The 123,139-nt window shown below is 33.5% G+C and overlaps 3 protein-coding genes across 6 annotated transcripts in view; all 3 read right to left on the bottom strand.

The window, feature by feature from the left end:
* LOC143256218 (uncharacterized) overlaps nucleotides 1–5,426 on the bottom strand; it is a 7,382-nt gene extending 1,956 nt beyond the window's left edge. The window contains exon 1 of the mRNA XM_076513122.1: nucleotides 2,650–5,426. Within this exon, the coding sequence (XP_076369237.1) occupies nucleotides 3,215–4,318 (1,104 nt within the window). The 5' untranslated portion in view covers nucleotides 4,319–5,426 and the 3' untranslated portion in view covers nucleotides 2,650–3,214. The remainder of the gene's footprint in view (nucleotides 1–2,649) is intronic.
* Nucleotides 5,427–9,200: 3,774 nt separating this feature from the next.
* LOC143256214 (uncharacterized) lies at nucleotides 9,201–14,408 on the bottom strand. Its single transcript, XM_076513109.1, has 2 exons — nucleotides 14,264–14,408; nucleotides 9,201–11,769 (listed from the first exon to the last, which is right to left on the bottom strand). Exons 1-2 carry the CDS (start codon nucleotides 14,342–14,344, stop codon nucleotides 10,885–10,887), a joined length of 966 nt encoding a protein of 321 aa, XP_076369224.1. The 5' UTR covers nucleotides 14,345–14,408; the 3' UTR covers nucleotides 9,201–10,884.
* A 32,948-nt stretch (nucleotides 14,409–47,356) lies between these two features.
* On the bottom strand, nucleotides 47,357–120,031 carry MED17 (mediator complex subunit 17). 4 transcript variants are annotated; one of them, XM_076513075.1, is made up of 14 exons: nucleotides 119,874–120,031; nucleotides 117,217–117,396; nucleotides 111,589–111,724; nucleotides 104,027–104,204; nucleotides 102,920–103,096; nucleotides 102,439–102,566; nucleotides 97,168–97,239; nucleotides 95,454–95,516; nucleotides 83,754–83,971; nucleotides 82,007–82,063; nucleotides 71,080–71,217; nucleotides 67,002–67,116; nucleotides 53,546–53,694; nucleotides 47,357–48,454 (listed from the first exon to the last, which is right to left on the bottom strand). In XM_076513075.1, exons 1-14 carry the CDS (start codon nucleotides 119,960–119,962, stop codon nucleotides 48,241–48,243), a joined length of 1,914 nt encoding a protein of 637 aa, XP_076369190.1. In that variant the 5' UTR covers nucleotides 119,963–120,031; the 3' UTR covers nucleotides 47,357–48,240. The 4 variants fall into 4 exon arrangements, 3 of the variants coding, with proteins under 3 accessions (XP_076369190.1, XP_076369198.1, XP_076369205.1); XM_076513083.1 differs by having other exon boundaries at nucleotides 83,772–83,971; XR_013031213.1 differs by lacking the exon at nucleotides 47,357–48,454 and adding an exon at nucleotides 63,372–63,455 and having other exon boundaries at nucleotides 53,560–53,694.
* Between the last annotated feature and the right edge of the window lie 3,108 nt (nucleotides 120,032–123,139).

Raw genomic sequence — 123,139 nt, 5'->3', positions numbered from 1 at the left:
TTTTTTTTTTTTTTTGGATTGTGGGATCCATAATGAATAAGAAAGATTCTGACCCCACCCACTACAATGCCAAACGGGGACACTGCAGCAGCGCCAGTGTTTCGTAAGTATTACACCCAAACACCGCCATCAAACATTATGTCCATAACAGCTGTTGAGAACGCCCAACACTGGTACTCGCTTGACCACCTGATTGTCCCTTGTGAGCACCCCAAGGACACCCATCTACAGGAAATCAAGGCCAAAGTGGTTTGTTGGAGTTGGACCCCTCAACCACCAGGATTATCTCCTTTACTTCATGGGTCGTCACGCATAGCAAATACATGAGTGGACGTTCAAGTTCCAGAGAGGTAAACTGAAAATACAGAAAATTCTCTGGGAAATCCTCTCACCAGATACAGCCATCCACACTGAGAAAATAAAAAGATTTACTATGTCCTAACCACAATTATGTAGTTTGTTTAATACTTTTAAAGAGATGGTGATGGTTTATGTTTACGGCAACGATTACACGTTTATCTTATCAAAAACAATTCATTCAACACTTAAAATCATTACTTTGCTTCGGAAGAAAATGCCTTATTTCTGTATCTTGCTGATTTTAACATTGTTAATAACTTCTGTATACCTAACATGCACATTTAATTTCTAGGATGGCTAACTCTTGGTCCTTATAGTACTATATTGGATGGCCCAATAAAATTACTTTATATATATATGTAACAAGTTATTTACACATTTCTGCTTTCATAACCTGTAACTTATAAATATTAACAATTGCTTTCACATTGAATCTAAAGATTCAATAAAAGGAAAAAAAAAAGATGTTTAATCATATCGTGTAAGCTTTTTAAACAAGAGCAATTATACATGCAGCTAACAAAAATTCAAAGAACACATTACCACCTAATTTTACACGTTTGTACAGAAACGAAAAAAATGAAATAAATAAAAAATCCTTTCGGGAATATGAGATATATTACTGTTAATGAGCTACCTGTTCTATCACAAAATAGTTAGCTAAACAAGTCTCTAACTCTCCAAAATTGAAAACAAACATCTGTTGTTACTCTACTAGCTCTTACATAAACGTCATGAAAATTGATAATATATATAAACGTGAGAGCTTGTTAAGAGTTTAGTTTTAGTACTAAACAGTTTCACCAATTCCTTAAGTTCTCTGCTTGTCTGAGTTTCTAGTTGCATATTATTAAATAATTAATACTTAATAGTTGGAACGACAAAAATTGCAAATAATTCACGCGTCGAAATATCATCCTATTGAAATCCTAAGCGAAAAACCGCCATTCAAAATACAGGTTACGATATCTTACGTGCATATATACTACTAATACGCTTAAAACGTCACTAACATTTCCGCCACAACAATTTAAAAATTGCTAAAAGAGACTCCTGTGCCTACTACCCACCTAACTAGCTGTGGTCACGTCAGTGGAGCTAGCCCCTAAACCAGTGGTTCTTAACCTTTTTCATCGTCTTACCCCCTGAGACTCTCCAGGGTATAACCGTGACCCCTATAATAATTTTTGTAATGGTCAACTTCGCGTAAAGGTAGAATAAAACAAAACTATATAAAGATCCTAATTTATTGAGAATGTTATAAATAAATGACCTTGAGAAATGCTACAAGTGCTAAACAAATAGAAAACCCATGGAATTACTGAACATCATACAAAACCTACTGATTCACTCAGTGTTAGGGTTGATATATATAATGAGAAAATTTACTAAATACGATGGAAACTTTGATATTTAAATTTTAAGTTCGATGTATTAATATTATATAGTTACAAATTAGGCAATTCAAAACGTTGGTTGTAATATACGAAAAATTTTACTCAAAATTAGACAGGTTGTTGCGCAACAAGTATCTCGACGCGGTTTAACTGCCGCACTTCATCGTGTTTCTCATTGGTGAGCAGTTACAGGCACTTGCCACAAAAAACTACAAACTGCTCCGTGATTTCCCCAATAATTCTCAAACCTTTCGTGACCCTCGATAAACTCCAAAAGATCCCCAGGGGTCATGACCCCCAGGTTAAGAACCACTGCCCTAGACGGTTCAGATTACCACTACAAGATTTCTCTAGCTAAATTAACTTATCTGTGGATATTCGCTTTTAATATTCCAATAAATATATACATATTTTTTTAAGTAAATGGTAAACATATTATATACTTACTTAAGTAATTTTAAACCTAACAGAGCACTACATATCGACGGATAGGCACGGGAGAGTTTCTTAACATAAAATATATTTTATAAAGATATCTCAGAGTTGTAAATATGAGTGCTGAGAGTTGGGATTCTTTCAGAGTAGATGTATGGTATGGCTTGTTAGAGATAAATTCGAACAATAACACTGTGCAACAAATTTCAGGTTAAAAAAAAGTACAAGTTAAGTAAGACTTGTTTCTGGGTCAAAAAATTGTCCTGATTCTGAATCTGACCTTTATTCCTCCAGATTATGCACCGTTTTCCTGTACCATGAACCATATGTTTTATAATATACTGCAAAATATCGCGTATTGAACACAACATTGCAAATACTGAAAGTTACAAAAAACAAAACAAAAATTTAGTTGGTATAACAAAACATTTATTGGTTATGAATTAAAAACACACACCTGTCAGTTTAAACAACTTTTGTTCTTCTAAGCCTCTTGTGTGAAGTGTGATCTTCTTTTTTTATACTCCAGCAGTAGTCTGCCAACATGCCAGGGTTCCATTTTCCTTTAAATCATCGCTCTATCACTGAAATATCCTGATGGAATCTCTCGCCATGTTCATCACTCACATCACCAAGATTTTCCGCAAAAAAATCCAAATGAGAGTGGAGCACATGAACTTTTTAGAGACATGTTACATCCAATATCATGATAATGACTCAGCAGATCATTCACAACTTGCACATAGTCTTCTGAACGATGGTTCCCCAGGAAGTTATCACAAACTTTCTTGAATGACTCAAAGTCAAGCTTCTCTTTTCTCTTGAGATGTGTGATGAAGGTTTCATCAAGTACAATTTTTCGAACTTGGGGACCTATAAAGATACCTTCTTTAATTTTAGCTTGACTCAGGGAAGGAAACTTCTCTGCAAGATATGCAAATGTGGAGGATTCCTTGTCCAAGGCTTTCACAAATTGCTTAAACAAACCAAGTTTAATATGCAAAGGTGGTAAAATAATTGTATCACTTTTCACAAGTGGTTTGTGCATGGTGTTGTGTTTCCTTGCTCAATTTCATCTCGGATAGCCAATCCTTGCGTACATAATGTTCAGTTCTTGCTCTGGAGTTCCATAAGCACAAAAAGCAGCAAAATTTAGTATAGCCAAGCTGAAGGCCAGTAAGCATGGCCACAACCTTGAAATCTGCACAAATATGCCAGTTATGGTCATCATACTGTATGCTTGTTAGAATTGCTTTCAGATTTTCATATGATTCTTTCATGGTTGTGCTATAAGCTATGGGAACAGAAGGCAGAGTGTTACCATTGTGTAGCAGAACAGCTTTGATGCTGTCCTTGAATGCATCTATGCAAAGTCGCCAGTTGGTGTTATCATATGGTATTTCCAGTTGCTCAAAAAGTTCAGTGATGTCATTACAAAAGCATAAGTCATCCTTCATGGTGAATAATGCAAGCAGATCCTCTGTACGTTTCCTGTACAGTGTTATCTTCACTCCTTTCTCAAGAAGATTACGTTCTTGAAGCCTTGATGCCAGAAACTCACTTTTGTCTTTCGTTAAATAGAGATCCCTGCACAAGTCATTTAGAGCCTCTTGAGAAAATGGTATTGGTTTATTCTCGCTTTCTGGATGATTGGGCTCCACATATTCACCACTGGAATGTTCATCTGCACTGCTGGAACTCTGCATTTCTTGATCTGGAGGTTTGGGCACAGGTAAATTTTCTGAGTGCTCTACTGAGCGCATTGCTGATTGCAAATTTGGGTAAACAATGTGTTTCTTTTTCTTTGCTGTAGTACAGCCTGTAAAGTTTTGCTGACAGAAATAGCAATCATTAGAGTAATCTTTCTGCTCACGCCAAATCATTGGCACACCAAACTTCATGTAAACATTATTTCCTGCATACCAGGCACTCAATGTCTTCACACATGTAAGGCAACACACATGAGAAGCCCATGACTTGTCCTGGTCTCCTAAGTCACAAACGAAGTACGCCTTGTACATTTGCTTGATATGGCGTGTAATACTGCGCTTTTCTTTAGCAAAAGTTAATTCCCCACATATGTAATAGAATCTGTTTGGATCATTTTTGCACTGTCTTGCACTCATTGTTGAAAACAAATAAGATCTGAAAGAAAAAAAAATAACATTAAACACAAGCTTTGAAGTATAAAGTATTAAGTGATAAACTCAATTAAATATAAGCACACAATAATAAACCAGAAAATATGATTTTAAACTGTACTGTGCTATTTATCATATCACATTGTAGGTGTTACTAAGATTGGTCTCTAGCCCTGGGTTGAAAACCATTTTACAATGCGGTAGAGAATTTTATTTAATAATAATGACAAAAAGGGTATACAGTGACAATTCTGCAAAAACCATGCCTAATTCAACAAAAAGAAGGCCAGAAATGGATTTCCTATGTCATTTTGCATATAAAAATGGCCACAGATCTCTTGTACTTTTTTGAGTGTTGCACAGTGTAATCAAACAGTCCACAATCTACTTGTTTTAAAATAATATATTCAAAACAAATCAAACTTATGTATAAAAATCAGTTGCACTATAGGATATCACAGTTATATCTAAAACTCAATAATTCTCTTTCTTGTCAAAGTCCAAACAGGTTACTTTAATTACTGTAAAGTCTAAACAACAAAGACGAATTATTTTATCTGCTCTGTTTCTTACTGTACAATCTGCGACAAATTAATTTACGTTACTCCGTAAGTTACCATAGTTGTATCTTGAAATTTAAATAATTGTTTTCTTTTCGCTAAAGTCTACACAAGTGGGTTCAATTATTTCAGAAGACCCTTTCACAAGACAAATTACTTTCCTCAACTCTGTGAAGATTACTTTAAAATGTCGCCCGTTATGGCTAATCACTCACACACCAGCTGACTTCAGGTTTTCTAATTTTTTGACTGAATAAACTTTCACTCCACTGAGGCATCGAATTGTCGAAACCTTAGAGGTGCTGTATTGGAACAGTACTTAGTTAAGGTAACTAGAAGAATACCAAAAATTCGAGTTACGCGACGTTAACAGTATTGGTAAAGCTTAGATAACAGCATAATTCTAAACATAACGTGAGACACAACTCTCTCTCTCACATACATAACACAAGCTATTTTTTATTGAATTTCGTCGTGATTGCATAGCTGGCCACATGGCTTTATACTAATATTTTCAAGGTGTATCTCTGCTATGTATTTGGCAGTTGAGAGTCACGGCGAGTTGCTTTTTTTTTTTTTTTCCTTCCTAGTTCTTGAAGGCTGTTAGGCTTTCATATAACATATCTAAAAATTACACAAACAGTTACATTTGATACGGTTTCAGCAGACTTTCCACGAAAGTAACTATATGCCTGTTTGCGAGTTATCTACATGTACCGAAATATTGATTTGTATTTTTTTTATTTTAAAATTACTTTTAATGGATAATTCATGAAATATTTCGATCAACTTATAGTTGATAATAATCCATAAAAGTTACACTTTACTTTTCTGTTTCCGTGGTACAGAGACTGGCTTAATAGCTAGCGGCCCGGAATGAGAATCCAATGTTTTATGGTATGCGTCCTGTTGACGTAGAAAAATGCGCTCCGCACTTTAAGGCTTCATATGTATCACAAGTTCGATGGTTAAGTCCTACTATTGTATAAAACGAGCAGTCCAACAGTTGGCGGTGGATATAGTTGACTAGCTGCCTTTCCTCTTATCTACCGGAAGCTATGCTACAGCTATGCTGCGTAGTTTTGCGCGAAAATTTTAAAAACTGAACCGTCAAATAAAACACTGAATGTGTCTAATATGTTTTGTGGCATATTTCCATAATAAATAAATGACACTTTTTAAAATACGAATACATATTAAACACTGGAAATAAATACAAAATATCCAAAATAAGGGTATTCTATACTTTTCCTTAAGATATTTTAAAATTCTCTTGTGTTAAAGATATGAAGCTAAAGTTTGCAAATACACAAATGTTTTTAAAAAATGAGTCTGTCCCTTGTCTCAAATACAAAAAGAAGAAATCCTAAATAGCTACGATACTTGAAATTCTTTTAGGCAGGGTTAGAGTAAATTAGCTATAACATCTTCAACGTGGTCAAATACACCAATTGAAAGGGCTTGACAACCCAAGTCCAAAACAGTAATTATACCTTAAACTGGTCAAGAGATGACGTAGCTACGAGCTAACGGCTTGTACTCGAAAAATTCTAGGCCATTCTACGAGCCACTCTACCTATCTAATAATAGATTATAACAGTGTAACATGTAACAAAATAAAATATACTATAGCAGTGCGAGACTGAACAGTTTCATACCCTACGTGTTTCGATGTCTTACTACGTCATTAAAAATATTTTTAAATTATTATTTATTCGAAACAGCTGTGTGAAAACTTACAGAAATGTTGTCGTAATCTTAATTCTCTTATATCATAGTTTTTATTAAGAAATTACAGTGCCTCACATATTTTACATATAACCTATAAAGTTTTGTGTGTGTGTGTGTGTGTGTGCGAGCGAGCGAGCGAGCGCGCGCCAAGAGCAGAGTGCATAATTTATTCTGAAAGTAAAAATATCGATTCAATTTTATTTAAATCGTTTCTGAATTAAGATGTTTTCTGTTATATCATCAATGTATTTATGAAAAAAAAAACACCTCTCTATGAACCTAGACTGTAAGAAATCGTCAATTATTTTTCTAGTTTCATTGTCATATATATCATTTTATACCTTCAGTATACAGACTTAACACCAATATTAAGTAATACAGTTATTGCTATGCAACATGACATATAAGCAGTTATGAAATAATAATCCGTGATGATGAGAAAAGCCACTTGTAGAGAAAAATATGTGAAAACGGCTGGTATGGATAGAGAAAAAAAAAACTATGTGGAGGATCGAACAACGTTTCGACCTTCTTCGGTCATCGTCAGGTTCACAACGAAAGAGGTAACTGACCACATGTTTGAAGGCGGTTGTGTAATTGAGTGTAGGAATGTAGAGGGCATGCTTAGATGTTGGATGTATTTATTAATATAGATATAAAGGTATTCCTTTCTATTGGTTTATTTTGGGCTTGAGTTATTATATAAGTAAGGATTTTTAATTTCGCGTTTGTTTCTTTATTTAGTATTTGGGTGTTTCCTGTGGTTATGCTGTGCTTATTTGATGTGCAGTGTTCAAAAACGTGTGAAGGTGACTTTTTGTGTTCTTTGAATCTGGTTTCTATTTTCCTACTTGTTTCTCCAATATAGAAGTCGTGGCAGTTATCACATTGTATTTTATAAATAATGTTGGTGTTGTGTTTGTCATTGTAGTTTTTACATAGTATAGACCTCAGATTTTGCCTGGTTTTTAAATAAATTTGACATTAACTGGAATGTCATATTTTGTTACTAGTTTTTTAGTTGGTTATTTTGCTGGAATATACATTCCTTGGGACTCAGCACATGAAACAAAATAAAAACTCAACATACTAAGAAACCAAATAAACAGCCATAAAACTATGCTCACCAGATAAAATAAAACAATACTTTATCAACATCACTAAGTTTCCTCCACACACCACAGAAAACATTATATGCACACACCTAGACAAAAACCAAAATCAAATAACAAAAGTAAATATACTCCACGATTTAAAATATCACAAAACCATATAATGCTGAATACCATATATTCCCGACATCAGCAGAAAAATGTAATACCAAATTTATTCAGAAACCAGGCACAAAACTAGGGTCTATACCATGTAAAAACTACAATGAAATTATTTAGAAAATACAATATGATAATTGCCAGGACTTATATATTGGATAAACAAGTAGAAAAATGGAAACCAGATTCAAAGAACATAACAAAATTACCTCACACGTTTTCGAACACTGCAGTCAAATAAATACAACATAACCACAGGAAACACTCAAATACTAAATAAAGAAACAAACACAAAATTAAAGAAGCCTTACTTATACAACAACTGAAACTCCAAATAAACCAATACAAAGAAAAACCTTTATACTTATATTAATAAATATATCAAACATCTTAACGCGCCCTCTACATTCCTAAACTCAATTACACAACCGTAAACATGTGGTCAGCTACCTCTTTCTTTGTGAACCTGACGATGACCGAAGAAGGTCGAAACGTTGTTCGGTCTTCCACATAGAGTTTTTTTCTCTCCTCATACCAGCCATTTTCACATATATTTTTCTCTACAAGTGACTTTTCTCGTCATCACGGATTATTATTTCATAACTGCTTATGTGTCATGTTGCATAGCAATAACTGTATTACTTAATATTGGTGTTAACCCTGTATACTGAAGGTATAAAATGATGGACGATTTCTTACAGTCTCCGTTCATAGAGAGGTTTGTTTTTTTCATAAATACACTGATGATATAACAGAAAACATCTTAATTCAGGAACGATTAAAATAAAATTGAATCGAAATTTTTACTTTCAGAATAAATTATGCACTTGGCTCTCGGCTAGGTAAATATTGTTAAAAACCACATAAGCAAAGAAAATATCAAAATTTAATAATAGGTTGAATAATTATAAAGTTTATTTATCTTTATTTAAAGGATGACGACATTTCGAGCTAGCGCTCTTCTTCAGGACGCAAGTTTACTAGGATAGGTGATTTCGCACTACTGTACGCCTTTACTGTTATTATACCACCACTCACAATATTTAAATCACACATGCCCAAATGTGCAAACAGTAAACGAACTATTTTACCTGAATGTGTACATTTTGGCTATTCAGACTCTTCCTCTTTCAAAAGTAACTGAAGACACACAAGCTTTTATATTGGTTAGATTACCTATTCATCTTACAACAAAAAGAAAAAAAAGAAAATCATTTATGGGTATTATTCCTCAAAATAATAGCTAAATAAAAGATTAATATAGAAATTTAAAAATAGTTATTTAAAACGAAAAGGATAACTAACTCAAGCATAATAAGAAAGTTTATTCAATGATTTTATGGCGCCCAAGGTAACAATTAATAATATGAAATGCATTTGATGTACTACAGAACATGCGACAAAATAAAGCAAATCTGTATACGCGAAAACTCTTTAGAGTCAAAATTCATGTTACATCATATTCACAGTTATATCTTTTTGTCTTGTTATTCTCACATTTCTCCGCCTCAACTTTTATTGCTTGAATATTTTAATGTAATAAAGTACTGTAGGAATGTAGTTTATGTTAAAAACTGGTTCGAAATCTCAAAATTGTGTGTTTAGCATTATGATAAATAATCAACAAATCCCAGTTCCTCCCTTTTTCAGTATTAATGTATTTTGTTTTTCAGAAATAATACTCAAAAAGTAATGTATTCAAGTTGAATTGTGTGTATAATTTCCTTTTAGTTACAGTGATTAAAAATATTAAAAACTTTTTATGATTATATTACACTGCCTTTTTTCTCTTTTTTTTTGAAATAAAACTGCATCCCCCCAAAAAACAAATGCCCGCTATTTCGTTCTATTGACCCAAACTGGTAACCAAATAGTTTTCTTGTATATGCATTTTCACGAGATGCTAATTCCCTACTAAACTCTGATACACACTGGGTTACCTTTAAAACAATTACATAACTTTCTTACAGGTGTAGTTCCGGCTAAAAGAATTTTGTGTATAACAACTTAAAAAAAAATCATTTCGCTATTATCTATTTAGCTACATTTATATTACAGCAGGTTTAAAATATCAAGCTGAATCTTTTTCAACCACAAACAAATTCAAGAATAATGATTAATAATACTGTCAAACTTCAATAATCAGCTAAACAGATCGTGTTTAGTATAAATCACATTTCCAATTATTATAAATAGCCTCCCATTTCATTAAATAACAGGTGTATCATCTAAGATTGCTTGTATAAGCAGCCATTACTGTGCAAAACCATTCCACGTATTTATGAGAAACAAAGATTGTTCGAAAATTCGTTACTGTTTAAACTCGCCCTACAGAATTGTTTGATGCAATATGACACGTTCTTGAAATAATCTAAAATATGCGAATGAAAAAACAAAAGTATATTTCACATACAAACATGCATAATTATGCATGTATATTCAAAACAATATTTTCGTAATTATTTGACAACCTTTCTTACCAGACACTGTAGTTTTATCAAACGTTTTTGATAGATGGAAAAATACTGTGAACGAAATAGCTGTATTTTTTTATAATAATGTACATTCCAATATTATAGTCTGTATTTCTCCAATGTGGCCCATAACATTTAAAAAAAAAAATCAAAATGTCTGCACTTCTATTACCGATAACCCTGTTTTAATACTTAAAAATGTTTAAACAAACTAAATAGTTAATAATTTTATTATGAAAGAACTAATCAGGGTTACCTTATACATGATAATAAATGACTGGCTCTTAAATCAAAATCACTACTATAACAATACAATTATAGCAAGGTTTACCAGTGTATTTTACATAAATATAAATTAAATATAGGGTTACATATATTATAGCAAGTGGGCGATTTTGTTGGCCACCAGTAAGATACCCACTTAAAGCAAAACACATACAAACAGTAAAAACTGTGCGCTTCCCCTAGGTTTGTAAGATGAAAACAGACTAGTACGAATATGGAGAAAGTTATCGTTATTGATGATTGTTGGTCCCTGGTCCATGAAGGCGTGTCACATGCTCCATCTTCTGACCCGGTGAAATGAATCCCCGCCCACAAGAGTCACACTTATGTGGAAATTGCTTGGTATGTTTGTAAATCACGTGCGACTTAAGAGTACTGGCCTGCGTAAACGACTTAAAGCAAAGGGTACAGGTGTACGGTCGCTCCTTCGTATGTACGCGAGTGTGACAGATAAGCGTGTTTCGAAGCGAAAAAGTTTTGCCGCAATCCATACACTGGTAGGGCCGTTGTTTAGTGTGACTCTTTAAATGAGATTCTAGATTTCTCATAGCAACAAATGTTTTACCGCAAACAGGGCACGGCAAGCTTAACCCACCTAAGAGTTTGTGGTTACGATTCGTCTTCCCGCGTTCCAATAGAGGAGCATCCGATTTGTTATTGTCTATGGTCACGTGGAGATTTGAGGCAGCCACTGAAGTTGTGCGTTGCTCATGGGTTCTATCATATATACGACCTAGTGTATCATCAGAAAAAGAATCACTTTCTTTCGATGGTGGACAATCACCAAGTTGTTTGTGTCCAACACTGCAATCCACAGCATTCATATGTTCTATTACATGAACTGAAAGACTTCTCAAAGACACAAAAACCTTTCCACACTGGTTGCAAACTGGACGTTCTCCTGCCCTTTCGTAAGTGATGGAGCCGCGTGCCGCAAAGGTTGCTGGGAGCTTGGACGCCGTCTCGTGCTCATTGACGCCAGTTACATTCGTAATAAACAAATCTCGATTTAAACTATCCGAGTAAAGGTACATATCTCTTTCGTTTTTCTTCCTGAGGTCAAGAGGACCCGACTCTTCTAAACTGTATGAGGTAGCAGTCTTCCAGTTCTTAATCTGGAACCAAAGAATAATGTATAATAAAATATATTATAGGGGAAAAAATGAAATTACATATTCATTTTGTCAAATGCACAAAGCGATTTGAACAATATCTGACATTTTGAAAAAAATCAAGTAAAGCTTTTCGAGTACATAACTTAAAGAAATAAAAAAATGAATTACAACTACTTATGGCTAACTTCTGATTTCTTACTATTTTTCTGTCAATTTAAAAAAAAACTCAGCTTTTCTGAACGAAATTTATTTTTAAGACAAAAAGTTCTACGAGTACAATAGCAGGCACCGTTTCTTATAAAATTCATCCTTTTGCACTGCAATAAAGCAAATCAATGGAACTGCACTCGAAGGTATCGCCATCTACTGACTTTCAGGATAAAGGTTAACGTAGATTGTGAATATCGTTGATAAAAGAACAAAATATATACATTTATTAGGATGTAATATATAGTCAAAACTTCCTTTAGACCGCATACTGACACAAGTACTTTAAACAAACTTGATTTTGAGCTTGTATAATTGCTAATATAATTAAGTTAATACGGTTATATCAATATAGCGTATATTACAGTTAGAAATAAATGTACACTATCCACTAAACATACAACTTTTACTTTGTAGAAAATTTAGGATTACATGAAAAGCTATAGTTTTATATTTCATAACAGAAACTAATATGCAGTATAAAAGCAAATTCAAGGAGTTAAGTTGAAATAAATGGAAAATTTTATTCGTAGAAAACCAACAGGATATTTGGTTTGTTTACATAAAAAAAAGGCTGCTTTATCACTCTCTCCCTCAAAAAATATAAGTAACTGACATCACTAGTTGTATTAGGAAGAGACAAATGTAGTTTAAACTACATAGGCGACAAAATTAAATAACGCGTTGAACATCAAAATTATTGTCAACCTAACATCATATTGATACAAACATATTCTAAACATCATATCACAAAGGAAATACTTTCTTATAATGTACAACACAGTCGAGTGTGATAGCCTTGCCCTAGTGGTTATCAGGCTAATCTGTTCATTCTAAATGAAATAATGATAAGCATACATCTTAATGAAGGGCCTATGATCTCGGTGTTTTAGAACGGGTTGTGAGAAAGACAATTAAAAGTATCCAGATACTGTATACAAGTGTATAGAAAAATATTTTTACGTGCAAAGCTACACAACGGTTACCTACGCTAGTCGTTTCCAATTTTGAACCAACGTAATAAAAGGAAGTCATAGCTAATAACATGTTCCCCACTGCCAGATCTTGGACTACAAGAATCGAAAAGTGGAATATGATCTTTACTCCAAAGTGCGGAGGGCGATTTTATGGCAATTGAATGTGAACAATATACCACCACATTCAATTTCGGCACACCAACCAATTGGCTACGCCCGGCCAGTACAAAAATAATACAAACAAGAAACGAGTTTGTTTACGCTGTAACGCCGCTTTACAAGATTTTCTAGTAAGTAACATTTTAGTATAGTTTTTCGAGGAATAAAGTTTATTGCGTATTTTAATACACCAGTGTTCCGTTTTGTCTTTAACAATGCGTTTATACAACATATTATTTAAACACCATACGTTGTTTGGAATAAGCAATACTGCTGTAAGTAGAGATACTTATTTTTATTCATTAAGCTTTACCATAAAGCAGAGGCGATTTTGATAGTATTAGAGTACATCTTCGAAGAACCATATACTTCTCCTAATTTATATAGTATGAAGTAAAATCCAGTACACGTATAAATTTCACTATCGAAATATGGTCTATAAATATCAAACCTACACTTACGTGTGTGTTTTTCTTATAGCATAGCCACATCCGGCTATCTGCTTAGCCAACCGAAGGGAATCGAACCTCTGATTTGAGCGTTATAAATCCCGAGACATACCGCTGTACTAGCGGGGGCTACACTTACGCACTTAGAAGTCTTAAAATATATCATCATCAATCAAATATTAATAAATGTTACTATTATGAATATTAAACATTTCAAATTTTACGCTATATAAAAACACTATTCTGAAAATGAAGCAACATTAAAACAAACCGAATGCAGTAACAAAACACCTATCTTATAAGTCAATATTATAAATCGGTACAAGTTAAAACGATCATATCGCTACGTTAGACAACATTAATTCGCTCTCAGCCTTTTATAACTAAATGATAAGTTAACCGCATTTCACCTGTAAATGATTTGCATTTAAATTCATCATTTTATGTTAAATTACGGAGTTAATAATTACTTTCTACGAGTTTGAATATAGGCATTACTAACCGAGGGAAAAAGTAAATGCATAAAGTTCCCAAAGTAATGCGTTTGTGCTTATTTGTCTCGTGCGGCCCCTATATGTTCATTAAATAACATGAATACAAGAAAAATGCTTCCTTTACTTAAATTAATATACAAGCTATAAAAACGTTTCTACTGACAGTTGAATAAAATAAGCTTATTAAAATAAATTTGCAAATTCTTACCAAACATCCGTAAGACATCCCCTCTTCAATTACAGGTAACTTCCCAATACGATCCAACAGAAGAAACAGTAACCTGTGCATATATGAGTGTGTATACACTACTAGCAAGTTACAAGTACATATAGATACAATCGTAACGAGTTGTGAATAAGCATATGTAACACGACAGAGGGCGCGCTAATTTACCGAGGCAGGATATTTATGAAATTTTGGTTTTACAGGGGTGGAAAGTGATAACAGTTAAACATAACTTTGTACTGTTTAAATTATTTTAAACAATATATTAAAACCTTTACGATTTCAGGAAGTTAATGCTGTATAATTCAAGTAAAAGTTTCAAAAACAAAATAATAAAAGTTTCAATTGAAGGGAAACCTTGAACCGCAAACTGAAAAATATAAAGGTCTTATCTTACGAAACATGGTGTCGTACGTATGAGAAGATACTCTTTCTTTTTCTTTTTTTTCACACTGCGGTTCAAGCTTCAAAGCTATTTCTTGAGTCCTATTTTCCTTTTCCTAAAAACATATATATATTACGGAAAAAGCATTTAACTAAATGGTAAATACCAGAAAACTAGAAAATATAAAAATAATTATATGTTATAACTTAAGAACGAGACGACATAATTGAGGAATAAGGAGTGAAGACAGGAACGTAAGTACCATACTACACTGAATATAGCAAGGTATATTAGTTATCTTGCTTAATTGATGTGATAAGATCAAATGTAACTTTTTATTCCCCCCCAGTCTGTACGGTTTTGCATAAGTAATACGAACTCAGCGCTAGGACTGCGCCCTCATCCGGCAGCTGCCCCTCTACCATTTTATAATATACAGTAGCAACGTCTCTGAATAAACTAGAAAACTTGTTTATTTATCATTGTTTTAAAATGTTCTGTCTTTGGGTTGATTGCTTTAGATTATTTGACAAAATTTGTACCAAATCCACTTCATATCACGATAATGAGTTATTTCCTTCATTAAATTCCCATTACTTATAGGCCTAATTTCATAAACAAACCTTTTAATATAAACTCCGAAACTAATGCATTCCAAAGTTCTAAAATAATGTTTCAACATAAATTTCGAAACTAACAGTATGTACGCCTAACCTAATTAACTGTGATAGATAAGCAGATAATCACCGAATAACTTGAATATTAGAACAGATTCATAACTCTCACTGTTAACATTGAATAACTTTTCTGGTACAGAACTGAATCATTAAAGAACTACTCGTTGACTTTTCACAATGAATCGCAGAACCACACCACCACTGATTACCCACATGTATACCATATTCTCCTTCTACTCACTAAACGATTCTTTTATTTGTTTTTTTGAAATCATAATATCATACGCCCCTTGTGAGCATCTAAATTAAGACATTGTAAACAAAGCTTACGATATTATTAAGCACAAATATTCATAATGGGTTATCTGTGCAGTGCCCTTCCTAGGTATGAAAGTCAGATTTTTAACAGTAAACGTCCTCATACCCACTGTTTAGCCACGTGAGGACGAAACAAGAAAATAATGGTAAGTTCTGAAATTAATATTTGGACACTTTGGGGTAAGATTAATGTTTGAAAAAATAATCAAATTTAATGTTGAATTTTTTGTTCAATAGACCTTACAATAAATCTATCTTTCATTAGAAATAAAACACGAAAGCTGAAGTTAGGAGTACGTATGTACCACAATTTTAAAATAAACGACACGGCTCTGACTAAACTAAAGGATGACAAGTTTTAGCAAATCTAGACATATCTCGTAGCAGTCTTCAACGAAATATTGGTTGTCTCTAGTTGGCCTCTCATATGTTAATAGGATGCGCATAATGTGTTTAGCGAAAATGTAAACAGAATATCTCTTGGTTGTACTTGCACCTGTATCAAATACATAATAAGTAGTTAACGCTGTGAAATGAAACAAAGTTTAAATATGCTGGTATTATTCTCAGTATAATAATAAATAGCATAAAATTAATTATCTTATACAGTCCCAACTTCCAATGGCTACAGTAACAAATCAGTTGCAGTCACTGGAACAATTTGTTTTTTTTAACTGTATATCGTAGGTTAACTATAAGATCTTGTGTCCTCAAAAAACAAACCCATAAAAAGAATAAATGTTTTCCGACAGTTTTGAGAGAAAGCATGGTTACAAGTTATTTGGTTGTAGTAAAAATATTATTTTGACATCTGATGACGGGCTAACACGTGGTGTTATACCTACATACTATATATTTCTTTCTCCTATAGTATACGTATATATTTTTCAAATGTTCCGTTCGATACAGCTGAGGTGGTGTGCTGATTTAACCCTACATGTTATTTTCTGTAGCTGGATTCAGTCATAAAAGCAATCTAGTGTTTTAAGGGACACTTGTATTGTGCCTAACATTAACTTGTGAATGTGGGACTGCTCAACAATTGTAACAAAAAGAAGAGAGACTTTCTAATACTAGTTATTCAGTTTTGTCACTCATAAAGAGAATGTGGAATGCAGTGTCGTATTTTCCGTGTCACTGCCTTTACAGGCAGCAAACCAGCGTTGAAAATTTTTTTTTTTAAATAGTATTTTAGTCAATGTAAAATATTTGAATCTCATCCAGAACTAATACAAATATATAATTAGTTTAGTGTGTTTTTTTCTTATAGCAAAGCCTCAAAGGGCTATCTGCTCAGCCCACCGAGGGGAATCGAACCCCTGATTTTAGCGTTGTAAATCCGGAGACATACCGCTGTACTAGCGGGGGGCAATTAGTTTAGAAAAAGCAGCGACAAAGATGTTATTTACATCTTTCAACGCAATGGCTGTACGAGTACCTATATTATATCTTTGTTGCCTATGGTTGTGTGCGTCGAAGAATGTCAACCTATCAGCATGCTTTGTTTGTTGTTGTTTTTTTAATTTCGTGCAAAGCTACACGAGGACTATCTGCGTTAGCCGTCCCTAAGTTAACAGTGTAAGACTAGAGGGAAGGGAGCTAGTCATCGCCACCTATCGCCAACTCTTGGGATACTCTTTTATCAACGAATAGTGGAATTGGCCGTACATTATAACGCCCCCACGGCTGGGAGGGCGAGCATGTTTGGCGCGACGGGGATGCGAACCCGCGACCCTCAGATACGAGTCGCACGCCTTAGCCCACCTGGTCATACTGGGCCTATCAGCATGCTTAAACAACTTTAGGGGCATATCGCTCACGATTGCAGTACAAAATAGAATTATAAATGCCTAGCAGCGATAATTCAGTATTATTTATTGTGCTAAATGTCAATTTATATGTAGTTATGCATTTTCCATGATGATATTTTTATTATTATTATTTAAGTGTGTGTGTGTATATATATATATATATATACCAAAGCCTCGGGCCATGATACACTACTGATGGAACAGTTTTGGCTTCTTCAATGAGATTCGATTTTGACTTAAAGGAGTAAAAGACTTTTTGATGAAGTATTGTCTCTGTCTTAATATCTACAATATTTAGTATATTAAACGTGTGCATATATTTTTCTTTTGATGAAGCTACTACTTTGTGTTTATTTTGACCAACTGAAGTTTATTTTACTTTCTTCTATTGAAATATAGTTTGTCTTTTGCCATTTACCTTATTGCAGTTTATTTTACTGTTTAACTCAGCTTTAATCACAACAAAAAATAGTAATTCCAATTTCTACAATCAACCAGTGTTTTATTTGTCTTTTATCTTTGATAAGTAAAATTGTTTGTGTTTATAATTATCATAACATTTAAACTCGATTACCTTTGTTTCCACCTTCAACAAAATACTCTGCTTTCACATGGAGATTCACGAATCTCTTGTTGTTATGAGAACAACGTAACTGTGTACTTGGTTTACCTTTGGAATATCAGAGTGGTGCCATTATGAAAGTTAATATGGTTTACTTCTTATTAAAAGCTTACAACTGTAATACTATCAGCGAGGTTAATCATTTATGTGAAATTGGCATCAAACACTTTTGACCAATGGTGAATTATCCTTAAAGACTCAACACTGTATGGATTATCAAGTCAATTGCAAATTAATGGTACCTCTTTCTGCACTGTTGAAATTGAATTGCCAAGAAAGACGAATAAAAAGTAAATCAGAACTAACTTACAAAAATGAAATAAGTTTGTTTGTTATTAAGTATAAAGCTATACATACGGTTATCTGTGCCCTGCTTACCACAGGTATAAAAACCCGATTTTAGGCATTTAAGCACAAAGCCACTGCTACCGTACTAATGAAAATAAAATTGGCATTAGGTTTATTTCTGGTGAGAAAATCCAAAACAACTCCTATGAAAACAGTGACTTGCACAAGGGGTGGCTGGATATGTTCAAGTTTTTTGCCTTGCTGGCGTCATGGATCAAAATTCCTCTTCTTCCGAGTCATAAAAATGTTCACAATTATTAAAAGATACGCTTGATTCCATACGTTGCTTGCAGCTGAATAGGGATACAAGAGGATTTGTTTGTCTTTTACAAATCTTTACACTACATGTATCAGAGGCAACTCACAATATCCCTGAAAACGCCTTATCTCTCAAACATGGCTTACTTTTTAATGCTTGAAAAGTTCCCCTTTTATTAATAAGATCCTGCTTTTTTAATGTCCTCTGCATATTACTAACGAAAATTGAAGTTATTTTGATATTCCTTTAGAGTATTGAATTTGTACGCCTTTTCTAATTCGTTATCTTGCTTCTGTAACTCTCGTTTAACGTAGTTATATAATTATATGGCGTATGATCCTGCATACTAATGACTTTTTAATTATTGTTTAATATATATGTTACAAGATAAGTAAAACATGAAAGCAAATTAAAATCGAAATATTAACATAGATCATACATGCTGATTTCATAATAATAGTGGCTCAGCGGTATGTCTGTGGCCTTACAACGCTAAAAACCGGATTTCGATACCCGTGGTGGGCAAAGCACAGATAGCCCATTGTGTAGTTTTGTGCTTAATTCAAAACAACAACAATCATAATTTAATTTTCTTTATTTTGGTTTAAACATTTTCATTTTGATAGTATGTTAACTTGAAAAACACACATTTTTATTTTCCTCACTGTTTAATAGTGGCACGCAAGATTAAAAAAACAAGACAGAAAAAATAAACGATATCTATAAAATTTATACGTTTAAAGATGGCAGGTCAAAAAGTTCTGTCGTTTAAGAGAAACGCTGAGCCATCAGTGTTTTGCCCATAACAGATACACTGCTAGATAAAATCTTAAGGCCAATGAACATAAAGAAAAAATATGCATTTTGCGTTGTTAGACTTATCCACTTATTTAAGTAGAGTTTCGAAAGATAAAAATAAGAAAAGTGAAAATAAAAATAAAAACTTTATTAGAATGTAATAGGGAAAATGTGAACATTATGAATTTAGCCTAAATACTAGCTGGTCAAAAGTTTAAGACCATGCCAAAAAGAAGTCCTAAACAGGGTAAGAAATGCCCAACAAGAGGTTTCAGTAGTGAGTTGCACGGCCGTCATTGCGAATAACTGTAAACATTCGCTTTGGCATGATCGATATAAGCGTTTCCAGAAGGCTGGTTTGAATGTTATTCCAAGTGGTTAATATGGCTTCACGAAGATCATGCACTGTTTGGAACTGACCTCCATTTCTATAGACTTTCCTCGCCATCCACCCCCAAACATTTTCAACGGGGTTCAGTTCGGGCGAACACTCTGGATGGTCCAAAAGAATCACGTTACTCGCCATGAAAAAATCCTTTGTCCTACGGGCATTGTGGATTGCAGCGTTGTCCTTCTGAAATATCCAGTCATTTTCACACAAGCGAGGGCCTTATTTAATCAATAAGGATGCTCTCTCCAACATACCAATGTAGCCAGCTACTGTTTGACGCCCCTGTATAACCTGAAGCTCCATTGTTCCATGGAAGGAGAAAGCACCCCAGATCATGATGGAACCTCCTCCACTGTGTCATGTAGAAAATGTCTCCGGTGGAATATCCTTATCGTGCCAATAACGTTAGAAGCCATATAAACCCTCCAGATTAAATGTTTTCTCATCAGAGATCAAAACCTTCTTCCACTTTTCCACTTCCCATGTTTGGTGCTTCTTAGCAAAGATTAACCGAGCTGTTTCGTGGTGTGGAAGGAGGCGTACCTTTTGAAGAGGTTTACAGTTTTGAAAACCTCTCTCTCGTCTTATTGTTCTTGAGCTGCATTCTACGTCCGTAAGGGCCTTAATCTGGTTCGACGATCGGCTGGTGTCTTGCCGGACAACCCGTCGAATCCTCCTGCTCAACGCCAGCGAAATTTTCTTGGGCCGACCACTTGAAATTCTCGTTCCGTATCCCTCAGGGCCTTTTAAGAAATTTGCAACAGCAGTTTTATTACGCCCAATCTCACCAGCGATGGCACGTTGAGAGAGACCTTGCTTTTGCAGCTCGACAATTCTGCCGCGTTCAAACTCTGTCACCTTTCTAGCCTTTGCCATGTTTTTACCCAATGTAACACAGGAGTTGTCAGTGAGAGATGTTGACAATGCTAATGCTTGAACACAAATGATTAAATTTCGTTACGTGTTTACTCATTAATGCTTCGTTTCAGTGTGGTCTTAAACTTTTGACCAGCTAGTATTTAGGCTAATTTCATAGTGTTCACATTTTCCCTTTTAAATGCTGAAGAGTTTTTTATTTTTATTCCCCCTTTTCTTATTGTCATCTTTCGAAGCTCTACTTAAATAAGGGCCGGGCATGGCCAGGTAGGTTAAGGCGTTCGACTCGTAAACTGAGGGTTGCGGGTTAGAATCCCCACCGCACCAAACATGCTCATCCTTTCAGCCGTGGGGGCGTTATAATGTGACGGTCAATCCCACTATTCGTTGATAAAAGAGTAGCCCAAGAGTTGGCAGTAAATGGTGATGACTAGCTTCCTTCCCTCTAGTCTTGCACTGCTAAATTAGAGACGGCTAGGGCAGATAGCCCTCGAGTAGCTTTGCGCGAAATTCAGAAAACAAACAAATACTCAAATAAGTAGCTGACTCTAACAACGCAAAATGCATATTTTTCTTTATGGTCATTGGCCTTAAGATTTTGCCCAGCAGTGTATATAAACCTAATATAATCCTTGAGACTTTTCGCATCGTCACCTGGTTCACATTAAAAGCTGCTTATACAAAATATGCGACAAAAAGATTATTGAAATGGCTTATTACTGGTATTATTATACTATGGTTATAAATTAATATTTGCTAAAAAAAAAACTCTTAGAGAGCAAAACCAAAACCCCCAGCTCATGTAGAATTTCATTTTGCAAAAGAAGAAAACCATGAAAACGCTTAGAAAAATATACTTAAAACGTATTTAAGTACTTTTAATCAATACTTTTACAGAATGTATTTAAAATGTTTCATAACTTCAGTGAAACAGTACTTTATTTTTCCATATTGAAATGTGTCATAAATAAATTATTTTATGACACACTATAATTATTGTTTTAAGTCGTCAAATTTATTAATGATTAACAATGGCCTTCAATGGCACAGTGGCATGCCTGCGGACTTAAACACTAGAAACTGAGTTTCAATACCTCTGGTAGGAAAAACACAGCGAGTCTATTGTGTAACTTTGTGCTTAACTTCAACAAACATGCTCGCCCTTTCAGCCATGGGGGCGTTATAACGTGACGGTCAATCCCACTATTCGTTGGTAAAAGAGTAGCCCAAGAGTAGGCAGTGGGTGGTGATGACTAGCTCCCTTCCCTCAAGTCTTACACTGATAGCCCTTGTTTAGCTTTACACGAAATTCAAAACAAACAAACAAGTTTAACAGTACTGTTTGAGCTTATAGATATCGGACGTGTTTTAATGCATACTTACTACATTAGTCTTGCGAGTAATAATGAGTTATGTAAATATATAATTAAAAATATCCACCAGTAACGTAACACAGTATAATTGTGTGAATACATTTTTCTAAGCTATGAAATTACGACTTAAAATTACAAATTGATTACTGTAATAAAGTTTCGTATAGTTTGATATTGCTTAACAAATTAGAATTATTTAAAATAACATGCTTGTTTATATAAATACTTTTATTTTATTTGCCCCCGCTAGTATAGCGGTACGTCTACGGATTTACAATGCTAAAATCAGGGGTTCGATTCCCCTCGATGGGCTCAGCAGATAGCCTGATATGGCTTTGCTATATGAAAACACTCACACTTTATTTTATTTAAAAGTTTAACGCAAAGACCTGCCATTATTTGTGCTTTGCTGTTTCTAAATTTTGAACTGAAAATAAAGGGAAAGTAACTTGTTTGCTGCATCTACCACTAATTTTTTAGCTCCTTTTTCTAATCAAAACTGGAATTTGACAGTCACTCTTATACAGCACCCATGGTTTCAAAATGAGAACTGCGTTGTTGTTGCAGCAAGTTGTGATCCAGGAATCCTAGAATCCTCTGTCCAATAATCATAACTCCTAGCTCATTCTTGGCCTAATATAAAGTTATTTTCTGATAAAAATTAGCAGAAATCTGTACTCATAAAGGAGATTATTGAATATATTTTAATTTTATTTAGAGGGACAAGTCACATTGGTATTACACTTTAATAACAATATTTTTACCTGTCTGGAAAACCAATAACCATTAGTTGTTTAATAATAAAATGATTGTAATCAGTGCGGCATACACACATATATATTGATTAGAAGAGAGCAGCTCAAAAATTAGTGGTAGACGTAGTGAACTCGCTACAATCCCCGTATTATCAGTTCAAAATTTAGAAACAGCAAAGCACTGTTAACGGCTGTGTCTTAGCGTAAAATTCTGAAATAAAACAATATTATTTATATAATCAGTACAGTGTCTGTATACATCTATACATATACATATCTGACATGGCCAGGTAGTTAGGGGCGCTTTGCTCGCTCTTAATTTTAGAGTCGCGGGTTCGAATTTCCGTCACATAAAATATGTTCGTCCTGTCAGCCGTCAAGGCGTTATAATGTACGATCAGTCACACTATTCGTTGGTAAAAGAGTAGCCTAAGAGTTGGCGGTGGGTGGTGATAACTAGCTGCCTTCCCATTAAGTCTTACACTGCTAAATTAGAGACGGTTAATAAAATACCTCTCGTGTAGCTTTACGCGAAATTCAGAAAGAAACAAGCAAGCATTATTATATAAAAATCACACAACACACTCCATTCTCTAACATATACAAATGTTCAAAATGCGTCTCCTATAATCCCAAACATCGCAAAAATGTAAATAAATTTTAAAAGTTAGCGTTGCAAGGCCTACCGAAAGATGGCTAAAAACAATTCTTGTAGGTTTGTTTCTTTTTTATTACACGCAAAGCTACACTAGGGCTATCTGCGCTAGCCGTCCCTAATTTAGCAATGTAAGACTAGAGGGAAGGTAGCTAGTCATCACTGCCATCTCTTGGGCTATTATTTTACCAACAAATAGTGGGATTGACCGTACATTATAACGCCCCCACGGCTGAAAGGGCGCCCATGTTTGATGTGACGGGGATTCAAACCCGCGACCCTCGGATTACGAGACGAGTGCCTTAACCACCTTGCCATGCCGGGCCAAAATTGTAGGTCTAAAAGCCGTCACGCACCAAAAATTAACTCCCATTTCTAAATATTCTTCATTTATTAATATATTTTAAGTTTTTAATGTAATAAAACAAATACCTAGATTTTACTTCTTTAATATATGTATTTAGAAAACACTATAATGAAATATATATTCAATTAATATAAAAGACTATAAAAACGTTTACTACACAACCATTTGGAAATAAACAAGTCCCACAGTTGATAATTTTGCACCATCTTTTGGCAATTTTTCAAACTTAAAAACAAATGTATGTGCGTAAATGTTTCAGGCCCGGCATGGCCTAGCGCGTAAGGCGTGCGACTCGTAATTCGCGGGTTCGCGCCCGCGTCGCGCTAAACATGCTCGCCCTCCCAGCCGTGGGGGTGTATAATGTGACGGTCAATCCCACTATTCGTTGGTAAAGAGTAGCCCAAGAGTTGGCGGTGGGTGGTGATGACTAGCTGCCTTCCCTCTAGTCTTACACTGCTAAATTAGGGACGGCTAGCACAGATAGCCCTCGAGTAGCTTTGTGCGAAATTTCCAAACAAACAAACAAAAGCGTAAATGTTTACGTATATATTTGCAATGTTTTTTTTTAATTTTTTATTATTGATTTATTCGTGTTTGGGCCACTTTCAGGTGCGGGCCGCAGTGCTACTGCATTGGGTGTATCGGCTTGATTACACCACTGATTATAATAAACATGAATAAATCATGTTTTGTAAAACAAATTTACACAAGTTAACGAAACGACATCAATTCCTTTATTGCGTGAGAAAACTAATTCCTAGATCATAATCGAAAGAGAGGCCAATATAACAATGATTATGCGTTTATATCTATAAAGTTCAAGTCCGTTTGAAACTGAAGCCAAACCCAGACTTACTTTTCTGTTCAAATTTACACCACGCACTTACGAACTGACATGAATTATCATCATTTTCTCATACTAACTTGCTTATATCGAAAAGCACGTTTAAGTGCAAATGTTTAATATTTCACCTCAATCTCCCAAATTCTTCTAATAACCTTATTTTATCATTATTTCTAAAATATGTTCAGTAATGTCAAAACTGGGTGGGATATATGTTGGAGTATAAGTTATAACAAATTTAAAATACTATTTTTAGTTTAAGATTTCTTTCTGTAAAAAGAAAATACAACATTATTTACTGCAGTTTAACACAGATACTCCTAAAAACCTTGAACGTACACCTGTCTCTTATGTTACCAAAAATTGTGTAAGTAATTTAGTCTCTAAAAACTTTAGATTCAGTTCCCAACCATGTACATGCAACACGAGGCGGATATAAAGTGCATAAAGTATAATTTGCTGACCATCTCTACCATGTGGCCTATACATTAATAAGTATGGTTTATAAATTATATGTTTTCTAGCCAATAATGCATTTTAAATTGGTTGAACTCCTTTTTTTGGTGAAAGTAGTGTAGTAACTAATTTCCCTCAAAGTAATCATATAGGTTCTGTGGAATCAGAGGAAATTTGATCAGAAAACGTGTCACGGAGTAAACCCGAATTTTCGACTTCACTTGAGCTATGAAAGAAAGATTGATAACACTGTGTGAAAATGTAATATTATCTTTATTATTATTTATACCAACAAACAAAGTGTGTTTCTGACATAGTTACTGGAAAGCTCTCAGAAATTCTATCTGAAAGTCAGTAAAACTCTATTTCTAATCTGACGAAAGCTAAGAAGACATCACATGAAATAACTGTTTGTTTGTAGTTAAGCACAAAGCTACACCATGCGCTATCTGTGCTAGGGGTATCAAAACCTCGTTTCCAGCACTGTAAGTCCGCAGACATACCGCTGTGCCACTGGGGAACTGAAATAATAGTGTTATTAATCTCAGGATACATCTACTACCCAAATACTTGCTGGTCATTCCTACTGAAAAATAAGAGACATAGTAATCGTAAGATACCACCTGACCTCTTAGAGGAAAATATCACTATCCACTTTTACATAACATGTTCAACCTTGCAAAAAGTATTGCCACGAGAAAGTGCACGTGGTATCCTATATGCGTGAACAATGTTATATTAAATAACGGGAATAAAACCGGTAGTGTGCCTGCATACCCCACTCATAAGAATTTAGTTTCAGTTAATGACTATTGCGATTTATAACTTTGCTTTCTTGTACTGTTTAGTACTATATTGATACATTACCTGTTTTTTGTGTGTTTAGTCATAAAGGTGAATGTTTACTGAAAGCAACTCATAAACTAATATACAAAAGATATTATCACATATTTATAACATATATAACACTTTTTATATAACATCAAAAGATATACTTTTATTAATGCCTGGCATGGCCAAGCGTGTAAGGCGTGCGACTCGTAATCCGCGGGTTCGCGCCCGCGTCGTACCAAACATGCTCGCCCTTTCAGCCGTGGGGGCGTTATAATATGACTATTAATCCCACTATTCGTTGGTAAAAGAGTAGCCCAAGAATTGGCGGTGGGTGGTTATGACTAGCTGCCTTCCCTCTAGTCTTACACTGCTAAATTAGGAACGGCTTGCACAGATAGCCCTCGAGTAGCTTTGTGCGAAATTCCAAAACAAACAAACAAACAAACTTTTATTAATTACAATATCACAAAACAGTTCAAGTTTATGAAAAAAAAGGATTAAATATATTACTATTATTGCAGACTAGACATTTATAACTATGAAGGAGTGAACTACATCACAAAGCTCAGGTTCCAGAAGCTGGCTCGATTTTTATTGTGGATGAAAATGCATTACTAACAAATTCACTGGATATGAAAAGAGTTTACTGCGTTTGTCTCATATTGACACTGTTGGACCAAGCAGTTCCCATTCGTAACACAAAGGCCGGCAAAGGTCAAAATTCCACTAAATATATCAGTTACAGGGAGGAGTATGGTGACTTTCAGTTGCCTGCTAAAGAGAATACAAGCCTACAAGCAACACAGCAACTGACCACATCTCATCTTTTGAAACTCACCAGTGAATAACCAGTATCGGGGAAGAAGAAATTGGGCACATTTGTAAAATTCATTGATGTCACCAGAATGGCTCACACCTTCCATAGGTACACTACATCTCTAAACTAACAGGAATCATTTTAGAGCTTTGATCCTTGCAAGGTTGATTATATTAGTTATAACTAAAGTTCTGAACATTCAGGTGGATGTCACTACAAAGTCACTACAAAGTCACTACGAGTCAAGAGTTCATGAGCCATGTACTCTGTCACTACCACAGCCAATAATCTATACTATTAATTCGGGAATATCGAAGTCAGTGGCAGAATTATCATCCATTCAAACGAGGCAACTACTGAATTGCTACCAGCTACAGACCCAGAGAAATCCAAGGATGGAACGTTTTTAAAAGTAGCATACTTTATTTGATAACTGGCCCAAACTAGAGCAAATTCTCATCTACAAGTGGCACTGTCAATAAATGTCTGGTATGTGGATCAAAGTTTGGGGTCTCTATAGTTGTAAGGAGGATCAGTTTTGATGGAGAATAATGCCTTCATTATACCTCGAGGAAAATGTTTTCCATTTATGAGCGCAGTTGGTGGATTCTAAGAAGGTTCTGGTGAAAGCTTGGGACATGATAGGGAAGACCGCAACAATCACTCATAGGAAAAAATCTGCTCTCGTGGATCGCTAACAAGATTAAAGTGTGGGAGACCAGAGCTACGACCTGACTCTGAGTAAGTTGTATATTCTGCTTAATTTAGTAGTGTATACACACGTGTGTGTGTATATACATATATATACATGAAACTCAATATTTTCTTTCTTCTGAATTATGTTATTTTACGGTTTGGTTCTTTCTTTGTGTAAAATGTGTTTTTCTTAACCTAGCATTTTAATTTTTTTATTCAATGAATTCTTGGATGCATTTTCATTACTTTATCCTCAGTTAATCAAACTTATGTTACACAGTTTGTTTACATTTTGCTTTTGTTTAAATGAAAGGGTGATTTTTATTTCTACGTAACTTTGAATTGTTTATTTTTATCGTAAACTACTTTAGTAAAACTGATTTTTAACAGAATTATTTTGCATTTTATATTAAGTTGAAATGCAATTACAATTATGACTAGTGTTGAAGAGTACGTTCTTTTTATTATTATTTTTTATTAATATATTATACATAATGAAATGTAGAAGGTTTACTTTATTTTCAATTATGCAGATATGATTTTGGAGAATATCCATGGTTTCAATACCAAGGTGTACTCTTTTCTTCTAAAAAGTGTGATTTATTTGCAAAGTCAAAGTTTTGATCCTTATGTAAATGTCTATGAATGTAATCTCTGTGTTTTGTAGTATGAAAATATAATGTGAATTTAAATACTAGGATTTTGTTTGTTTGTTTGTTTAGAATTAAGCACAAAGCTACACAACGGGCTATCTGTGCTTTGCCCACCACGGGTATCGAAACCCAGTTTTTAGTATGTAAGTCCGCAGACATACCACTGTGCCACTGGAGGGCTAAATACTAGGGAATTATTGTTAAGGTTATTTTTAATATGTAATTCTCTGTGTTAAAGAGTATTTCTAATTCAGGTATATGTAGTTGCATCTTTGTTAAAGGTTTTGGTTTGTTTGTACGTATATATTGTTTGATTGTATGGGTATTAACAATTTTACTGATAAGCAGAGAACAACGTTTCGACCTTCCTAAGTGATTTTCAGGTTTTTGTTAACCTGAAAATGACCTAGGAAAGTTGAAACGTTGTTTTCTGCTAATCAATAAGTGTTAATACCTATACAGCCGTTCCGAGATACATCAATGCTTAAAGGTTTTGTCGGCCATGCTGCATGTAATTGTTTAAAAGGATGATAGCAAGTCAATACACTTCTTCAGGATAATCTTGAAACCAGGAGGGGAGTGGAAAGTGTATTATGTAGTAATATGTTTTATATCTTCTTATTTTAGTATAAAGTCTTTCAAAACGATTTGTTTATTCTGAATATAATGTATGTATTTCTGAAAACCATTGAGATAATTTCGAATCTGTATCTCTTTGTTCTGTTGTTATCTAGAAATAACAGCTGTTTCATCATTGTAAAATATTGCTGTAACGCTACATGTTGTGCATAAATAGAGACGACAGCACTGTTCTTCACTGGTAAAACACATGATATCTAGATGTTACGGCTTTTTCTATGTTAAAGGAGATTAACCAGTTATATAAGTAGGGCTAGACTGTGTGTAAATTCAATGTTTCCTTTCAAGTGAGAAATGTTAGATTTAAACACTATTATGCAGGAATTCATGTAAGTTGGATGAGCGGAATACATGAAACATTGAGGGGAAAATATTAGTTGCTCAGTACACGAATCCACTAGAAGGTAAATGTTCGGTATTCAAAAAACAAGCATACAATCAAAAATTTTCATAACTTTAAGAAATAAATCATAATTCACACATTATAACACTACAAAATAACCTTTTAATCCTTTCACTCTGGATAGGTCCAGCGCGCATATCACAACCTTTTAAAGGATTGCATTAAAAATTTGTCCTCCAATGGCACAGCGGAACATTTGCGGACTCACAACGCTAGGAACCGGGTTTTGATACCAGTGGTGGATAGAACACAGATAGCCCATTGTGTAACTTTGTGCTTAATTCCAAACAAACAAAACATTCAAACTTTAATTAAACTACTTTATTACCAATGTATAAGAATGAACTTGGCATAGTTAATATACCAAATTATATTATTATTTAAATTTAAGCTTTAAAAAGAAATGTTGTTGTTGTTGTTTTAAATCTTCAGTCTCATAATAATATAGATATTTCACAAAAGTATAACTTTCATAGCCTTCAACAGCATTTGTTTACTAGAAAGCCAGGCCCACTTGCCGAATCCACCTATCACGATCTCTCTTTCACAAATTGTCAAGAGTTCTCTCTTCCTGATCTTATTAGTTATGGCCAATAACGACGTATTCATCTATCAAATACAGTATTATACTATTTTATTCTCAGTAAAAAGTCTATTTCATCTTCAATTTGAAATTTTCACTCACGGTGCACATATCAAGAATTTGGGAATTATTATAAGAATCTTATGATGTAGTTAGACAGGCAGTAAGATATGGTGTATGTAAGACATCGTTCGCTTTGTATATGTGATTATGTTCTTAGATGTGTTATATGTATAAAAAAGTAGGCATAAATTTCATCCGCAACTGACAATTAAAAACAAGAGGTCAATAGGTAAGTACTGTATTTCTTGTTTTTATGTATACACTTTGATTATTATTGTAAAGAGAACTAGAATGAAAGATTTAGAAAGTTATTAGGTAAAATAATGAAAATTAATAACAATACCACAAAAATTCCCACACGGTATACTCTCGAGCAGTTCGTGCAATACGTCACTCAGTACGGGAAGCTGAGCTACGTGTTCTATGAGTGGCTTTTGAATTGCGTGTGTTTTATTATAACAAAGCGATATCGGTCTTTGTGCTGAATCTACCGAGGGAATCGATCCCTGATTTTAGCGTTGAAAATCCGTAGACTTACCGCCATACCAGTGGTGGACGGCTTCTAACTGGTATGTCGGGATTATTTGCACGCTATAAGAAGGGCAATGAAATGACAAAATAAAGTATAAATAGATATAAAACGTTACCATCTTAAAATATTTAGTATAACAACTGTTTCCTGTTTCAATCTGCAGTTGTTATAGAAAGACAAAATGGGTAGTTTAGATTTATCTGTGTGTTTGTATAGTAATACATAGTCAGTCAAATTGAACAAATACATATAGTGTTAGGGTAGAGAAAATAACAGATACAAAGTTTTACTTTGAAACGTTTGATATTTATCAGGAGGATTCAAAGGGTAAGCAAATGTTATCTAGCGATTTTCGTGGTAAGAAATGTATTTTTAACGTTAATATGAAAATCATTTTGCACTTATAGCATAGAAAACTCTGACTTGATATATTCACGACAAATCTTTATTAAAAATGGTGTAGTGAAACATCTGATTTTTCTAATATTTATGAAATGCTTGCTACATTTCGCTAAGGTAAACAAACATATTTAAAGTTATAATATGGAAACTCTGATGTTTACTTTGTGGTTAGAAAGCTAATCACATCGACTGACCTCATAAGGAAAGAGTTAATAGAAATGCTTTCTGACAATGATAAGGTGTAAGTACACACATATACAAGTAGTAAAACTAAACTGCAGAGAGACACTGTCCACTTTAACAATAGACACACTAGCACTTGTAATCTAATTATTAAACGTTAAGAAAGAAAATCAAAAATCAAACTCTTTATTAAAGAAAACATTTTATACTTCAACTTTAATGAATATATTTCAAATAAATTCTAATTAATATCTTCTACTGTCTCCTATAGATATTAGTCAATGTCTGTGCTTTGACCCATTTCATGATGTAGTTGACACCAATTAATATGTAACAATGACCTTTCAAAGTCTTTTGAAGTGGGCCAGAAACATCAAGGACTATTTTATGCAAAGGAGAACTTTAGTGCAAAGTGTTTATAGTCTTTTATTATGACAATTATTGCCAGCAGCTCTTTCTTCATAGAACAATTCAGAAGCTATGAGTGTGCAACTAGCACATGCAGTAACACATTATTCCTTCCTGCAAGTATTATACTACTGCTCTGATTCTGTTGGTGCTGAATTTCAATGGAAACTCACAATCTTTTGAAGCATCTGTAGCATTTTTAAGCTATTTTTAATGCTTCAAAAATGAGAAACATAATTTCATAAAATTATATGTATAAAGTACATACACGTAATATGAAGAAAAGTTGAACACATCTAAAGAATACATACAAGGATTTATGCAATGATGCCTTATAAAGAAAGGAAATGTATGTATAAATTAAGATGCATTCCAGGCAGTATTGAGAATTGACTGTTTACATTATCTATAAACAGATGCCACAGAAGCAGAAAGCTATGAGAAAATTTATTTTAACTTCATTAAAGACTTGACACAACTTCCATAAAATTAATGAGCAAGGAAATCAGAGACTGTTGTTGTGTTTGAAGAGCAAAAGGAGAAATACATGCAAACAGGGTGCCATTTCACTATTTTCAATCATAACCAATTGTTGAATCAGTTTTGGTTTTAGTTCTGAGAACTAAAATCAGTTAACAAAATTCATCCACTTAAGTAACAGATCTACTTGTGAGTTGGATGTACACACTGTTTGGAGAACTGTAAAAATACCAAATAAATAAGTATAAAAACCCATGTTTGGGGAGCTAAAAGTCAGTCTCCTGGCTTGTATGAAGAAGGCAAATAATATGCTTCTGGTTGAAGTGAAAACTGATGCTCGTGATGACAAGAAACCCACTTGAAGTAAAAGTAACATTGTTCTCTGCTTTATCAGTAAAAGTATTAATACCTATACCAGTTGTCCTAAAAAACTGATGCTGCCTGATCCCACTATGTCTTAACCCATAACAATGTTGAAGATGTTTAACATTTCCCACTCAAGCTACACATAAGTAAATATTCTCTTCTATCTTTTAGAATCGAATAATATAGTTAGAAATTGAATGTTTATTGTTTAATTTTCAATAATTAACAAATGTTATGTCTTAGCAGTTCTCAATCATTGTGGTAGTTGATAATTTACTCATAGTTTTGAGTAATTTAATGAACATTATAGAAAGTTCAATTGAACTACAGTTATCTGCTCAGATTAAATAATTAAATAGTTTTAAGGGAGATTTGTTTCAAAACACCTTTGGTAATTCTGATAGCTGAGTATCTTGATATATTGATTTAAAGTGTAATTGTGTTTTAAATCTCAGTCTCTAAATCAATCCTTTATTACAATTGAAAACGTCATCTAGTTAGTGATTTATGTACTGTACTAACGACTTTAACCTGAATTTTATTTTAAATAAATCTATTGTTAACTGGACTAAATCGAATGCAAAATGACTAGTTTACACAGCAATCCATGATTTTACAACTGGCACAGTCGACAGGATTTTGGAGTAACTAACGACAGGTTGGTTAAAGTAAAGAAAAGAGTTGAAATAAGTAAATCAGTTCAAATACTATAAGTGCAAGTGGAGTTGAGTAATAAATAAGTAAGTAGATATGGCTGCTGCTGGCATAGACACTGATATGAATCAGGGTGCATGAACACAATATGAAAGAAGGGCTGGCACACATTTTAAGGTTGCAGCACATTGATTTCGTACTTAATACCATTGTTCCACAGTAAATTCAACGAATATGTCAAAGTTTTATAGATTCATCAAATGAAAATGCTAGAATTTCGAGGTGGACTAATATTTTGAGATAACAAGAGGAGAACAAAGCATTACATTAGGGCTTACGATAAATTGTGTGATACCAAATATTTCCAGTATTTAGCATTTAAGTTAGTGGAAGAATATTCAAAATGAGAAGTACCAGGCAAGATACTAAGACAGATACACAATTGACTTAGCAAAAAGGAGAGTTAGTCAGAGTTTCTGGACGTAAGTTGCAAACACTATGTAACAAATTACACAAAGCTTACAGACATCCTAATAAGCTGATGATATAAGATAAATTGAAGTCAGATTTTGAGCAAAATATAATCAGTAACATAACCCTCAGAAATGTAAATAAAGAAAGCAAACTTGATGCAGCTTTAGTAAATTTGATTGAAGTGGCTATACATCTATTGTTAACTAGATTAAGTCAAATTTCAAATGATTAGCCAACATGGCAGTCCACGTTCTTACACTTTATGTGGATAGATCAGTACTGGAGCATTCAAAGTAGTCTTTAGGGATGTGAATATTTGATAATATTCCTAGCTACACATAAAGTGTACATCCACTTTTGTGAGAGCATGATAATGGTTCTAATATCATTGAGAAGTTGGCCATAAATCATCAGTAGTATAGCAAAATCCAAAGAAACATGAAACAAGAGTCCTGTTGGTGGTCCTCTTATCACTGCACAACAATTTTTTTGAAAAGTTTTGCTTTCTGAAAAGTTTTTGCTGATTGTGACAGATACCTGGTTGTTATGCACAAATATAGTTTTGACTTTGCTTCATCAGGTAGGAATTCTGAGAAATAGACAGTTAACTGTTTACCAGCAATAACGTATTTAATTGCGTTTATGTTTCTAATACGCTATTAAGTTCAACATAATTAAAAGTGTTTTGCTCCTGATTTTCGTTTGTATTCAATATCCGGTGCATCACATTGCAGTGTCCAACAGTAGTCAGCAAGCACTGACGGATTCCAGTTGCCCTGATATTGTTTTTCCATTGCAGCACTGTGTTCATCACTGACAGCACCAAGATTTGCAGGGAAGAAGTCCAAATGTGAGTGGAGAAAATTAATCTTGAGTGGCATGTTGCACTTCATTGTTTTGTATGTTTTGAGAAGTTTGTCTACCAGCTGAATGTAATGTGGAGCTCTGTAATTGCCAAGAAAATTGTCAACAACGTCTTTGAAAGCTTTCTAGGCAATCTTTTCCGGCCCAACTAACAGATCTTTGAACCGCTTGTCACTCATAACATGTCTGATCTGAGGGCCAACAAAAATGCCCTCTTTGATCTTTGCCTCAGTTATTCTTGGGAACATCTGTATTAAATAACAAAAACCTTTGCCTTCTTTGTTCATTGCTTTCACGAAATTCTTCATAAGTCCCAATTTTATGTAAAGAGGAGGCAAAAAAATCTTTGCTGGGTTGACGAGTGGTTCATGTGCCACATTTTCCTGTCCTAGAACTAACTTTTTACGGAGTGCCAGACTCTGTCGAGAATAATGTGACTCTTTGACACGATTGTCCCATTCACAGATGAAACAACAGTACTTTGTATAGCCGAGCTACAGTCCCAGTAACAGAGCAACGACTTTCACATCTCCACAGATATTCCAGTTGTACTTGCTGTACTGAATGTGCTTCAGCAACATTTCCATGTTCTCGTAGGTTTCTTTCATGTGTGCTGCATAGCCAACAGGTATTGAAGAGTGAACATTGTCATTGTGTAACAAAATAGCTTTGAAGCTTAACATTGATGAATCAACAAAGAGACACCACTCTTGTGGGTTATGGTCACAACCCAAAGCAGAGAACAATCCTTTGATGTCAACACAAAAACAGAAACTGTTGACTTGTGCAAAGAATTTGGTTATATCATTTTGGCGGCTTAGAAAAACAGAAATTTTCGTACCTTGTGACAACAAACATCATTCCTGCAGTTTTGAACCAAGCAATTCAGTGTTTGCTTTTGACAGACCAAAATCTCTGACCAAATAGTTTAATTTTAACTGTGTTATGAGATGTGGATCACCTGAGAAGCACGGTTCAAAATCCAAATCAATGTCACTGCCAGTTCCCTGCATTGCAGTTTCTTCATCTGGTTCATCTAAAGTCCATTCTTCTGATGGTTTCGGAATTGAAAGACTGTTGTCATGTGGCACGGGTCTCATTGCTGAAGGAAGATTATGGTATTCAATTGACCTCTTGTTTTTGGCAGAGAAACCAGACATATTAGTCAAACAGAAGTAACAGTCCATTGCATGGTCTTTCTGTTCTCGCCATATCATTGGGACAGCAAACGGCATTGTCTTTCAAGTGCTTCTGAGCCAAGATCTCAGACAAATAGCACATGTCGCACAACAAATGTGCTTAATCACCAATTTTACAGCCGAAATACAGATGTTATGCTTTCTTCACAAGAGCAGTCATTGAGCATCTCTGATGAACAAGCGTATACTCGCCACAAATATAGCAGAATGTATCGTGGCTGTTATGACATTGACGAAACATACTGACTGACACCAATCGTCCTGTAAAACGTCTATGACATCTAACTTGCTTGTTACAGTGCTACTGAGGCAATGCTATATTCTGAAACAATATGTACACACTATAAGGTCTATATTAATCCAACGAGCAACATCTGTGTATGAAAGCCACTTTTATAGCCTGCTGAGACAGTGTCAAGCTGGCTCCGGCCTGCCCAGGCATGTCTGTACTGCACACTTCTAAAGAACAGCTTCCAACCTGGCCTGATTTCATGCCTGGACATGCCCAGACTGCACAAAACATTGTTCATAGGTCTCTTACAGAAACAAAAATTTTTGGACACAAATATAAGAAACAACATGACAAAACTGAAGATTTTGATAAAACAGTACGTGATGGGCAAATTTGGATGTGATTTTCGTGATCAGCAGCCAAACATCTGTAAGGAACACCCAACAGTGCTCAAGAAGCAAAAACTTTGTTGTGCAGTGTTATGAACCTTGAACTTAGCATGATAAATTGCCTGATTCTCAACTGTATCAAATCAGCAATACAGATAATAGATGATCATATCCTAGTTGTTCTGCTACTCCTCATCCAAATGTTTTACATTGTAAAAAGCTGGACCATCTAAGCTCAGGGCGAAGCATTGAATGGTCTGTTCCTGAGCTCACTTATTTCAGGACATAAACTGCTTTAAATATTTTAAAAACAGGTCGAGATTCTCTCTTGCTATACCCTTGAACAATTGGGACATTATCTGCTTGATTTCATTAAGGGGGATATGTGTGTGCCAGACCAAAGCCTTTCTTTTTCTCTCATAATTCTGACATATTCCAGGAAGATACATTACCAATGTCCTCAGTTGTGGATGGAAGCCATTAACAGGGACTCTGATCTCCAATATGCAGTTGGTTCATGATCCAAAGCTACAGAATGACAAGTTAGTTGAAGTGGTTCATTGTACATTGTTGTTGATGTTCCAGAGAAACTTTTCACCTGAAATGTACTTCATCCCTTGAAGCACAGTGTGGGTACCCATTGTCTCACCTTCCAGAAAGATAATTTTGGCTGGTGGAACTCATCTCCCACTGGCACATCTAATCTTTGCCAACCAGTTGCCGCTAATCTTGACCAAGAGCTTGGAGCTGCTGTGTTCTCATTGGTCACACAGCCTTAGAGTTTGCAACAGGCATCCCTATGTGGTCTTTAATTTGCCAAGTACCATTCTGTTCTGACAAACTTTAATTGCCTGTGCTTCTCTTCCATAATCTTTGCAGCAGGGACAGAAGTCCTATGTCCAAGAGAGAGCTTCTCCTGGACAATACAGCCATTTCATTTCTCTCTGTTAGTATACTCTTCCTCTCGGTCATGAATATTTCTTTCTCCAGAAAATGCAATTCTTTCAAGGTTACACAAAGACTAGTATACATATTATCAATTCAGAAACTCTATAATAAACTTTGATCTCATGAATGATCAATAGATTACTTGTAAGCCATAACATTATTCACACACTTAAGTTGATTTTGGATACTATATAGTGAGTTAAAAGGAACTCAAAAATCCTATAAACATTATATATATATATATTATTATATTTTAGTTACTATGTAGTAACCTATATTGATTTATGTGTGTGAATAATGTTATGGCATTGTAACTAATCTATTATTCACTGTTATATACTGAACCAATTGTTTAATGAACTTATCACATATAATCATTATAATAGGCCTAACTATATTTCTATAGTTTTCTTACCCTATGCTATGCCAGTGAATGCTCTAAAGGTAAATAAAACTTAAGCCAATAGCAGAAGGAGTGGGGAAACCAAATAATTCTTTGTTTTGTTTTGTTACAAATTTTGTGCAAAGTTATTCAAAGGCTGTCTGTGCTAGCTATCCCTATTTAGCAGTGATAGACTAGAGGGAAGGCAGCTACTTAATTTGACTAATTTCCAATGTTTGGGGTTAGCATTTTAACAACAAATATTAGGACTCTGACCCTTTTAAAGGTTCAAAGAGATCCACGCCACTTCTATTTGTGAAGCCCTGGTTATAAGGCTATAATTTAAAAAATAATGTGACCACATGAAAACAAAATAATACAATCATCAGCCCAAAGGAAAAATGAGACATACTTTGAATAAGTAATATATATATATATAATATTGTTTGCAGTTCTAAGCTGAGAGTGTTGGTTTGATTGAGTAGCACATAAAAATAAGTCGCAAAACTTAAAAAATGCAAACAAATAACAAGTCTTTAAGTTTGAGGCCTTGTTTTGAGCTTGAAGCTCAGGCCAAATAGATCTCTTATCCCCGTGTAATTAAACCTAGTAGGAATGTCCACCACATGATGTCCCCACAGCTGAAAGGTGATAAGTATTAGAATCAATGAGCTGCATATTATGAGTGAAATACCCTAAACACTAGATTATGCAAGGCTTATAAAGAATTCATTAGGCTTCCACATCACATATTTTCAATTTTGCCTTCAGTGAAATGAAATCTTTAATATGATCATTAAACAATTAGTCCATTGTAAAATGTTGAATAAGTTAGGCAAAATGACATCACAGTTGTATCCTATACTTCCAATAGTCGTTTGCATTTTTGTGCTTCCAAATAATCACCTGCTTCTCATCAAAGTTCACACAGATAGATTCAGTTAGTTTAAAACACTCTTTGAGAAGACAAATTGTTTTCCTTATCTCTTTTACACTATTAATTGCAGTTAACCCTTTCCCTCCTACATCACTTAACCTTGCATTTTCCAGCTTTTCTCTCACTGAACATCTTTCTCCTATGACTTTACTTTTTACTCCATCTCACTGTTTCTGCTTGTCTTGTTGCAGTTATTTATACGTCTGTCCCTTAGGCCCTCTAGAAATCTTATAACCTTGACATCAGTTGGTTGCTCACAACATTGAATAGCCTCGACATCAAGGAGTTGCAAACAAAAAATAAATTAATCAATAATACTAGTAACCTAAACAGTCTTTTATATTTGATAATAGGCTCCTTATTACGATACATGTTTACATGTTTTCACTTTATTACAACTACTGTCCTTAGTTCATTTACTAAGTCTTTTCATACAGCCTACACAAACATTAACAGTTTGCCTACCTCTTCTAGAATAAGGTCTTCAGTAGGGATTCATTTTGATAGGATTCCTTGTTTTCATCTTGATTTTATGTTGTTTGGGATTTGTATTTCCTAATCCACCTGTATATTAGCACAGTAGAATTTGTTGCTCTTTTTCTTCTTATCAATCAATTCTTCATTTATGCCTATGTTCTTGTATGTCTTATCTCTACCCAGTGGTCTTAGGCTTAGTACATCCTTATCTTGTATAACAAAACCATTATCTTCAGCTTATGCTCCTATGAGAACTACATTTGCCAAGTCCATCTGTACGTAAACAGCTGCACCAATAAGGTCTTCCCTCTCAAAGTACCTCTTCAGCAAATTGGTATGGTAGACCAAAGTTGTTTCATCAACTTTCACTTCATAGTACATTCTCTTGACCACTTTCTGTGCTGTAAAAGGTCATTTCCACTGTCAGGTGAGTTCACTGTTGTCTGTATGTAGCAAAACTAAAATCTGTTCAAACTTGAAATGTTGACCCTGGACCTTCTTCTTATAGAATGTTCTCTGACTGTTTTTTAAATTTGATTTCCTCAGCAAAAATGCTTTGATAGGTCTCGTTCAACACTCCTTTTCAGTCCTCTGTTTTGTGCTTGACATTCTCCATCCTAACATTTCTGCAGAGAAGGATCTTGCTTCTGTATTGCCTTCAAATATTTTACTAAAAGATGTTTCTTTCACCAAATCATATATTGGTGCCTTCATACACATAGCCTCAAGGTCTCCCATAAGATATGGAGTACCCACCCTTATTTTTGCATAGAAAACTTTCTATCTCACCAATTAGCACACATGCACAAGCACACCTTCCTTGTTATCTGATTATCAAATACTACTGTACTACTACACCCAGTATCTGATAGAACCTTCACTTCAATGTCCCCAACATAGCCTAAATTAGCACCTCACAATATCTGTAACATGCTCCAATCACTACTGACGTTGTTGATCCATTTGCTTACTTGAACTGTCCATTAGTTGTGCAATGATCAATCATGTAAATGGCACTTCCTCTTTGTAGTGAATCTGATAAGTTGTCTTCATTCCATTTCCTCTGACAGTAATCACTCTTTGCTTATTTATTTATTTTTACCAACACTTTCTTTTATAAGTAGCTCTATCTGCTTTCTGTTGTTGCTTGCTGGTAATGGACATGCACTTTGCCCCATTTTATAACAAACATAGCATCTTTTCTTCTTTTTGTCTATTAACCTATTGTCACCTTTGGTAGACTCTTACTCCTGGTTAGTCATCACTTGTCTTAAAATTGATTGGGTATTTTTTACCTTGCCAGCTACACTCCCTCCTTGGGCTTCCATGTATTGTTCTGCAAGCTTGATCATCTCCTCCACATATTTTGGTGTTCTCTTCTTTAGGAATACTGACATAACAGTTGGACACATGATCATGAACTCTTCACATACTAATATGTCTGCCAGGTTCTCAAAACTGTTATTACATTTGGCCATGTCAGTCCATCTTATGAAGTATTGCTGTAGATGTACTACATATGAAATACAGTTTCTCCAGTTTAAAGTTTGACTTCTCTGAACTTCTGATAAAAACCTTCTTCAGTAAGTTCATATCATTTATGCAAAGCCACTTTTAATTTGTTATAGTCCACAGCATCTTCTGACGTTGTGCCTGTATATATTTGTAGGCCTTTTCCTGTGAGAAGTGGGCTGAGACAGGCTGTCCAGTCACCTTTGTCCCATTTCTGGGTTGGGCTAAAAATTCTTCTACAGTAGATGTCTATGACTTGTTATCGATAAATTCGACAGTAAACGAACGGTTTTTTAAAATAAAATAAATATTAGAAACAAGTTGAACTTATATACAAAATGTTTTACACTAGAAAGGCCTAGATGTGTCTTAAACACTCTTCTTCTTGTCAGAAGTCCACTTAGGCCAATTCATTTGTTTTAGAATTCAGTTAACAAGCTGAACTATTCTTCTCTATTATTATTGTAATAGTGTCATACCTAATTCATGCTGTCCCATGAGATAGTGTAGTTGTATCATATACCTTCAATAGCATAAGCCTGCAATTGTTTTATTTTGAAACTTTTACATATTCTGCATGTAATTCCTGTATACCTAATCTGAAAATATCTATTTTTCTCCATCACGTACAAATTTTTCACAAAATGTCATATGTACTTTTATATAAGTGAATAACTTTCATTGAAATCAGATCACATTTTTTATGCCTAATATGCTGACAACTACTGATCATAGATTCCCCAGATCAATCGTGACATGAGCATCTTATCAATTATTCTAGAACTAGAACCCCAACATAAACATAATAATAAACAAAATAACTGCTAAATGAAATAAATTGATCTATGTTATAATCTTTTTTTCTTATCAAATTGAAATAATTCTTATACTATAGAAAAAATGAATGTTATTTTCAAAATCTGCATAAACGTTTTATAGAAAATCTATTATTAAAGCCAAAGAAACTTTTATGAGGTTTAAATCCTAAACCTGTGTAACTGTTTGCTTTTTCATGCTACCATTTAATCGTCTGATTTCCATCAAAGTCCACACAGGTGGATTCAGTCACCTAAGAATATCTTTTGACAAGAAAAATTATTCTCCTTATCTCTTTCAAACTATTAAAATCATTTTGACATATCAACCATTAGGCCTTTCACTCCTACAGGAGTTAACTTTACATTTTCTAATTTTTCTGTCATCAAACTTCTGTTTTTCCATGGTTTTATTCTACCCTCTGTCTCTCTCGTCTTATACCAGCAATTTATACCCTATCAGTTAGATCTAGAAATATTGATAGCTTCTACATCTATAAATTACAAACACAAAATAAATAAATTAATACTACTACCTACACTAAACAGTATTTGTTTGTTTTTATATCTGACACAGTTATTTAACGTAGAGCTTTCTTAAAAAAGATTGGGGACATCAATGAAGTATTCGCAACTGATACCATAATTATATATACCAAACTTTCATTAGACCACTACTTTAATACGATGTATGGTTACATATTACATTTCCACTAAGGAAACTCAAAGCTTCCAAATGCCATGTCGTATGATTAGCCCAACACCTCCCCAAATACCCTACTATTTTATCTTAGTAATTCATTAAAGACCCCAGCACCATATTATAATAAATTGAACAAGTATTTAAAACCCAGAAAGTTATTTATTGAGTAACAACATTATATGTTAGGTGTAGAAAAAAAAAAAGCTTTTCTAACCTTTCAAAAAACATTATTTTGATGTTAGTCCTAAACTATACTTCTGATTAGCTATTGACAACTATATAGTGCACATACCTTTAGAAAAATAATATATTGTTGAAACCATTTTTGTTTTAAACTGGTTAAATTTAGGATAGTCCACTTTTAAGTTTTAGATGTTTAAATATATACATATATGGATATATTCAATTTAAACTAATCAAAGGCATATGATATTACGGACATGAAATGGTATCACCAGATTAGCTTGTAATTTAAACTACTCTTGACTGGATAAAAATTAAAAACAATTGTTATATTGTCTTAGTTCCTAAATAAATGAAAAAGGGGTCAACTAGCAAAAAAATAATTCAAATCCTTTCAACCACACTGCTAATCATGACTTGATGGGGTTCTTTTTTGCTAATTTATGAGAGTAGTACAAATTTTGATGGGGATAGAGAACTAAAATAAGTTTCATCAGGCTTATATAGCATTAATTTAGGTGTTATCAATTACATGAAATTCATAATATAACTAAATGTTACACGCTGTATTAGACAAAAAGTATATGGCGAAATTGTTTTAAAAAAACGACGGTCAAAATATTTGAACTGTTGCAATTCCATCCGTTATTTATACCAGTAATCCTAACGATCAATGCACTTCTCATTACTAAATTGACCCTTAGTTTTTAAAATAGTTTAAACGAGTGTACTGTATAAGAAATTAGCAAAATTATGCAAGCAGAATGTGTTGTATTCGCCATCGAAACTCCATACTTCTATGTACTACTATTACTACTAATAGCAGTATAAAGCTGATGATCAGTAGCTGTATTATGTAACAGATTTAATATTATATATTTATTTCAGTTTAGCATACATTTAGAATTCACCTAGGCCTGTTTGTCATTAATGTAAATCAAAATAATAAAAGGTTCTACAAGTGAGCCCAGAGGTACCCCATTTGTGACATCAATTCAGTTTGACTGAAATCCCCTCTACTTTTTTCATCCCATCACTCTTCTATCCAATTTGCTATCATATCCCCCACACCTATAGAGATAATGTTTCACAAGTCTTTCATATGGCACCTTGTCAAATACCTTCTGAAAATCCAGTTACACCAAATCTATGCATTTACTCTCATCTACATAAGCAATTACCTTTCAAAAAAACTCACAAGATTTTCCTGTTATAGAAGCCATATTGAGTATCCAATAAAATTATAAGTTTGTTATATGACTTTACATAACATTTTTTAACAAGCATTCCAAAACCTTCTCCATTACTGACGTGTCTACAATTGCTGGGGCAATTTTTATCACCTCCCTAGAAAAAAAAGTTACATTAGCTAACTTCCAAACCTCTAATATCTGCCCACTATTTAAGAACTGGCAAAAAAATAGTAGGAAGTGGCTCATGTATTCAATCATTAGCCTTCTTGAAAAACCTTGGAGAAATTTTATCTGGCTCAGAAGCTTTATTAATTCTGATTTGGTTAAGAAAAATTTGAGAAGTATAAACCTTAGTTAGGAAAAGCCTAATTTAATAACCCAACCATCTCATAATTATCAAATACATGCCTTCCTTTATCATCCCTCAAGGGCCTTACCTCCCATTCTAACGTTTTGTCTAACCTTAATGTATTTAAAGAAATTCTTACTGTTAAATTTTACATTTTCAGCAAACCCTTTCTCATGCATCCTTTTTCAATGTTTCAATAACTTTCTTGATATTGTACAATCTTCAAAGTTCCCTGTCATACCAGTGAATTTAAATTTCTAAAACTTATGATGCTTTTCTTTAATTTTATCTCTCAAACTCTTTGTGAACCAAACTGTTTTTTTTTTATTTGCAGCTACCCTTTTCTTTCTATAAGGAATGTGTTTACCTTCATTATTTTAAGGTTATGTTTCTACATCTGCCATGTTTCCCCAAATACCTCAGCTGCCCAATTCACAATAGAGAATTCTTGTCACATTGTACAAATTTACTTTTTTGAAATTTGTATCTAAAATATCATTACTCTTTATCTCCATATGAAGCAAAACATTATACATTTTATTTCTTATAACTCTAGCTTTACAACAGAAACAAATAAGCCTATCCTTATAACTACTTCTGTACTCATTTTGAAATTATGCAAAATTTTTCTCTGCCTCTTATTATTTTTGCATTTAGTTTTCCTAGCCCTCACCACAGTATAGTCCCAATTTAAAACTTCCCTTACAGCTGAGTTAATATCCTTAGCAAACAAGCATTTACTGTATTTAAAAGGAAACCATATATTCCAAAAATCTCATTTCTTCCACTGAACTGATCCCACAAGTCCAACCAGCCTATCTGCTCATCTTTACATACTTATGTAAGCCTAGCATTTAGCCCTACTGACCTACTCATAGCTTCATCTCTACAGTTAATTCTAGGCAGTATCCTTGGCAAAATTAAGTTATGGACTTTTTCTTTAAATTCTTTTATCAACCCATTGTACTTATTAACTCCTCTGACCCACTTTCCCCTACATGTTCCACCAAAACTGCATCTCTGCTAGCTCCCCTTTACTATATACCTCCTGCTCTGTAAGTTAAATCCTCTATCTGTTCAAATTTGTTGCTGAATAGAATAGACTCATTATAACTCAATTCACCACATTTTACTCTTAACAGCACTCCTTCTAATTTCATGAATGTCATTCTTAGCTGATGTATCCCTTATATGTAAAAGTTTAAGCTCTTCCTGAAATCTAGCTGCCATTTCCCACAGTCTACATTTCTCTTTATCTCTTACTGTAAAACCTCAGACTTACTGCTCAGCCACTGTGGGCAATCACTATATTTAATTTGGATAGGGTCAGCTCTACCAGAAAGCAATTACCACTCACATCATCTGGTAACTTTTAATAAATGAAAAAGAGAATATAGTATATCCATTTGTGACCTGGGTAATGAAATTTTCAAATTCACCCATTTTCCAGAACATTCCAGGTAGATTCAGTGCTGAGTAGCTGATAGAGAATTTTCTCAAACTTACAAGAATTTTTTAGAATGTTGTAGAACTTGAGAATTTTCTAGAACTTTCTATAGTAATATATATATATATATATATATATACAGGGGCTCACCACTCACCTCTTCAGTTTAGTTCTAGCTGCCTAAATGAACACATAGACCTATCTGATTTTATCAGAGATGGCATCAAGAAGCTGCAAGCATTTTCTAGACACATTCTGCTATGTATGTGGCCAATTTATCAAGAAAAAAGTGAAAAAGTACACTGTGACAGTATCTGCCTTGAAGTATGTCTGGGAGGTTATTGAAGACTTCAAAATGGTGCCATTCCTGATGGGTCTCCAAGGAGGCTTTACCAAGCTTCCCTGTTATCTTTGCCTTTGGGACAGCAGGGACACTGCAGTGCACTACAACAGGAAGCACTGGCCACAACGAACCAAGTTCTCTGTGGGGAGGCACAATGTCAAGTGTGAGTCACTAGTAGACCTCCAGAAGGTGTTGTTCCCACCATTGTACATAAAATTGGGTCTTATGAAACAATTTGTCACAGCTCTTGATAAGGAGTCTGCAGCCTTCAAGTATCTTTGAAACTTCTTTGTTGGACCACAAATAAAGAAGATCCTGAAGTGCACAGAATTCCCCAAGGAGCTCAGTAGGAAAGAAAAAAGCTTGGAGCAACTTTGTTGCAGTGGTTTGGGGCTTCTTGGGCAATCACAATGCCAAAAATTATGTGGAACTGGTTGAGGCTCTGGTAAAGAACTATGGCAAAATGGGCTGCAGGATGTCCCTGAAAGTCCATATTCTTGATGCTCATCTTGGGAGCAAGGCGGGAGCTTCCACCAAGATGGCCATTTTCTGTACTTTTACAACATAATTAATTAAGAAATAACACATATTATCCAGGAACAAAATTTGTGTCACATAGTGTTATACATGATGTGAGCAGAAAAGTATTAAAATACATTTGAAGGAACTCTCCAACAGATAAAGAGTAGGTGCACCATTGTTTGATTCTGGATATTCAAGCAAAGATACCCAAAATATATCTGCAACAGTTGTTCTCAAGTTTGAACTGATAGACTAAAGAGAAGGTAGACAGTCAACACACTCTTGGGCTACATTTTTTTGACCAAAAATAAGACTTGACTCTCACCTTTATACTGTACTCTAAGTGTGGTTCATGATTCATTATAATATTATTTTTTTATGTAATTTAACGTAACAACATATTCATAGGTCCAAATAATGGGCCACACTCAGCCCTGAAATAGTATCATAATGATTTGTAACAACATGCTATTGAGTGGTGTGGGATTAATTGACCAGTAAATAACCATGACAGTACTAAATTAACTTCTCTAATTACACTGTAAGTGACTGTTAGAAATCTATGAAATAATAAGTGAAACAAAAAAACAATTGGAAGATAAGCTTCATAAACTTGTTTGAGCTTTATCATATTTTTTTTAAATTTAAGCAGGGTTGCTTTATCCTGATAGAGTGCTTTAATCAGTGACATAATGACAGATTTATTAACAACAGTAAAATCGGGGTGTACTAAAGCTGGCAAACAGATGAGTTAAGTGTAACACAAGTTTTTTTTTTTTTAAAGTGTGTATAAATGTTGCAAAACAATCAAATTATGTGAATTTAATGCATATGTAACTATTTTTTTCAGAATACCAGATCATGGTACAAAAATGATTAAGTAAATTTCACTCAACATTTAATAAAATGAAAATGTGAAAGCTAACAACTAATGTGCAGGTATTAAAGTGTGAACTTCCATGGCTATTTTCTTAAAGAACATAAAACAGTTTTTCTCTTCATGTGAAACCTATTTTAAATATCTATTATTTCATTGGTTTGAAATGGAACTTTATGGTTGACATGTCAGCAACTAAAAATGTTAAATGAATAGTAAAACAATATGTCTGAAATAGTTTAACAAAATTTCCTTCCCCATTAAATGTTAATGGCAGATCCTGGAGTCCACCATTCTCCCTCTATCCCTTCTGCAGTGATATATAAACACACTGAAAGATATGTGCAGATAAGTGACTTAATAAGACACATCTCTGTGCTCACGTGCTTTAATATGTATCACAGGATCCTATAGCCAGAGGAAGTCAAAATGTAAGGAAATTCTAAATTTCCATCTGTGAAGAAATTAGAAATTCTGTGCAATTTTGTGGAGCATTTTTTTGTGTTAGTACTAGAAGTACACATTATAAAATTGTAAATCTAGTACATGCAACTATACCAAACAATTCATAAGTAAAATATCTTCAATTTCACATATGAAATATCTCTTTAATAAAATTAAAACAAACATACAGAAATGTAATTTATCTATACATTACAAATAACTTTGTACAGTTCTGTAATAAATAAGACATTAATGTCTAATAATGTGACTAAACATTATTAGTCGTATATTTTACTGTATGCCTCTTGTTTACCATTACAAAAATAAACTGCCTATACCACTGAGCTTACATTCTCTCAGCCAATTACAAGCATACCTTTCTTGTCACAAATAACTGTATGTAAATGTTACAACTTTCACAAACCTTCTCAGTTAAAACAATTTTCATTTTCATCTTGCATTTAACTCTTTTATCAGGTTTTTTATTTAAGCTTATCCTCTCTGTTATTTTGGAACAGAGACATTCATAGATGGATGAAATTTCAAACAGAAAAACTGGATCTCTATAATGGTGGACTCAATTGTTTTATCAATGTTTACTGTTAATAAATGAAGAAAAATATATAATGTAGTTGAAATTTTATAATGCTTAGGCTACAGTTACGAACACCATATTTTAAATTTTGTGACATGTTGTAGGGTAAAAATGTATTTTAAAATGGCAGTTTCTTTCATAGGTATCATGTGTACATAATGCATTCTTCTGCTTTTAACAGATGCAACTTGTTAAAAATATATTTTAAAAACTAAGCAAAGCAGTCATATAGTAGTAAAAAAGCTTGCTTAAATTCAGTTCTTAAAAAACATTTTTAATGGCATAATGTAAGCCATAATACAAATTCTTTAATATAACACAATACACTAAGAAACACTGCCTTATGCATTAATATACAATATTTGTACAGAGTGTGCTAAACAGTAAAAGATACTAGCATCTTTTCTCATTCTACTTCCAAAGTTATCAGCACGTAGTTAAGCAAGCCATGAGATTTTCCATTTTATTCAAGAAGTTCTTTCCTTCCATCTTTTCCAGTGCAACTTCTCGAAAACTGCCACTTAGATTTTGCCACTTACGGTCTCTAACTAGGGTACTTGGGTAAAAATCTTGTTCTTGAGGTGATGATGACACACCAACCTGTATGTCAGTTTGCGGCCCACAACGTATAGCAATCACCCTAAATCAATTTGAAATATTTAAAAAACATTATTCATAATCCAATCATACTTATGGATTTTAATAGACTTAAAGATACTAGTGAACCAAAACGTCCTGTCATGTCAAGATCATGCAAGTTAAATTTTTCCTGTTTTTTTTTTTAACAAGTAAATGTTGACAGAATGTGCCATTCAACAATCTTTCAAAATCAAGTATGTGTCTTCCACTTATAAAAGATGAATTACTAACACTTTATAATTCACATGAGCTAATTCTTGTAGTTTCAAAACCAACTATTTCCGAGTCAAAACCACTTTTGGACATACACAGTTTTATGAAGTATTTTAACCTAAACAGCACCATTTTTCTTAAACTACACAACATATGTCAGTTTCATCCATGATGCACAAAATGTCCATAAGTTATTGAACCACTTTTTTGGTTGAATTGAACATGAAACACTGTAAATAGTTGCAGGTTGCAGCATGAGGGAAACCAATGTCTGAAGTTTACTCCAACAAGTTTAGATATTAATTTAGATATGCATTTAGAGTTTTTTCAGACTCAAAATAATGTTTAAAAATATTTTCATATCTTCTAGTTAATTCTTATTTTCAAGAAAACATCAAATGTTAGCAAAATTTACATATTTCAACTGATTTTAACACAAGCCTTTAAACAGAAATTGCAATCTTCATCTACTAATATAAAAAGTGCTTTCTCAACATCATATTTGGAATGTAGTTTAAAAGTACCCTATGTAGGCTTGTTGAAACAAAATTCAGACATATTTCATTCCTTTACAATTAAAAAAAAAAAAAGATTTTTTTTTGCTGATCTTAATGGATAATATACATTAGCTAGCCACTTTATTATAAACTATATCTAATAACAGGTCTGACCATTTCTTTTGCCAAAATAACAACTATGATACAACATGACACAGAATCCATAAAGTGCTGGAAGATTTTATGAAACTCTCCCCTCAAATAATTAATATAGTATGCAATTCATGGAGGAATGCAGGCAGAAAATAATGACATTCAGAACTAGTTTACAAATTAAATGCTCTAATTATAAAAGAAAGAAATTACACTACGCAAGAATAATTCCAGCAATAAAATAACTGCACAAAATGCAAAATAGAATATAAAGTAATGGTGAAAAACTTGCCAAATTAAGATAATTTTATTGATAAAACATAAAAACATTGTTTTGGGCAACAGACATTCGTAAGGTTCCAGTGAGAATGATACTGTTAATACAATGGTTAGGTTGAAGGAATAGGTAACACATAGCTCAAAGAACAGAGAACAAAATCCTAAACTACTTGTTCTTTCAACCTAACCCTTTTATTAACAGTTTTATTATCACTTGAAACGTGATGAAAGGCTGTTGACCAAAATGTTGTTTTCATATTTTAACAAAAACATTAATTTGACAAACGTTTCACCATTATATTATACTAAGCAAAAATAATTCAGCTTTGTGAACACCAGCCATTTCTTACTTGATCATAATAATGTCATTAAGGTCTTGTACATGAAAGCAATACTATTTAAAATATATTACACTGTTCAAAACAAAAAGGGATAATCAAGGTTTTATATATTCCAGCTATGGCAAAGCTTTTAATACATAATGCAAAACAAGTACCAGATGCAAAGTAGTTTTAAGTGCAAATTTTAGTGGTATACAAGAGTGTGGAAACATAGTGTTTTCTCATTTAGCTGCTGCAACAATGGCAGTATTGATATCCAAGCCATGTTATGTACCCGATAATATAAAACTGACCTTTAATCTTTCCTGTATTGGCTGTTTTTTAGTGGACTAGTATTTTGCAATATATAATTACCTTTCAATTATTATACATTATATATATGTATATAGATTATTACTATTTAGAAATAAATTAAGCTTATTTTTCCTTAAAATATAGAAGAGTAAATCAAAAAGTTAAGCTAACAATTATCTCTTCTCTTTACAACCTTTGAACTTGGTTGCTAAGCCTTTTAAAATTTTGCATGTGGAGAATATCAAACAATTTTTTTAGGCTTTATATGTATTTGAATAACCAAAAAATCTTACATAACTACAGTATTCCCTTGCTATTCGCGGGGGTTACGTTCTTAACCCCCCGCGAATATTGGATGCAATTTTAAAACTTCTATGTATGAGATTATATACGGTACTAAATGCTTCCCAGACACTTTCTAAAGACACTCTTACTCATTAATACAGTAATAATGTAGTAAAATTGCATGCAGTCATGTATTTCACTAATGTAGTAATGATAATGTAAACACATTTTAATTTTGTACTGCAACAATATTTTAATCAAAAAGAAACGTAAGTACAGGAGGACAGTAACACCGCATAGTATAGTTACCCATACTGTATTACTGTACCGTAAAGTCATTTTCTATGCGTACAACACATGTATTAGAATTGACAGAAAGTGGAACAAATTCAAAGGCAAACTTAGACAGATAAATACAGTACGCACAGTTCAGGTAATAATAATACAGTACAGTACAATTCAGTAATAATTGTTCGATAAAGACGTCAATTGATAAAACTGCTTGAGAGAGTAAATACAGACATACCCTCGAAAAGCGCTTTTAGTCTCTATGACCTACAAAATCCCGGTTTACCGAGCATTCGTTTTTATGACGTTATGACGCTAGCCCAATATACCGGCATACGATGCGATAGGGTTAAGAGCGAATGGGGAACCGCGAACAGGTGAGGGTATACTGTACACTGATATAGAATTCCACTATAATTTATTAAGCTTAGTAAGTAAGATTTACTAAGGTATAAAAAAATATATAACTTCAAGCAGACTAAAGACGCAACCTACCTTATTGAAACCTTAGTTCAAAAGAAAATGGTAGCCTTTTCACTGGTTAGAATGGCTGAGGACATTCTGAGCTGTCAATTGGTTATTTACATGTCATATATTGAAGTAAGTGTTTATATAAGGGACCATTTTCAAAAATGGAAAGAGGTAAACAGGGCCACTGTGTTTGATTCAGTACATAAGCTGCATCTCAGCAAAATAAAAAGACCCGAGGTTCTTAGTTTATATTCTAGCTTGTTAATATTAGTAATTTGGGTTATTAATTTGTAAGAAACTATAGACTCAGTATTTTGATATTACAAACATCAAATTTGTACTGCATTCAACATACCACATGGTTCACTAAAATCTATATTTAGGTGTCTTTTTGTAATATTTTTATATTAAGAAATTAACTCATACATAATATTAAAGTTTCAATTACAATCTACAATTTTATTCCCAACTTATTAACAATAGTTACAAATTAGTAGTTCAATAAAATTTTAAATGCAAGCCAATAAACACGACATGGACTTTGACCTGTGACCCATCAGGAAAGGGTTAAACAATAGTTTTGCCTCATCATACCTACAATAAAGAAAACTGGTTATCCCTTATTTCCTTAACTACTTTGAGCAGTGTGCTGCACTGATTATCTCAAAAGATAACTTGTTCTGATTTTTACATCACTTAAAATATTTAATAATTCAACTTAGCTGTGTTTGTTTGTGTGAAAATTTTGTCGCCTTTTGAAACAAGATATTAAAGCATCAATTCAGCTGTACCAATTATGAAAACAACTAATACACTAAGTTGTTATTTTCAAGAATGTGCTGTATGTTCTAATCATAATATTTTACGAGGGCTGTTAAAAAAATACGCGGACTGTTTGAATTGCGCGGCTCTAGTTGGTTCCAGGGGAATCCGCTTGGTGTCGCTAGGTTTGCACAGATCATCTGATTACGACGCCATTTCCCGATTGCAGATATCTTCATTTGTGTATTAGCTACACGGTTTTAAGTGAAGTGCGATTTTTTCGTTTGGCGGATTTCAGAATGAATGACCTGAAGGAGCAACGACTCACTGTGAAATTTTGTGTTAAACGTGGAAACTCTGCGACTGAAACTTTTGCTATGCTTAACACGACTTACGGTGATGTTGCTATGAAGCGTACGGCATGTTTCAAGTGGCATGAACGTTTTAAGGATGGTCGACAGTCCATTGAAGATGATGAGCGTCCTGGACGTCCTTCCACGTCAACTGACGACCCACACGTCGACAAAATCAACACCCTGGTGCGGGCAAATCGACGTCTGAATGTCAGGGAGGTTGCTGAAGAGTGTGGGATATCAGTTGGGTCTTGTTATGAGATTTTGACCGAAAAATTGAAGATGCACCGCGTTGCTGCGAAATTCAGCCCTCAAAACTCGTGAGTTTTTGGCCAAACACTCGATCACTGTTCTTCCCCACCCCCCCTACTCACCTGACCTTGCAATTTTTTCTTGTTCCCCAAACTCAAAAGACCCTTGAAAGGAAGAAGATTTGAGACGATTCCCTAGATTAAGGCAAATGCGACGAAGGAGCTGGAGGACATTACAAAAGAAGCGTACCAGGACTGTTTCAACAAGTGGAAACACCGTTGGGATAAGTGTGTGCGTTGGGGAGGAGAGTACTTTGAAGGGGTCCCAGACCTGTAACTTCTAAATACAGTACATTTTGTTTCATGACGTCAGTCCGCGTATTTTTTTAACAGACCTCGTATAGCTATAACTCAAATCACATATTTCATAAAATTAACAAAATGGGGAAGGATTATGTATATCATTTACAACAACAAACATTTAATATCTGTAGTGCAAAATGGTGAACAGAACATTCAATACTAGAAGTAAACAACCTTGCAACAATTATTACTAAAAACACTGTTACACCATAAGAAACACAAACTGAATTGATTCTTCAATACTATTTTTTCATGTCAAACACGAAGTAATTCATAACCTAATACAGCTCATTCACAATCATGTGGACCATTAAAAGTTTTTACTTTACAACTAAGTAAACTAATGGAAGTGAAAAGAAATTTATGTACAAGATTCTTATTGGTAATACATAAAAATGTAATTTTTTTATTATTATTATTTCCTTGGCTCAAATCAGAACCTGAGGTCTGCTTTGCCTGGCAAGTGCTCCACTAACTATGCTAAAGCACTTGCTAGGAAAGCACTTTTTTAACAACTTTTATTAACACAGCAGTAAACCTGCCTATCTCCTGTTGAAGATGCCATTACAACAGAAGAAGCATTTCCAATAGGCTCAACAGGCCCCACTCCTACATGGCTGCTGGATGACAAGACCTTCCATCCCATCACTTTTGCAAGGCACTGAACTGCATTCACTTGATGCTGTGAAACCTGTATAACCATAATCCACATTTTAAGGTTGTTTGAATGAAAAACAAATAATGTATTGCAAAAGCAATGAAAACTATATCATGTTTACAAGCACATATTATCAAAGTATTTCATATGTTCTTTAAGACCCATAGTGCATATATAAATATTACTAAGATAAAAATAACCACACTAATATGTCTAACTTTGTTTATTAAAACATGCTTATAGACTCAGTCTTGAAATGTCATGGTATACACAAGTGTCCTCAGAACATGCTGACAATGATGTAGCAACAGCTGGCAAGGATCACACAGAAAAAAAATAGTAGCAAATGAAATATGTACACACAAATTATATATGACAACACAATCAACAAAGCAAATAACATAATTGCATATATCATGGTTTCTGCATACAGGGCTAATGAAGTGACCATGACTAGCTTGAAGGATGCTAACACATTTAACAACAGTATCAAAAAACTGCTCAAACTCTGTCTTAAATCACCATACTTTTACTGGAATTCTAAGTTTTACACAACAAATTAAGACACACCTATAGGATCCCCCCTTTTACAATTGTGGTCTAACTTTGAACAAGTACTCTGAACATTCAATATATTATTTACAATACTTATCATCACAATACATGATGAATAATTTAAATTTTCAACATCAGCTGAACAACACTAGGCCCACTGTTTAATTCATTAATCAAAAACGAAGGCAACAACAAAATCCTTTTCTAAAGGTAGAGAAGGTACATAATGAAATAGTTATTACAGTACATCGACACATACATGAATTTGCTCACTAGATCATTCTTCATCAACAAATTATGTTTTGATGGAAAATTAAAAAGAATATTTACTCAGCAGTGCCATTTCCCATGGCTGTTATCCACTAGCTTTGATAAATAAGGATACTGACACTAGAATTAACAAAGACAATTTGGGATCAGAAAAAAATACAGCCTATATATGCTGATTGTTAAAGATTAAATTTTGGGTGTGATAAAAAAAGACTAATGAAAAAAATTCCAGAAACAACTTCAAGCACCTAATTTACTGATTTATAACAAATGTCAGCTCCACAAAATTATCATTTTTCTTATTCAACCCTAATACAAATAGCTTAATTTCTTCATGCATCTGCCGATGAGATTTGTATGTCACTAGCCATGACCATCCTTCTACCTAAAACAATGTGTTTAATGTAAACTGTACTAGTGTACAATGTCAACATCATGCAACAACAGCCCTCCATTAATAGGAGGGCAACATAACTTCCTTAAGCAGAAGCTCCTTTTAAGCACATGCACCAAAAGTAAGGAAGATTTGTGGAAATATGTGCAAAGTTATCTACTGAAAATATATTTTCAGGTAAGGGAAATGTTACCTTCCAAAACACCATCTCATCTATGCCCAAAGAGTAGCTAGAATCTCACATTGAAATGGTAGAGAGACCAATGCAAAAATTAAATCTAGATGAGCTACTTTCAGAAAGTACCCAAATGGATAGCTCATGCAGTATGACACCCAAGGGCAGGGAACCCCCTAGGAGACCATATCTTATCTCAATTATAGTATACTCTTCATCTGGTAGGGCAGAAAAGACAAAAAGAGCCCTGCATGTCATAGAGAAAAGCAGAATTTTAGCATGGCCAGCAGTGTAGAATGTTTGGGGCATAATCAGACCACCTGGTTGGAGCATGACCTTGACTTTGCTGGACAAATAAGGATGTGAGGAATAAACCCATCCTTCTGCAGGAGTAGAGCACACTAGCTGTTTGAAGAGTGACCTGCACTGCCCTACTTCCCATCATATTGTGCTGCACATTATTAGTGGCAAACTCTCTAAGGTCCACCACTCCAGCAGTTGGAAATTTGTAAGTAGCAAGAATCCCCCATGCTCCATTTGAAAAAAAGATGGGAGAATTAAATCTGGAATACCTGGAAAAGTATTTGAATATCCAATGGATGCCTACTAGAAAGGTTCCTTACTGGAGATAGTGCACTGGGTGACCAGAGAACTATCTTTAAAAACCAGTGAGTGCAAGTCAAAGAAGTAGGCAATCATCTTCTTGGCCAACTTTTTCCATGATAGTCCCTAGAAAGTTTGGCCTATACCATGCAAAAGAATGATTTCAATACCATGATGATATCTCTAGTGGTCTCGCTGAACATCCTACCTTGACAGTGGACATTGGCAGATCCAAAGAAGATGAGTTAAGCACTTTTTGTTTTCCCTCACCCAAAGCAGATTTTAGAAAATAAATATACCCTGGGAGAAAACACCAGCCACCTGGCATAATTATATATAAAAGGAAAAAAAATGTACTTACCCTTTTTAAAGGCAATGCGAAGATCAAAGAACAGTGACCAGAGCTGAAATCCATTAAGGGACAAAACTGAAACAGTCAGATGAAGAAAATAATAAGAGACAAATATGTAAGGAATAATCCACATCCCCATCTGAAGGATAATGCCCAATGATTTGTGATAGTGAGATGCAAAAGAGACAAGTGACAAAGTTGTTGCAAAAAAATGAGAAAGTGTCTGCAAGCATCAAAATCCAGGAAAGAATATGCCAGCCAGAGGAATTAATGGGCCAACCTTGTAAGGGAATAAGACAAAAGATCCTTGGAGGAAGATGAGTCGCAAGGCACAAACAAAAGTTAGCAGGAAACCCAAAAGGGAGACATGTCAAATAACACCAAATAGATAAAGAAGGCAATCTGAGCCCAAATGAGCATAGAGGTGAGAAATGAAAGGGAATAAAAGACAAGAGAAATAACATTTACATTCTCAAGCAGAGGAAGTCTGAAACGAAAAGTTCAGTTGGAGTAGAGAAATAAGTAGGGAAAAAAAAAAAAGCTCAGGGAGCATCGATGGCATACTAATACATTGAAGTGACAATAACCACAGACAAGAAAAAGGAAATATGTTTTCAGAGAAAGACATTATAAGAAAACTAATGCCAATGGCTTAAACAGATCACATGTAAAGCCACACTGGAGTCTCAGTCAGTCATGGTGGTAGAACAGGGGTGTGCAACAGGCGGCCCGCGGGCCACAACCCGGCCCGCCAAGCCATTTAGTGTGGCCCTAGTTGTTGTTATCTAACCATGTGGCCCGATCTGTAATCCAACGCAAATGGAATATTTTTAAAAGCATCGATCCTACGGGATTCCCAGGCTTCGACTCGACAAACTTCTAAAATTATCTTTGCTAGAGAGGAGCAGGCCGAATTCGATTGGTCGGCCTCCTTAGGGCATGAATAGGTGACGTGCACTAGCACTATTGTCTACGACTCAACGTCATGTCCTGAACCTCGCCTTCGCCCGCTGGCGACAATTTTCCCTAACCTCTGCTGTCCGTCATTCATTATTGGTGAAAATTTTATTACCTTTTACAGTTACTACAAGAGATTGAAGGTAAATTGATTATTATTTAGCATATTGTTGTGACTTTACTGAATTTATTAAAATTTTTGCTTTCAGATGCATCTGATTCTATGTACAGTGTGACCTCGTTATTCGCGGGGTTACGTTCTTTACCCTCCCGCGAATAGCGAAAACCGCGAATATTGGACGCAGTTTTAAAACGTATATGTATGCGATTATATACTATATGAAATGCTTCCCAAACACTAATGATACTTATACTCATTGATGCAGTAATAATGTAGCAATATTGCATACTGTTATGTATTTCACTAAATTGTACCGTGCGTTACCGGGCTGTGCTTTGCCGTTTGCGTTGTTGGGGAAGCTGAGGCAGTCAGCCAATAGCAGTCAATCTTGTTTGGTGAAGACGACGATTGATAAAACGGCTTGATTGAGTAAATACAACAGAAATCTCCTCGAAAAGCCCTTTCAGTCTCTGTGACCTACAAAACGCAGTTCGCGCATAACCCGCGAATATGCGGGGCCGCGAATGGCGAACCGCGAATAGGCGAGGTCACACTGTATTTTGCTATTCTCAATTAATTTAAGTACCGGAAGGCTATGATCGGCATGCCAATTTAGAAACATGTGTTTCTGTCCATAAGAGGTTCCATGTGTAAATAAATTCTATGTTTTTTTCTACTTTGCTATTTTCGTGAGAATAATTTTTGTTTTGATTTCAGGGCTAGTAAAATGTCAGCAGTTAAGAAACGAAAATTGATGATGAGGGAAGGTTGTTCAACAGTGAATGGTGCACAAAATATCTTGTTGTCCCACATAATCAAGGTGTTGTCTGCCTCGTCTGTCAAACTACAATTGCAGTCATGAAAGAGTACAATATTAAGCGACATTACGCAACTAAGCACTCCTCCCAGTTTGATGAAATTGTTGGTCAGGCACGAAAGGACAAAATTGAACATTTAAAACATCCATTGAAAAGCAACAAGGTGTTTTTACCACTTTCAAGAAAAATTCAGAACTGGTGACAAAACTGAGTTTTAAGCTTTGTGAATGTATGGCAGAAAAGGGAAAGCCTTTCAGTGATGGAGAATTTATTAAAATTGTTTAACAATATTCACAGAATATGCATGTCCAGAGAAAAATATTTGGTGGAGCAAACTAGCCTTTCCGCTTTACTGTCTCACGCAGGACAAAAGATCTTTCAGAGGACATCAAAGAAACTTTGAAAGAGAGATTGAATTCGTGTGAAGCTTTCAGTCTGGCTTTGGATGAAAGCACTGATATCAATGACACATCCCAACTTGTCATTTTCATCAGAGCTGTTACTGCAGGCTTTGATGTTTTGAAGAGTTTTAGATATGGCAAGCCTTTCCTCCACAACCACAGGACAGGATATTTGTGAACAAGTGCTTAAGGTTGTAGAAAAGTTTGAACTGAATCCTTATAAATTATGTGGTGTTACAACAGATGGTGCTCCTTCCATGACAGGTAGGACAAATGGATTCACCAAGAAATTTCTAACTGCAATTGGAGCACAAGACGTAGTTGTAAGCCATTGCATTATTCACCAAGAGAGCTTGTGCACCAAAGTTCTGGATTTTGCAGAAGTCATGAAAAATGTCGTCCAATGCGTAAATTATATTCGAACACGAGGATTAAATCATCGACAATTTAAAACTTTTTTAGATGAGCTGGACAGTGAGTATTCAGATGTTTTGTACTTCTCTGCTGTACGTTGGCTTAGTTGAGCTGCTACTTTGAAGATATTCTGGAATCTGCGAGAGGAGATTAAGTTCTTCATGGAGAGCAAACGTCAGAATGTGGACTTCTTGAGCAATGAGAACTGGCTGAATGACTTAGCATTCTTCACAGACACTACACAGCATCTGTCTGATTTAAACTTAAAACTACAAGGGAAAAGTCAACTTGTGAATAAGTTGTTTGAGCATATTTGTGCTTTTGAGAAGAAATTGGAACTTTTCCAGGTTCAGTTGAGAAGAGCCATATTGACCCATTTTACATGTCTTGCAACCAGGAAACTGGAATTTCCTAATCTGGATTGCACCAAATATGGAACCAGTGTACAAAAGCTGCGTGATGAGTTTGCAAACAGATTTCCAGATTTCAGACAAACTGAAATTAGATTGAAATTGTTCGCTCAACCTTTTGATTTGGCAGTGGAAGACAGTCCTGATGATTGCCAAATGGAACTCATTGAACTGCAGGCTGACATGGACACTAAAAGGAAATTCTCTGAAAACAGTTTGCTAGACTTTTACAAACTCTGTGTACGTGAAAAGTTTCCCAATTTGTCCCGTCATGCACAAAGAATTGCCTCCCTTTTTGGTAGCACCTACTGCTGTGAGCAATTTTTCTCCAAAATGAAGCTCATCAAAACCAAATGTAGAAGTCAGCTGACTGATGAACATTTGACCAGTCAGTTAAGAGTGGCAACCACTTCTGTCAAAGCTGATATTGACAAGCTCTGCAAGGACTCTAAATTTCAAGTGTCGCACTAAAATGATCACTCATGCAAAAATATAAAATATTATTGCTTGCATTTTGAGAATTTTTTTTAATTTATTGTGCATGTACACGAATAAGCTTGTTTTTTAAGTGGCCCCGCTTGATTGATGAAGTTGGTTATATGGCCCACCGATGAAAAATGTTGCACACCCCTGTGGTAGAATAAGTGGGTAGGTGAAGAAGGAAGGATCTGAATAAAGTGGAGAGAACAATGGAAGAAAAAATTAGCTGTAACAGGAAAGGCAAAATGTAGTTGATAAAACTGCTCAATAATCAGTAATAGTGGAAACCAACAATTCATGGTCAAACAACCATGTGAAAAAGCTTGACAAGTGGATCACAGTAAGATGGCCTGGAGGAAAGGAGGAATAGATGGACAAACATTCTGTTGATCAGTGGACAGAGCTGAAGGATGACAGGAATGAGATAAAAAAAAGCTATGCAGTTGAAGAGGCTAGCCTTGCAGGCAGTTAACTTGGCAAATCTCACATGAAGATGAATGGGTGATACCTTGGTGAGCAGTGTATGTGACTGGAGTAAGAAACAGTGGAAACAAGGTAGAAAGGGCTGGATACCAAATGACAAAGATGAGGAAACTAGGGTTGTACTGGCCAAAGAGGTGTCACCAATAGGACTTGACAAGGCACTGATGAAAATTGTGCTCAAATGACAGTAAATCCAACAACAACAAAAAATCCAGAGGGTGGGATTACTACTCTATTGATACAATTCAATCTGGCTGAAAGGGGGAATTCATCATCAAGTTCAGAGCCAACAACACATAGCATGCCATAAAAGAAACCCAGAGGGAACAAGCTTAAAACTGCATGTCCAATGAGTGAAAGCAAAGAGTCCCAGAATGGATACTTCACCCAGGCAGTTAATATAACAAACATCCATGGAGTGAATCATGAATAATCAATACTCTAGAAGAGGGAAGAGATGGGACCATGGTTGATGAATAGTAAGAACATTTAGTATGTTGATGTGGAATGAACACTCCTCCAGAGCCCACATGCTTGAAGTTGTGCTATCATTCAGAGACACAACTCAGCCCAACCCAAAAGAAAAACAATGGTGAACAGGAACAGATCCAGATTAGGAAGGAAAGGGGATATCCACTGTGTTATTGGCAGGATCAGTTGTACCAAATATTGCGTAAGTGTGAGAAAAGTGTAGGAAAGTTTGAAAAGTCAACCCAGCTGAACCACCTCCTGTAGAATAAAGTAGGTGTAAAAAAGGAGCACTCCCAAGAAGAGGCAAGCAGAAGCCAATCATCCCTAATAATGGAACCTCAGCTCCAATATGTGAGCATGGCAGGATAATATTTTCATGATTCAGATTTTCAAGGAGCAGATGTAATGTCAAAAGGAAAAGCTCAGAATTGGAAGACTTTATCCTTATGGATGAAACAAAAAAATGTTTGAAATGTGTAAAAATGTAGTTTGAACATCTATCCCAGTTACCTAGAAGAGCCATTACAGAGAAAAAACTCCTTCAAATGAAACTGAGAGATGACAATAAACTAATCAAGAGACTGTAGATCTTCTTGGGAGCTACAAAGAGATAAGATTAATAATCCACAGTAGGAGTAAATAATGTCTTGATGGTGTTCTTGGCCATAGAGATCTAAGATTACATCCTCAAGTTGTTGAAGAATGGCTTAAGTCAGGACAAATAAATCAACTCAGTTAACAGGATCAAGCCTGTTAGTACAGGTGTGCAGTTGTTCAAGACCCTGAGATCAGGCAAAGGATGAAAGACAAAGTAAACTTGAGCATGGATTTCGTCTAGTACATAGGAAGAATCAAAAGACAAAGGAAAAGGAAAAAAGAGTCTAGTTGAAAAATTGTGTCAAGGAAGAAATTAGATAGGTAAGGATTTTCTTCCACAGCTAAAGCAACATTTAAAGCAAAATGTAATGGAGGAAATAACCAGCTAAAATCACAGTCATCCAAGTTATGTTCAAACTGGAGAGAAGAAACACTAGCTGAATGGATGGGAAAAGTAAGACCAGTGTGAATGAAGAAACCCACAACACACTGAATAATGGCTGTCATGTAGTCCACAAACAACAATCCCCAATGTTAGGAACATTGTCATTATCATGAAATGAAGTAAACATTACCATCGCTCAAAAAGTCATACGGCAGGTATTCACAAAATGTTTTTATTTTTGTTTTATAAGTGAAGTGAAAATCCACAGTGGTTGTGTAAAACAAAAGCACTAAATCTGAAGAAAATTAACACAGCCATAAACAACTGCAAACCTCAAGCAACTAATTAACAGTTTTGGAGGGCTATCACTGCATGATGATGATATCATGAACTAGTGCAGTTTATGTTAAGCACATGTATTTTTTGGTTGGAGGTAGCTCCAGAATCAAGCAACTCTGTGTGGATGTGGGGTATTGTTACTGAAATTAAATAACTAATGTTTTATTATATTTTACGAAAAATGCATAAGCTGCTATATAAGACATTCTAACAATAACATGCTACTTAAACTACAAAAAAAAACTTATTCAAGCAAATATAAAAGCAAAAAGCAATAACTGTTCCAAACAGTTTTATTTGTTGTTAAGAGTGCTGTCATTTATAATTATCAGAGGGTATGGTAATTACAAGTAAAACCATGAACCAATCTTTGAAGAATTAAAACAGATGTTAAACACCTACATCACAATACTCTACTTACAATCCTGAATATCTCCAAAGTATTTAGTAATGGGACCCTAAATTTAACTCAAAATATCTTGACCCAGTAACATTGTGAACGTATGACTGGCTGGAGCCATGAACATTGAGGTTGGATGGCTTGACAGCAGCAGTGACTGATGACTGAGCAGAGATATTCAAGCTGCAGTCAACCTTGTAATGTTGTGACAAAGAAAGATTGAAATGAATGAAAAGAGGGGTGAGAGTAACTAGATAGGATGAGAAAATAGGAGAAGGTGAAAGACAGGGTTATAGAGACAGGGGTGATAGGACAATGGACAAGAAAAAAAGGTCCTTTCAGGGCCATGGTGCCAGGGATCTATAAATATAATGGTTAAGAAATTTAGATGTGGAGGAAACTGGAGTGTCCAGAGAAAACCACTTTCACTGGACAGGTGCTGAATATTCTACTTGTCCAGTACCCATGCCTGAAAATTAAAACAATCATTAAAGCATATAATTGGTAGTACTGCTAAATATGACTGTTATTCCAACTGAATGTATTTAGCCCACAATGATGGGGTGTCTGCTATATAGGAAATCTAATGAATTTGTTCCTTTCTGTTCTTAGCTCATTTGTAATACAGGGAGGTGAATTTAATGAAGCGGTCTGTACTGGAGCTCTGGAACTGGACCCAAAAGCCTGTTTTAAATCATACTTGAATGTATAGATATTCCATTTATTGTATGAGTAATTGAAACATATTAAATATATTGCCTTTGCAAGGTATATTTTGTATGTATTGACAAGTGAAATTTAAAATTTGCACAGTGGTTAAATTATTACAACTGACATCAATTTCTCAGATTAATAAATCCTATACATTTGATTAATTTTTATATCATAAAGTTAAAAGCTACTTTACAAACATTTCTTAACTGGTGAGGAAATATATGAATAATTAATAATGACAGTTAACAAAGACATAGAAATATAGAGATTCTGGCATAAAGACCTAATAAAGCTTGTAATGTAGGTTACACACTATTTCTTTCAATACATTCTAATAACTCATAATAAAAGACAACTAAGAAATTATGTACCATTATGGAGAATATTCCAAATACTGTACGCATTTTCATTCCATGTTAACTGGAATGGCATCATGGACTGCACATATTTTCAAACTATATACATAAAATTATTCTTTATAAATTCTTAATATATTTAAGAGATACTGCTCAACTGATAATAAAATAAAATAAAAATAATGACATCTTAAACAAATAGAACAAATAACGTGCAGCTCAAGAGCACAATTTCCCATATTTTTCAGAGTGGTGGACACAGATACTTTACTTCTGTCTGTGCATTCTAAGAAGTACAGAAAGTGAGAAACACAGTGAGCCAAACAAAAACAAATTCTAAAGGTAAAATCATTTCTTAAAATTATTTTTCTAAATTAAACCTAACAAAATGCATTTAAAAGTATTACATATAGTAAGCACATTACTCATCTGTATCTATTAATTACAAAGATATTGCAAGGATTTACACACTCACAGTCTAATAACAAATGGCTGACCTGCAACACCAAATGCTCACTTACCTTTAAATTTGACAGTTTAACAATACAATAAACACAGTAGTTTGTTTTTCATAAATAACAAAAATAAACAAAAAACAATACAATAAAACATTACAGCTTAACCCTTTAAGCAACTGATTTTTTGTTGTTGTTGTTTAAAAACAGACTCCCTAATTTGGTAATATCTATTTCTAAGAGCACAGTGCTCTTCAAGGAATCAAGATACACACTTAGTGTGAAGATAACGTTTGTCAAGGAGAATCCAAAGTTAATCGTGAAAGTATTTTTGTTCATCTTATGGTGGTCACATCGGGTTTGGGGAAAAATTGCTGAATGTCACAATTTGTTCAATAATTCTGAACAAAATTACAACAGAAACATTCGCACTCTCCTTTCCTAAATCTTATGTTTTCTAATCTAAATCGTGCATATTTATCAAATTACAAGAAGATAGAACTCACCCGAGTCATGCCTGTGATCACCCTCTGCTTCCTGATCAATTTTCATCACTACATATTTTGCAGCTTAACCTTGGCTCCAATGGTGGATCTGCCTGCTCTAGTTGGTTGAATGTCATATCCTTCCAATAATGAGATGCACAGTTTCTTTTGTAAAGAATGTGACAATTCACCACTGAGCAAGGTGCTGAGAATTTGGTTTTACCATTTACATGATCTGTGAGGGAACAGATACATTTTCATCCCCTGATAAATTCTATCAATTCCACTCGTGGTTATTGTACCTGTTCACACAAGACAGTGTCACTGTCTTTTGAACGAATATTTTTCAGCACAGTGACTAGAGTAGACTGAGAAAGCATGTGGAGTCTTTTGTTATCGTACCAGGTGTAGGCTAACAATTTCTCTTGCTGCAAAAAAAGAAAGGGGTCCTTTCCTTTCCTAAGGAGTAAATGGGCAGGCTTTAGTCCCACAAGCATTGCTTTTCTGTTCACATTTACAGTGCTGCACATTCTTGAATTTCCAACAGCCTGTTCATTAACAAGAATTGAGCTTGTATAGAAGCTGTCAATTTATAGTTCATGACCCTTTCCCTTGTAATGTTTGATAAAGGTATGCAAAACACATGTAGCACCTACATCAGAATAATCATCACTGTTCTCCTCCTTTCATGCATATAACTTTCATTTCAGGACACATCTTATAGCTGCCTCAACACAAATGCTTTATATCCTATTTGTCTGGTTTTTACAGTTGTACTGCTTCAGGATACTTTTCCCATTGAAAGCAATGGTTTTATTATACAGAGACAACTCTTTTAATGGTTTCTACAGTTGAGAAAATTCCTAAATCAAGGTGTCAATGATTGGTTTAACTTTGAACATCCAGTCATAACCAGGCTCAACCATCAAAACATGATTATCACTGTTTGCAAAATGCAAGAATGACAGAATAATCATGAACCAATTTAAAAGACATAGCTTTTCCAATCTTGGTGTTTCAGATATCCAAAATATGGACCAATAAACCTCTACTTCTAGGTTCTCAGACTGCCTCATCATGAGATAGAGACAAATGAATGCCTTCATTTCTGTCCTTGTGACTGGCTGCCACCACTTGAATCTAGAATGAGGACCACGCTCATGACCCTCTGAAAACTATACCTATTAGTTTATGCTGTCAAAGGGTTCAAAATATTTTCATCTCAAAATAATTCCATGAAGTCAGCAGGAGCCACTTAATTCATATTTCCCTCACCAGTTTAACCAATTTCCTGATTGAAATTAGTAATCCATTTCACATACTTTTCAAGGTCATGAAGTAGTAACCATTATCAACCACTGCATCATTATTACTGTCACTGCTATGTCTACAGCTAAATCTTGGATTTTGTTGTGGCTTGTCTTCGCCACAGCCTCTTTTACTAGATTTCCCATGCCCACAGCCACCAGCTGTAGTACCACATCCCCTTTTATGGAGGTGTATCCCTGTCACTATCATGAATGTCACTGGCACTGGATTCTGATGGTCAGTCGTCATCAGACACTTCCAATTCACGACCTGAATTTTCATCTGCCACGAGCTGCCCGAGAGCTTCTTCAATAGTGAAGTTTCTATTGCACATTCCGTCTTCAAGTCCACTTTTTCAATGAATTCTCACACTTCAATTGCTCTAACATGTTGAATAAAACTATACCATGAAATGACCACATATGTGATCTACTCATACCTCATCTAATAATGATCAAACATTTAAGTTAGCTATGGACTCTCTGTTGAACACTGTGGCACTTGATTTGAACATTTGTTTCACCTTACTGTACGTCAAGCTTGACGTTGAAATGGTTTACACAATATTTTTCTTAGTCTATATTACATATTTTCAATTATGCTATAAATAGTTTCTTAAACTAGTTGAAACATTTGACATTATGCTTTGATAAATTAAAATTGAAACTATTTTGAGATTAATTGCTTGTTAACAATTTGCATACTTTCACTTAAATTTTCTATGACTAGGTATGTATGTTTAAGGTTAAGTTAGTTCTGAAGAAAGACTATAATAAAATTTATTGTAGTCCACCACTGTTTTCATCAACATTATCAAAATATTTAAGCTTTTACTAAATAATACGTATTAGCAACACAACTTGCATTATATCTTAAAAATAGTTTATTTTTTTAATGACTAACAAAAGAAACCACACACACGTTTGACATAACAGTCATTATCTCATCTCTGGAAGATAATAATAACAAAAACAGAGTTCAATTTTATTATTGCACTGACATATATTTGTCTAAATTTATGATTATAAGATATTCTCTTACAAATGTGTAAGGTTTGTTTTTTTTTCAAAAGTATAGCCTATTCTGCAAAATTAATGAAACAGAAACCCTATAACCTAAGTGCTTTCAAAAAGTGGACCTTGTTTCTTCAGGAGCCAATTGGAAATTTGCCCCTGAAAAAGAAAGGTGCACTTTTCAAAAACACTTGGGTTACAGAGTTTCTATTTCATTTCTATCAACACTGCAACATTAATGGGTACTTTAGCTACAAACCATGCATAATCAATGAAAATATTCCAACAAATATAAATAACAGCAAGTGTGTGTTTTGCTTAGTGTTTGCTTGTGTCATACAGTTCTTCAGATTCATCAATACAAATCACTTTTAAAAATTATACCTGAGACATTAAAAGATATGTAAGCTCCTGAGGTTCATAAGAAAGGTTCATGACTCTTCCATCTCGACAAACTGCTTTCAGTGTCTTCCTTTCAACATGTATCACGAGAGGTGTTCTGCGAAAAATCATACTAGGAAAAATCAGCTCAAAATAAGAAGTAGAAACAATCATATTTCAATTAATGGATATCTACTGCCCATAAACTCTCTCAATATGAGCTTTGCCCTAGGGATTGTCCTTCTAGTCACAACTTTTAATATAATGTATATTTTCACAAAATTTTGCAAACTTTTAGTAAACATTACAAGCCTTTCGTATACATAAAATCAGATTTTTTTAATAAGTACTTTTAGTAAAAATGTGTCTGTGAATATATATATATAGTTTGTCTATACACCAATTTGAGTGCTAAGTGATTTTCATGTTATGATTAAAAATACTTTTCTTTGTCTCAAAACCTCCTATATAAATCTCAGATGTTTTCTTCAGTAAAACTTTATCTATTATGTTTTCTATCTTAACTTTATACAAGGTTGGACAATTTGACTGATTTCATAGCCAAAAAACACTAAACTCCAATTATTGTTTTTTTCTTTCTAGAATGACTTAAAATTATGAAATAAAACTACATTTGCTTTTCCTAAATAATTTTAAACTCATAACAGTAAACATCTATTTACATTTAAATTTTACTATTTTATTGCCCATTGAACCTTGTCTAATTACAACTGATACCATTACAAGTTGTAAATCACTCAGAGAATGTGCAGCTCATGTTACACTGTTGAATTATGTTATGCACAAGCTACTGATGAGCACATCTTGTGAAAAATTTTATTATTATTATTTATTTCCCTTAACCTAGCCTTAACTAACAAAGTTTCCTATTATTACTTTTCAATTAATTATATGATAATAAATACAGAATACAATGTATTCTCAAGATAGCTGGTATGGGTATCAAAGCTTTAACTAAAGTACAGAACAATGTTTCGATCTTCTTTTGTCATCGTCAAGTTAACCTAAAGAGGACCTAAGAAGGTTGAGACATTTTTCAGTATCTTATTTTAATTAAAGTTTTAATACCCATACCAGCCATTTTGAGAATATACTTTTACTTCAAGTGGGTTTCTCATCATCAAAAAATACCAATGCACTAAATAATTATTTATTTAATAAATGATGCACGAAAAACACAGAACAATAACATGCAAAAAGTAAACAATGTTCCATAACTATCACAATTTTTCATGCTTTCTAACTGTAAGACATAAGCTGTTCATCTAAGTTCATAAATGTGCTCCCATGGGAATAAAGTTTGAATTGGAAATCAAATAAATTAATCTCTGTGCAGAAAATAACATAAGACATCATTTGATAGATGAAAGTAGGAATTTTACTGATTATAAATAACACAGTATTAAATATGAGAAAGAACTACTGGCAATTTCTTAAAAAGAGGTTATAACACATGAGCATGGTAAGAGGGGTTTCTTTTCTAGTTTATACCTCTATAATTAAATAAGATTGAAGACTATAAAAATTATGCATTGCCTGAATAATGATGATACTATAATAAGTAATTTCATACTTCTTGGAGGGGTGGGTAAATAAGTTAGAGAAGAGAGGATGCCTAGAGAAAAAATGTCACAATTCTTACACTAGAGGAAGTTCTAGAATTTTTCTTTTAAATATCAACTTATGATGAATAAGAACTTAAAACATGTTTAGTATTAAAATATGGATTAGTGGCTATGCTTTATGCTAAATTTATTACACCATGAAACAAAATAGCTTAATTAAATTTTTAATGTGACTCACTAAAACCTTGTGATGTGTGCAGAAACAGATGCCCATGGAGAGTGTTAACACTCTTTCCATGGGTAGGTTAATGTGCACATTTTAACTTTTTTAAAATTATATTTCAAAATGTTATTAAATTACTCTTATCATTGCATATGAATATACTTCGTATTAAAGCATGGTTTATAAATCAAATTTTAATATTATACCAATTTTAAGTTCTTAATTTATAAGGAAATATTATAAAAATTCTCAATCTATCCTAGTATGAGAATTATGAAGTTTGTTCTCTAAGTCTTCTCTCTTTTCTATTTGATTTACAGTCCTTCCAAGAAGTAGGGAATTTAATGTATATTGCTCAATATAATATAGATATTACTCTGACAAAGCATAACTTTCAAAACCCACATCCACAGTGCCATTAACTAGGAAATCAGACCACTTTGTCAGGCCTACCTGTCACAAACTGTCAACAGCTCTCTCTGATGTTTTACATTATTTATAGCCGATAGAAAGCAAAAAATTTTAATCTAGCAAATGGTATATTACATTGTTTTCCACACAGAGTATTGTCTATTTCACCCCAAGTTTGAAACTTTATTCTCAAGCTTAGCTGAATTTTTAAAGGCTTTTATTGCATAGTTAGAAAATTAGAAACATTAGGATGGTTACAAGACATTGTTTTGTACATGTTATTATTCTGTGCTGTTAGTTGCATTATTTAATTCAGTACATTATTTAGTGTTGTAGTACCATTAGAGAAAAAAGGTAGAAATAAGTTTCCTTGACAATCAAAAGGAAAAAAAAACAAGACTCAAATAAGTAAGATATTTCTTGGTTTTTGTACATATTATTTTCTGATTATTATACAAAGTGACTAAAATTTAAAATTTATTGAGTTTGCTAAGGTTAAATTATGGAAGATAATGAAAAACTATAATAAAAATTCTTCATGAAGTATGCCCATAAGGAGCAGCTCATGTTGCATAATTCAATATGGTAATATGAGCCACATACTTGCTGAGTGATCTACAACTTGTGTGGTGGGATTATTAGTTAAATTGGTTTAAACAGTCATAAAAAAATATATTTTCAGTAGAAACAAATGTATGCTATTACAAGCCTTAAGATATTTAGGATAAACAACTGTAGTTTCTCATTTCAGGTGGCAGGATATTTTAGTATCCTGTTTAGTATTTAGTATCAATTTTATATGTTTTATGGTGGTTGTGAAGTTAGTCCAATTGATCAAAAGCATATAGTATTAATACAGTTTTACTAAAAAAAAAAGTTTGATATTTGTTAGGAGGTTTTAAAGATTAAGCAAATGAAATATGATAATTTTCTGATAAAGAAAAGTATTTTTAATCTTGATATGAAACTCATTTTGCACTTGGAACAGTTAAAACTACGACTTCATACATTTACCAAGAATTTTTGTAAAAATACTTAAAAAACTGATTCATTGTATATAAAAGACTTGTAATATTTAGTGAAAGCTTGAAAAATTTCTTGGAGATATAAAATATTAAAAGTAATAGTATGGAAACTATGACAACCACTTGGAGCAGCTAAAACTTTGACTTCATACATTTACCAAGAATTTTTTTTGTAAAAATACTTAAAAACCTGATTCATTGCATTTAAAAGACTTGTAATGTTAAGTGAAAGTTTGAAAACATTTCTTGGAAATATAAAATATTAAAAGTTATGGTATGGAAACTATGACAACCACTGTGGGGTTATGAACTAAGACCACAGAGAGAGTTAATATACAAACAAGATTAAACAAATAGTAAGATTGAGCCCAGTCTATATTTTCATTGTAATTTAAAACTCTTTACTAAGTCAAAATTTTAGTTCTACAAAGATCTTTTCTAAAATATCTAAGAGTATGACTTCTATCTACAGTTTTGTTAAGAAGTTGTAGTTTACGAAATTAACAAAAATTTTACAAATACTTTTATTTTCCCTCTGGTGATGTTATTTGGAAAGAAATGGAGAATTAAATGTTTCTAACACATTTTCTTTACTATGTACAATGACAACAAAGGATCTCCAAGTTAATACTTAAATGTTAAGTTACATATCCAGCAAATATAAACTGATATCTTCATATAATTACAATAACATGCTCAAATAAGAAGATAAATTCAAAAATAAATATGATTTCAGCATTATTGTGAGGTATTGAAGGCAACCTGTACTATTTACTGCAACTCTAACTACCACAAAATAGTTTTATATTTTTAGTAATAGACAAAATGTCACTAACCTATATATAGTTTCATACCCATGGGTCATGATATTAATTTTCACTGAACTGCAGGTTGGACTTGTGAGCGAAGCCCAATGTGCAACAATCAGGGGATCTTTGTTTTCACTGGCATATGTATCAATGATGTACATAGTTCTAATATTTGGAAAATTACAGGCCATTCAAGGTTATTTTGAATACCCATAAAAACCTAATTTTCTTATCTTCTGTAACAATTTTTTAAGAAGAAATATAAATCTATAGAACAGCACAGTTAACAACTTTCAATCAGAGGTTAATACAAAAATTAGCTTTATATCTAAAATGTTTAAACTTTTAAGCAAATGATGTGAAATTCTGTTTACAGTATATGCAATAAATACAGATAAAATGGAATGTTAAAACATTTCAAGCTACATCAATAAAATATTAATTGAGTTTCTAGTTTGTGAATGCTAACAGTTAGGACTGTCAGATATTATGAAAATCAAACCCAATTATCATTTCTTACAAACAGAAAAAAATGCTTTCAAAAATTTTCCTTCAAAAAAAGTATTAACAACTTTTCATATTTGCATCTGCCAAAAAGTTTTTTTTTTAATAATCAAAAAAGCATTTGAAGAGAAGACTTAAGAAAAATTTATATCACAAGCTGGTTTGAAAAGGAAATCAAATCATTTTGTTTCTTAGGCAGTATAAATGAATATCCATGTCTATGGGCAAATCTAGTTTAATACTATAGTTACATATATTTTAGTTTTAATGATGTGTGTCCAAAATGTATTTTAAAAAAAGTATTTAAAACTCAGAAAGGATTATCTTTATTTACTGTTTATATTTTTAAGCTAAACAAAAATACAATGCAAAAGTAGCAACAGATACCAAAAGTTATTTTCCTGCACTGAAAATATCACAGCATTACATCCACCACTATACTGGTACAGAAATGTAGATGACACAGCTGCGGGATTCACATCTGCAGAACACACACTTAAATTTTTTCAATCACATTAACGCTACACATCCAACATCAACTTCACATGTGAACAAGAAGAAAGCAATCAAATATCGTTTCTTAACCTCAAAATTACAAGAACCGATACACAACTTAAAACGGAAATCCACCAAAAAATCACCCATATTGGACTATACATTCCTTGGGACTCAGGACATAAAACAAAACAAAACCTCAACATACTAAGAAACCAAATAAACACAGCCATAAAATTATGCTCACCAGATAAAATTAATGATGAATTAGACAAAATAAAACAATACTTCATCAACATCAATAAGTTTCCTCCATAAACCGTAGAACACATTATACGCACACACCTAGACAGAAAGCAAAATCAACCAATAAAAGTAAATATATCTCACAAATCAAAAAACCTCAAAACCATATACTGCTGCATACCATATATTCCCGACATCAACAAAAAAATAACCAACATTTGGCAAAAACTAGTAACAAAATACAACATTCCAGTTAATAACAAATTTATTCAAAAACCAGGCACAAAACTGAGGTCTATACTATGTAAAAACTACACTGACAAACACCACACCAACATTATTTATAAAATACAATGTGATAACTGCCACGACTTCCATATTGGAGAATCAAGTTGAAAAATGGAAACCAGATTCAGAGAACATAAAGTCACCTTCACATGTTTTCGAACACTGCAAGTCAATTAAACACAACATAACCATAGAAAACACTCAAATACTAAATAAAGAAACAAACATAAACAAATGCAAAATTAAAGAAGCCTTACTTATACAACAACTTAAGCCCATAATAAACCAATACAAAGGAGCACCTTTATACCTATATTTAAATATATATATATATATAAAATAAGTAATATAAAATTATATATTCAAACAACTAAGCCTGCCCTTTACATTCCAAAACTCAGTTACACAACCCCTTTCAAACATGTGGTCAGCTTCCCCTCAGTTACCTCTTTCTTTCTTTGTGAACCTGACGATGACCAAAGAGGGTCGAAACGTTGTTCGCTCCTCTACGTAAAAATTTTCTCAACCCAAACGAGCTGTTTTAACATAAATATTTTTCTCTACAAGTAGGTTTTCTCGACATCACAACCTATCACTTTATAATTAAATACATTTTCAGGACAGAAAAACAGTATCTTCCAATATGGGAGATTACCTCTTCTTATATGTACAGCTCAAATTCTACTTTGAATAGGTGGAGGAACCAATGTGAAGGATGGAAACAAGTGTTCAAAAACCCACATGAAATGCATTCCCAACCAGGAAAGACACACATATGGGAGACTGCATCATTTCTATGTTCAAGGTATATTCTACATCCAATGTGGAAATAGGTATCCTGTACATAAATGGAAAGAGGGAGAAGCTCAACCAAATGGGAAAGAGAAAATGGGTGGATTCAAATCTAAATTACAATGTATATTGACATCTAGATAGGAATGTAGGGAAAGTTAAAATGGATGTGCTTCAAAGTGTATAATGGCTAGGATGCAATGGACTGCAAGTTGATGGTCAACTCTAGTGCAAACTGAACTACACCAGGATTACAACTTTTAATTCATTGGTAGGTGAAGAATCCACACCATCTTCACTTCAAGTTAAGTATTTACATCCATGTGAAACTTATCTACCAAATGGGGCATACATGTGCAAATCCACAACCATGCATACATCTGGGAACCTAAAATCCAAATGAAAGTATGAAGAGATGTGCCAATATGGAGGTTTGTACCAAACCAAATCCAACCTGACTGGAAACTCTCAGTATAACAGTAGCCTCAGGTGCTAAGGCAGTGTTAGAAAAAGAACTTTTGCCCCAAACAACAGCATCCTCCACACAGAACTAAACAAACATTGGATTGTAGGTGTGCACAACATCAACCTCCAGGATCCACTTCTTAGAAGTAAAGAATATGACAAAAAAATGACAAAACTGGAGTTAGGAGGAAGAATCACAACCAATACACTGTGTGATGATTTATGTTGATTGGTCAAGGTCTAATTTAAAACCACTCATTGGGAACCAACATCCAGGTCATGGTAGAATAAGTTCTCAGTTGAAGGGATGAACTCCAATGTGACAGATCTATTCTAAAGCAACATCATCCTCTAGATAAGGCTGCACAAAAGATGGAGCACATCATCAACCTCCAGGTCCCACTGCACAGAAGTAGATCACTTCTGTAAAATATATGCAACCTCACCTTCCAGATAGAACTGCATAGAAATTTGGCCTAACATCAATCTCCAAAACTCACAGCAAGGAGGTTCAGCACATGATTGGTGGGTTGCAAAACACTACTGCCCTGCTCTTTACTGATGGAAGTAATCACATTCAGGTGGATACTTCCATGATCCACCACTACAGAAGCTTGGAACTGGAAAGTTTCAAGGACTCCCACACACCACTAGGAGCAAAAGGTGGGATAAAATGCAGTGGAAAGTCCTGAAGAACACCAGTGGAGAAAGTGCAATGAATGACCACAAAAAATTCTGAAGAAAATCAGACCACTTCCAATTTATCAAAACAAAGAGACAGCAGGAAGTGGTAGCTATCCCCATTTGCTTAACATGCAATTCTAAGAGTTAATGTGGTCCAGAATAAGCATATAAATGAAGCAAACATATGACTAGGAAAAACCTACCAGCAATCTTGTGGAACATTCCACCTCAACAGTGTGTGTTATTGGCCATAGGTGTATATCTTGGCTATATGGTGTGGATTCGAGAAACAGGAAGCATACCTGGACAGACAATGCTTGCAACTGGGAAGAATCTCAATCCTAAATGTTACAATCCTATGAAGGGAAAAAATATACATGAAAAAAAGATAACGTACTCAGTCCCAGCCATATTAAAGTTCAAAGGATGGCAAAAGGCAGTGTCCTCATACAGAAGAAATGACTATCCAATAAAGGTAGTAAGAAATAAGTATGGGGTCTAGGGTACATGCTTGACTAAAGAGTTCCTCCAGTAAACAATGGAGGTGAGATTCCAGTAAAAAAGGGAATGTATACATGATCTTATGTGAAGAGACCTGAAAAAGAATTTTGGAAAAAAGAGACAGAGAAGAATAAATCAATCAAAGCTATCAATGATTCCAAATCATAAGAGTAAATTAGAAAATTCACTTACAAATGAAAGATGCCAGGAAATTGTAAGGAGGAAACAGGAACCACTAAAGGAGACAACAGAGCAATGAAGAGAAAAGCTGATTTGAAGCAGACCAGGAATAAAGGTGGGAAGTGGATGGAAGAGAAAATGGCAAGAAGGAAGAATGATTATCCCATGCCATCAAAAGTTTGGTGTAGAAAGATCAATCCAAAAGAACAACATGATGAAGAGATCAAATGGCTGGTCCAGTTTTCACTAAAAATCCACTAAAAAGGCTTGAGGATGAGGATTGATTGGTTGATTTAGTGTTTTATGGCACAAAAAAAGCTAAGTTATCTGTGCCAAACATCCAGTAAAAAGGTAAAAATCAATTAAATGTAGTAAAATACATAAAAGGAAAGAAGGTAAAACAAATCAGCATTGAAAAACAGAAAAAGCATAAAACCAATGTTGACACCTAGTCTACAATGTCAAGAGAGAAAGCAGAGTAAGAGAAGTTGTAAAGGACTTTCTCTAGCATAATGGTAATGATCATAACCTGCCAGGAGGACTAACAGGTAAGTACAAGAACCACCATCAGTCATCTGAAGTTGGCCTTTCCAGTCCTGGTTCCAAATTATGTGTCATAACAGCCATTATCAAAAGGTAAAGTAAATGTTGTAAAATTTGTAAAAGGAAATGAAGATAAAAACAAAACAGCAATTAAAAACATAAAATGGCATAAAACCAATGTTGACATCCAGTCTACAAAGTTGTAAAGGACTTTCTGTAGCATAATGGTAATGATCATAACCCATCAGGAAGACTAACAGGTAAGTACAAGAACCACCGTCAGTCACCTGAAGTTGGCCTATCCAGTCCTGGTTCTGGGTTATGTGTCATTATAGCCAGTACCAAAAGATAAAGTCATAAAAGTGTTAAAAGACATGCAGCAAAATTGTAATAACAACTCGCCAGGATGACTAACGGGTAGTTCAAACAACAGCGTTAGTCACCTTAAGTTGGCCTCTCCAGTGCTGGTGTCGAGTTATTTAATGTTCTGGCCATTTTCGAATTTCAAATTGAACTAGAGAGATTGAAACTCTTAAAAGAGAACCACAATTAAAAAGGTGTAATGAATAAATATCACACACTTAAATGACATTAAAAAGATTAATGGCCATTAAAAAACTAGAAACTTTATCAAGGTGGACAGTGTCACTGTCACCAATAACACTGTCCAATATTACGGACAAACCATGGGACAGAACATGTTTAAAATAGTGCCATTGTTCAGAGTCGTAACGATGGCAAGAAAGTAAAATGTGGCTTACAGTGATTTGAGTGTTACACAAACTACACATTGGTGCAACAGTTCCAGATAAAAGAAAACGATGAGTTAATAAACTGTGACCAATGCGTAGTCTAGTTAGAACAACTTCCTCCTTCCGAACCTTACGGAAGCTAGATGGCCAAAGCACAAGAAAGGGTTTTATTTGGAAAAGCCTGTTTTCGCGTTGCTCACTCCAAGTGGACTGCTAGCTGGCATGGAGCCAAGCCTTGAATACAGGACCATAGTCCATGTATGGAATAGGCATAGTGGTGATAGTGCTAGATCAGATAGATTTGGTTGTCGTGTCTGCAAGCTCATTCCCAAGAATACCAACGTGGCCTGGTATTCAGAAAAACTGGATAGAAGTAGATGTTAATGAGAAATGGGCCAGTCGGTTTTGAATATCAGCAAGAACAGGGTGTGAGCCAACGTGAAGCAATTCCAGGGCCAGTAGAGAACTAAACGAGTCAGTATAAATAGTGCAGTTGGAGTACCTCTTAGTTTCAATATGATCCAGGACAAGAGATATGGTGTACAGTTCAGCAGTGAATACAGAAGCTATAGAGGGGATTCTGCACACAACCACCGAACTGCAACAAACCATGGCAGAGCCACAGAGTTACCTGATTTGGAACTATTCGTATAAATTGGAATGGAAAGATTGTTCGAAAGGTGTTCAGTAAATAAAACGCAGTACTTCCAATCAGGAGTATCTGCCTTTCTCAGAAGACTTAAAGAAAGGTTACATTTGGGGACTGTAATGAACCATGGTGGAATGGGCTGACCAGTGTATTCTGCAATGTTATCCAAGGACAGACCCAATTCATCCAATTGTGCCTGGATGCAAAGGTCAAAAGGATCAATGGCAGATCGTCTGTTCTGAAAAAGTATAGCCCAATGAGGAAGGAAAACACATCCCCAAGTGGGATGCTTTAGTAAGGAATGAAGTTTTGACAGTTGCAAATGGCAAAGGTGCAGAGAAGGTTCATGAGATTCTATCTATACGTTTTGAACTGGAGAGGGGCAGAAAGCCCCAGTGCAGAGTCGAAGTCCTTGATGATGAATGGGGTCCAGCATCTTTAAGGCCGAGGGTCTGGCAGAGTCATAGACCATTGATCCATAGTCGAGTTTCGATCAAATAAGAGCACGATATATCTTTAACATAGAACATCGATCCTCTCCCCAACTGGTAATAGAGAGGACATGGAGGATGTTCAGTGCTCTTGTGCATTTGACCTGTAGCTGCTTTAAGTGTGGTATAAAGGTCAGCTTACAATCAAAGATAAGCCCCAAGAACTTGGTCTCAGGGACCACAGGCAGCAAAACTTCACCAATACGGAGTTCATGATCAGGGTAAATACCCCCATTGGCAGCAAAAGTGCATGCAAATGATTTTAGAGAGAGAGAAATTAAAACAATTCACCGTGGTCCACTTCAGTACACGATTGAGAGCAGTTTGCAGTTGCCGCTCAATATATCTCATGTTCGATGACTGACACAAGATGTGAAAGTCGTCGACATAGAGCCTGTTTGCAACAGTGAGAGGGAGTTGGCATTTATCTGTAATGGCATTTATCTTTATACTGAAAACTATGACACTCAAAACACAGTCCTGAGGGACCCCAATTTCCTGCAGAAAAGAACAGGAAAGTGTCAAACCCACACAAACTAGGAATCTCCCATCCATTAAATTTTTTTTTTTAATAAACATGGGTAAATGGCCATGTAACCAATATATATGGAGGTCTCGCAAAATGCCATACCTCCATGTGTTATAAGCCTTCTCAATGTCAAAAAATATTGATATAAGATATTGTCGTTTGAGAAAGGCTTCTCTAATCGATGTTTCAAGTCGAATTAGGTGGTCCGTGGAGGAATGCTGTCATCGGAACCCACACTGGGTGGGCAAACCCTTCTGTTTACGACCACGTCTTTTTTCCTTACTGTCCTTATTCAGAGGAGGTCTATCAACCTCCATGGATCCTGCTCTGGGTCGATTGGGCAGGTCTTTGTTGTTGGAAGGGAATTCCAGTGACTTAGGATGGGAACAAATGATTGTTTTGCAACTTAGGGTGAGAGAAAAAGATATATCTGAAGAAATGCCTATATTTGATACCAAAGGATGTGGATCTTGGGGTTTGTTGGAATGTATGGAAGGAACAGAGATGGGTGTAGAAGTCAATTCATCAACCTTTTTAACCACGGAGGTCAAAAGGCTTTTCATTTGTTTTGAAAATGATTCTTTTGGAGGCACAGAGAGATCTGTCTGCACTCCCACTGTAGTTGCAGGATGAAGTGCAGCGACATACGTCCGAGATGGAGTGGCAGACAACAATTTCCGAGCCTCAGGATAACTAATGTTATGAGTCGTTTTCAAATGCTGCACCTCTTTTTCCTCCAGCCATTTAGGGTAAGAATGAAAGTAGGACAGATGAGAACCATTGCAGTTGACACAATGTGGGTCTGTGTCACACTCATAGGCGTTGTGGTCCTTGCTCCCACAACGAGCACGTCTTTGAGTGGCTGAACCTCTGGCATTGGAAACACTGGAGAGGGTTTGGAATGTATGGCCATACCCTGCAATTTAGATAACCTGCCCTGATGGTGGCAGGTGCACGTGGTGATGTAAATGTCAAAATGAGGATATTTGTCGGCAGTGTAACTCCATCTTTGTGAGTGGAGATGTGCCTCACTGCAGAAACTACTTGAGTGGAGAAACCGTCGAGAATCTCTGACTCAGGGACGTTCTTCAAATTCTCTCAACAATAACTCCTCGTGATGAATTCAAGGTAGCATGAGGGGTAACCTCAATAGGTACATCCCCAATTGCCCTTGAATTCAAGAGGACTTCACTGTGTTGGGATGTGGATGTTTCAACCAATATGTCTCCAGATCGAAGCTTTTTTTAGTGACTTTGGAGAGCCAGCAAGTCCCTCTAGTCCCTTCTGAATAAAAAAGGGGGACATGTGCCATAAAGGTTTTTCTAAAAGAGAATGTAATATAAGAAAATGAGGTACGTGTGTTACAGATGTTGAAGATTGCTGCTCAGAGTATTCAAGACGTGGACGTTTACCTACTGAATGTTTTTTCACTATTTTATTTAAATTTTTCTTAGGAGGATCCATAGGAAAAAAGGAAAATTTTGATACCCACTGACCCCACCCACTAAGATGGGATGCATTACAATGTCATGCAAGGACATTGCACCAACGCCAGGGTTTCAGGAGCACTATACCCAAACACCAGCATCAGATACAATGCCCACAACACCTGATGAGAACTTCCAACACTGGTACTTGGTTGACTCTACCCCAAGTGGACCAGCCGATTGAGCCAAGGGGGACCAATCAAAGGCCGCCCGTCTACCGGAATTCAAGACCAAAGTGGTGTATTAGGGTTGACCACTCAACCACCAGGATCCTCTTCTCCCCTTCACGGGTCGCCACGCACGGCAAACACATGGGTGGATGTTTAGATCCCAGAGGAAGTAACCAGAAAGAACAGAACCTTCCCTGGGAAGTCCCCCTCACCACGTACAGGAATCCACCCCAAGGGGAGAGGATGAGGAACCAGAGACTAAAACAAAGAGGTAACTTGGTGTTGCAGTAAAGTGGCAAAAGAAATAAAATGAGAAGTACCCCACTTTTTCCATAGCTATCTGAAAACCTGAGAGTTAAGAAACTACTCTGTAGGTTAAACCTGGTCAGATCTTGAAAAACAATCATCCACAAGGTAAAGAGTTCCTAGACCATGACTTCCAAGGAGATTTATACACAACACTTGGGCTCAGTAAAAGTGGTCTAGTGTTTAACCACAAAGGGAATTGGAATGGGTGCTCCCACAGTGACTGAAAAAAGCAACAATAGTGGAATTGTCAGAACAGAGTATGACATGTTGATACTGTACCAGTGGATGAAAAGTAACAAGAGCATGTGGCACTGGCATAACTCCAGTATGTTGAAATGGTAAGGCATTATGATTTAAGACCATTGCATAGAAGCATGTTGCTGATAGACCCACATTCCCCAACCTTGAAGAGAAGCTAGTTTGGAAAAGGTGGAGGAAGCTGAATTACTACATTGTGCCATCCTTGTTCAACCACCAATGCAATTAGTCTGTAAGTGAAGAATGAAAGGTAACCAAAGAGTCCAAGGGATCCCGAGCAAGATTCCACTGTCTGCTGAAGAGAACACAAATGTGCCTGACCCAAAGAAATAAGGGTTTCCAGATACACTAAACTCCTCAAAAGTGACAGAATCTCTAGTGCAGCAACTGAGAAAGCAGCAAATGTATGGAGAACTAAAAGCACTATCAAATGGAAAAGAAGTGGAGAAAATTGAGCATGAATGAGGTGGGTGCTGAAAAATACACCCAAATGGATACAACTGTGTGAAGGCAACTAAAGTCTTCATGAACAATAGAATCCAACATGAGCTGCTACTGTCAGCAGCAGATGTGTGAGTGCATCGAGAAGATTTCAGTTTAAAATGAGCTAACAGTCATCCATGCAGTGGTGTAAGTTCAACCTTTAAAGCATGCAGAAGTTGGGTAAAAGTCATAACTACCCAATAAAATACATATAGTGCTGTAGTAAGACCAAAAGATGAAGCACAAAATTGATACTGTTTGTAGTGGACAAACCAAAGATAGCCTCTAGACTTATGATTGTGGGGCATGCAAGTCCAAGGCTTGTGACGTGCAAAACAAAAAAAATTGCATAAAGAGTGCAGCACTGAACAAGAATGTATGGTATCAGAGAATATCAAAAGACTCTAATGTACATTAATTTTAAATGGTTACTTTTTGGTTACTTTTAACTTTTACCTTATGACCATATAATCAATTCTTTCCATCATTAGACTGCTGCCATTTTGATGAGAATTGTTTGCAGTGTTTCTGACTGTTTGATGTTCTTGTTCACAATAAAATACATTGGCCATTCAACTGTAACCTTGAGTCATTGTGACAAAAACTAGCAACCATAAAGAAATCGTTTCAAATACATTATGCAACAGATTAATTTTTAGGTAATCTATCTATCTGTTTTATTCTACACTTTCTGGTTACATAATAATTTGTATATTTATCTTTTTAATAGATGGTAGGCTATATTATACATTGAAAATATACATATACAAAAAAAATTGTATTGAAAGTCTACAATTAAAAAAATGTAAATATTTCTTACAAATTATTTTATAATTTCAGTTTACCTTAATCAAATACATAATGGTCTCCCCTGTGATACTAGCTTTATTACTATTATCAATTTTATTATTGTTTATGTGGTTATTTATTTTACAGCACAAAGCTGCATTGGGCTATTTGTTTTATTTGGAGAATCAAACCCCACATTTTAGTACTGAAAGTCTGTATGAAATATTGCTGGTCCACTAAGGGACAACAGTTATTTAACAATTAAAACACAAAATTAAATAGAAAAGCATCACCAATTTAAAAAAAAATTCATTAAAATGTAAAAATATTACAACATACCTTAATCTCAAGATTGTGTGTTGTGTTTGCTCGATAATTTGCTCTAACCAGGTATTGCTATTTAAAAAAAAAGGAATTACAAAAATTAAAACAAAAACATAAAAACTAAACTATGAAAACAAGCTAAAGTTCTAAGAAGGTGGTTTGAAAACTTATGGTTAAATGGTACAGAAAAATATGTTACAAGTGGACATCCAAGTAGACATGTAGGTTCACATCAGTTTCAGAATCAGTCAATTAACAAATTTAAGTGCTAACTTACAGTGCATCTTTTCAAATCACAGCGTGTATAAAAATGTTCTGCATAATTGTAGACTTCTTCATGCTTTCTATACACCATAAGATAATGAAACAGCTTTCCTGCACTTTAGTTTTAGCCTGTGTGTGGAATATATTTCTTTGATACATAAACTTTCACTTATGAAACTGCCACCAAATTATTCTGGTACTTCACAATAAAACAACCAGTTATCTTGCATAACTTGGATATCTATACAGATGAATCTCCTGTGCTTGTTCACTTATTTGCAGCAGCCTGCAGGAGTGCAAACGTTTTTAATTCCTGATGAACCAGCTCTATGTTAATATGCATGAAAAAGCATTTACTCAAACTGAAATTTTACTAGTCTATCTTTTTTACTATAATAACTAAATTATTATAAATTGCAAATATGTAGATTGAAATGACTTCTTCCAGAATATTATAAAACTAAAATGATTTAGTAGAGTGTATTTGATATATACATATGGACAAGATAACCACTCTACGTGTGATACGACTGGCATCCCTCATCGAATGAAAATATTATTATTTAATTCAAAATGTATGAAAACTTCCAACCTCTGAACAGGTTATCCAGCATATCTATACAATGAAATCAAAACAACCAAAAGGCAGTTTGACATTTTGAACATCTCCCCCATTTCCTTGAACTTACAAAAAAGGCCACAGAGTTCCAAGTGGATGTTTTAAGTCATTTCCCTTAAACACAACAGTTTCATCAGAAAAAATAATCTTGTATTACAAATTATTATAAATAAAAACTATTAGATTAGACATTAAGTTACAAGTCAACAAGTGAGTCACATATTTCTATGTCAGAATTATGACGGACTAACCTACTGTTGATGTAGAGGCAACTGATTATACAAAAGTCTCAGCAATAATAACAATCTAAAAAAAAAAATATGACAATGGGTATAATTTTTGTATTATAATAATTAAATATTTGGTTGGATTTTTACATGCATGCATGCACTTAATACACTCAGAACTACAACAGCACCAGATAATGTATATGGACTTCACAGTTACCCAAGTTCAAAATTTGTTTGTCCCAGGTATCTGGGATAGTGAATTTTTATGCCCCTATAACATACATTTCAAGGGATTGTGATAAACAGAGCTGATAAACAACAAGTGTAAAATGATCATAAGAAATATCATTGAAAACTGAAGCTTCACAGAACCACATTACCAGCATACAATTCATAAACTTGTAAAAATGTATAACCCCAATTTTTTTTTTAACTTTTGGTATGCAAATAACATTTTTTTTAAATTTCATTGTGCTTAGCAATACAAAGTATATTTTATTACCAATACTAAGAAAAAAAGATACAACAACAAAAAAAGAATTCCATGTAACACAATCATAAATTAATTTAAAATATGATAGTTATGACTGAGGCTAATCACTGTTGAGAAATTATCAGGAATGTATGTGATTGTAAATAATCCACTAACACAGCATATAAAGCATACGTTTTACAACTTTCCATCAGTGTGGTTCGATCAAGAGCTTCAGGCCCAGCAATTTGGCGTCGCTTACTGACCCCAAGGGTTCCTGTCACTGGGTGAGGTGTCGGAAAATGAATATTTTGATGATGATATTCTCTCAACAACTGATACAAGGAATGTTCCAAAACTGCTTTGTTTTCAAGAGGAGCAGGTACTGCTGTGGCCTATTATGCAAACACAATGATTCAATAAAAAATAAAAGAAAACAAAGTTAAAGGATCAAACTAGGGCTTCTGTCTCAATGAAGCCATTTTACCACCTCAGCATAAAAACACTTGACATTTTTTTCTTTCTTTTCGATAACAACTAGAAATGTTAACTGAAGAGATAAGAAAATTAGTAACAAAAACTAATAAACATCACCAAATGAAATGAATATTAATCCTGAGGATTTAGGCAGGTCAAAGAGTATATATGATGATTTTTAAGAGTTATATTCAAAAGTGGATCAAACTACTTTATTATATGTTAATCATCTTAGTTATTATTTGTTTTTGAATTTCACACAAAGCTACACAAGGGCTATCTGCACTAGCCTTCCCTAATTTTGCAGTGTTAGACTAGTGGGAAGGCAGCTAGTCGTCACCACCCGCTGCCAACTCTTGGGCTACTCTTTTACCAACGAATAGTGGAATTGACAGTCACATTATAACAACCCCATGGCTGAAAGGACGAGCATGTTTGGTGAGACAGGAATTTGAGCCTACGACCCTTGGATTACGAGTAAAGCGCCTTAACCACCTGGCCATGCCAAGCCTATCTTAGTTACTATCTATTATCTATGATCGATAGAAAGCCAAGGCTTTTCCTCTATCAAATGACTCATTATATAACATTATTTTCTGAACAGAGTTTTCAGTTCCAATGTTAGTAAAAGCTTTATTATCATAGGAAAGATAACGACTAAATTGGGTTAATCAGCTTTTGTATCTTAGAATGGCTGGTATGGGTATTAACACTTACTTATAATGCAGAGAACAAAGTATCGACCTTCTTAGGTCATCTTTCAGTTAATTTAGAAAGCCTGGAAAATTATAGTAGTTCCAGAAAATTGTCTGTTTTTTGCAAGTTATTACACTATGTAACACAAATTTTGTTCCTGGATAGTACGTGTTATTTCTTAATTGCTTATGCTGTAAAGGTACAGAAAATGGCCACTATTCCCTTCAAAATTTCCTTTTGTGACCTGGATAACAAAATTTAGAAATTAACCTATTTTCAGTGTAAAAATTGACCAATTTGCACATTTACATAAGGTCTGAATAAAACAACATATGAATCAAGATTTACATGTATTTATACTAAAGTTATACAAAAATGTTAAAGACACCAGCTTTGAACTTTGCCTCAGACAGCTTAGGGAAGGTACTTGAAAGCTGCAGACTCCTTATCAAGAGCTGTGATAAATTGTTTCATAAGACCCAATTTTATGTGTAATGGTGGGAACAACACCTTCTGGAGGTCCACTAGTGACTCACACTTGACATTGTGCCTTCCCACAGCAAACTCGGTGTATTGTGGCCAGTGCTTCCTGTTGTAGTGTGCTGCAGTGTCCCTGCTGTCTCAAAAGCAAAAATAACAGGGAAACTTGGTAAAGCATCCTTTGGAGACCCATCAGGAATGCCACCATTTTGAAGTGTCTGATAACTTCCCAGCCACACTCATCTTACTTCAAGGCTTCTAGCATGGTCTTGACACTGTTGTATTCCTTTTTGAGGTGCACCGAATGAGCCAGGGAAAGAGAAAGACACTTATTCCCGTTATGGAGCAGTACAGCTTTGAGGCTTCTGGATGAGTTATCAATGAAGAGGTGCCACTCAGTCGGGTTTCAGGCATTTCCAATTGCCTCGCACAGACCGGATACATTGTGGCAGAAGCAGAGCCCATCTTGACGAGTGAAGTTCTACAACATTCTAGAAAATTCTACAACATTTTAGAAAGTTCTTGAAAATTCTAGTAAGTTTGAGAAAATTCTTTATCAGCAACTCAGCACTGATTTTCCTGAAATGTTCTGGAAAAATGAGTCAATTTGAAAATTTCATTACCCAGGTCACAAAAGCAAAGTTTGAAGAGAAAAATAGGTCTTTTCCATTTGCTTTAGGCATAAGCAATTGGGAAATAACACTAACTACCCAGGAACAAGAAAAAGTAAAAATTTTGTTACGTAGTGTTACAATATATTCTTTGGTGCATTATTTAATTGAATAAAAATTATTTAATGCAGTACTACCATTAGTATAAAAAAAGGTAGGGTTAAGTGTCATCAACATTCAACACCAAGAAAAAAGAAGGTCAAGATAAATACCTCATTTCATGTTTTTCATATTCTTTTTTTATTTATTATTATAACAGAAACAAAAATATAAAAATTAAGAGCTTTTTAAGTTAGCTGAAATTATATTAGGTAAAATAAATAATAATATAATAATAATGTTTCACGGAGCACACATGAAAGAAGCTCATGGGTAACGTAATTCAATACTATAATGTGAGCCGAATGTTCCCCAAGTGATCAACAACTTGTAATGGCATGAATATTAGTTTCACATGGTTCAAAGGGCAGTAATATAATAAAATTTGATTATAAACAGTTGTATACTCTTATGGGTTTAAAGCTGTGGTTGAAAAAATTTAAGTGTGTGTTCAGTAGATGTGAATCCCTCAACTGTGTCATCTACATTTCTGCACCAGTATAGTGGTGGATGTAATGCTGTGTTAATTGCTTGTGTTTAGAAGATCTAGCCAGGAGACTTGTGATACTTTCCACAGAAAACATGAACAAGAAAACAACCGAAAACAACCAACAGAAAAAAGACAACTTAAACAATTTTATTGACATCCAACAGCCAAACTTCCCAGGAAAAATTAAAAATTTATATTTTCCAGAAACACCTAAAAACAACATATTAAATGATTTTTTTCAAAGAATTTTCTCACAAAACCATCAACATAATTTCATAAAACAGAAAACTAAAAAACAATCTTACAAAAAGAGACATTAATTCCATTAAAAACCTAAAAGGCAAAAACATAACAATTCTGAAACCAGATAATGGAAACACTATAGTCATAATAAACATGAATGAATACACCCAAAAATAAAGAACATCCTATCAGACACTAACAAATTCAATCTAATACACACAAATCTAACAAAGACACATGAAATGCAACTAAACAAAATACTACTAATAATGAAAAAAGCCAACAGAATTTCAAAAACACTTTATTCCTACCTACGCAAAACTAACTCATGCACACCACAAATATATGGCATTCCCAAACCTCATAAACCAGATTGTCCATTATGACCGATAATGTCCACATATAAATCGTTTAATTACAATCTTGGTAAATACATAGCATGGGCATTCTCCAAATATATAACATAAGCCAGTCATTCATCAGACTCTTTTAATTTCAAGTCTAATCTTAATCAACTTAATCATAAAGCCTTAGTGGCCAGTTTCAGTGTTATATTCCTCTTTACAGAAGTTCCAACTGCTGAAGCCTGCAAGATAGCCTTAGAAATCTATATCCGAGACACTAACCCATCTATAGACATTCCCAGCAACCAATTAGCAACCCTCATAGAATTCACCATGATGAAGACAAACTTCATGTTCAACAACCACAACTATATACAAAGAAATGGCCTAGGCGTGGGTAACCCAGTATCACGAATTCTAGCCAATATTTTTATGACACAAGTTGAAACACAAGCAATTAACACAGCATTACATCTACCACTATACTGGTACAGATATGTAGACGACACGGTTGCAGGATTCACATCTACAGAACACACATTTAAATTTTTTCAATCACATTAACGCTATACATCCCAACATCAACTTCACATGTGAACAAGAAGAAAGCAATCAAATATTGTTTCTTAACCTCAAAATTACAAGAACCGATATACAATTTAAAACAGAAATCCACCAAAAAAATCACCCACATTGGACTATACATTCCTTGGGACTCAGGACATAAAACAAAACAAAAACTCAACATACTAAGAAACCAAACAAACATAGCCATAAACTATGCTCATCAGATAAAATAAAAGATGAATTAGACAAAATAAAAACAATAGTTCATCAACATCAATAAGTTTCCTCCACAAACCATAGAAAACATTATATGCACACACCTAGACAAAAGCAAAATCAACCAACAAAAGTAAATATATCTCACGAATAAAAAAATCACGAAACCATATACTGCTGCATACCATATATTCCTGACATCAACAGAAAAATAGCCAACATTTGGCAAAAACTAGTAACAAAATACAACATTCCAGTTAATACCAAATTTATTCATAAACCAGGCACAAAACTGAGGTCTATACTATGTAAAAACTACACTGACAAACACCACACCAACATTTATTTATAAAATACAAAGTGATAACTGCCACAACTTCTATATTGGAGAAACAAGTAGAAAAATGGAAACCAGATTCAGAGAACATAAAAAGTCACCTTCACACGTTTTCAAACACTGTAAGTCAAATAAACACAACATAACCATAGAAAACACTCAAATACTAAATAAAGAAACAAACACAAAATTAAAGAGGCCTTACTTATACAACAACTCAAGCCCAAAATAAACCAATACAAAGGAACACCTTTATACCTACACTAAAAATAATAAAATAAATAATATAAAATTATATATTCAAACATCTAAGCACACCCTCTACATTCTGACACTCAGTTACACAACCCCTTTCAAACACGTGGTCAGCTTCCGATCAGTTACCTCTTTCTTTCTTTGTGAACCTGACGATGACTGAAGAAGCTTGAAATGTTGTTCGCTCCTCTAGGTAAAATATTTTCACAACCCAAATGAGCTGTTTTTACATATATATTTTTAATCAATGCATAAATTTAAATTTCTTGTGCATAATAATTATAAAGTCTACAATTTTACATGAAATATTGACTGTATAATTTTAATATTTTTGCAACATAAATATCATGGCCCTGTTTATTTAAACATTTCTCAGTTCCTTATATCCTGATGCTAAGAAAATTATTAAATTATTTCTTGATCTATATATATTTTAATGACATAGAGGAACAACCACAGGAAACAGTCCAGGAATAAAAGAGTAACAGTACATGTGAACTACAAAGTGCAAAGTCATGCTTTAGGAAAAATCAGAGTAGACAAAAAGCCTAATAATTCTATTATAGACATACATATTTATGCTAACACATTGATTCAAGTTAATATTTTAATTTCCATTTTCTCTACAATATCACTGACTGTAAATACTATCATCAACATACAATGCAATGAAAGTTTTTAAAACTGAGAAACAGAACTATGTTCATACTTTTCAATTTTTCATAGAACATTTTAAAATAACTTCTTTTAGCAATATTTGTAATTTCAAGTCTCTTTCCTTTCACATACATATTATTTTTGTTTTGTTTCCCTTTGTCATCGTTTACCATGTATTATTACTCTTGACACAAGTTAATAACACACTCAGGCTGTATTACAATATTTATAGGAGCATTGTACATGCCTTTGGCAAAATTATCTTACACTCGCATGAGATCATAAGCCTTAAGAACTGGGGCAATCTTTTGAATGAATGTAAAAAATGTTTAAAACTTTCAATTATGCAGTTAAAAATATAAATAATACATAATTAACTAAGATATAAAAGTGAAACCTAAATGTAATTTAACTGTCTCTAACTATTACATTTCAGTAAGACAAACTGTAAGTGCTTTCATAAAGAGTTACAACTACCTGATGATAACTAAATGTTAATTGCAAAATAAGTATTATTGGATTATAGTGTAAAATGAGCTCTTTCTAATGAATATGTTCATGTGTGTCAAATAAACATATGTTGTAAAACTCAAGAAATTTTTAGAAGGCTGGAGTGGCACTTTAAGGAATTGAAAATGTACCTCTACAGTTTTAACAGAATTTGGCCAAAGAACTTTGAAACGTACACGTCAATAGGGCATGTAAATGAAACTGTTTTCTACACATACACTTACAGAATGGCATTATATGAGTCAAGACTGAAAAAGTAAAACTTAATTTTTTTTATAATTTGTGGGTCACGTAACAAAACGTTTTAAAGGTTTCTTTTTAAAGATAAAATTGAACTTAAATAATTTAAAACTTAGAATTACAACACAATGTTAATTTCATTGATATACATTGGTAGTACAGTTGTTTAGTTGAATTCTGAGTGTAACATAATGGCTTGCACAGAAAGGTCTTTAAAGATGTATCCGTGTTTAATGGTACAATGGGAAAAAGTTTATAACAAGCCTGCAAATACCTCAGACATCCACTGTGTACCCACACACAACTTATAAATACATAAAATACAGATATTTTTTGTGGTATTCATAAACCTTAAAATGGACCTTAAACAACTGAAGTTATTGTTATAACAACATGCATTATAAGTACATGTTTTACACAAACTATCTGTAATAAAAATTTCAATCAGAAATATACTAGATATACTAACCTTTACACAAGAAGATATTAACATTTGTAACCCTGAATACTGAATGTGAAATACTGGAATTCACCTGAATCATGTAGACATTAATCTCGTAAGAGATTATAGAGATTAGAAACAGATAAAGCATCAGTAAAGGTATTCTCCAGGGTTTTAAAAGAGGTCAAAGATCAGATATGCAAATCCCTCTTTCATTTCTGATAAGTTAATCCTTTCAGCACGTGCCAATACATTTTATATCACTTTAACTGGTGAAGGAGTATCTATATACAAAAAACATACTGTAATTCTGAGCATTCTTCACAAAATCTTGTATGATTTTTGTTCAAGTTTATAAGTATTTTGCACAAAAAAGAATGACATTATTTCAATTATATTTTCTAATAAAAATGCTATTTATCTAAAGCAATTATTTGTTCAAATTATTAAGACAGTTCAAGTGAGAGTGATTTTCATTTTAAGTATAAAACTATTTCTCTTCCCCTTATAGTTTCATATTTCATTTACATAATCTCTAGAACATCCTAAAACGTTTTCTTTTATTTCCCTTACCATATCATTAACTCTAGCTAATTATCATTAATGTACAATGTATTGAAATAATTAAAATTAATTTTTTGTAAAGTATCTTTAAATATTTTATTTTTGTTATATTCGTAATTTCAGGCCATTTCCTTTTCACACATAGTTAATTATTGATTAATTTTCCTTTCTTTCATTTCATGCACAGTTTTCCAAGTTAATTATCTCAGTACACACTTGGTTGATTTGATCAACCATGACTTATTTGTACTCATTTGAAATCTTTATAGGTTTAATACTTCAACTTTCATTATAGTGTGTATATCTTCACAAAATGTGGTAGCCTTTCAATAAACATTACAAATCTTTCACAAACAAAAAATTATATTTTTAGTGAAGTATTTTTAATAAACTAAAATAATGATTTGTCCATGAACATGTAGAGTATTTGTTTTGAATAGTCAGCATGTAAAATAATTTTCACAGCAAGATTAAAAACACTTTTCCACATCTTATATATCTCAAATTTCCTTTGTTTGATCTCCAAAACCTCTTAAATACATTTCAAATATTTGTTTACAGTAAAAAATTAATATCCTGTTCTTTTCTCTACCTTAACTTTTTACAAAGTTTGTCAATCTGTAACCACCAAAAAAAAAATAAACAAATCTAAATTACCTTCTCTCTTTCTAAAATGATTTCAAATTGTCACATGAAATTACATTTGTTAATCCTAAGCAGCTTTAAAGTGTTAACAGTATACATCTATTTATAATTAAATTTTACTTATAATTACCTTTGAACTGTGTCTGACTACTATTTGCACCATTATAAATTGTAAAACATTTGGAATATTCAGTACATGTTACATTATTAAATTATGTTGCCCATGAGCTGCTTGCATGCATAACTTGTAAAGCATATTTATTGTATTATTATTAATATTTATTTTACCTAAAATAATCTTAACTAACTTAAAGAGATCCATACTTTTAATTTTAGTTACTTTTACAATAAAAAAAATAAACATGAAATAAAGTATTTAACATTTCGTTTTCTTGCTGTTGACTGTTAATGACCCTACGTTTTATACTAACAGTAGTAATGCACTAAATAATACACCAAAAGACATAGAATAATAATAATAATGCACAAAAACAGACAATTTTCTAAAACTATCACAATTGTTCTGGCTTTTTAACTATGTGACAAGCACCATTACATATTCATCCAAACTATTTATCTTTCCTGTGGGAAAAAAGTTTGTACCAAAAAGAAATTGACAATTCTCTGTTCAGAACATAATATAATACTTCATTTGATAGATTAAAACCTTGGCTTTCTATTAGTTATAAATAATATAGAATTAAATGTAATAGAGAACTATTTAACAAATCCTGATAGAGAGGATGTTACAAGTAGGTGTGGCAAGAGGGGTCTGATTTTCTATTTGATATAATTTTTGTATTTCAATATTTAAATACATGGTTGGATTTTTACACACACATGCATGCATTTAATACAAGCAGAGCTACAATGATAAAACTTTTTAAATCTTATACATTTAAGAACTTGAAACATATAATAATAAGGTATGGATTAATAGCAACAATTTTATGCAATACTAATTGTCATAACATAAACACAATATAGTTTAATAAATTTTGAATGCAAGCCAATAACTCATCATGATCTGCATAGTAAATGATGTCTGGGCAGAGATGGTTAATATTCATCTTGACACATCAAGAGTGCTTTTGAGGCATACATTTTCATTGGAAGAAATGTGCAACCCTTTAGGCAAACTTTTTTCAGAGTAATATTGTAAGCCTTGAGAATTAAGGCAAAGTATAATGTATACCTAAGAAATGTTTAAACCTTAATTATTATGCATTTTAAAATAGATAACCCATTGTGTTTGTGCTTAACTTCAAAACAAACAAACAAAAAATTAAAAAGGTGTTACATTTTGAGCAGGTAATTTTTTCATGTTACGCCCTCTCAAGATTTGAAAATCCTGACTTTCAATGCACAATTAATTAAAATATAATAATGAAACCTAAATACAATTTAAACTATCTTCAACTATAACATATTTAGGTGAGAAACAACCATATTTGATTAAGAAGCAAACAATGCTACAGTCACTTACATATTCTCTGTGATGTCAACTTAAATCAATTTCTAAATAATCATTGTTATATTATAATGTAAAATGACCTCTTTCTAATGACTATGCACATGTGTATGTAACACCTACATATAGGTTCTAAAGCTCAAACAAATTCGTTGAAAGTGGGCATTGTACCTGTCAGGATTTGGGAAAATTTATTACACTGTATTTATTCAGAGAACTTTGAAATGCATGAGTCAAAAGGTTATGTATGCAATTGATATCTCTACTCAACTAGCACTGTACTACTGAAGATACAGAGAGTCAAAGCAGACACTTTTCATAGCTTGTTGGCCACATGAAAATTCACCTGAAGTTTTAAGTAGTTTTTAAAAGTTTATTTTGAAATAAATGATATTCAAAATTTAATTAAACATCTTTACTAGTAGAATATGTGAACAAAAATGAATGTCATAATGCAAGTTATCATTCAAAGTCTTTTAAGAGATTCTAAATTGTTAAAAAGTTAAAAATATAGGCCAGTTAGTCTTAATTCTGTTGCTCTCTCATAACAGTAGCTTTACAAAATCATTAAACAAAATTTGGTATCATGAATGAAAACTACCATGGATCTACCTATGAGAAATCTTCCATTACTAATCTGTAATCTTTTTTCAAGGATATTATATGCTAGTTGGAGGATGAAATATTCATGAGCTTAGTGTACTTAGGTTTTCAAAAAGTGTTTTTAAATGTGCAACACAAAATATTAACTTAGAAAGTCACACGATTAGGATTGGTGAAAGGCTAGTTAATTAAAATGTAGGAGTATTATTTGATAGAAGAGGTACTTATCAATGTAGTCAAGTCAATCTGAACCTTTATTACCAGCTGACTCACAAGTAAGTGCTTAAATTTTGGCTTATTATTATTTATAATAAAATAATATTGATAGTGGCATAGTTAGTCAATCAGTAAAGAAAGCAAAGTTGTTGATGACATTACATTCTGATATTTCTAGCTTTACTGAGGTAAAACACAATAACATGGAGGAATTAGTAGATAATAAAATATTTGGCAAATATTGATTAAGTGTACAATATGTAATTTGGAATACACATTTAATACAGATGGGAAGCCACTTCAAAATGTAAATAAAGAAGAGGATCTTTGCATAGCGGTAGATAAGTCACTCAAGCCATCAGAGCATGCTTTGTTGGTTGCAGTTGCTCCTAGAATTTTAGGGTATATTTACAAATATGCTGATTGATTATGAGTCAAAAAAGTTTATTACTTTTCTATAGAAATCACTTTTTAGATCTCACTTTGAAGACTATGCAATATTTTATTCTCCTTATCATAGAAATGATATTGTCCTACTAGAAAAGGTTTAGAAGAAAAGAAAGGTAAGAGACAATCTTATTGAAAGTTACAAGATTATCTCAAAGATCAACAGGACATATTATTCCAGTTTCTCTGTGGTATATTCTGAAAATAATAAGCAGAAAAAATATTTTAAAGAAAGTCTATATGCCAGTTAAAGAGTTATTTTTCTAACAGTGTGATTGACTTATGGAATAAATTCCATCAGCAGTACAGTATACAGAGGTCTTCAGATTTTTCAATTAATAAAGTATGTTTCAAGTTCACCACAAATTTGTTGTTACAGTCTAAACACAATAAATCACTGGTTAAAGAGTGTTGCTAAGTTCCCTTTCTTCAAGAATCCATCGTTCTAGTTCATTCCTCACATTGTCAGGTGAGCTTTCTTATGTGAAAGATTATTTTGAACTAGAATATAATGTAAAGACAGGCAGTAATCTTTTTTCACTGGTGGTTCAGGTAATACCTTAAGAATGTAAGCTCTCTTGTGTTTCTATTGATCATGGGTGACCAGGGTAGAATTCTGTAAGTTGGTTTTCTCTCCTATCTTATGGTCAGTCAGGTGAGTAATGACAAGACCAACATAGGTTAGCCAGAACTGTGAATAAATAAGTCATTCAAACTGAAGTGAGTGGGCACTGACTGTGCAGTAGTAATTGGAAGACACACATAGCATTTTTGATTACATACATATAGAAAATATGCATTTTGTGTAGTGATAATTATTTTAGGAAAAATCATGTGAGTTGAGTGTTGTCTGTGTAATACTTTGTAAATAAAAAAGAAAAACAAACTAAAGTTGAAACTGAAACCAGTCACCACATGATGATAATAATGTCCCATCACGTAAAATGCTCGTAGAATTGAGAAGTTTGAATGGAAACATTAATTTGCAATTCAGATACCTCAGACAAAGGTCTTTCTAACAATATGAGATTACTAACACTTAAGTGAGAAAGTTTCGAGAAAAGTTCTGGACATAAAAACACAAGCATATTGTTTATATAAATACATCATAGTGGATGAATTATACTACTTTAACACAATTCAGTTAGATAATGATAAAAATTTAAACTTTTATATATTTTTAGGACACTTAGGTAAAATCTCTTACCTTATTCTTATCTTGTGCTGTCAAGTGACAAAGTGAAAAACATAACTGCACCCCTGGGAAAAGCTGTGAACAGAACAATAAAATTAAGAATTCTTTCCAATTAAAATATTTTTATATTTCTCAAGCATAGAAAGACATGTTGTTTCAAGTAAACATGTTTGTTATTCAAAACTTCCATAGTAAGATCTTGCACACAAGTAATGAAATTTATGTAACAATATTTTTACACTTGTCCATTTCACTACAGAGACTTAACAAATTTGGTGTGCTCTTAAACCTATGACAATGACAAATGGAAGTACGTTATATAACTTTTGTTGAATTTTGTTCCAGTAATAAATCAACAGAGATAATTATTTAAAACTTGACAAGAACCTTTCAGAAAAGCATGTAGTTTGAGAAAAATACCACTATTTTCTGCTATTTCTAATAGAAATAATTATTTAATTTAGTAAGTTGCACTCGGATCCTGAATCTTTTACCTGCAAGGTTATTTTCAGTTTAAGTATACAACTACTATTTATTATCTTACAATTTGCACATTTTACTCACACAATCTCTAGAACCTCCTAAATGAATATCAAAGGTTTTTTAAGGTAAATGTTTATATTTTATTTTCCTTTTTCTTTACCATATCACTAACTACATCTATTATCATAAATTTACAGTGCAATGAAAAGCTTAAAATTAAAAAACAGAAATACCTATGTACCTTTTACCTCTTCAATGAATAATCTTAAAATATCTTGTTTGTATTATATGTATAATTTCACATATTTACTTTTCACTTAGTTTATTTTTGATGTTTTATTTTTTCTTTCTTATTCTCTACCATTGATTTTTATGTTGACCTGCATCAATAGGTACCTGTGGTCAATAGAATGGTATTAATGTCAGAGATACCTTAGCCTCTAGAAATATTTTATATAAACTTGGTAATGTAAGCCTTGAAAAACAAGGGGAAGCTCTGGTTATTTTATAAAGAATGTTAAACCTTTCAAATATGAATTTTAAAACACAAATAATGCATAATTAACTAAAATATACAAGTAAAACCTAAAAACAATTTAACTGTCTCTCTAACTATAACATATTTATATAAGAAACAACTGAGTGTGCTACCATAAACAAAGCACAAGCAGTTACACCTACCCAAGGATGACAAATTGATGTCAATCTCAAGTAACCATTGTTGGATTAGGGTGTAAAATGAACTTTTTCAAATGACTATAAACATGCTGAAAGTACACAACTCCTAAAACTTAATGTTAACTACAGAAGATGGGCGTGATACTTGTCATGGTTTGACAAAGTTTAATTCTGCTTTCAACTGCATTCAGTGAAAGTATTTTGAAACATACACATCAACAGAACAATCAAGCTATATTATTGTCTAGATTTACATATACATGACTACCTCCTAAGAAATTTCCTTATTGTTTCAAAGTTTTTTGAGAAAAAGGAATACAAATAAGATAATATAACACTTCTAACTATTACGTACTTGATAATAATAATTTCGTTAAAATACATTGGTAGCAAAGTCATTTTATTAAATTTTTGAAAGGTGTTTAAAACGCTTGCTGTTGTTCAAGAGTTAAGTAACATCTTACCTTTAGCTGACATGAGATATAAACTATAAAGCACAAACTTCTCCAGTATTTCATTGATTTAAGATTAAGATTAACAATTCTCTTCCAGATCATATACTTACTGATACTGTGATCTGATTTCCTACTACAAGGTTAGGTATTGAAGGTTGAAGCTGCACTGCCTCTCTGGCTAGCTACAAAAAGTGAAGAAAAATGGATAATTAAAGTACAAATAAATAAACTTTTTTTTTTACAGGAAAGTCAAATATGTTATGTACATACATTGGCAAACCTAAAATACACCAAAGAATGCACACTATACATACAAACACATTATCTATTATTTGCATTTCTAGATATAAACTAAAATTCTACTTAAGTTTAAAAATTTAAATAAAATATTTTGATCAAAATAATTCAGGATTACTAATTTCCCAAATAGAGCTAAGCAAAAATTACTTAATAAAGTTGGAAAGACGAAACATTAGAGAATTCAAAACATAACAAATAATATTGTTAATATTATACAAATTAGTCACAGCATTTAAAGAAAGTTTGCATTGAATCATCCTGCAGATAGTTTTATGACATTTTCAACTATAATCCAATCAATAGTTCCAAAGCAAAAAAAATTAGTGTTTTCAAATTAAGAAGAATTTATGAAAAAAATTACTTTCATACATCACATAAATCTAGAGAATAATTTTTTAATTAAAAAATTCAATTTTTCAGCAACACACAAACATTTGTAACAGTATCATAAAACTTATAACAGCAGTGAATTCATTCAAATAAAAAAAGTTTCTGAGACAAAGGCTGAAATCAAAGTTATTAAATTTTTAATATTTACTATCTAACAAAAGTATTAAACAAATTGCAATACTGATAAACTTTGAAACTGATAACAGTGACAGATCATGTATCAGAAAGCTGTCACTTAACAACTGTACAAAAACATACTGAATTTAGGTCCACAGTGTCCAACACAGTCACACAACTCACATATGGTAAAATGGCTATTGACCTGTGTTGAATAGAGCTTCATTTTACCACTTGTTTCTTTAAATATAATTAATTCTATCAATGAGTAACTGAAAATATTATTGTGTAATTTTCTACCCTTCTATGTTTTTAAAAATAGTCAATTTTTTGTGATGTGACAAAAATGTTAACAAATTTTTCATAATTTGGCAATTATGAAAAAAAACTGTTGGACCCCATTGATCTAGGTGATGACAACTGCTATCAGTAATCACATTTCACATTCAGCAGGTAAAAATATGTATATTTGCTAACAAATATTTACATATGTTGAATAGGACAACTGGCACCATATAGTTACATGATTTCAATAGGGTTTTTACAAGTCATTATTTACATTACCAGAAAAAAGACAAAGAGGATCATTAAGATGGAAATTTGATTGGCATGTTAAACTTCTGTTATTAAATTAATGTATGCCAATACAGCCTAAAATTCAGACCTATGATTATATTATTTATTAAAAACCTCCTTTCTTCTTGCATTACAGATGCACAGTTTCTTTAAATACCAGTTTGAACAAAGTCAGATGGTTAGGGTGCTCAACTTATGGGTTCAAATCCCTGCTTCATCAAACATATTTGTTCTTTCAGCTGTGAGAGCATTATAATATGATGATCATACTACAATATTTGGTAAAAGAGTAGTCTGAGTTGGCAGTACATGGTGGTGACTAGCTACCTTCCCTCTAGTATTTCACTACTAAATTAGGGATGATTAGTGCAGATAGCCATCATGCAGCATTGCACAAAATTTAAAAGAAACCCAAACAAACATAAACCCTTATGTGACCCTACAAAATTTTATTATAAAAAGTCAGTTCATGCATAGTTTTCCAAGTTAACTCTCTTAACATGAGCCTGGTTAATTTGAATGATTACTTTGTACTTGTTTAAATTATGTGTAAATTTAATAATTCTAACTTTCAATATAATGTGTATATCTCAACAACATTTGGCAGTCTTTCAGTTAACATTATAAGCCTTTCACATACAAAACAATCATATTTTTAGAGAAGTATTTTTAATAAAATAAAATAAAATAAAGGTTTATTCATGAATATATGGAGTATTTGTTTTGAATATTGGTCCATTTGCCTGACCTCATAATCACCAAAAACACATTTAAAATAAATCTAAAATACCTTTTCTTTCTAGAATGACTCCAAATCATAACATAAAGCCACATTAATGTATCCTAAGTAGCTTTAAGTACATAACAATATACATTTATTGATAATTAACTTTTATTTTGTGAACTGTGTCTAACTGCAATCCATACCATGAGTTGTAAATCACTCAGATACATGCAGCTCAAGTTATGCTAGAGAATTATATTATCAAGGTGCTGCTTGCATGCATACCTTGTGAAACATTTTTTCTATATTATTAACTGTACCTAATCTAATCTTAACTAACTTAAAAAGATTTTTGCTTTTTACATGTTTATTAAGTTTCATAAGAATAAATAGAGAATAAACATGAAAAATAAGAAACAAATTACAAGTGTATGAGTGAATTCCTCAAATATCCTGCAAACACAAATATCCAAGGTGTTCAGAATGCTTCAATGGAGGTCATTGTGGATGCTCTTGTGATGAATTATCTCCTCAAGCAAAACTTAACTGAAAAGGAGGTGGGAAATAGCTAAAACCACCCAGCTTTGAGAAGGAAACAAGAAGAAAAGCTTCAATGAATTACAAAAAAAACACAATGATTTGCCAAAATGGTTCAAAGAAAGCAATCCTGAAGACAATAATACATCAACAAGGAGGGGGAAAAAAAAGAAAAAAAAAAGGGGGGGAAACAACTAGAAAAGGTGGCCTGTGTGATGTGAAGACAAATGCTGAATTTATTTGAATTACTATCACCAACATGCGGGAATTTTCCATCAAGGAAGAAACTTTATGACGTAAAATCATTTTCAGACATGGGTTCTGCTGGTGTAAAATTTGTTCTTTTTTTATGCATTGAGGTATTTCGCTGTGTGGCCAAGCTATTTCTGTCAAATGATCCAGATAGACCTGTAAATGATGTGGGAGCACATAACAATCACAATATGGTGATGAAAAATAAAATGCTGGACAGCAAGTTCAAATTACAAGATGTTTCTCCATAAACACATACTCTATGGAAAGTAATTATAGCTCTGATATCAGATATCCCACATTTGAAAATATGTATGCACAGATTTCTAATTTTGGTAAGAAAGAATTTAAAATAGTTTATCAGAATTCTTTTGGTGTGTTTAGGCATGAAAGTACAAAATCTTGTTCAGACTATCCAAAGACACTCCAAGGAGGCCATCCAAAATGCAACTGAATTAATTTTCTCTACACAAAACATAGACACTATCAGGTGGAATGAGCACCTATGTATTGGAGGAAAAGGAAATAGTATTACCTTGGTTTATCCACAAGAAATTGAAAGTGTACATTTAATGTAACTATATCAAGGAATAGCCATGTAGATTAGATTGAGTTTTGTATAAATCATTTATGAAACTGCTCACAAAAATTACAACATGGGACACAAAAGCCTGAAAAGCAGTTTATTATGCATCTAGAATTCTATTATACAATAGCAGGAAAATGGTTCAAAAGACCACTGCTACTATCAAAGATAAAACAGGTCTTAACAGGTGTTGGAAAGCCACTGAAATTATTAAGCACTAGATGAAGTTTGAGTACAATGAGCATGTTAATATGGACAATCTCCTAGTCATGAATTTGAATATGCATTACAAAGCAAATGTGAAGGCATAACCATCCTAACTGTGAGTGTCATCAATTTCCATTTAAGGTTTTGGGTTTCATTAGGCAAAAAGTAAAACCAGATAGTCATCCTTCATTGAAAGATTGTTTTGAGAAATTAAAGCTTTATCTTGGTCACAGAATTTGTACTATCAATCAAAGGAAGCACACTGCTAACATTCACACTAACTTTAGACAGGGTGAAGTTGTTGAATACAAAATGAAATACAACCTACATATTTCTGAGATAAAACAAATGAACATTATGCAAAGAAAGGAATATTATGGTACAGACATGAAATATGCATGTAAGCATTAACTGGATATTTCAACATTTCATATTACAACCACATCTTTTTGGGTAATGATACACAAGACTGGGTGGCAATTTTATTGATATAAGAAGACGTTGTAATGCAGCTGAAGGAGAATTTCCTGCACATTCAAAGCATTTATGTTCAATTGAACAATGCACAATGTTATCAAAATGGTTATGTTATTCTTTGGAATGCTGCTTATTAGAATCAAATACAATGTTACATGGAAATCATTTGTACACACAAAAACACAAGATGGAAAACACTGCATCAATGACCATTTTACAATTGCAATGATGTTAATGATATCATTTGTAAATGTGGTTTTCAATGTAATCTTGCTTAAAAAGCTTTACTATGCATTACAAATCAATGGGAGTTTTAAAAATGCTATGAATTTCTTGTTTACTTTGAGTTGAGCTGTAACTGAGACCTAGTTAACTTTACATACAAATATGCCTTTGGACTTTTTGGAAAGATGAAGCAGTTCAATGAGACCACAATTGTCAAGGGTGAGGTTCATATCCATAAGTATTCAAATCAGTAACCAGTGACATGAGATATCTGCAATATATGCAATCCAGCACTTATTTCACTTTCATTCATAAGCAAGATGGAAACAACAACAATGAATGTGATGCTGAGAACTAGATGAACAGTTCTGACTCAGATGAAGAAATTAACAATTAGATGAATGACAATGAATTTATCAGAAAACTAAAAGAAGAGGATTGTATAGTTTGCCAAAGTTGTCAAAAGAATTTACTGTCAGTGAAAAACCAAAGACTACCACAAATGTAAAAGTACAAGAAGTAGCAATGATCTCATGTCATACAGCACAAGACATACTGTTTCTCTGAGGGAATCATTGATACAAAGCAGCATTCGGTGCCTGATGGTGGAATCATGAATTCTATGGGAAAAAAACAAAACAAAACCCTCCACTGAATACATGGTACAAAACAATGCTGATGAATGAACTGAAGTATGTCTGTGCATGTATCGTGATGAATATCACTAAACAACTTGAGATTTTCAGGTTTACACTAATAGGTGTCTTTTAATCATACATTTCTTTAATACTAATTCTTTAATTAACAAAAAATTCCAAACTCTGTTTCCAAATGTGATGACTTTAGTACCAAATGTAAAATCTGTAGACAAGTTACAACAGTCATAATGACACAAAAATAAATGAAAGCTTATCAGTCTAGTATCACTATCATACAATTACATATGTAAATTAATATATATATATATATATATATTATTTACATCTTTACCTGAGAAAAAAGTTCTTTACAAAACAGTACATTTTGTGCACCCTCCAACTTGTTCATCCAATGGGAATCAGAGTGAATAGGTGAAATAAAAGGAGATGTAAAATCTCCAGCAGCTATTGTTTCTGTATCTGAAAATAAAGAAAGTGTCAGAATAACATAAGTAGTTCAACTTATCTTATATACTTTATTCAAATTTCATTACTTTAATATATTTTATAAATTTTCATTACTATTTAACTGGCTTTGCCTTCATCAGACAGTTTTTATTAGAATAACCTAAACTGTCTTCTAATAATTTTTCATTCCATTAAAAACATACATAGAAGATTTTCTATAGTGTAAAGAACTTACACAACAACTTAAAAGTTCATCTCCTGAATAATACATCTATTCATAAAAAACAGATAAAATAATTAATGAGTAGTTATAAATAAGATAATGGTATTGTAATACAAAGAAGCTTTTGTAGCATTAAAAATACCTTTTTGAATTACAACATGAATATAACTGTTTCCTTCTAGTTCACTGGGTAGATTAACTTTCAATGCACTGGGCCGAGGAACTTGAGGTCCACCAGGGGAGAGTGGAGTAACATTTGTACAAGATTGTTCGCTTTTTGTCACTTCAAATGTTCCATTTTGCCAAAATCGTGACCCAACTAAAACAAAAAGTACAGATAAGGTTCATTTATTTCAAAATTTCTTATCTGTTAACCTTTAGGACAAAATAACTTTGTTTCACTATAAATTTAAGTAAATCCACAAATCCACAACTGTTTTATGGCAAATGTTAGCATTTAATTAAAACCATGCATTAGTATTTGACAATTTAAAAGTTATATTTTTAAATATATGTACAAAACTCTTTCATAAGTCACTGCTTGGTTTTTACTTCTTTTGTTTTGAATATTTTTAGAAATTTATGAAAAGCAAGAACAAAAATGTACTTAGCAAAAAGTAGTTTTCTCTGGAACCAACTTGTCTGTTGGAAGTTTTATAAACAACAAAAAGTCAATACAAATTTAATTCTATACTGAAAATGTATTTCTAATAGATACTTGTATCTTCTCACATGTATAGTTGTTCTTGTTTAGTGCCACCCTCTATATAGAAAACTTTTTGCATTCCACAAGTCTTAAACTTCTAGACCTCACAATCAATTTGGTTTACTGCATCTCACATATAAATTATCATGCAACAATCCTCTACCAATAGGACTGCATGCAACTCCCTCTATTCGATTCAACTAAACTATAATTTTGAGGTTAGGCAGAAAGAAAGCACCAGTATTTAGAATGGAAGAATGATGAGCAGTGTGAAATACATTTCAATGAAGGAAAATAATAAATTCTGAGCTACATATACACTATTAAGTGCTATTATACTGAGAGTATTAAGAATTAAATAATAAAAAGTAAAAGTGAGAAAAATAAACCTGGAACCTTTAGTTCAAGCAGAACACAGAACTTAGAAACAATTAAGGTGTTGTAACAAAACCAAAATGTTATCAATAAACACTCATCAAGTGACAATCATCACTCTTAACATATTTAACCCTTACCACTACGATAAGATAGGTAAAAACTTACCACTACGATAACTTAGATCCCCTAAAATTAAATTTCCTTGTTTTCTTAGTCTCCACTTCTGACGCATGTTCAATAATTCAAGATGAAAATCTGAAAGTGAGCGATTCTTTCCTTCTGCCTGAGATATTCGTAAGCGTTCTGCACCCTTTTGAATAATTGTAGCAGCACTTACAAGACCCTGTAAATATTTATTAGTTTCCAATTTTACATGATCTATATCTAGCTACTGTTTATAATTTAAGAAATTTTCATTTAATTGATATCACTATGGATTACTTTTTACAAAGCAAACAAAGAAATATTAAAAACTAACAGTTTCTTAAATTACACTGCAAAATGCAGTATCTTGGTAAGCAATTTTGTTTTGGCCTAAAAGAATGTTTAAACTGGAGAAGTTGAAATTTTGAAGAACACTATTTTAAGATTAAATATTCAACTGTTCTTTTTGCTAAGTAAAAACTGACAGACCACAGTAAATTCATGTATTATAGGTTTTAATAAGAGAAAAGAGAAACTGGCTTGCACTTCTTAGTACAAAAGGTACTAAGGACAGGAATTAAGTTGTACTTCCTGCAGTTTTCACACAGTTTATTTATAAAGAAAGTTATGTTGCTTGTAGTTTATTTTTCTTTATTATATGATTTGTTATGGCCCACCATATAATATTTGTTATAAGAGCTTCAATGATTTTCTATTTGATCAGCAAACACAAACTGTATTTATTTTGTCTAATTTACATTGGAAAACTAGACTAAATATTTGTTTTTCTATTGTTACTTGAAGTAATTATATACTTATACTTGTAAAGTATAAAAATAAGTCCAGATTGATCTTTCAAAAAATGTTTTTCCTTCAGTTTGTTTACTAATTTTTTTGTCTATTCAAAAGATGGTCATAAAACAGTCTATTTGCTTTTTCAACTTTACATGTATATTTTTGAAATGTATTGAATACAAAGTAATATGGCCTAACAGTTTATGCTTCCTTCAAACATTAGTACTTAAAACTTTGAAATCCTTTTATATTATAATGAGGAAACAAATTAAAACTTCCCATATTTTTTATATATGCAAAATACTAAATATGTCCTACTAAAGTTATTATTTTCCTATACTGAAAATATATTTCAGATAGGTACATACATCCACTAAGATGTACAGCTATTATTTTTCAGTGCTGCCTTCCACATACAAATTTTTTTTTCACTTGCCACAACCCTTGAACTCACCCGTATCCTAATGACAATATGGTTCCACTGCATCTTGCATGTAAAATCATTATTCAACAGCCCTCAACCAACAGGAGTGCAACATACCCTTCTGAAGCATGTGACACCATCTATTTAATTCTACTCAACTACCACTTCAAGATTAGGCAGAAAAGGAAGCACTGGTTTTCAGCAGGGAGGAATGGTTGGAAGCGAGGAGTATATACTTACCAGAAATATATTTTCAGCATCAGAAAGTAATAACTTCCTATAAAGTATTTAACTTCTCATACGGATAGCTAAAGCCCCAGGTTGAACAGGTGAATGAATTGGTGCAAAGGATAGAAGGAAATATCCTTCACAAGCATCTAAAGAACACCCCTGAAGTGAGATCCCATTGGAAGAGAAACATACATGGGAGACCATGCCACTTCTGTACCAGTTATTCTCTGTACCAATTGTGAAAAGAGGTGTCAAATATACAGAAGGAAAGCAGGAGAAGCACAGACAAAAAGGGAGAGAAAATTTGGCAAGTTTGATTCCAAACCACAGTATGCCAGAATCTCAATCCCATAGAAGAAAGACTGTAGATGATCTAGACAAGAATGGGAGGAAAGATAAAATAGATGTACTTCTAGATGTAATGTGGCTAGGATCCAATGAAGAGCAAGAGGGCCAGTCACCTCCAGTACAAAACTCTGCAATATTGGGAATAGAATCTCTGACCTGTGGTAGGAGGAGGATCCAAACCATCATCATTTCAAGTAAAACAGGCACATGTGTGCAAATCCACAAAACATGATACATCTGGGAATCTAGCATCCAAATAATGGCAGAAATATATATGCCAATGTGACAAGTCACTCAACCAGCCTTAGGTAGTAAAAATTCCCTGAGCTAGAGTGCAAGAGGGAAAAACCATCACCCCAATCAACATCATTTTCAGAAGAGGGCCATATGAAGAACAGTGTGATGCCATCCTCCAGGTCCCACTGCACAAAAGTGAATTGCACCTACAAAATATAATTAACCATTCAATCGATATTAAACTACACAAAAGCTAGGCACACTATCAACCACTGGGAACCACTGCATAAAGGTTGGCTGCATAATTAGAGAAACAAACATTATCTTCACCAGCAGAAAAACACTGTCCTACTCCCAACTAAATGGAAGTCATCACATTCAGGAGGACTCTTCCATGGCCCAACGCCCTGGCAGCACAAAGCTGGAAAGCATCAAGGACTCCCACACTCCCCTAGAAAAATAACAGGGGACAGAATAAAATGAAGAGGAGAAATAGTTTTTTTCTTTACTACTTCATTTATTGTTCTGTATTTTAAGAAAAATAAGTTTAATAATTTATTTCTAAACAATAATAAATTATGTACATATATAATGTATAATAACTGAAATGTGACTGTATATTACAAAATACTAGTCCCCTAAAACACAGGCAAAACAGGGAAGACTAAAGGGTAACTTTATGTTATTGGATACATAACTGGAGAGCACATGCACCTTGTCAATGCAAGTTATGTGATGTTAGCAAGACTTGACTGGAAGGTCAATAAAATAAAAAATATATATAGCATTATGAGACTTAAGCTACTTAGACTAAACATCTGTTTTTTCGTGTTTTAATATGTAGTTAGTCTAGCACAAAAAAAGAATTTATACTTATTTCCTAATATTTTTATGGTGGTTACAAGGTTGGTCAAGTGACAGACCCCCCCATTACTAAAAGCCTTGTAAACAAAATAAAATATAAAGTCTTAATAAAAACAAATGTTTGAAATGTATTTAGGAGGTTTTACAGATTACACAAATAATATGCAAGATTTTTGAGATGAAGAATAGTTTTCTTAATCATAACATGAAATCACTTTACACTCAGGCAAGTAACAAAACAGACTATTTTCACAAACAAATCTTTAGTAAAAATATTTCCTTAAAAAATATTTTTTATACAAAAACTTGTCATCTTTACTAAAAGTCTACCAAGTTTTGTGAAAATATACATATTGTGTCAAAAGTTATAGTGCAAATACGTAATGTGTGCAAGCGTGAGACCATCATGAAAGGGTTATTGAAGATACACAGTGTCAAAGTAGAGAATTTTCATAAACCACAAGTCAAATGACAATACATCTAAAGTTTTAAGTAGTTTTTTTAAAGGTTTAATTTTAAGTAAGGAATTTACAACTTCAATAAAATAAAACTTTGAATTATAGCACATATTATAATATTAAATTTGTTTACTTACACTGATATTAAACATGTTTAATTAAGCTATGAATTTAACACAGTGACTTTGCAGAACAGCATTTGGAGGAGCTCCTGTTGCAAAAGGGTTAAGTGAGAAATACAAGTGTGATGATCGATGCAATGCAGCTAAATTAGTCATCAATACAAAACAAAACTTTTTACCAATGCTTAAGATGTAGAACTGGTTTCTGACTCTTTTTAGATAAAAGCTTAGTGCACCTATCATAGGTTGGCTATGATAGCCAACCTTATGCACATGGGTAGAGGTCAAAATTCAGAAGCCAAGACCTTTCACTGAGTGCTATTTGACATCAGTGTTATGAACTATTCATTTTTACCTTGCATTTCTCATTGAGCAACAGTTCATAGTACAGGAGAGTAAATACCAGATACAATATACAGAAATACTGAAGAAAAATAAACTGCAGATATCCAATTTCTAGGTTTCAAATGATATACAAAAGTAATATGCCAACTATACAATGGACAAAAGTATTTCTAACCTTCACATGAATAGCATTTTGTAATAAAACTTATCACAGTCTGCTGATGTTGTCAATTCACAAAACATATCTCAAGCACAAATACCCATGTAACTCATCTAATTTTTGTACACATTTTACTAAAAGATTCCAAACCTTCATGTATATACAGACAGTAAATTTGGAATTATAGTCAACATATTCTTTCTCCAATATGAAGTCTGTCCAATGGAACAAGCCCATGCACAATCAGTTAATTGTACTACCTGCCCAAAGCCAATATCACAAACCCAGTAGAGACATCAAAAGGAAAAGGAACATATACACAGTAAAGGAAATATGTTATTCACAGTATGTTAAAAGTTTTTACTTGCCAGTTGTCAAATGCCTTTGTCTAAAGTGGACTATTTAAACATTAATAACAATCTTAAATAAGATGTAACAGATGGAGTTCACACACAAAAAATATGTAAAAAAATAATAGGGATAAAAGTCATATATGAAATATTTTACTTTTACTTGCCACTCTATTTCACTATTTGAAAACATTCTGTAAATTGCAAAAATTAAATGTACCCTTTACAACAAAGGACCAGATATTCAATTGGTGGAATACTGTTGTTGATGGATTCCCAACTTGTTACTGATGAATTTGCACTCTCCTATACAGGTTATTTCTGACCTCACAAGTGAAATTTTTGTGACAGTTAGAATATTATACAACATACAGGATTTTCAAATTTGCAGTTTATGTTGTCATTAACCAATTTAAAAGTGATTCTCTTCCAGTTTGCATTGACTGTCACATCATTTGTCATTACCTTAAGTATTCACTATCAATTTTTCTTTTCTCCTTATACATTTTATAAGTTTTTTTCATCATTCCACTGTCTTAGATTGTGTATTGTTTTCTTCATTATAAATTCCTTCAGCAGAGACATTATGATTTCATGTTATATCGCATTTTTTTATTTTATTGACATATCTTACATGTTTCACGCATTACCAATTTTTAACATTCTGATCTTGTGTGAAATTTAGCAAGGACTGGTGGTGTTAAGAGACATCAATGTACAGCATATAGAATAGTTTAATCAGTAATAAATTACTTGTTGATTTTAGGTTTAGTTTCATCAAAGTATTCACTTCTTTGTGAAATGATGAGCTCTAGGTCTATAAAAATTTATTTGCGAATAGTTTAATGTACAACTTCTCTACTATACAAAGTGCATGTAGTAGTGTTGTTGTTTTTTTGTGGGGAAACAATCAACAGTTATGAAACACTAAATTTTGTATGACTTCTTAAAACTCTGAAAATACAACTTCTACTTTTTACTTTCCACTGATCTACCGTGTGATTCCTACAAACTTAAATACTTACATTTTCACAACATTATACAGTGATCCAGCTTAGATATGTATCCATGTAAGTATACATTTCTGATCATAAATATGTATTATGAACATAAAATGTGTGTGTGCCAGATATGCATAGTATTTGCTGGTGTTTATATCTTTCAATTACATGTAATAATTTACCTGTTCAAAATCAAAAAATTGTACTGACCGTCAAAAATTACAAAATATGGAAGATCATGTAAACTGATTAACAAGTCATACAATCATTCTCAGTTGGCAATTACCAGTAATACAGGTTTAATACTGATGAAGTGTAAATTATACCACTCTATTAAATAAGGAACTGATAAAGCAGGTCAATAAAAAGTCAACTACCTGAGAATACGAATAACATAAGATGATAATGAAATAAAATGAAGAACAGGGATGACATTTCTGAAAATGAAAAAATACTAACACACACTAAAATATCTTTGGGTGTGGAGTTAAGAGCTTTGGATTGCTATGTTATACTAATTCTTACATATATACCAGAATACTGGACATTATCACCAAGTATGGAAAAAAAAAAGAATTGAAGCACTTTAGTCATGATTCTTAAGGTGCATGTTGAAGGTATGTTGGACATGTCACATTTCAAATGAAGATATTTTGTCAAGATCAGGTTGCAGGTAGAAGTTGGTGATTACCATCAGAAAGACACAGTGGAGTTTCTTGTACACTTTATGAAGAAAGAAGAAATTAAAAGTCTGAACATAGCTATGGGATCAAAGTATTGACTGAACCAAGTGCAAAGTGACTTTCATGTTAAGATTAAAAACACTTTTCTTTATCTGAAAATTGTTGAATTTCATTTGAATAGACTCTAAAACCTCCTAAATAAATTTCATATGTTTGTTTCAGTAAAATTTTATATTTTTCTCTACCTTAACTCTACACAGGGTTGGTCAAGTGGACTGATCTCATAAAAACCATACAAAAAATGCAAAATAAATTTAAATTACTTTTTTCCTGTCTAAACTATCCAGTTTTACTTATCGTAAGTAGCTTAAAGCTATCTAAATTATATTGTTTTATTTCCCTTTACATTATCTAAATAATTCCGTCACAAAAGTTGTAATCACTCAAACATGTAACTCCCTTTATCCTATTGAATACTCTCAAGCATATCTTGTGAAAAATTTTTTTTTCATTATATTATCTAACTTAAACTTGTCTACCCTAATGAGTTTATAATTTTTACATTTTAGTTACTTTTTTAATAATGAAAAAACACACACACGAAAAATAAGAAATAGATTACTAACATGGCTCTAATTCTTCTTTTTACTGTCAACTGTTGAAACTTAATCCAACTTTTTTTATACTAACAGTTTTACTCCACTAAATAACTTATTTTATTAAATAATGCAACTAAGAATAGAGAATAATAACACATAAAAAACAGACAATGTCTTATAATATCATAATTTTTTAGATTTCTAACTACGTGATAAGGGCTATTAAAAATTTGGCTCAGGTCATTAATGTGTTTCATGAGAATAAAGTTTGAACTGAAAGTGAAACAGACAATTCTCTATACAGAAATCAGCATAACATATTATTTAATATATAACCCTGGCTTTAAATTGGTTATAGATAATAAAAACATCTGAGGACTATTGGCAATTTGTGAAAGATATAATGTGACATGTGGTCATAGTAAATGGTTTTGACTTTCTAGTTTATGCCTTTGTAATTAAATAAGATTGAAAGCTATAAAAATTATGCCTTGAATGAGTAATAACCTATATTATTATAAGTAATTCAGATTATATTCCACTCTTCTGAAATGGGTGTTAAATAAGAGTAAAGAGAAGACCTAGAGAGCAAATGTCCTAATTCTCCTTCTTAGGGGGGGGCTTGAAAACTTGAAGCTTGTATAAAATTAAAATGTTACTTATTAGCTATATTTTGAGACCAAGTTTATTCCTATACCATGATACTAAAGTAATTTAATTAAATTTTGCAAATCACTCAGTGACATATTGTGACAAGTGTAGAAAAGGGTACCTGTATGGAAAGAGTTAAGGATGACTAAATAAGTTTAGGATGTTTGGTTGGATGTCATTTCAAATTTTTACTTACTTGTATTCAGCATTTATTTCATATGCTGATTTCAGAACTAATAATTTTTTGAAACTATTAATGAAATATAAGAAATTTTATTAAGATTACCACTGATTTCTTTTTAACATTAAACTTACCTTCTTTTTGGCAACTAATACTGCTACATTTTTTACTTCAGGGGGATCCTGAGAAACTGGATCTAAAACCATGTATCGCTTCTCTTTTGCAATATTCAGTACATCTAAAAGAACACTTATCTCTGTCAGAGCACTCCTGGAATTTAAAAAAAAAAATCAAATGGATAATTATTAAAAATATTTTTCATTTAAATATCACTGTGTATTCAAATGCATTTTTGGATATTTAGAAAAATAATCAAAATACATTCTACAAATCAAAAGTTTATTTGATTTAAGTGAACAGTAATTTGCATAAAATTACAAATACAAATTTAGTCAATAACTATACTGATTTTTTTTTGTCTTATATGTTGGTTTTTTATCCCTAAAGTGTAAAGTATATGTAGATTTAGGTGTACACCTCAAGGATAGTTATTCATAACTGGATATAAGTTATAAATATAAAGGACAATCCAGATCCAGTTATTCTGTTTAACATACTCTAAATGTGAAAACTAGAGTTATATGTCAACACATATCATAATAGTGTAGTTAAAAAACTGCAAGATTTTGAATTTGATATGTATATGTCACTCACATGCCTATCAAAATGAAATTTAATGTTGATTCCATAACATAAATAATTATAAAAATCCTTGCTACATGCCTTTTAAGCTTCAAAAAACATTCAAATTATACCATATATATGTATATAACATTCATGGACATTACTGAAGTTCAGCTACCATGACAACATAATTTAGATTGAAAGTTCCAACTTGCATTCCACAAAAGTTAATGTGGAATGTGAAAGATATCAGATCAGAAAACGAGAACATTAGACTGGTAGGAAAGTGATCCTAACCTGAGAAAGATATTGCTAGTCAATCCCACAATAAGAAAAATAAGTAAACTAGGATGCACCTCTGGGTGTAGAGTAGCTAGAGAGCAGCAGTCCGTACTTGGTAAGTCAACTACATTCAAAACCTCCTCACAAAGTAACAACATCCATGTTAGTGTATTATGATGAACATACCATCTTCACCTCAAACTCAAGAATCATTCCAATTCCCAGGCATGACATAAGAATTAGTTCTGACCTAGTGATTCAGGAGCTTGACGTATTGAAAGAACGTCTGTTGCAACGAGTCAACTCCCCCAACCATGAAATAGGCCAGATCATCTAATTTGGGATACCCAAAAACAAAAACACAGCAATCTCACATACCACTGCTGTGACCCACAACATAGATGGAGAAACCTGAGGGAGAAAAACAGACAATCCCAAACCTGTGTTGATTGGTTCACTTGTATTCCAAAACCTGCCTGCAGGGTACTGACATCTACACAAAGGTAGGATGAGAGCTCCCAATCAAAGGAATGAACTACAAACTGAGATCTAATTCCCTTTTATTGATTATCATATATTGGAGAATATTAAATCATCTACATAACACTACTGACCTGCTCTGCACTGAACTGTTATAACTATCTTTGTGTGAAACTCATTCCAGGAGGGTGCTTCCCCATATAACCATCCTAATGACTTGGAACTGGTAGGTAATAAGCACTCCCATGTTCCACTAGAAGAAAAGGGTAGGTAGGAATGCACTGGAAAGGCTGGAGGAACATCATCACCTACGACAGTGGGAATATGTGATTACAAAACCCTATTCCAAAAATCAGACCAGACCATCTTCACTTATTCAGTATATTACTATTATCATCATTATACTGGTACCCCAAAAGGAAGCAATACATTCCATATAAGAATGAACAACCCTGACTTGGTCAAGGGTAAAGACACAAAACAGGAGAAAGGAACAATCTAAATAAAGAAAAAGACAGGTAAGGTGAAAAACTTATATGAAACATCAATGACAAATCTAATCTTCAATGTCTACAGGTCAAGAGAATGAAATACATTTTACTGGAACTATAAAGCATGGAACATAAAGAAGTGGTTCAAACAAAGGTAAATTAAAGGAATTCCGGACAACACAAATGATCCAATCAAGGGTAGGATGCCAGGGAGGGAAACATAGCTAGAAGGAGCATACAAGTAAGGTAAGAACTGAAGAAGCAAAAACCCCATGATACTTGAAAATTAAAAGTATTTGAAAAAAGCTGTCCAATATTTTGAAAGCAAGGAGACAAAAGACCTATGGTCGAAAAGCCAGGTGAGAAATTTCTGCCACACAAGTTAGACTTCTCGAAAAGAAATCCCCTAATAGTAGACCAGCTACAGAACATATTGCACATGCATAAATACACCTCCATGGAAGATGAACAGATGGAACCAGTTAACAAAGAAGTAACTTGAAGTATGAAATTGGATCTCTTGCCAGGGACCACACAAAAGCCAGGTGTGAAGAAGCAATTGTAAAGGTTAGGTTGGTTGGTTGATTTAGTGTTTTATGACACAAAGCAGCTAGGTTATCTGGGCCAAACATCCTGTAAAAAGGTAAAATTAAAGTAAATTTAGTAAAATTCATAAAAGAAAATTAATGTAAAATAAAACAAAGTTTACAAAAAACAAAAGTAGCATCAAATCAATGCTTACGTCTAGTCTGCAACGTTAAGAGAAAAACTACAGTAATAGAAGTCATAAAGGACTTTCTGTAGCATAATTGTAATTATCATAACTTGCCAGGAAGACTAACAGGTAAGTTCAAAAACCACCGTCAATCACCTGAAGCTGGCCTTTCCAGTCCTGGTTCCAAGTTATTTGATGTTATGGTCATTTTCAAAAAGTAATAAAAGTTTCAAAAGACATGTAGCAAAATTTTAATAATAACTCGCCAGGATGACTAACAAATAGTTCAAATGGATAGTTCAAATAGCAGCGTAGGCGAAGTGGATGGAGAACCCTTCTGTTTATGACCAAGTCTTTTTTCCTTACTGTCCTTATTCAGAGGAGGTCTATCAACCTCCATGGATCCTGCCCTGGGTCGATTGGGCAGGTCTTTGTTGTTGGAAGGGGATTCCAGTGACTGAGGACTCAAACGAATAATTGTTTTGCATCTTGGGGTGGGAGGAAAAGATGTATCTGAAGAAATGCCTATATTTGGAACCAAAGGACATGGTTCTTGGGGTTTGTTGGAATGTATGGGAGAAACAGAGATGGGTGTAGAAATTGATTCATCAACCTTTTTAACCATGGAGGTCAAAAGGCTTTCCATTTGTTTTGAGAACGATTCTCTTGGAGGTACCGAGAGATCTGTCTGCACTCCCATTGTAGTTGTGGAACAAAGTGCAGCAGCATATGTCCAAGATGGAGTAGCAGACAGCAATTTCCGAACCTCAGAATAACTAATGTTATGAGTCGTTTTCAAATGCTGCACCTCTTTTTCCTCCAACCATTTAGGGTAAGAACGAAAGTAGAACAGGCGAGAACCATTGCAGTTGACACAATGTGGGTCTGTATCACACTCATAGGCGTTGTGGTCCTTCCCACCACAAAGAGCACATGACTTTGAGTGGCTGAACCTCTGATATTGAAAACACTGGAGAGGGTTTGGAACGTATGGCCGTACCCTGCAATTTAGATAACTTGCCCTGATGGTGGCAGGTGCATGTGGTGATGTAAATGTCAAAACGAGGATATTTGTTGGCAATGTAACTCCATCTTTGCGAGTGGAGATGTGCCTCACTGCAGAAACTCCTTGAGTGGAGAAACCAGCGAGAATCTCTGACTCAGGGACGTTCTTCAAATCCCTCTCAACAATAATTCCTTGTGATGAGTTCAAGGTAGCATGAGGGGTAACCTCAATAGGTACATCCCTAATTGCCCTTGAATTCAAGATGAGTTCACTGTGTTGGGATGTGGATGTTTCAACCAATATGTCTCCAGATCAAAGCTTCTTTACTGACTTTGAAGAGCCAGCAAGTCCCTCTAGTCCCTTCTGAATAAAATTGGGGGACATTTGCCCTAAAGGTTTTTCTGAAAGAGAATGTAATATAAGAAAATGAGGTATGTGTGTTACAGATGTTGAAGATTGCTGCTCAGAGTATTCAAGATGTGGTCGTTTACTGATTGACTGTTTTTCACTATTTTATTTAAATTTTTTGTAGGAGAATTCATAGGAAAAAAGGAAAATTTCGGTACCCACTGACCCCACCCACCGTAGAGCTCTATGATGGGAAGCACTACAATGTCATACAAGGACATTGCAGCAACGCCAAGGTTTCGTGAGCACTATACCCAAACACCAGCATCAGACACATTGCCCACAACACCTGTTGAGAACTTCCAACACTGGTACTTGGTTGACCCTAGCCTGAGTGGACCAGCTGATTGACCCAAGGGGGGCCAGGCCATCCCAAGGCTGCCTGTCTACAGGAATTCAAGGCCAAAGTGGTGTGTTAGGGTTGGACCCCTCAACCACCAGGATCCTCTTCTCCCCTTCACAGGTCGCTATGCATAGCAAACACGTGGGTGGATGTTTAGATCCCAGAGGAGGTAACCTGAAAGAACAGAACCTTCCCTGGGAGGTCCCCCTCACAATGTACAGGAATCCACACCAAGGGGACTCAGCAAGAAACTAAATAGCAGAGGGAAAAAAAAAGAAAAGCTGAAATAATAATTCATGTAATAAGGTGGATAGGTGAAAAAGAAATGCGACAGATATAAAATGACACAAACCTGAGACATAACCCATGAAGGCCAAATTAGGCCTATGAATATCTACAGACTAGGAACAAGAATGATCATCAAACTCTGAAGGTGGAAAAAAGGCAATCAAATTCCTCATACGCCAGGAAAGACACAGTAGTTTCATCAGGATCCTTGGTGAAGCCTGATAATAATGGTTGGACTATTGAACATTAATTTCCCAATGTAGAGAAACAGAGATAAATCTATAGTTAAGTCACCTGTACCTGAGACCAAGAAAAGCACTAGTCATTATTGCAACCCCCAAAGTGTTAAGGCTAACTTTGAAATGCATTGTACAGAAAGGATTAATCAAATTGAAGTGCAGAAATAAAGCTTCTTGAATTAATTGTTGAATCAAATTAAGTTGAAAAATAGCCAAATAATGAGGAAAACAAACTCAAACATGCAAAAATAAATAAATGAAAGAGCATATCCAAATTAAAATGCTGCCAAACATCCCCCAAAAGTGTTAAACCCTCTTGAATAGTAAAGGATGGACCCAAAAGGACATGGTGAACCAACTTTCCAACATCCAGAAAGACACACCCATATTTAGGTGCTGTTAGAGGGCAGCAATGAATTAAAATAGCTAACTTTGAGAAAAAAGGAAGTACTGGGTCAGAATTTTCTTTATATCACTTTAAATGATGTAGAAGTATAGAAGAATTATATTGTGATTTTACCTGTAGATAACAGTTTCATAATCAAAGAAGAAGACAGTTATAGAGAGATAATATTTCATGATGATATAGTATACACAGTGAATTTGGAAACAGTGGAAAAGTAGGCTTTTACTTACAGAGTTGACAATAACCTACATTTAATAACCTTAATATAGATGTCTTTGTCCTGTTTTAAAACACTGAGTGTCATGTAAAATACACTATATTTGGTAAAGCATTGGCTAAAAATGTTTCTTTAAAGCATTACAGAGATGTGTATTTCACTAGATATATAATACTCCTACATTTCAAATAGCATACACAAACCTCAACTTGGTGCGAACAGAGTCCCATGGCCAAAGGGATGGTTGAAATGTAACCAGTTCCTTCTGTTCTTCACCTGAGAGATTAGAAGTACTTTCTAGGTGGTCCTGACTATCATCATCAACCTTTCCAAAGTCAATCTTATGGGCTAATTTTGTAAGATTCTCTGACATAGACAGAGGTCTGTTGAAGTAAAAAATAAATAAATGTTTTTCCATTACTTCAAAATACTTAAGCATATATACACATATACATACAAATCTCAAAAGACTGTTCTGAAATTCTATTGGTTTACAACAGTTATATAATTTTAATTGTATCTATATATTATAAATTTCATTTTTGCTAAAAGTAAAATTTAATTTTACATATATTCATACAGTTATGACAGAAAGTGTTCGTACATCTGCGTCCCTGCATTTTTTGCTCATAACTTAAAAAGTATCACGAGTAGGCTTATAGAAGTAAAATGTATTATAAATATTACACTAACACACATCTACATAAACTTTTCTGTAAAGAAGAATGGAAGAAAATACCAGTCGAGTACTGTCAAATGATCATGGAGGGCTATGAGGAGAGATTGAGCCAAGTAATTCACCTGAAAGGCTACACAACTGACCATTAAAGTAGACGCACGAACATTTTCTGCCCCTCCTAAGTTTGGTTATTTGTTTATAAACAGTTTATTTGTTGTTCAATTTACATAAAAATTTATGTAGATGTGTGTTAGTATAATATTTATAATATACCATACTTTCATTATCCTAGCTGTGATACTTATTAAGTTATGAGGAATAAACTACTCACAACGCAGGGGTAACTGTCGTAACTGTATATAATCACTAAACAATAGATCTGCTGTATAATATTGAATTCTGAATTAGGCACAATTTTCAAACATTATTCACACATCTACATCACTGTATAATGATTTTTATTTTTGAATTTCAAAGCTACACGAGGGCTACCTGCACTAGCCATCTAAAATTTAGCAGTGAAAGACTAGAAGGAAGGCAGCTAGTCATCACCACCCACCACCAACTCTTGAGCTACTCTTTTACCAATAAATAGTGTGATTGACCATCACATTATAATGCTCCCATGGCTGAAAGGGTGAGCATGTTTGGTGCAATTGCAATTTGAACCCACGACCCTCAGATTATGAGTCAAACGCCTTAACTCACCCAGCCATGCCAGGCCCTATAGTGATTTAAAAGGACTCAAAATTCACAGAGGAGTTATACAATTTATTGTTACAAAAAAACAAAGGAATTACCCATTAAATTTCCATAAATAAGTAAACAGTGCTTTAAGCCTACATACATCCCAAATACAATACTGAGATGTAAAAAAAAATGTTATAATGCACATAGTTTAAAAGCCCAGTTAATGGTACTAGCACAACCCCTAAACCCACAGAAACAATCTGTAATCAGCCATTTTTTATATTAGGATATTTTTTGTTAATTGTTTTTTAAGTTTAGACATATAACTTGCTAACACCATGAGAAAGCTCATCATACATTATTGCAAAATCATCCAAGAGCAATTCACACCACTTGTTAATTAATATGTAAAGTGTAAGTATATTTCGAAATGTTAAACGTATAATAACAGAGGCTCATAGTTAGACTCCAACTAGAAATGTGAATTTGCAATAAATTTATATATACACACACACACACTAGCATTGTTCTGATTTTTTTATGAAAGATTTTGTTTATGCATAATTGTCTTTCAAGGAATGAAGAACTTTGTCAAATTTTGTTGTTTTTTAGTTTGTTCATATTTTAAGATTAAGGTTAGATTCACAAAGGTGTTCTCAAAGTGTTGAACAGTGTCTACTGTTATAAAAATGTGGGAATGAAAGTAAAGAAGAATTTGATAACATGTTAACCACAGTATATTTACTATGTTCATTGCTAACCATAACACTGCCTTTTGCCCAATGCTAGGATTTATCTGTTTGAACTAATATCTGCCTCATCTAACTATAAGGTCATGATGCACCTGTTTCAAAATTACAAAATTGTACTGGTTAAAAAAAACAAACATAACACTAATTTGCCACAAAATCTATTGAGGTGATATAAAAACAATGAATACATTACCTAAAAGTTTGCAATACACTTTTCTTATGCATATTTGTATCTTTCCTCACTCTAACATTTACACTGCTACCTAATTCCAAAAAAACGCTGTTGCTATTATCTAAATTATAATAGTTAAGTTTTAATTCCACACATCTTAAATTAAATGCTCTTGTTATCATACTGTGTAAATAACTGTGAGATTTCCACATCTTAGAGATTCTTACACTTTTCCAAAATAAGGCGATTTTACCACAATCAAACTAATTTCAGTCCTTAGATAATGAAATTACTAATTTTTAAAGCAAAACAGAAAATAAAAGTTTTAACCGCTATATAACTAACGGTTGAAATAAAGCCATAATTTTCAAAATAAGAATCTACCATACTTGTAATTTTTTTATTGGTTTAAGTATTACTCTACAGTGCGAGTTATTCAACGTTACTGTTACTATCATTCTTACTCGCCACTTATAGTGTAGGGTAAACTGTGTACTGTTTATAAAACAAAAAACCTATATATGAACTGTTGCATTAACTTCACTTGATTATAACACTTAAACTTACTGTGTGTAAATTTCCTGGCCATCATAAGAAATTTCTTGAACTTGATATTCTTGCGCTGCTTCGACACTAACATCCACTGAAAGCGCCATATTTCTTACAGACACAACAAACTTTTATGATCATATAAACTACCACGCACCTCTAGGCCACAAATTAACTTACGATGCAAAATTTAAACTTATTGTACTTTTAACCAAGCATTTTTAATCAACATTTTACATACTAACCTAAAACAATAATAACTATTTTAATCTTTCATTTAAATTACTTATTAGTGTTATATTTTAAATATTGTGTAAATAAATTATTAAAAGAAAAAAAAACAATAGTAATTTTTCTTTTAAATACTGAGTAAAAACTGCTATAATTTTATTGGTGGTAATATAATTTTTAGCGCATATACGTATGTATTCAATATTCAATAGAGTGTAGTAAAAAATTGAAAGTATGAATTTTGAAATTGCCAGATTTGTTGTTTTTTTTTTTTACTTCGAGCAAAGCTACACGAGGGCTATCTGTGCTAGTCGTCACCACCAACCACCAACTCTTGGGCTACTCTTTTACCAACGAATAATAGGATTGACTGTGACATTATAATGTCACCATGGCTGAAAGGGCGACTATTTGTTAGTGTGACGATAATTCGAACCCACGATCCTAAGATTACGAGTCGATTGCTCTAACCACCTGACCATGCCGGGCCTATCTCAGTTATAATCTATGACCAATAGAAAGCCAAGGTTTACCTCTATCAAATGACTCATTGTATAAAGTTATTTTCTGAACAGAGAGTTTTCAATTTCACTGTTATTACAAGCTTTATGCTCACAAGAAAGATAACAAATAAATTGGTTTAATTTGCGACAATTTTTTATATCTCAAGACAGTTGGTATGGGTATTAACACTTACTAATAAAGCAGGGAAAAACGTTTCGACCTGGGCCTGGCATGGCCTAGCGCGTTAAGGCATGCGCTTCGTAATCTAAGGGTCACGGGTTCGCGCCAAACATGCTCGCCCTCCTAGCCGTGGGGGCGTTATAATGTGACGGTCAATCCCACTTTTCGTTGGTAAAAGAGTAGCCCAAGAGTTGGCGGTGGGTGGTGATGACTAGTTGCCTTCCCTCTAGTCTTACACTGCTAAATTAGGGACGGCTAGCACAGATAGCCCTCGAGTAGCTTTGTGCAAAATTCCAAAAACAAAAACAAACGTTTCGACCTTCTCAGGTCAAAAATTGCCACGATCAGAAAATTTGTTCATTCGGAAACAAGTTGTACCGTAAAAATTTAAGGGCCACGGTTTTATTGGAAAAATTATACTGAATTGTATTTACTTGACTCAATGTAACAAGATATGGGAGACATTTAATCAACCAAGAGGTAATTAGAGTTTCTTTTTCAACATTGTACTTAGAATGTAAATGCTTTTTTATTGGACTTTATTATTTCTAAATATTTCTCTTGGTGACTTAATCAAACGCATAGCGAAGCAAACGTAAAATGTTGTGAGTTCGTATACTGTACGGAGAAATACTCAATATCAATTATGGGAGAAGATATTCTTGCGCTCTGTATCCAAGAATCTAACAAGGCATGACTACAAAGAATAGAACTTCGACCAACACACCATACAACATATCACATTTCTATTAAAAAACGGGGATTGAAAGTGTTATTCATACTACCCAAATCTTTGACATATCTTCTGAATATAAGCCTGAGGGTTTTGATGAATTTTGTTTGGTAAAAGTTATCTTGGAAACCAATATTCACTGTAATGGAATTACCATAACACGTTTATTTTAGTGTCTACGCTTGTTTCTGTATAGTTTTCTTTTTCCATGTGACATATATTGTTGACCGTGCATTACGCAAAGTCGCGCCTGTTCTCCAAATGTGTAGAATGTTCTTGAAAGCAAGAATCAACAAAATTTGTTTGCGAAAACGCCCTAGAATATTGTTGAAGCGTCGATAAAATCGCGTGATTCCTGTAAAAGGCGGCCAAAGAAACGGAAGAGACTATACTTAGAGAGCTAGCTACTGTTAGTGTGATATAGGCTATTAATTGTCAAAATATAGAATTTCACCAGGAACATTATAAATTTCGAATCTTACAAACTGATCAACTGCAATGAATTACTTTGGATGTTATTATTTCTACAAGTACATTAAATATCTTTACTGGAAGGAGTCAGTTTGTACCCGGTGTGAGACGAGTCAAGAAAAAGATAATGTTAGCTTAGGCGAGGCGTAAAAATATCAAATCAGAATTACTTTGCTCGTCGTGGACCTGGATCATCGATAAAGTATTCAGTTCTGGACCAGACATAAGATTCAGAAAAGTTTGTAAAGCTCTTATATATAAACCATAATTTGTAATAACTATTAATAATATTCATTATTACAAAAATCACAGGAAGTACTATATATTCGATGATAAATTGAAAGTAAAAAAATTACGAAAAGTTACGATTATTTATTTATGTGCCTTTCGCTCAATAGAATAGCTTTTACAGAAGGCTATATAGCATAAGATTCCGCAATCACCATGCTATGTGAAACAAGAGGGAAGGAATTATAGGAACTTATGTTTGAAAGCAAATAAGAATATTTATAAAAGACATCACTTAGTAACTTAGTATAGACATAATGTCTAATGACAAGTATAATTATAATTATTCTTCAAACGGTAATGGTCGAAATGCTATTTATATTATCAATTGCATGACCATTTGTAATGGTGCGAGTTAGAATTAGTTAGCGAAGTCAAAGTGTTATTATTATCAATTTTATTTAAGTTATTTACCAATCAGAATTAGAGTAGGGAATAACAGCATGATACTATTTTAATTTTAACATAAATTCCCCGTTATTATAATTATTATTTCAATAACTTATCTTTCAAAATAAATGGCGAACAATCAAGCTTATATTCCTCTTAATAAAAAAGTTAAGCAACCATAACAATAACGCAAGAAATTAAATTAACACTTCTAAGAACTTAAGGAATTCTGTATATGATAACTTTAATTTTCTCGCTTGCAAAAATTAATACAGTTTAAAGAGAAAACAAACGCGAGTCCACTTGTTAAACTGTCATAAAAGACAGTAGTCAACCACCGACCACAAAACTTCTGCTTAAAACAAACAAAAATTACTTTTTTCTTGTTTCTGGGCAGAAAGTATTATTTACCAATTGCTTACACCTAAAATGGAAAAGGCCTATTTTTCTCTTTAAACTTTGCTTTTGTGACCTGAGTAATGAAATT

The sequence above is a fragment of the Tachypleus tridentatus genome, chromosome 1, assembly GCF_004210375.1.
Source record: "Tachypleus tridentatus isolate NWPU-2018 chromosome 1, ASM421037v1, whole genome shotgun sequence".
Lineage (NCBI taxonomy): Eukaryota > Metazoa > Arthropoda > Merostomata > Xiphosura > Limulidae > Tachypleus > Tachypleus tridentatus.
Note: the sequence above shows the minus strand (reverse complement) of the source record. Positions and strands in the feature narration are given on the sequence as shown.

Coding starts and splice junctions, on each gene's coding strand:
- LOC143256214 (XM_076513109.1), bottom strand. CDS start 14,344: ATGCACAGGTTACTGTTTCTTCTGTTGGATCGTATTGGGAAGTTACCT. Junction 11,770..14,263: donor GGATGTCTTACGGATGTTTG/GTAAGAATTTGC, acceptor CTTTGGTTCCAG/ATTAAGAACTGGAAGACTGC.
- MED17 (XM_076513075.1), bottom strand. CDS start 119,962: ATGGCGCTTTCAGTGGATGTTAGTGTCGAAGCAGCGCAAGAATATCAA. Junction 82,064..83,753: donor ACGTATGCTTTATATGCTGT/GTTAGTGGATTA, acceptor TTTTTTAAATAG/CAATACCTGGTTAGAGCAAA. Junction 48,455..53,545: donor GCATCTTCAACAGGAGATAG/GCAGGTTTACTG, acceptor AAATTGATTTAG/GGTGATTGCTATACGTTGTG.